General features: G+C 39.0%; 4 protein-coding genes and 1 long non-coding RNA gene across 7 annotated transcripts; 3 read left to right on the top strand and 2 right to left on the bottom strand.

The window, feature by feature from the left end:
- Window positions 1–3,070: 3,070 nt before the first annotated feature.
- On the top strand, window positions 3,071–48,369 carry amot (angiomotin). Of its 3 annotated transcripts, none has more exons than XM_044141549.1 (13): window positions 3,071–3,641; window positions 6,288–6,348; window positions 12,580–13,594; window positions 16,441–17,008; window positions 19,025–19,169; window positions 21,526–21,618; window positions 22,049–22,194; window positions 32,177–32,326; window positions 32,848–33,044; window positions 39,906–40,034; window positions 42,502–42,740; window positions 43,709–43,963; window positions 44,473–48,369. In XM_044141549.1, the coding sequence occupies exons 1-13, from the start codon at window positions 3,561–3,563 to the stop codon at window positions 44,604–44,606; spliced, it is 3,213 nt and encodes a 1,070-aa protein (XP_043997484.1). In that variant the 5' UTR covers window positions 3,071–3,560; the 3' UTR covers window positions 44,607–48,369. The 3 variants fall into 3 exon arrangements, with proteins under 3 accessions (XP_043997484.1, XP_043997486.1, XP_043997485.1); XM_044141550.1 differs by lacking the exon at window positions 3,071–3,641 and adding an exon at window positions 5,179–5,256; XM_044141551.1 differs by lacking the exon at window positions 6,288–6,348 and having other exon boundaries at window positions 3,072–3,641.
- A 1,572-nt stretch (window positions 48,370–49,941) lies between these two features.
- zpld1a (zona pellucida-like domain containing 1a) lies at window positions 49,942–56,342 on the bottom strand. Its single transcript, XM_044141548.1, has 10 exons — window positions 56,192–56,342; window positions 55,678–55,898; window positions 55,252–55,433; window positions 54,742–54,814; window positions 54,358–54,455; window positions 52,858–52,938; window positions 52,583–52,754; window positions 51,399–51,501; window positions 50,736–50,765; window positions 49,942–50,117 (listed from the first exon to the last, which is right to left on the bottom strand). Exons 1-10 carry the CDS (start codon window positions 56,340–56,342, stop codon window positions 49,942–49,944), a joined length of 1,287 nt encoding a protein of 428 aa, XP_043997483.1.
- A 13,137-nt stretch (window positions 56,343–69,479) lies between these two features.
- On the top strand, window positions 69,480–98,823 carry sytl2a (synaptotagmin-like 2a). Its single transcript, XM_044141480.1, has 16 exons — window positions 69,480–69,693; window positions 70,289–70,406; window positions 72,875–72,944; window positions 73,043–73,139; window positions 74,785–75,342; window positions 76,637–76,822; window positions 79,114–79,209; window positions 80,009–80,076; window positions 80,277–80,375; window positions 81,149–81,306; window positions 81,434–81,536; window positions 82,406–82,567; window positions 82,640–82,736; window positions 82,828–82,933; window positions 83,213–83,418; window positions 98,556–98,823. Exons 1-16 carry the CDS (start codon window positions 69,480–69,482, stop codon window positions 98,702–98,704), a joined length of 2,487 nt encoding a protein of 828 aa, XP_043997415.1. The 3' UTR covers window positions 98,705–98,823.
- On the bottom strand, window positions 88,759–93,171 carry LOC122845337. The gene is made up of 2 exons (XR_006373014.1): window positions 92,126–93,171; window positions 88,759–91,987 (listed from the first exon to the last, which is right to left on the bottom strand). It is a non-coding gene; the product is annotated as an uncharacterized LOC122845337 (long non-coding RNA).
- Window positions 98,824–109,733: 10,910 nt separating the features above from the next.
- LOC122845336 (disks large homolog 2-like) lies at window positions 109,734–139,133 on the top strand. The gene is made up of 12 exons (XM_044141547.1): window positions 109,734–109,813; window positions 117,238–117,340; window positions 118,083–118,197; window positions 119,996–120,172; window positions 121,286–121,361; window positions 128,424–128,469; window positions 129,894–129,944; window positions 130,631–130,732; window positions 132,750–132,922; window positions 133,127–133,236; window positions 135,353–135,444; window positions 136,813–139,133. Exons 1-12 carry the CDS (start codon window positions 109,784–109,786, stop codon window positions 136,920–136,922), a joined length of 1,185 nt encoding a protein of 394 aa, XP_043997482.1. The 5' UTR covers window positions 109,734–109,783; the 3' UTR covers window positions 136,923–139,133.
- The last annotated feature ends 5,046 nt before the right edge of the window (window positions 139,134–144,179 follow it).

Here is a 144,179-nt window from a genome sequence, read left to right as displayed (position 1 = left end):
GTTTATTAGGGCTCTGGGGAGTATTTTCAGGGGATGATTGTAACCTTATGTTTAAATGCCAACACAGGGGCTTGAAGAGGTGAGAAAAACTTAACTGGATGCCGAGGAGCCAAACCAAGGAGCCTGAGACAGGCAAGAGCCACACTGGAGTGAACAGGTTTTATGACGAGGGTAACTTGAGACAGACGCAGACCAATAAAGTGAGGGTCGACATGTGTGGTGTGCTGAATGGGTTGCACAGGTGTCAAACCCCAGACTCCTATATTTTTGATTCAGCAGATGTGCCTCTGCTGATTCAAATAATTAGGTTATTAGCAAGATTCTGGAGAAAATGTCTACATGCTGAGGAGGTAAATCAGCCATTTAATTTTGGTGTGTTAGACTTTGACACCCCTGGTTTAGGGTTAGGAGTATATAGCTAAACACTGTGTCCAGGATGATATGGGGCAGGGAATCTGTGATGATTAGTCAATTCCCGATTCCATTCCTTTGTTTGAAGGAGAACTGCTCTGGTTTGATTCCAGACTCACCTACAGCACCGGAGATGGGATTGGCCTTAGGGTATGGCCACATCAGGTTCCTGAGATGGAAAAGGAGAAGGCAAATAGCTGAGGGCAGCTTCAAAAGGTGTCATACCAGTGGCTTAAGAGGTCTGAGAATGTACTCACCAAACAAGGTAGAAGCTCCGGGTACTTAGGTTATGGGAGGTTATGCACAGAAGGGCAACCTTTAGGTCTCTGGATTTGGCCATTAGTCTGGGGGGGATATCTGGCAGAGGCACAGAGAGCAGAGCTTTTTATATCATTTCTTCTAATGTTTCCTGTTCAGATTACAAAATCACAACATTATCTTTGTGATTACTAAACTCAGGGTGAACCTCTGATTTCTTTCAGTCAACACAAGTTTGTTTATAAAGCACCATTCATATGCAAGATAATTGATGTTTTACAAGAAATCGGGGAAATACAAAAAGGAGATATCATAAACATCAATTCTGCATAAAATTAATAAATATTGAAATACAGATGTTGAAGAAAATTTAGATTAGAATTTAGACCAAAATTTGATTTTGAATATATTAAATCCACATCTAAAAAGTCTTGAACCTCATGCTTTAAATAAGCAAACTGTTGATCAGTGAAATTCTTTGATCAAAACTGCTAGAAACAAAAGGTTTATAGGTCCAAGTAAAAGGAAGCAACTTTTTCTGCACATCTTTGTTTTTACAAGAGTTCATTCAATAGGCATAGAGTATAGAAACTAAATCCTGCCTCGCTTTGTTTAGTCTTGGTCCTGGGAGCACAGGGTACATAGGTTTCTGAAGCCCTGAGAGGTTTACTGTGGTTGCAAAGTCCACATGCTAATGGAAATGAGGGAGAACTCCATCCGTCCATCTATTTTCTTACACCATTGTCCCTAGTGGGGTCGGGAGTTTGCGGTGCCTATCTCCAGCTAACGTTCCGGGCGAGAGGCGGGGTACACCCTGGGCAGGTCGGATACACCCTGGACAGGTCGGATACACCCTGGACAGGTCGGATACACCCTGGACAGGTCGGATACACCCTGGACAGGTCGGATACACCCTGGACAGGTCGGATACACCCTGGGCAGGTCGGATACACCCTGGGCAGGTCAGGTACACCCTGGACAGGTCGGATACACCCTGGGCAGGTCGGATACACCCTGGGCAGGTCGGATACACCCTGGACAGGTCGGATACACCCTGGGCAGGTCGGATACACCCTGGACAGGTCGGATACACCCTGGACAGGTCGGATACACCCTGGACAGGTCAGGTACACCCTGGACAGGTCGAGTACACCCTGGACAGGTCACTAGGCTGTCGCAGGGGAACACAGAGACAGACAGGACAATCAACCATGCACACTCAGACCTAGGGAAAATTTAGAGAGACCAATTAACCTGACAGTCATGTTCTAATCCTAATTTAATTTAAAAAGCTTTTCTCTTAGGTTATGGAATACAATTTAATTTTTTTTTTTTTTCCAAAGTCAAGATATTTATAGTTTTTATTATTCTGATCTCCATTTGGAGTTTATACATGTAAACAGCACTTAATTGTATCATCAGCGTTTCATACAGGCATCTTATGGAATATAACATGTCTCTGAACATGTTTTGTTTTTTTAGCTTTTCTCTGTTTGGGTGTAAAAATGTTAATTCACCAAAATGAGCTGAATTGAGAATTTATTGAAATTGTTATGAGAAAAATTTTATCAACTTATTAATTGAATTGTGTTCTAAAACACTGCAAAATACAATGAAAACTATTCCATTTTCAGTAAGATGTATGCTTTAATCTATTCATATTTAATGTGAGTGGTGTAGTTCTCAAGCAATATATTTTGCAGTATGTAGTTCATTGTAATACCTTTATTTTTATACTCTCCCTGCATGCAGTTCTGTGACAGAACTGGAGAGTTCCTATGATTCACCTACTGCTGAAATCATAGGTGTACAAAATAATTTTATCTGGTGTCCTTCTTTCCAGCTTTTAGACTGGGAAGATTACTGAGTTATTTTACTCTATGATTTTCACAAAGGATTTTCATTATTGTCAGTCTGGAAATGTAAAGCATCAAATCTTGATTAGAAAATTACCGTAAACAAATTTGAAGAGTACTTGCATTAAAAAAAGAATAAAAACACAAAACGTTTTCCTGTAATAATTATGAGTCAGAAATATGTAGCTACTGAGTGTAAACACAGTAAAGATACTGTCCTGCCCAGTTTACCTAATTTCAAAATTAAAGTGAAAATGTTACATCTCATCTTGAATAAAACTATTTGCATTGAGAACGTTTTATTTGGTCACACAAATGGGAATGTGATATATTCCAAGCACATCATGGCTCAACTGTAACCACCTGAACTAAATTGTTTATTAAAGGTTATCAGGAATCCAATATCAGCAACCACGTTTTACTTGACATGCGCACGCAGCGACTCTCGTCTGTCCGACGGCATTTGAAAGCAGCAACATATCGTTTTACAAAGGGTCTTTGTCATTTTTTCCTTTCTTCAATTTTAGTTCCTTCTTTCTGTTGTAAGTTCAGAGTTATGCCATATAATGAGCAGATGGACTCTATAGACTATTATGTTCTTAGAAAAACGAAACAACTTCCGAAGCATGCCAGAGTGTGACAAATATTTAATAACCGTTTTTCTTGAAAACTGATTTAATTCAACATTCAAGTTTTACTTTTCTATTGGTGAAGTGTGTAATGTGATCGTTTGGAATATCATGTGTGTCCTAAAGTAATTAAGTTAATTTGAACATAAAACGCATGGGAAACAGGAAGATGAGATGAGGGATTTCCGAGGACAAATAAAGAGAGATTAAAAAAATATTTTAAAGACGTAGGAGGTCTTTGAGGAGGGGGAGGCTGGAAATTTCTCCTGTTGTGCAGGACAGACTGGGACGGCTTCCTGCCGCCTATTGCTCCACTTTTTTTCTACAACTTTACAAGTACAGTTTTCAGCGAGGACGAACTATTTGGTCACGAAGCAGTGAGTCTGTAAACTGGGACACAGGATTAATGCTGAGTCGAGGGGAGGAACTAGAAAAAAGATGTTCGTGTAGCTTCAAGGAAAGAAGACGGAAGCAGCTTTACAAAAAGGTAAATTCAAACTGTCCACAGACATAGTGCACTGCTTAAATAACGTGCTGCTTTCGTTGGTATGTCAACGCTTTTCTGAAAGCGTTAGGCTACTTACTTTGTAGGCATCAAAACAGACAGACAAGCAAACGAACATAAAAAAGAACTAGATAAAAACTTCCAGTTCCAGTCTAAAAACATGGTTGACTTCTCGCGAGTCATTTACTCATCTACCCCCCCCAACCCCCTCCACCTCTTACAAACACGCACGTACACGCACACACGCACACAGACGAAGCTGCTGCGATTGAACTGATGTATGCTTTGTCTAAAACTTTTAAGCCTGGAAAAGCTGAAGTGTTGATTCACTATTTTCTAAAAAGCCAAACTAAGCACCCCCGTCCCCACCCCACCCCACCCCACCCCACCCCATTTCCTTAGGCTCTAAGGTTTCCTGGAGGAAACTGCTTGTTTCTTGGTGTGAGCTCCACGCAGCTCCACGCAGCTCCACTCTGCGTCCTTTGGTAGTCATGTAGGTACATCGGAGGTGAAAGTTGTACCGAAGCTTTTTTAAAAAGTCAGATTACAATCTTTTGCTTGTTCTTTAAGTAAATACCTAACCAAAGTTTAAGCAAAGAAGATATTTGTTTCATTATAAAGGCAAACATAGTTGAGAACTAATCTAACCTTCAGTATCTCAATTCACAGAAACTTTTAAAATAAGGCATAAATGTATCAATATGACAATATTTTTTGTTAGCATATTTGTGGTGTGTTCCATTTTCCCTTGTATTTGTCCAGCTGGTCATTCTCTTCAACTTGCTTTGAAAAAGAGAACTGTCACACCCAATTTCTATTATTCTGTTATTCGCCTGCAAATCAGAGAACCTGTGGAATTAGTAATTGTTTGTGCAGCAATCAGGCTTACTACAATTAGTATAATAGGTTGATAACAAATTCCCTCCCAGCATTCTTTTCATTCTAAAGTCATTACTAAATGTGTAAATGTCTGTTACAAGTTTTGTGACAGATTTATAGAAATACTGTCAAAGTCAGTAGTAAATAGTTCTTTAATATATCATGTTTTGTTTGATCTGCAGGCATCTTGGATTTTGAGATTTTTTTCAGTGTTTAACATATTTTTTTCCAAAATGCAAACTGCTTATTTTTATGTGTACATATGGGCTGTTGACTGTCTTATTAAGTCTCTTGTGTGTTGGCAGATGGTTTTCACCCAGAGTTTTTCATAGAGTGGGAAGATTTTTATTTTTATTTTTTGTAAATCAACTCAACAAAATACTTTGTCTTAAACCATAATGTCTCATTATAATAAGGCCAGGAAAAAGCTATTTAGCAAGTTCTCATGTGCTAAGTTTCAAGCCTTGAAAGAGGACTTTCAGTGCTGCCAGAGGTGGATACAGAAGTATGGAGGTGTAGTCACAACTGAACAGTTGACAGACTCACCTGTCTACCACCCTGCCCCACCTGTTTTTGTGTGGGAATACTGTGTGAGCAGCACATGGAAAAACTATTGCCTCACTTGAGCTCAAAGCAGATAGTTCCCTGATTTTGGAGAGACCAAGTGAAATTTAGAGGATTCTTTCCTTTACACAGACCACTACTCCAACCAGCAAAGGTAGGATATTTTTATGTTTGATGAGTTTTACAGAAAGTAACAGAGATAAATAGGCTCTGATAAGATCTAGCAGCTGGCCCAAGTATATGTCTGTGAGTATATGGATGTATTTGGCTTCGTAGCCTATTTAGGCATTTTGTGGCATAAATACTTAACCTTCAGAAGACTGAAAGGGCACAAGGGAACCAAAGGCTGGTGCTAATTTGGTGGTTTACCTTTTTAGATTTAAGGTTATGATGTGAATTAAGTTTAGTGTTAGGCATAAATTGAACTACTAAAATGAATGTGAAGTTTGAACTACAGTTCAGTACTTTAATGTACTTTGAAATACAAACATGTTTGTATACTGTGTGTCTATGTTTTCTTGCTGGTGGTGATCAGAGGGCCCAGTGGCGCTGATTGTCTGGCAGCCTTGCTTCTGACAGTGTGCCTTAGAGCAGCTGTGACTACAATGTAGCCTAACACCAGCAGTGTACCTGTATGTGTGCATAAACGAGTGAGCCACTGACTGGAGTGTAAAGAACTTTGAAGTCTTCTGGACTAGATAAAGTACTATATTTGAATGGGTCATTTTGTTTATATTGCCTGCTTGTTACCATTCCTGGTATGTAATACATTTTGAAGTCTTACATGTTTATATGGAGCCTGGTTGTAACATTGTGGCTCCCCATTTTTGGAAATAGTGGCTAGGGTTACAGAAATGGTTTGGGATAAGCTAAGGATGACATTAGAAATGTACTGTTAGCAAATTTAATCTAACTGCTTAGGTTTCATCACAAATGGACTAACTAAATAAATAAATCAAAGTCCATACAAAGTCCTAATGTGGTTAGAAATACAAACTTGTGCTTTTATTATATATTCATAAAAATCAGTGCAGTGTGGTTTCCCTCAACCTCATGACCCCAGCAAGTGTCTGAAAGCTGAATGTTATGAAAAAGTCACCTGGTCACCAGACACTCCTCTTAAAGAAAATGATTGAAAATCCTATTCAAACAAGCATTTTTTCTTTTTGTCTCATTTACCTACAGATGTTTCGGAAAAAAGCATCTTCTTCCTTGAGAGTGACAAGGATAACGGGAAACTCAACATGTAATAATCTTTTCCTCTTTGTAAAATGGGTGTAAAGTGTTAGACATTCAGCTTTGTCAGTAGAAGCCATTATTATCATTGTCAATTCTTTCACTTTTCCTTAAGTGGATTCAGAACTCTGGTTGTTTTATCCAATACTTTTTCTGACCACTGAAAATGTTGTGAAATTTAAAATACATCTGGGTTGGTTTCTTCGACATTGTTGAATGTGGAATTAAAAATGCATGCTTCTGTCTTAAGGTGAATATAGATATATAATCAGCTTGGAAATGTTCAAATGGTGTATGTTGTAATTTTGCAAGTGTGAGCTGTTTGCTTTTTCATATTCTGAAAAGCCTTTGTCACTTTATCTTTTTTAAGAACATTTTTGATACTGGTGCCCTTTATTTGACAGTAATTTGACAGGTAACTGGCAGAATGATAGGAAGAGGAAAGACATGCGGCAAAAGAGCCGAGGATGGGAGTCAAACACGTAGAGATGTCTGCTCTGACCACTGTGCCATGTGACACCCCAACATCATCCTTACTCTTGACAGATCCAAAATACTTTTACCTCTAGTTCACACATGAACTTGATAAAAGCCTCAGCATTGTCCCATTCAAAAATATTGGAAAAATTTAGGTTCAGATAAAAAGGAGGACGTTGGGCATAAGATGACAGAATGCTGCAGAACTTGATGAGTTTAAGTTACTGTAAAGCCAATCCAGAATTACAGATTAGACTTTCCAGGCATTGGTTCTGTACTACAATATTATTATTGTTGATGTTATTTTCCCATTTAAATTCAAGAGCGGTCAATTTAAGCTAATCAAACTGATGGAGTAGGGTCTGAGAATATGAGGATAAAGACTATACATTAACAATGCTACTTAACCTTATTCTTTATATCAACCTTATATCAAGTTTTTGTTGTTGGGAAGGTGGGAGGATATGATTATGTTTTCTTGTAATTTTAGCCATTTTGGGTGGCTAATTGTTTTTTATAGGTGCATAATAAAAGCATTACTGGCACTTGTTAAAAAATAAGACCATGATTATTATATATATATTTAAATAATATGACTAATACAATTATGTGTGCTATTCTAACAGTTTTGGATATACAGGTTTTTCATTTCAATAACTAAAACTGGAGACATTTTTTTTACATTTTATGTGAAAAGTTGTAAGCACAATTGCTGGTATGGAATAAATTTAAGCCTCCCTCTCATCTACGTTTTTAAAGTAAAGAAATGCATAGTAAGAGCATTTTCCTCAGCCTTATGAAGAGGATTTACTTAGTTTAAACCTCAGACCAGTGCATGGGTAGGTATAAAGATATTAACAAAATAATTAAGCTAAAGCATCAAGCAATTAAGCTCTGCAACATGACAGTGAATCCACCACAAACAGTTTACATTTTTCTATCAGAAAACTGCCTCAGCTACTGCTTTTTAATTCAATTATTTGAACTGATGTTTGTGCTGTTAAAATACTAGTTTGTGGGAGTGGCTTCTATAAAAGCAATGACACCTTACTATCTCTTTTTGGGGCCTGCCCCATAGCAATGCATAAGGAGAGCAGTGACTGACTTGCGAAGCAAGTCAGTCACTGCCTCCATGCATTGCATGGCAGGCACCTATTGTTCTACACTCAATAGAACGTCTCTTTATATCTTTATTTATTTATTTTTCTTCCGCCACCGTTAATGCGGTTTGCGAGCCCACCCACAAAAGTGGTATCAAAACGTGCGGCTCGGTCCCGGGATGGGTGCTATTATTTTTATAAGGAATCGGACTTACGATGGCGACGTAAAAAGCGAAAAACGAGCAAAATTTCCAACTGCCGAAACGCAGAGCATAACTGACACCAACTGCCGCTTTTTTAGAGTGAGAATTTAAGCAGATTTTTGACCCCAAAGCGATTTTGAAATCGCCGTCACGCCCACAAATATCGCCCGATTGGTATCAAACTCGGTCATGACATTGATACGCATGCCTGCTCCGGTAAAATGTGTTCGATATTTCTCTAGCATTTACGGTTTTCTGTCAAGGTGCTTCAGAGCAAAATCATGGGACAGGGTAACTGACGCTCCCCCTGGTTCACTTCCATGTATTTCTGAAAAGTTTCTGCACAATTTTTTGTCTCATCACTGCAATTACTGTGAATGAGGTAAAAATATGAATTGCGGTACAATCGGAGAAGACAAATAGCCCTCTTATACGCTTCAAACGGTTTTTGAATATGTATTACGGTTCCTGAACGGCAAAGGTTTGTTCGGAGTGCTTTTTCCATATTAATTGGCTGGGTGTCTCACAAAGATAGAATTTTTTTCCCCCCTTTCTGTCTCACACACATATGACAGTAAGCAGCTGATCCATTACCATAGCAACGGAACACATGAGGCCAGAGCAGCTGATTCATGGGAGGACACTCTGGAATGAGCTGGCCTTTAGAACTACTTGTGTTTTGGGCATTTTATAACAGATTTTTACAAACCATTGTTACACACAGGATTAATGTGTCAATTTTAAATAAAGCTTAATGGAAATTTCCCAATAAAAGCCCCAATATCTCTGTCAGGTGAGCTTCCATTTAGAACTACTGGCTGTTTAGGTCAGTAAATAAGGAATTTAACCCAAACACTGTTAGGCATTGGATTAGTGTGAGCATTTAATGTGAAGCTTATGTTTATTTTTCAAAATAAAAGCCTTCATATTTCCCTCAGGTTAATGCATCGCCGTAAGGCGATGCAATAATATTAGAATGCTTTATATTCTTCTCTCAGGTTAGGGATCTGCCTTGCGCAGCAAGGCAGATCATTAAGATAAGACTTTTACCTTAAATAAACTATTAGCTATTTTACTTACTTATTAGTCATTTTAAATATACTGAATTGAGTAAGTCAATTACAGAAAACATTCAAATGATACCCCACATGCTATTGGCAACACTTGGGTAAAGATATGTTTGGCCTGCTTTGATCAGAAAAACTAACTGCTTCAAACTATTAGTATTCCATCTCTCCCTGTGTTTCACTCTCATGACAGTTGAGCTGCTCTTTAGAACTACAAAGACTGAAGGTTAGAACTACAACATGGTGGAACTGTCAGTTACTACAGAGGAGGACTGAGCTGGCCTTTAGAACTACTTGTGTTTTGAGCATTATAGAAACGATTTAACACATTCACTGTTACACATGGGATGAGTTTGACCATTTCTTATGATGCTTACTGAAAATTTCAAAATAAAAGCCTCAATATGCCCCTCTGAATAGTGCACTGCCGTAGGTGGTGCAATGATATCATTCTGCATTATCTGGTTCTCCCAGGTTAGGGAGCTGCCTTGCGTAGCAAGGCAGTTCATTAGCATTAGCCTTTTAGCTTAAAGAAGCTATTACCTATTTTTCTTACTTATCTGCCATGTTTAGTATTCTGAAGGAATTAAGTAAATTACAGAGAACATTCTAATAATATCCCACATGCTACTGAGAGCATTCACGCTAACATTAGCATTTTTGCTCATTTTAGCTTATACACTTACTTTATCATACTGAATGGTGCATGTCCAGTTTACTTAACATTCTTGTGATTCTATTGATTACATTGCAGCTTTCTTTAGCATTGATGCTAATTCTTAGCATCAGAACGCTGGGTCCAAACCGACGGGCACACTTTGGCAGGCCCCAGTTAAATTTCTTCAGGAATTTTCTAGTTTTGTTCTGCTGTGCCATCAAGTCTTTAGGGGATCTGAAAGAGGTCAAGGGTGAAACATATGGTGCTTTTGTTTCTTTGTCCACTTTCTTTTTTCTACACTTGATTTTTTTTTTCTTCAAAATCAGATTAAATAGGTCTTTCATGTTGATAAATTAGAATATTTTTTAAAGTTGGGTTATTCCAGTAAATATGTTCACATGACATGAATTTACTACGGAGAATAAGATATTACAAAAACTTTTTCTACAATAAGGGATTTTCACTTGTAGATCTAATGATGTGATAAAGAAATTAAAGTTCCTTTAATAGAGATCTTTAGCTTACTTGTGTTGTTTTCTCCTCTTCTTCCTGAAGATAAAAAGATTATCTGAGAGGTTTAGTTAAAGCCAGTTTGCTGGTTAATTCCCTTTGAAGCAGATATATGTACTTTAAAAAATGTGGACAGGTGCCAACTGCAGCTGGAAGAAAATAAAATCAGAATTTCCATAAAGATGTGAAATGCATCCCAATTTTCTAATAGATGGCTGCAATGACTACTAAGGAATTGAGTGGAAAGTTGAACCAACAGCAGCAAATAACATTTCTTTCCAAATCATCACTGACTGTGGAAACATCAGTCTAGAACTCAAACAATGTGGATTCTGTCGCTCTACACTTTTCCTCCAGGCTCTTGAGCCAAGATTTCCAATGAAGAGCAAATTTGACCTTGACCTAAAAGATAATCTGTGAAAAGATCAATCTTCTGCGCTACGATTACTGTCTGGAGAAAAGCGTTGCTCTCAATCAAAAACAACCAATCAGAGCAGGAGGAAGGTCTTTGCGCTGCCGCTCAACGTCACATACTCACTGCTAAATGTGCTAACGGCCAAGAAACAACTTACCGTTACAGGAAAACTTTACCTGCCATCATCAGACACCATACTAAGTAGCCCACCATTCACAACATAAGGAAAAGGTTTAGCAGTAGTAAAGATTGAAAGTTTCAACAAATATGTTAAAAAATATATGTTTATAAAAGTTCCAACTGTTTTGGCTGTCCTCACTTTTCTTTGCCCCTCATCCTGACTCTGGACATGTAGCTTCTTAAACAATGACCAACCTGCTATTTCAGTATAGGGTATGGAGTTTTGTCATGTGTGATTTACAACAGCATAGTAAACACAGCAATCATGGCAAAGTGGAACAACTATTATGAGTTCACAAGTTTGGAGAAAGAGGAAATGAAAATTGACAAAAAAAAAAGAATGGAAGGCCAGGAACTGAGCAGGGGGAGTTAATAATTCAGTATGTACTTCCTTGTGGCTTCAAACAATTGCTCCTCAAAATCTCCTCTCTTTGCAGATTGTTCTGGGCTCTTTGGTTATCATCTGTATTTTCCTTCTTTTCAATTTGCCATCAGTTTTCCTCCTAGAGCTGTAGCCTGCGTGGTTGGCTACAGTTCTGTGGACCTTAAATTTCTGAAAAGATATCAGAGGAGCATCAAGATGCTAGAATATATATGATTTGAATAAATATAGTCTTCACTTTTAACATGCCTACCTATCATTTTTTTTCTGATATCTTGGGGCGACTCTACAGCTCTCCTTCATTCCTCGTGGCCTGCGTTCAGTGAAGTACACATGTAACCAAAAAACACTGACAATTACATAGTCACTCCTTAGGCAGACTGTGTTTGGAGACACTTGCAATGTTATTTAGAGGACACGCCTTTGTTTATCATATTCATATGGTCAAATTATTACCGTAATTATTACCTTTTCAACAGATATCTATGTCCTGGCCTGTTTCACAAGATGACAAGTGTCTTCTCTGCGCCTAGGACAAAAAACAAAAAGACCAGACTATTGCTGAGTGTTCCAAAGTCCTTTTCTCAGATGCATTTATTTATTTCGTTTGTTTTATGTATTCATTTATTTACTTCATTTACAGTTTAATACCTTTAAATGTAAGAGTATCAAATGAAAGTAAAGGTTTTCAATAAAAGGAGTAAAGTTTTTTGCATTGCATTTTGAAGTCAGTGTCTCAGAGTTTGGAGGAGGAGTGGACAGGAACATGCTGTTGATGTCCAGTGTAAAGTTTCACTGTCGGTGATGATTTGGGGAGCCTTGTGATCTGCTGGTGCTGGTCCACTGTTCATTCTAAAGTCCACAGTCAGCGCAGACATCTAACAGGAAGTTTTAAGACACTTCATTCAGCTGACAAGCTTTATGAAGATGGTGATTTCATTTTCTAGCACAACTTGGTACCTTCTCCCAGTCAAAGGTATGAAGAGCTGGTTCAATGACCAGGTTAAGCAAGACAAAAATCATATCGCAAATGTTCAATTGATTTTTTTTGTGATATAAATGTATCCCTCTGTTTTCTGTTGGTGTTTCAGTTTTTTTAATGAGTTTACAGATATTTTATTGAGTAAATTACACTTTTGATAGTTTTCACATTTTAAAAGTAGCAGTATTTTTCAGTAGTTTTTTGAAACTCTTCTCCAGTTACCTTTCTTTTACACGTTTCCCTCTTTACTTTTCTCTTGGAATACAGACAGGGGCCGTAGTTTGTCCTTCCATGAGGTTCGTTGCCAACGTGAGATGGAGATGAGGGCCGGAACCGAAGAGCCATCAAATAGCAGTGTATCAGGTGGTGGCAGTACAGTCCTTCAGCGGCTTCTTCAGGAGCAGATGAATCGAAACTATGTGCTGCAACAACAGCAACAGTCTGGAGGAGGGGGGGTTGGAGTGGCAACAGGAGGAGGAGGTGGCTATTCAGTACATGGACAGGTAAGCCCCTCAGATGATCATTCTGTAAGCGCTCACATTGCAAGACAAGAGCCCCAGGGACAGGAGCTTCAAACGGACAGTGGCCTGGAGAAGGTTGGTGTCATCAGAGTTGGTGGGCATGGTGGGGGCAGTGGTGGTGGGGGATGTGTGGGCTCTTGTGGAGAAGCATCCAGTGGTGGGGGCAGTGGAGTTGGTGGCATCACCCAAGGACAGTGCCCTAACCTAGAGGATCTCCCTACATATGAGGAAGCCAAAGTACAGTCACAGTACTTCCGTGGCCATGGCTCTCCTCCTCAGGCTCAGCAGCCACAGAACAGCCAAGCCCCGCAGCCTTCACTGCCTGCCTCGTTAGGTGCTGCTTTCTACGTTACTGGCCTGACCAGCACCAAAGTTCGCACTGAGGGTCGCCCAACACTACAGCGTGTCAGTGGTACCGGGAAGGTCCACCAAGATGATGGACTAAAAGATCTAAAGCAAGGACACGTCAGGTCTCTCAGTGAACGACTTATGCAACTTTCTTTAGCCACCAGTGGTGTGAAAGCCCATGCTCCTGTAAGCAGCACCCCCCTTTCCCCACAACTACCCCCATCATGCCAGCCTGGAGACTACTACAAGGCACAGCATCGAGGCCCACCACCAGACTATCCTTTTAAAGGAATATGTTCTGGCAGTCATCCAGAATCTGGAGGCCAATTTTATCAGGAGCCAAGAGTAAGGGATCACTCCAGGGAGGTTCCAACTGTTCGATATCAGCCCCCTCCTGAATACGGCTCTTTCAGGTAATGAACAGTGATCACACACACACACACACACACACACACACACACACACACACACATATACATGGCACACAAAAGATGCCTTTCCGCTGAAGAAATCCGAGCCACATCAGTCAAAAAACACTAAAACCCAGAAAACAATCCTGGTAGGGAGGTAGGATATTTTGGGTGAGCACTGAAATAAAAGAGGAGCTTTATAGTGAAAGAGTACAAATAATTTTTCACTAGTTGAAAATCCCCAACATTTTGTTGCAGGCATTTCCCAGTTTACAGTGTGTATAGCATATTTTTACATTGACAAAATCTGTCAACCCTGCTGAAAATATTGAATTACAGAAAACTCAAGCTTCACAGAGAGTAATGCTCTGATCAGTTACAACTTGTTTTTGTATTTATAGAGGTTAAAAAGATCACAATTCTCAGGACTTTTCAGGACCATTTACTGATTTTAAGTTTACAGTCTCATTCATGTAACAACTGCCACTGTGTGCATCCTCCCAGTTCACAAATTATTGCTACACAGTTGACAAGAAAGAATAAAATGTGGTTCCAGTGAAAGCCATAGCTGGATTCCACTAGGATTTGATCTGAGAAAAGTCAGTTAAACATGGTTTCTCAATAGTGTCAGAAATGACAAGGACAGATCCTGTTGGGCTGGTTTCACAGCAGTCATTGCCATCTACCTTGAAGCAGAGCCTAACAGTAATGAATTCCAAAGTATTTTATTCATCTGGCAGGACAAGTTGAGACATGAAATGTATCTGTCTTGTGAGAGTTAAAGGCAATGCACAAAGTCCCTTAATGCCATATTTTTTATATACATTTTTGTTGATGGTTTTGGAGTCTAAGTATTTGACAAATTAATTATTTGCCAAGTAATAAATGTTATTAATGATCCAGAATGATGCTAATGATTACAGATGCAGATGAGCTATTGTTTATTTATATTGTTGTCAGGTCAGCCTCCTGGTGTGATTGAGGAGATAAAACAGCTGAGTTGTAAGTCTGATTGTTTGAATTGGTGGAGTGAAACAGTATTTCTACCGCAAAATAATATCTATATTTGGAATTTGAATGAAGTAAACCCAGGGAATATTTCTATTGTTTCTCTAAGTGAAGTTACACTCTTTTTGATAGCAGAAACCTCTCTGTGAGTGCATTTTGTTTTTAGTGTGTCAATAACCTGCTTCTCAGAAACTGCTCTGACATTCCTTTTTTTTAGGTAATTATGATGTAAGAGTAGCCATGGCAGATGGAGTATATCATGTTTTATATATAAACTAAAACATTTTTCTCTTACCACTATTTGTGAACAGTGTTGTGAAATGCATCCTCACTTCCCTTTGGAGATTTCTTCTGCTTTGCTTTTTTGTACACAAATTGTACAGAAGATCTGGACCCTTGCATAAAGAGAAATAATTGCTCGCTGAAGGCATGGACTCCATTGAAGTTTTAAATGCTACTCAATCTCTAACCTTTACTTGTGATGTATGTATTGCGTCAGTTCGACGATATGAAGCTCACCGGAAATGATCTGTTCTGTTAACAATAATCCTCCACCCACTGTGAAGAGAAATGCCAAACTGAACAAGGCAGCTGTTAATGCCGGACGTCTGGACATCACGAACCAAACGGCTTCGTTCACTTCTTCTGTTGCCATTGCTAAAACCATAGGCAGACTACAATTCTAAAACAGTGCAGAAAATCAACGGCATCGTTCACAACTTCTCCTTTTTTTTTCATTACTGATTGACCTGGTTCAAATTCTGCCTGAGAAATTCACTCCAATGGGAGAAAACCCAGACAGAGCACTGAAGGGAATTTGGAATCAAACAGAATTGTGTGGGAAGGCAATAGCCAGCCTAGATAAGGCCACCAAGACACATTGAATTCGCTGTAGTTGTCATGCCTTATTGATCTGTTTAATATTTGCATCTAATGCAAAATGCGTCTCCATAACACGTATATTCTCATATGCTACATAAGTTCTCTGCTCTGAATTCATGTAGCACACACTATGCAATGCTATCCCCATTTTTTTCCTTTCTCCTTTTTTACTGTTTCCTTCCTGTGTAGACTATTTTCTGCTTCCATAGAACAAATCCTGCAGCCTTGCATTTTGCAAATGTGTGTTTTTGCACCTGCAGAGAACTTCACACCTCCCAAAAAGTTATAGTCAAGAGACCTGGTTTCAAGAGACTGTAAGTGTAAGAGACTGTTATCTCTGGTGATGTTTAAATGAGCAGCAAAAATGTTACGGTTTCACTGACAACCAGTTCCTTGTAAGTGAGCCGATAATTAGTCCACTTTTATACATCTTTACTGTATGTAACTTTTATTTCAAAAAATGTTTTTTATATATGAAATGTCATTGTGTTACAAATCAAGCTCCTCTACCTCCTCCTTGAGTTACTATCGCAAACTACAGAAATGCAGGAAGAAGATCTTCAATCAAGCGTCATCAATCAACCTCCTGTATGCGCTGCTCAATGTACTAATAGCAGAGAAACCATTTACCTTTACAGGAAAACCTTTTCTCTGCTGTTGTTGGTGGTCAGGCTAAGTAGTCTGAGCATTCACAACAGGCTCTACTGCCAGGAAGAAGCTGTAGCATAGCAGAGAGCAAGGAGAAGTGTGTGAGCAGACTGTACTTGAGAGTGATTGATAGTGCAAGCACCCTCCTAGCTCTGACTGGTTGTTTCTGACCTTAAAGTTAACTTTTTTTGTCATGACTATGTATTTGTAAACTTGAAATGGTCTTATTGACCACATACAAATATTCTTTTGTATTCTGTTCAAAACCAAAGGCAGGCAGCATTAAGACCTCAAAACTGATCTCTCCTCAGATCCACTAAGGAGGTCTCAGTTCACTACCAGAGGCCCCTGAACCAGCACAGTCCCAGCTCCTCTGTGACCTCTGTTGGATCTTTGTCTCGTGCACAATCCTCTACTCTGAGCAGCATGCTCTCTGCCGCCTCTCACTCCTCTCATCCATCAATTCCTCACCAGCCACCTCCAAGCCAAGGAGAGCCCTACCCAATTATGGGACCCCGTGTTCCACATGGTCCAGGCTCCCATCAAGTGGCAGAGCCTTTCCCCCCAGGACCTGTTCATCACACAATGCAGAGGGGCCATGCTTTTCTTTCTGATTCTTATGGCTCCACTCCAAGGTTGCATCATCATCAGCAACACAATCAATGTCAACAACAGCAGCAACTCCAGGGTCCTTCCCATCCGCAGTTGTCTATGCAGGCAGGACATGTTCCCCAGCAGCAGTCCTTCATACAGCTACAGGGAGAGCCTTTTGCAATGATGGCCCGCGCCCAGCAGATGGTGGATGTGACGACTGAGGAGAACAGAATTCTAAGACAGGAGATGGAGGCTTGTCGTGAGAAGGTCACCAGGTTACACAAGGTAAGATTTTCATCAGAAGGTCTAACACATCTGATTTTAGTCATTGGTTTTTACTTCCTCTGCTGCACTGTGTTATTTTTTTCACCTCTAAACTAAATTTATCAACAGTGCTGCAGATACGTATAGGTTCTTTAAAAAGAACCTATGAGCAACAGTTAATGGTATCAAAATAAACTGCAGTATTTCTGAACTTATCTGAAGGCACTTTCAATTGAAAGAGGCAGAATGTAGCTCCCTCTGTTGCACTGTCCAACATACAGTAATAGTATGAAAGTACAAAAAGATTGGTTTGTTATTCTAGTACTAACCCAGATTTTTAGTAATGCTTAATGTCTTGAAGCTTTTATTTGAAAAAAACTAGATGAAAGTAAAACCCTGAGCTTAAAACATGCATTCAAAACATTTGAACTGATTTACTGATCTAAACTCAACCCCAGACAAAGCGATAAGACACAAAAATACACACAAATGCAACATTACACAGATCGGTCAGTAACTAATGTCTGCTGAGGTGCATGCTGACCTGACAAAGGCTAGAACGATGGATTAGAACCCACATCTTTGCAAAGTATCTAACTATATATGTACAGTGCCTTGTCAAAGTATTCAGCCCCCTTGAACTCTTCAACTTTTTGCCGCTTTTCAGGCTTCAATCATAAAGACGTAAAATTTGTATTATTTTGGGAAGAATCATCAACAAGTGGGACACAATCGTGAGGTGGAATGAAATTTATTGGATGTTTTAAACTTTAACAAATAAAACACTGCAAAGTGGGGTGTACAATATTATTCAGCCTCCTCACATTAATACTTTGTAGATTACAGCTGTAAGTTGCTTGGGGTTTGTCTCTATCAGTTTTGCACATTGAGAGACTGACATTTTTGCCCATTCTTCCTTTCAAAACAGCTGGAGCTCAGTGAGGTTGGATGGAGAGTTTATGAACAGCAGTTTTCAGCTCTTTCAACAGATTCTCGATTGGATTCAGGTCTGAACTTTGACTTGGCCATTCTAACACCTGGATATGTTTATTTATTAACCATTCCATTATAGATTTTTCTTTATGTTTGGGATCTTTGTCTTGTTGGAAGATAAATCTCCGTCCCAGTCTCAGGTCTTTTGCAGCCTCAAACAAGTTTTCTTCCAGAATGGTCCTGTATTCGGGTCCATCTATCTTCCCATCAAATTTATCAAGTCTTCCCTGTCCCTGCTGAAGAAAAGCAGGCCCAAACCATGATGCTGCCCCCACCATGTTTGACAGTGGGGATGGTGTGATCAGGGTGATGAGCTGTTGATTTTACGCCAAACGTATCGTTTTGCATTGTGGCCAAAAAGTTGGACTTTGGTTTCGTCTGAACAGAGCAACTTCTTCCATGTTTGGTATGTCCACCTTTAAAGTTGTTTAACGTTTGTGGCAAACCTTTTATGGATATCTTTGAGAAATGTCTTTCTTCTTGCCACTCTTCCATAAAGGTCAGATTTGTGCAGTGTACCACCGATTGTTGTCCCATGGACAGACTCTCCCACCTCAGCTGTAGATCTCTGCAGTTCATCCAGAGTGATCATGGGCCTCTTGGCTGCATCTCTGATCAGTCTTCTCTTTATTCCAGATGAAGTGTAGAAACTCCCATTTTCTAAGTGTAGAAAATGGGAGTTTCTCTAATGTGGTGAAGACAAGTTATGTACATCCCTTCTCCAACACACTTGAATTAAATGAAGCACTCGTTACCAGGCCTCTGCAGAGCTTAATGACTGCTGGTGAATGTAATGTAGGTATTATTAATTTAGATCTAAAAGTTGCAGGATGGTAGCTCTTGAGGACTGGACTTGGACACCGCTAGTGCAACCTATCTTTTATCAGTACATCATACTATTGAGTTGCAAAAGTAGCTCAGAGGTGGTAAGGGGACTATATTAAAAAATAACTTGTGTCTGGCCATGAACAGCTCTAATAATTGGTACCAAATGGGTATACATCAATGAATCAGTCACTGAATGTATGCTTTGTTTTTGGGTAGTTGGAAACAGAGATACAGCTAGTGTCAGAGGCCTATGAAAACCTTGCCAAGTCTTCCTCTAAGAGAGAAGCATTGGAGAAAACTATGAGGAGCAAGTTGGAGCTACAGGTGCGCCGACTGCATGACTTCAACAGAGACCTGCGAGGTGAGAGCTGAGAAAAGGATTAATTATTTGCTATGTTGTAAAAATGCTTTTGCAAGCTACTCAGTAGTTCATTGTGAATTTTAAAGGATAATATCATAATTCAGTCAAAAATAATGTAGATCTAATTATCAGACAATATTAAGCAGAAATGGAGACAGGTAAATATCCACATAAAGAACATTTATTGAACAAAACATGGATATATTACACGTGAGCTTATTGTTCATTTGTTAGCTTTGGAATTTCTTGAGTAAACTGAAATTTTCTAATAATCTATTATACCCCCCCACTCCATCATCCTTTTTTTCACTCATCATCCATGAGATCTAAAGTGTGGGTTTAGATCTCATGGATGATGAGATCTAAACCCATCATCTTGGTGTCATCTTGCAACACCACAAAATAACTCAATAAATAACCAGGAAATAGTCTAACATTACCTTGAAGTTACTCAGCCGTTGTCCTCAGGATACCCACTGGCCACTTAGTGAGAGATTCACGTTGGTGGTATGTAGTTAGACCCACTTCTTTTCTTTTTTTATAACTGCCTTAATTCTTCATGTTTAAACAAAGTATTGGAAATATTCCTGAGGTTTTGGTCCATAATAACCTTACATCATTATCAATGATGAAAGGTCATTATGTCAGGTGCACATCCATAATTAAAATTTCCTGTTACATCACTTCCCAGAAGTGCTGTGTTGGATTGAGACCTGATAATTGTGGAGGACATTGGAGTACAGGTATCCTGCTGTTGTTCCCTGGTAAAGCAGGTAGACTGTATTTAATCATTACTCACCAGATACTACGAGTTCCAAATTGTATCAAGCAAATATCTCTCACACCATCAATCCATGAACAACTTAAACAGTTGTTGCAAGGTAGCATCAATCCATGCTTCCATGTTTTCTACAACAAATTTTGAGCCTAGCATTTAAATGTTTCAGCTGAAATTGAGATTTGTCAGAGAGGGTAACTGTTTTCTGTTCTTTTGTTATTCAGCTTTCAGGAACTGAATTAGGTGTTCTGCATAGTTATAAGTTCATTGTATATTTTCTGTTCTTTGAATAATTCATTGTAAACCTGAGAAGAGGTTGTGTATAAAAATTCCGAAAGATCACAAGTTTCTAAAATAACTGGTGGTAAGTTATGTACAAGCTGCTAATGGTGGAGAAATAACTTACTCTTCCAGGAAAATCATTCATATGCCGTCATCGCTGGCGATGCCTAAGCATTCCTGGCAGACTCTGTTATCAGAAAAAAGTTGTAGTATAACAGAGAGCAACAATGAGAATAAGCACAACAAACACAAGATGATTGACAGCACTAAGAAACTCCTCCTGGCTCTGATTGGTTGTTAGCACTGGGAGAAAGCAGAGGAGTTAGAGTTTTTCATAGATTATCTGAGTCATACCATAGTGTCACAACAGGGACAGTTTCAACACATATGTGAAAAACTGTTTTTTGTAAAAGTTACATATTGTAGCTTTAAGGTTCAAATGCAAAAAAAGAGAAAAAGAGTGACGAGTAAATGATTTACTTCAACATTTTTATGTTGAAATAAATCTTAAATAGTTTTCTTTTGCAATTTAGGGTTGCATTTCCTCTTCGGCTCCCATCCAGGAACCCTTACCACAGTTGGATGAACTTTATACATTTTAAAAATATTGCAAATTATTGTCAGAGGAACATGAAGCAACTTTGAGATGAACTTGTAGCCTTTACTTTGAACATGGATATCTATCATTACGTTTCTGAACTCCTCAATCAGCTCTTGCATTTGCTTTCTCTGCTCTGTATTGATGCGGTAACCCAGTTTGTTTACTTTAGATACGGTAGTCTGAATGACATATTATGACATTATGCTCCTATCATAATATGATTTTATATTTAGCTTAAAGCGTAGCTATAATGCAAAGTGTGAGTCATCTCTTTATGGGTACCAAGAAATCTAATTATATTATTTTAACATATCAATAAAATAAACAAAAATAAGTTTATTTTGTAACTTTATTTTCTGTGTGTCATTCCAAAGGCATGTGGGTATACATTTAAAATAATATATATATATATATATATATATATATATATATATATATTTAAGACATAAAGCATTGTTGTAATTCGTTGTTAGGGTAATCTAGGCGTCTTCAGACTGAAATATAACCACAGTTTTTATCTCTCATAAAGGTTAACAAAAAATTATCTTATCCAGGCCATTGGATGATTTTTCCCACTATTTAGTAAGACTTGTGACAACTTAGCAAAGTGTTAAACATGACAGATTTTTAAATTATTATTAAATTATCATTTATTTATGGATGTCATGATTCATTTGTCTTATGTTATTTTAAAGAGCGCATGGAGACTGCTAATAAACAGCTCGCCTCTAAAGAGTGTGATAGCTCTGAAGACAATCGGAAAACCATCTCCCAGCTGGTTGCTCAGAGTGAGTGACACACACACACACACACCCACACACACGTGACTCTGCAATCCAATTGTGTATTAGCTTAGAACATTTTTGAAACAATTCTGAAATGAGATTTTGTGTACTAAAATTTGAAGGCCATACCATGACCACTCCAACTTGTAAGTACAGGTAAATGCATTTTTAATTTTAGAAGTGCCTTCCAGTATTCCTTTTACTAGAGAAAGTTCTTTAGGGGTGTTGTAACTGAATCAGCTTTTATTGATCATTAGATTTGTTGGAACTAAATTAAGCTGACTACAGGCAAGAGCCATGAAGCCAATGAATCAGCAGAAAATCTGTTTTTAGGCAGGATTCAGTATACATGCTTCAAAATGCACAAAATGAACATTGTATGCTTAATACATACAATGACCATAAATGTTTTTATTTTCTATTATCTATTAAGATAAAGAAATTCTGCGGGAAAAGGAAAAGCTGGAGATGGAGCTGAATGCACTGCGCTCAACTGCAGATGACCAAAGGAGACACATTGAGATCAGAGACCAAGCCCTGAACAATGCCCAGGCAAAAGTGGTGAAACTGGAGGAGGAGGTGAGAAAAATATAGATGAACTTTGTATCCTGATATATTACTAAATTCTCTCAACAGATAAAGAAGAGGATGCATTCTATTAATTGGACCAGATAACTACAAATGTAGATCTTTGAGATTTACTTCACCCATGTATAGAAAATGCAAGTGTTCTATTACAATGTCAAACTAGAACTGCAAGCAGTTATAATGGGTTCTTCACCCAACCCAGCAGGTCCTCCCCATGCACCGCCCCACCCACTTAGACATCACTTGACATGCGTTTTAATATGTGTTCCATACCCAGAATCGAACCTGCAGCCTCAGAGTCCATCACATTACTCAGCGAGCTATTTCACTGTGCTTACTCATGTTGGCTGAGAAAACAAATTCAAAGTGAATTTATTGATCCCACAATATGCCCTCATGTGCATAGTCAAACAGAAAGAGGGAATTCGCTGGCATTTGATTTAGCAATGAGGGGACAGGACTGCATTATTTTAAGATAAATTATACAAAACTCTTCATTGTGAATGTGTCCTGGTCAGGCATACTGTTGCTGGCCCAGATAAGTGGGTTTGGCACCATCATGTGGCCAATTAGGATGATTACACAATGTGGTCAGATCACACTCCTATATACTTCCCCTGCTTATAATTGCTTTTCACATATAGAAATATTGAAAATGTCCCTAAAATGTACAAGTTAAACTAAAATCTGAAAATTACACCAAATAATAAAACTTGCTTCTCCTTTGTAATATATTTTTTATGCTGTTTTGTTGAAGTATGAATGGTGTGAAAGTTTGATTTGCTGTTATTCAAACAAAGAAACTCAGATTCTTACTAAACTGATGTGTTCCAGTTTGTGAGCAGTTTAGTTAGGCTTGAGGAACATACAGAACATGTTATATTGCAGTCAACCTTTAGAAAAAACAGAGTGAAGCATATGAAGATAGATCTAAACAAAGACTGGATGAAATGTTCAGAACAATTCAGAAAAAGCATCTTGAAAATTTGGATAAACATGTGATTGTTTTAGAATTTTTTTTTAAAGTTTGGAGGTCAGATCGAGTACTTTTCACATTTTTGTTAATAATCGCCCCATACTTCAACCAACCATGACCATATTCAAAATACAAGTTAGGCCAGGGGCGTGGAGGTATATGCAAAGTTTGGCAAAAATCTGATCAGCGGTTTTTGCGTAGCAAATTTCGCAATTTTACAGTGCGACCTAGTGGTGGTCGTTGACGAAAACTATCTAGACATGATCGACGTGTTTGTACTTGGTGGTACAAAGGAAATTGTGAAAAGTTTTGCGGTTCCAAAATTATGGGCAATTAAAATTTGCAGCTATGTACATAGTAATGTACCTAGCTGTACCTAGCTGTCATATGTCAAAATCAGTGATTGCATAGTTACTTTGAAAAAGTAACTTTAATTTTTCTAATTAAATTTTTCAATTTTTAATTTGCCAAAACTTAACTGCATCCATCCATCCATCCATCCATCTTCTTCCGCTTATCTGGGGTCGGGTCGTGGGGGTAGCAGCTTCAGAAGGGAGGCCCAGACTTCCCTCTCCCCAGCCACTTCTAGCTCCTCTGGAGGAATCCCAAGGCGTTCCCAGGCCAGCAGAGAGACATAGTCCCTCCAGTGTGTCCTGGGTCTTCCCCGGGGTCTCCTCCAGGTGGGACGTGCCCGGAACATCTCACCAGGGAGGCGTCCAGGAGGCATCCTGACCAGATGTCCGAGCCACCTCAACTGGCCCCTCTCGACGTGAAGGAGCAGCGGCTCTATTCTGAGTCCCTCCCGGATGACTGAGCTTCTCACCCTATCTCTAAGGAAGAGCCCAGCCACCCTACGGAGAAAACCCATTTCGGCCGCTTGTTTCCGCGATCTCGTTCTTTCGGTCATGACCCAAAGGGTGGGAACGTAGATCGACTGGTAAATTGAGAACTTTGCTTTTTGGCTCTACCCTTTTCCGGCTCAAGACCATGGCCTCGGATTTGGAGGCACTGATCGCCATCCCAGCCGCTTCACACTCGACTGCGAACCGCTCCAGCGAGAACTGCAGATCACGACCTGATGAAGCCAAAAGGACCACATCATCTGCAAAAAGCAGAGATCCAATCCTAAGGCCACCAAAATGGATCCCCTCAACACCCTGGCTGCGCCTAGAAATTCTGTCCATAAAAGTAATGAACAGAATCTGTGACAAAGGGCAGAGAGTCCAACTCTCACCGGAAACGAGCCCGACTTACTGCCGGCAATGCGGACCAGACTCTGACACCGGTCATATAGGGACCTGACAGCCCGTATCAAGGAGCCCGGTACCCCATACTCCCAGAGAACCCCTCACAGGGCTCCCCGAGGGACACGGTCTAATGCCTTCTCCAAATCCACAAAACACATGTAGACTGGTTGGGCGAACTCTCCTGCACCCTCCAGGACCCTGCTGAGGGTGTAGAGCTGGTCCAGTGTTCCACGACCAGGACGAAAACCACACTGCTCTTCCTGAAGCTGAGGTTCGACAATCCGACGGACCCTCCTCTCCAGAACCCCCGAATAGACCTTGCCAGGGACTCTTAAGAGTGTGACCCCCCTGTAATTGGAGCACACCCTCCGGTCCCCCTTTTTGAACAGGGGGACCACCACCCCAGTCTGCCAATCCAGGGGAACTGCCCCCAATGTCCATGCGATATTGCAGAGTCGCGTTAGCCAACACAACCCTACAACATCCAGAGCCTTAAGGAACTCTGGGCAGATCTCATCCACCCCCGGGGCGGGGTGGATGAGATCTGCCTCTGAGGAGCTTTTTGACCACCTCGGCGACCTCGACCCCAGAGATTGGAGAGCCCGGCCCACAACATCCCGAGTTGAGGTCAGCAGCACACCATCCCTACTGTAGACAGTGTTGGTGCTGCACTGCTTCCCCCCCTGAGACGACGGATGGTGGAACAGAATTGCCTCGATGAGCCGCCTCGACAATGGAGGCACGGAACACGGTCCACTCAGACTCCATGTCCCCCACCACCCCTGGGACCTGTTCGAAGTTCTGCCAGAGTTAAAGTTCCGTCTCACAGGGGATTCCACCAGACGTTCCCAGCAGACCCTCACAACACTCACACAACACCCTCGCAACTTTATGTTCAAAAACGAGCCAAAATGTGCAACCCGCGACTAATTAACTTTGGAAGCGACTTTAGAAAAAAAACAAGCCCAAAGCTGCTTGTGATAATCACACTTGGCCACAGAAATTCAAAATAGTTCTTGTTTTTCAGTAACAAAGTGCTCATCTCCTTCAATTGTGCATGTTTCTGTCACTGCTGACACTGTCGCATACAAACATCCCCCTGATGTGTAGAGGAAATAAAATTAAATTACCAAAGAAAATAGTAATGCACATTGATTTGGATAAGTAACTTTAATCAAAGTGTTGGATTTCTCGTCACTGAAAAAAGTGGTCCGAAGTCAGTAACACGTTATTGACATCACTGGTTGAAATTGGGCAAAACAATCAAAAATCCGCCACAATGACTTTTTAAAAATATCTTTAGCTTATATTGGACCAAGTTTCATTGGGCTCAGAGTTGATCTTGGTTTTTGCTAATGCAATGCTCATGGCTCTCTGGTGAGAAATAATCCAGACCAAAAACCTTTGCACAGTGACTCATCTGTTGGAGAATCTTTCTACAAGACTATGTCCATAATCAATCTTGTTCATGGGACATGCCATTTTTGAGTTATAAGCATAAATATTGCGCAACCTGCAGGTGCACATGCCTGTATATGTGTAAATGAGTAGCGGTGTGAGTGTTGAAGCCGGATACCAAATATAAGTTGTAAATAAGTTCCGGGGGGTTAGGCTGCAGTATCAGTTTCAGTGGAAAATAACTTTTTATAAGAACGGAAAAACAATAGGGTTCCCTGCTCCGCTTGGAGCAAGCAAACGGTCATGCCCTGCCTCGGCTGTCCGCTCACTTCTGCAGGCTCACAACCACAGTAAATAAGGGAAAAGGCAACAGCCCTGCCTTATGCTTTAAAGAAGTTGGAAATAATCTGAAATAAAGCCATTTGTTCTGACTTCATTCACAGATCTTGAGTAGAGCTTTGATCCATCTACAAATATTTGACCCAAATCCAAATTGTTTTAATGTTGTAAACAGGTAAATCAACTCTATTTTGTTGAATGTAGGGATGCTCCGATCAGGTTTTTTGCTGCCGATTCCAATACCGATCAACCATGAGGCCGATCACCGATCACTGCCGATTGCCTGGAATGGCTGTTAATTTTTTAACATAGCATATAAAATGATGCTATGTTATCTGGCAAAATGGAAAAATTATCTGGCAATAAATTCACCTAATTTAGACATAATTACAGAGCCCTCTGGGGAACCTGGGGAAAATATTGTCTTTTGGATTACTTCACAAAGCATTTGTGTTTCTCATGATTTGGAGCTTAAGAGATGGTGAGGCAGACGCGGTGGACCCAGGTTATGGTGAATATGTTGATTTAACTCTTTAACTGTCACCCCAAATACTGTCACATGCAGGTCAATGGGTTTATGGGGACACCGGCGTCCTCATGGCAGTAAAAGGGTTAATGATAAAGGTGTACAGAAATACAGGCAGCACAGGTGAACTAGGAGACAAGGAACTCAACAGTGGTAGCACTGGTATAGAACTAGGCAACAAGGACAAAGACATGACACGACGACAGTATTGACAAGGATCCGACAAGGAACAAAAGGCACAGGTGGAATACAAAAACCTAAATAAACCCACAGAAAACCCAAATCTTCACAGCAGTCCATAAGAAGACCAGACCAAAAGAAATGGTGAGGTTATCTACAAGAAGTAAAAGAAAAGAAGGAAACATCACATAATGAACCCAGAGGAACATAAACCTCTTCAATGGATTGTAAGAGACTTTACTGATATGGTGGCTTATCGCTGCTCTGCCCAGAGACCCGTAGAGGTAGCCATCAGATGTGTCATCCCCCTGCGGGACTGCTTACCTCATTTCCCATGGATGGACTTAATGGACCTGATGGAGGGGGCGGAGTGGTACTGCCAATCAGCTTTTAGAATAGAATTCAACTTTATTGTCATTGCACTGTCACAAGTACAAGCAAAGAAATGTAGTTTGCATCTATCCAGAAGTGCTATACAGGATATAAATATTTATTTACAGGTGTACAAGACTAAATATAAATATAAATATGGAAGCTTTATGCACAGATTATACAGAATATACAAGAATGTTAGGAAATGGATTATATATGTATTAGTAGGTTTATAATACAAGATAAATAATGGCAGATAAGATTTACAGATTGTATATGTGTGTGAGGAAAACAGTCTGTGGTGTGTGTGTGTGTGTGTGTGTGTGTCTGTGAGGATAGTCCATGTGTTATTGTTGTATGAGAGGATAGGGGAGTACAGTCCTTATAGTTTATGTTTTATGTCAGGAGACGTTCAAAAGCAAGACAGCTGTGGGAAAGAAGCTGTTCCGGTGCCTGGTGGTTCTGGTCCGTAGGGTTCTGTAATGCCTCCCAGAGGGCAGGAGGGAAAAGAGTGTGTGTGCTGGGTGAGTGAAGTCCTTTGTGATTTTCCCGGCCCTTTTCAAACACGGTTCTTGTAGTTGTCCTTGATGGCAGGGAGCGGTGCCCTGGTGATATACTGGGCAGTTTTCATCACCCTCTGCAGCGCCTTCTGGTCGGAGACAGAGCAATTCCTGTACCAAGCTGTAATACAGTTGGTGAGGATGCTCTCAATGGTGCAGCGGTAGAAGTTCATGAGGATCTATGAGGACAGGTGGTTCTTCCTCAGGGTCCTCATGAAGAAGAGGTGCTGATGCGCCTTCTTGATGAGTTTGGAGCAGCTGGTCGTCCAAGTCAGGTCCTCGGAGATGTGGACTCCCAGGAACTTAAAGATGTCCACACGCTGCACCACTGTGTCCTTAATGTGGATGAGTGGATGTAGGTCAGCGTTCCTCCTGAAGTCCACAATAAGCTCCTTGGTCTTCTCGGTGTTCAGCTGCAGGTTGTTTTTGTCGCACCACTCAGCCAGACGCTCTACCTCCTCCCTGTAAGCGGCCTCATCATTATCTCTGATAAGGATGATCACCGTGGTGTCGTCTGTAAACTTGATGATGGCGTTCGAGCCATGGACAGGTCTGCAGTCATAGATGAAGTGGGAGTAGAGGAAGGGACTCATCACACAGCCTTGTGGCACTCTGGTGTTTATGACGATGGTGGATGCTGTTATAATCGGCGAACCACCTCTGCCAATGCCGGATACTCCTATCTTCCGCTCTCCATCCTCCTCCACAGCTCCTGACTCTCCTCCGTCACAAAGATCAGCCGCACCTTCTGCCCCAGTAAGTTGGTTCTCTGCCCCTCCCAGTGACTCCTCGTTTCCTCCCAGTGCTTCCAGTGAGTCTCAATGTGCTCTGAGTGAGCCCTCCAGTGAGTCTCTCATAGCCCTCCAAGACCCTGAGCTGCCTGAGCATGAACCTGTGCAGTCTATCGCCACTCCAATACTGCTTGTATTGAAGCAGAATAATATTTTCTGCTTCAACACAAAGTTATGCAAGGTTTTTCCATGAATGTTAATATCTCGTTGTGAAAAATCTGGTGTATGTCTTTTTCTTTAGTGTAGAAATACACCACAAACCTATAATATAAACAGAAACCTTCCGTCAGTAGGAAAGAAAGAAAAATACATCCAAACTATCTGAACTATTTTAGTTATTATTGCAGTTTTGTATCTCTACTGTGCTGATAGTCTGAATGGTAAAGGGCCGTTTTCAAGTGTAGTTCCATCTTAACCTTACACAAATGGACATAAACATGCACCGAATAAATCGAGTTTCAATCAGTTTTGTTGCTGCAAAGAGTTAATAATAATAAACACGTTTTCACTGAGGCTCTGTAAGAGCCATATTAATGAAATAAGTAATTATTGATATGATAGGAGCACATGACTTTGACACTTGGGTGGTGGGTGCGTCAATGTGGGCGTGACTGTCACCAAGTATGAATGGGAAGGTTACTGGTGTGCTGGCTTCGTGAGTATGAGGAAGCAGCACGTGTGCATTGTTTGTCCTGGTCAGCCTAGTGTGTGTCACAGTCCTGGTAAAGTTTGATTCATAATAATCAAAATGGAATAAATCAATAATTATGACAGAACAAAGAAGTGGCCCGGAGATGATTGACACACGCATCGGACAGATGAGATTCCCAGAGTTAACCCAGTGTGGCCCTTTACCACCATTTTCCACACATTTAGGTTCTTTAAAAATGTATATATTTGAAATATTAAATTGACATTTGTGACTGTATACAAAATAGACCATCAAATATTGAATGCACAACTTATTGAGAGGGAACACAAGAGTATTGGGAGGTAACGCAAAAGAAAGAAAAAAATTCAGTGTCCCCTGTAGGACTCCGTACATAATAGACATAGTTTAATACATATAAATCTTTTTTGTTTGTTTGTTTGTTTGTTTAATTTACATGCTGCACCTTTAAGCAGATGTTTGGTGTGAGAGTTCAGTCTGGTGGAGGTTGAGCGGCTCTACGTCTGTGAAATATGACTATCAGTAGCTCATAGTGGCGCTGTTATAGATTAACTGGTGGTTAAATTAACTGGTTGAAACCTATGCGCACCGCAGATGTTTCTAAATTGTAGGTGGCTGTGTTGATGCCTGTTGAAAAATGCGACTTGTATGACAAGACCTTCTTCAAAACTTTACTATAAATCCAATTTGAAGCAAATACGTTTAATGTTGCATGTGAAAATTATATTTCTAAATAGGTTTCTACAGAGCAGCGTTGAGTTCGCTTCGAAAAAACCGCATTGGAGCATAACCAGAACAATGAGCAACACAATCCCATTAACATTCAGGTTCACTAGAATAAATGAATTTCATCTCATGAGCAGCTGCAATGTAAACCTAAGTGGAAGGTTTCTGCTTTTGTAACCAGCACTGATCAGTAAAATATTGGAATTGACTCTCTAGCTCCTGCAATGTGAGTTGCTTAACACTTCTAGCCTAGTGTGTGTTTTTGGATCCGATCCTGCAATGCAACCACACTGTTTCTGAACTTTCTTCTTTTTCAGCGACACTACCCACAGTAAGTGTTGCTAAACATTGAGGTTGGAGTCATCATATTTAATAAAATTTAAATCACATACCTGATGGTGTTGCTTGTGGTGTTTACGTGTCCAAATAGAGAGGAATATCAAGTACTGTTGATGAGTTATACTGCAATAAAATCTCATCTAAATGATTTAAAGTTAACCGCCAATGCTGTAGTTGGTGGTGACAAATCAAAATTATAATAATAAATGTTCCTACATTACTGTCAGATACTACCAACAGATTATGAGTCATATCTACAGTATTTGTCTGTGTTCTCTACTGGAAAACAGTTTGCAGGCTGGTGACGACGGGAAATAAACTTAAAAACAAAACAAGCCATTTTTTTATTTAAATTTTTTTGGGGGGCTGGGGGAGGGACGGCATTGTGTTAATTATTAAATTTTTTGTTTTGTTTTGTTTTTTCATGTTCTTTTCTTGTATGTCTATATAGCAGAAAACTCTAATAAAAATATATTAAAAAAACAACAACAAAAAAACCCCCAAAACAAGCCGCATTAAGACTTGGATTAACTAGTGACAGTCCTCACTAGTCCTCAGATGTTTGTAAAAAGTTAGGTGGCTGTGTCGTTTCCTGATAAAAAGGCATCAAACGTAAATAAACAAATTAGAAAATGTCTCTTTCTCTATGATCTCTTCAAAACAATAATAATTCTTTGTATGTGAAGGAATATTCAAGAATATTTAAATATCACCAAAATATACCTCACTTCAAGAGGAAGTGTGCTAAATTGTTTGACTAGTGATGATTATTTTGCATCTTCTCGGTCTTATATTGACTGATATGCTCTGCAGAGATATCAATAAAAGTAAACAGTTCTGATATCATGCAAACTAATTCTTTGCTCATTTAATGGAAGCTACATTATTTCGTTTGCACATTAACTGGGCTGCAGACGCAAAGCTGTGCAATTTCTGACCGTCATACTCTTCCGGGTGAGTTTTGGTAGTTGTGTGCTGCTTTACCTGCTATCTGGCCGCTCCGGATGTCCTTTTTTCCTGCATTGAGCCTCGATATATCCGTCAAGTGTTTGTTTTTTAAATACCTCATTAGATTCGTTGTGTTGATGCATTTTGATGTGCTTCACCAATGTAATTTTCAACAAGCAAATTCAGTCAGAGCGTTATCGTTACGACAGGATTTATTATGACTGGCCTATGAATGAACAAGGTCCTTTATCCTTTTTCATTGGGAGTAAGTTTATAGTTTGCATGAGCGTCTTTGACAGCTTTTCATTTACCAAGGATTCATTGAAAACTGACTTCAGTATAGTTTTCAATAAAATCTCCTGAAAAACTCTATGGGTAGCTTGGTAGCTTGCTATGTGGTTAAACTTTTTAACTCACTATGAGGAATACTGAAATACTGAAACTTATGACAGGCTTCAGACTTCTCTTCTCAAAAGATTTTGAAAGCCAAGTAGCATTCTCCTTCCACTTCAGACCACAACTTGGTGTGGGTCCAAACATAAAAAAACATTAAAAAGACAATGAGCTTGTTGGGAAAAAGTTGAATAGGTGTACATACTTTACAATGCTTTTGAAATGCACCATCATACATTTTCACACAGTTATGATACTGAAATCTATGACATTCAATTCTTTATTAAGTTCATTTCTACACCGTCAAATTTTCTTTTTGACACCCCTAACGTGGATAAGAATTTCTGGAGAAAGACACATTTTTTAGTAAGTTGTATTACTTTGTCTCGCACTCTGCTGGAGAGGATGGCTGATTATAAGCCTTTTATTTTACTGTGGCAGAGAACAAAACATTAAAAGCGTCATCGACAGTAACTTAAAAGGAATATTTGTTTATATGTATCTGCAGCTTAAAAAAAAACAAGTTTATGTGGAGAAAGTGGAAAGGATGCAACAGGCTCTGGCCCAGCTCCAGGCAGCATGTGAGAAGAGAGAACAACTAGAACACCGTCTTCGTACAAGACTGGAAAGAGAGCTGGAGTCTTTACGTCTGCAGCAGGTAACCATTTCACAATTCTGTATTCCTAAAATATTTCTCCACCGTTCTGTATCAACCCTGTGATAGTTCACTGCTAGTTTTTAGCTAAAATTAACTATTGATTAATATGCTTAATTCAGAGCAGTTTTTTCTTTAAACCTAAATGCTCTCTCATGCGCAAGTGGAAGGGAAGGTAATGCAGCTCTCACTCTGATTACAAAACATGTAACCAGTAAGCCACCACAGTGATGACAATAATGTAATTTAGTTTGCTGCATACTGTTCTTTGAGCTACGTTTTTCAGTTGATAATGATTGCAAAGATGAAGCTGTCTTTTGGACCTACTGCTGTCCAAAATACTGCTGTACAGATCTTAACTAACAAAACCAAAACATTGATAACAATGATGGAATATAGAGCTATTAAAAGGAACTCAGACTATCGGAGATGAACGTGTGAACTTTTAGAAAATGTTTTTCTTGTGTCTTCTGCATGGTTTGTTTTTTTCCCATCAATCTTCATGTGTCAATCATGCCATTCAGCGTCAAGGAACCTCACAGAGCAGCGGCTTGGTGACATCAGAGTACAATGCCACAGCCCTAATGGAGCACCTAAGAGAGAAGGAGGAGCGCATTCTGGCTCTGGAGGCTGACATGACTAAATGGGAGCAAAAGTATTTAGAGGAAAGTGTCATGAGGCAGTTTGCCCTGGATGCTGCTGCGTCCGTTGCTATGCAGAGGTGAGATTTCTGCAGTTGAAGACAACATCAGGTTTCAAGCCTAAATTTTGTCTTGTGTATGAAAATCTGTTTATCTTGTCTGTCTTGCTTTACAACATTATGACAACTGGTCATAATGCTCAATTTGCACCATAAGTTGGAAACCAAGCACAGGCTGAATCTTTCCTAAGCTCATGAAAAAACTATGTAGACAGTTCAAATTCTGATTTCCCCTCAATCTGACGGTGATGTCAGAATACTGAGTTTAAGTACCTGACAATCACAGTCATGATGAAATGGCAACTCCCTCCCTGGACTTCTGTGGACATTCACAGAAGGTGAATAGAGAGCAAAAAAGAACTGGTAGCCTTTCTGTCAATCGGCTGGAGTTAAGCCAACATCATTAGGCAGATTCCCATTAGACCATCTCTAACCTGTTTGATCCCTGTCCACCCCAGGACCCCAGGCTGAAAACAGCCAGCCAGAGCCAGGTCAGATCTACTAATGGAAAATTATTCCCATTAGTAGATCTGACCTGGCTCTGGCTGGCTGTTTTCTGATTTTCATACCTACTTCAGGGGTAGTACTAGCCTTACCGAGCCAGGTATGGCACAGAAGCGATTTGATTGACAGCTGGCACCATTCCCTGATTGGCTAGTGATTACCTCACGGCAAACTCCAGAACAATACAATAGTTTAGCTGTGGAGAACGGACATGCCATCTGCTATCAGAGAGCTGCTCAAAGAGCATATTATGAGTTTAATCAGGAGCATCTCCAGAAACACACTTTAAGTTTTGCAGCGCTGTAAGCAGCTGTCCTGTAACAAATGGCTGTAAAAACTACAACATGAAAATACAGTAAGGTGGCTGGGTTTTGAAAATACAGCTCTTTACTGTGATCTGAAATGCGTATGGAAAGTATATGGGACGCGTTAGGACCGCTGGATCACGTGCGGAAATTTACACATGTACTGTAAATCTGTAATGAACAGTTGCATTGTGGGATACTTACCGGCTGGAGGCAAACGTTCACAGACTAGACGGCGGGGCCAACAATGACTTTCACCAGGTAAGTACTTTTTAAAGAAAACATTATTTTGCGTTTTGTGTTTGTTTGTGTAAGAAAATATATTTTATGTGGTTATATTGAGCTACTCTCACTTGTTTGCTAAAGTTAACTTCGGTTATTTCTCAGCTAGCTTTATGTGCAACACAAGTGCTTTTTAGTTCAGTTCACCTAGAACAGTGTTTCTCACCTTTTTGGGCCGGCGCCCCGCTATCCATCATCCAGGTCCCTCACCACCCCATCAAAGAATCTGTAGGCTACTTTGCACTGAATAGTATTGTATTATAAATATTACTATCAATATTGTTGATGTTTTGATTTTCATGGTTGTTTCTGAAGTTATCGTCCAAAATAATTTCCCAAAGAACAAAAAGCCATGGGAATAGAAATTATTTTTACAGGCATCTACAAAAAATGCAATGAATGGACATTCAACTTAAAATCGGCAGGCCTATCAGCAGCCAATCAGAGAGGAAAAACATGTTCTTGTTCTGTGCCATTTTTAACATACGATGTTAAATATTGCACAAAATGACCAGATAAAAGATGTACAACAATACAAGTCTGAACTTTGAAGTATTTGCAAAAAGACAGTGCTCTGCAGCATTAAAACATGGGTAGAACTGCATTCATGTCAATCATAACTCTTCTCTTTGGTGTTTCTGTCATGGTGGTGCAGCTCTGTGCTGCCTTCAGGAGAATGGGACATCAGAGTATCATCCATAAAATTTCACCCGCATGGCATTTACTGTGTAAACCAGAGCTTTCAGTGGAAAAGTAAAAGTTCCAGATGGGACAGAAACATGGATTAAATCTTTATACAAGCCTGTCTATTGATTTATAGATTAATAGTTTTACTGGACAAAAATTACAAAGAACAATCAAATCCTAGTGAGTCAAATTGAAAGTGTTATGGAGTCACTGAACAGCCTCATGACATTAACACCGTCATGAAAAATAATATTGAAGAAATAAATATATGAAATAAAAAAATCTAATTAAAAACATAAATAAGCAATAGGCTCCTTATTGTTATGGTCTGTAAAATATATTTCTTCTTAGATGTGGTCTCAAAAAACTCCATGGCACTTCAATAATGTTATTTTACCTTTTATTTGAAAGCAGCGTCTGTTTATTCTTGCCATATAGTCCTCTGTGTTAATTAATACTCGAAAGGTCTTGCCATACCAGTTTATTCTTCTGTATTTAATTTAGATTTTTATTTAATTTATTTAGAACAGCAGACTGTCGTCAACCTTTTAGTTCAGGTATTCTGATGATTAAAATTCAAAAGTGCTGTGGTACTACCGTTTCATACCGGGTCACTTTCAGCACCGAGGTTAACGGTATCAAATGAACGGTCTCTGTGGTATCACCCATGGATGGATTTTTTCATTTATCTTAGTTCATTTTTCAGAGGGATACACGGTGAGTGTATCGTGATTTTAGTCATCACATGTTTATAAGAGCAATATTCTGTTGTTCTTCTATGGAAGCGGGCAATAAAACACGTTTTAATATAAGTTGCTGCTTTGACATGATCACAGCACTGCCAAACATATGTACAAAAATCCTCAATAAAACATCAAATATTTGAAAATCAGACACCAGACAAGTGAATAACAGCACCGTCATTAGCTGGTGTAACGCTGAACTGATGCGGTGAAGCTACCAGTAGCAGGACCGCGGAGCTGCGCCAAAAAGCTACAAACACTGAAGAGAAGAAGAGCTGCCATCGATACAGTTGCAGCCAAGGATGTTTTGATGTTACACAATACAGTTTTTAGTAAGTTGCTCAAAGTCTAAACTGGTATTGTTGTGCATTTAAGGTGTAAAGTTTACCTTCGAGCAAACGCTAAAGGAATCTCAGCGCCGTCCTTTTGTAAAAATTTCCGCCAGCGCCCCCTGGCGGTACTGCCCCCGTTGGGAAATGCTAACCTAGAATATGCAGATGGCACTATTCTGGTCTTTCTGCGGAAATCGTTTGAGGATAGGATACCTCAACTGTTTTTTTAAATTTTCTCTCCCACAAAAAATGTTCAAGTTAATCGCGTGCGCTAACGCCTTAATGTTGACAGTCCTATGTGTTAATATGTGTTAATATTACATAACGCAGATCAATCGCACCGTCTATTTTGACATCAGAGCCTCTCTCCCGCCGAGGGTTGTCTAGTTCAGTGCAGGCAGGGGTCCTCGGGGTCCCCCTGCCTGCCTGCATGTTTTAGATGTGCCTCTACACCAGAACAGCTGATTCAAATGATTGCATGACATCTTCTGCAGCCACCAAGAACTGCAGGACTTTATGGTATCATTAAATGGTGGGGCATCCAAGAACTAGAAACTAAAATAGATCTAATAAAATAGATCTTATCTATCAGTTGACTCCTGAACAAGTTTGATATCACTTGTATGCGTGCGTAGTGGAGTAAATTTCTCTTAGTTGCTATTGAGTATAGGAGATAACAAAAGTAAGATAATTGCTTGGATTTTAAATCGTTGGCGTACAGCAGGGGTGTCAAACTCCAGTCCTCGAGGGCCGCAGTCCTGCAACCTTTAGATGTGCCTCCGCTGCATCACACCTGAACAGAATAATTAGGTCATTAGCAAGGCTCTGGAGAACTGGTCTACACAAGGAGGAGGTAATTAAGCCGTTTCATTCCAGTGTTTTGTACCTGTGGCACATCTAAAAACTGCAGGACAGCGGCCCTTGAGGACTGGAGTTTGAGACCCGTGGCGTACAGCAAGAGGAGTTTGCACAGCTGTGTGCATATTTATATTTCAAGCCTACAAAGTTAGGCATAATGATTAATTGTGATTAATCAGCCAGTTCCAGATTCTGCTATGGGCAACCACCCAGGGAGGCATGTTGTGGGGGATACAAGACTGACCACTCACCCCTCTCACCTGCCCAGATACTCCAATTGTCTGTGTGTCACTGTAACTTCCGTCCTTCTGTCCATAGACTGATGGATGGAAGACATAGTGAGATATTGCCATCTTACTGTATTTGCCAACCTTAGGTCTACAGATAGAGGCACAGAAGGTACAGAAGGTGTCTCTGTCTGCAAACATAGTATATGGATAGAAACATCAGAATGTACAGTATCTGTCTACTGAAATGTTTTTGTGTACCTGAGTATTAAGTTAAAATTAAAACTAATATCACTGAACATAGTTTTTCTTTCAGGAAACAGCATCAAGGGCCCAAGCGGGTCCAGCAGCTCCTTTTGGCACCTAGAGTATTGTTTCATAGGTGAGAACTATGAGAAGTAGTTCAGTAATGCCTTTACAAAACATATTTGGTAGTTTACAGACATCTAATCTAAAAATGTAATATGTACTTAAAAACAAAATGGTAATTTTAAACTGTCCTCTATCTGTTTCTAGGTGATTCATAGGCCTCAATCCAGATAGAAGAACAAAAGCTGCAAACACAAAAGTGACATCAACCAACAGGACGACTTCTGCAAAACACAGCAGTGAACCCGCATGAACTAGTAGAACTTTTAAAATGGTAAAATTACACATTTACACACAATCAGTTCTATTCCTCCATCTCTCTTACTGTCTGTCTTTTTCTCTGCCCGTCTCTCTGTATCTGTTCTGTCCATTTCTAATAGACAGACAGGAGGACAGCTACAACGAAGGAAGGTCAGAGAGTGTCTGTCCTCTAAATCTTTCCTTTTCATGCTGTCTGTCTTTAACTGACATCAATGCAGTTTAATATCTCATGTATTAAAACATGTTTTTCTTTCTTTATCTTCTAGCAACCCTTTGATGATTTCTGGAGAAGTTCAGGACTGAGACTAATTCAGAACTCATTCATGTTGGTTTTGTTTGGCTTTTCACTAAGTCTTAAACTTGCCCAAATGTTTAAGATGTATTGTTGGGTTTCCAATAAAGTTTTGAAAAATATGTAACTTCAAAATTTGACATTACTGAATTCCTTCCTCCCTTCAAAGCAAGAAAATGACAGACATTTAGAATTTTGTCTGCAAGTTTTACATGAAAAGCTGCTAAAACATTGTTTTTATGACTTTGACATGCAGTTTGCTTGGAAATTTTGACGTTGGGCACTTTTGTTTTAGTAAAGATTATTTAATTCATTACATTCAATGTAATATTACCATGAGGATGGTATCAGTTATGTTTTTAGATCAGAGGATTTTTCACTTTGGTTGCAATACTTTGACTTCTATGTAACAAGCAAATATTGCTGTTGCAAAATACTATATTTTGTTTCAGATTGACAATTAATTGACAATAAAATAAAGTGATTTTAAAATATATATGTATATATTTTTTTTAATTAGAAAAAAATAAAACATTTTTTGAGAGTTTGGTAAATTAAGTTCACATTTAAACTTTTAAATGTTAATTTAAAATTTTAATTAAACTTTTTAAACTGAATTACTTGAAAGGTAATTCAGCCAAACTATGCAGTTTCATGAACTACTGTAAAATGCCAACTTTTTGTAATTCTATTACAGGACTACTGTAATTTTATTATGATAAAAATGTGATGAAATCACAGTAATCCAACCACACATTAACCGGTTAGTGCATGACCAGCCAAGCGCCTAGTAATACCATGGTAAATATTTGATTTAAAAGGTTTGTTTTTCCAACCGAGAACTTTGTTTCTGATAGAAAATAAGTGTTATACATCAACATAGAAAGCGATATAAAATAAAAATCTGGTTTTGTTTTCTGTAAAATTTATTCTTTAAAAAATTTTTTTTAACAGTTCTTATTTATATTTGAAATTAAAATAATATACCAATTTAGTAAGACTTTTTTCTGATACACTTATAAATTTAAAAATTTGATTTTCTTCCTTGAGGAACAATTTTAACTAGGAAGGTTTCAATAGTATTGTGATTTCTGGAAACAAATGTTCTTCCATATACACTTACAATACTTGGAATTGTTTGTTTTTTGTAATGCTAATTTTATCTCTTAGATGTTCCCAAAAAGCCATGCATTACTGCTGACTTGGGCTAGTGTTGCTAGCAGTATTTCACTTAAATTTTTAATGAAAAATTTAAGTGAAATTTAAGTGAACATTAAATTTCTAATGTCTAGAAAGTATAGTTTACAATAGCTGAAATTATACACTTTTTTATTTACAAGATAACAAATATTGAACTGTACCACCAAATACGAACATCAGTAATGTGAATGTCTGAAAGGCTGAATGGGAATTGTTTGGGAATTCAGCAGAATCTAATAGTATAAAATGTAAGCAATTTGTCTGTCTCCTCAAAATGTCTGTTTGAGATTTACCCACCTGACGTTGTTGTCTCTGATATGCAGACTTCTGAAACCATCACTAGATTTTTCACCAGCTTTATGTCCAGACTTTGTTTTTTATGGACACGTTCATAGAACAAGTATTTGAACATTGAATCTATGGTGGTTCATTGTGCATTAGTTTGCAAATGAAAGGAAGCTTCTCACTTACTGTATTATTGTTGTGTACATCTGTAAGTAAGAAATACAATAAACAAACTAATAAAACCAAATGATCAATCTAGTTCAGTCTACATCAAAGGTCTTCATCTCCAGTCCTCGAGGACCGGTGCACTGCAACATTTAGATGTGTTTCTGCTTCAGCACATCTGAAGTGAGGAGTGTGCTGAAGCAGCAGGACTTTTGTTAACTTGACTACATACTGAAAGGTAATTCAGTCATTTGATTCAAATGTGTTAAAAAAAAGCTGCAGCACAATGTCCCTTGAGAACTTGAGATAAAGACCTCCGGTCTAGATCATCACCTTCTGCTTGTTTTTGAAAATTTGTCTCTTGTGCTGTAGGGATACGTCTGCAGCAGGGATAAATCATTCTCCGAGCAACAGCTATGATACTTCTGTTGAAGCTCGAATTCAGAAGGAAGAAGAAGAGATCCTAATGGCCAATCGTCGCTGTCTCGATATGGAGAGCAGGTTGGGGAACAAATATGCTGCACAATGTGTTTAAAATAGGAGATAACTGGACTTCTTTTGTTGTTTGAAGAAATTTCATGCAGCTTGTTCTGTACTGAACATGGTTGAGAGTAAAAAGCTTACATCTTTGAGTCAGAACAATTTCAACTATAGGGCCATTGAAGTCACATACATGTGAGTCATTGGCCCATCAAATATTGAGCTGCATTAAGCTCAATATTTGAGTTGTCTGCCTCAGTCCAAAAATATCCATAACAATGCCTCATAAGTTGTTTTGGTCACATGGTCCAAGATGTTAATTGCTGTGGAAAAGGCCATGGGAGATGTTAAGGTGTTCTGTTCAGTGATTGGATGGGGTCAAAGGTCACCTGGTGATGTCATAATGTAGAGCTGTGTGTCATCTGCATAGTTATGGTAGCTAATATTATTTCCTGTTATAACCTGAGCCAGTGGGAGCATATAAATATTGAATAAGAGGGTCTTAGGTTTGAACCTTGGGGTACCCCACATGTGACCTTTGACCTCTTTGATGAGAATTTTCCAATTGAATCAAAGAAATCCCTGTTCTTTATGTAAGATTCAAACCAGTTAATCTCTGGACCGGAGAGTCCGACCCAACTCTCCAGTCCATTCAGTAATAGTTGGTTATCATTAGGAAGCTATTCGACTGTTTAAACAGCTTTTTCAATAACTTTACTGATGAATGGGAGGTCAGAGGTCAGAGGTCGGCCTGTAATTCTGCAGTAGTGATTTGTCTAGATTGTTCTTTTTATCAGTGGTTTGATTACTGCTGTTTTCAAAGCCTGGGGGAAAACGCCTGATGAGAGCGATGAGTTACTATTTGGATCAGATCAGTAGCAACAACAGGCAGAATTTCGTTGTTGTCCTTATTGATAAAATAAAAAAGGTTTGCAGTGAGTATCTTTATCCCATGTTTATTAAGATTGCGTCCGCCTCTTCCAAAAAGGTGAAAGCGCTGCCAATAGATCCAGAGGTTATCGATGAAGGTCACTGAGCTGGTAGAGCAGCTTTTAATCAGCCATTTGTTTATCATGCCCAGCCTGGAGTGTTTTTCGTCTCCCCATTGAGGTGATGGAATTGGACCACTGAGAAATAACTTCATTTTCAATTTTCCCATAGTGCTCAAAAGAATATTAAAGTCCTTTTTCAGAATCTCAGATTTCTGCTTTGCCAGATCGTTGACTCCAACATGCACAACTAAACACTCAATATCTGGCTGATCAGCGGTTAGAGAGAGAACTTTGCGAGTTAAATCAGACACAGTGTCACCAGGAAAAGAAATCACTCTGGTTTTCTTGGGATTGCAGACGTGACTGATTCCATTTATTGCTTCATCTCCAACAATAAGCACTTTGGCGTACCTTTCGTTTTCCTGGTGGTCGCTTTGTCCTTTAGGGTCTTGGGGGGTGGATGTGTTGGTCTTGCCTCATTGTTGATGTTTGATGGTGAGGTTTCACTCAGAGGCTCAGGCTGGAGTGCAGAAAATCTGTTTTTCAGTGGGATTCCCACAGGGTCAGAATGTTTTGAGGTCTGGGCTGGTCGCTCTGTCCTTGGGAGTCGGTGGAGCTGTTTTGGTTGCAGCTGCTTGTTTGTTTTTCCTCGGTGGAGCAGGTGTTGAAGTTGAAGGTGGGTTTCGGCTCAGAGCCGGCCACGCCGATTTGTCCAGGTGAGGGGTTCTCCCTGACAGTCGTCTCATCGGATCCGCGGTGTGAGACTTTTGCTTCGGCTTGGCGCCCAGAGCGTTCCAGGGTGGGCTGCTTGATGCGAGGCGTACGACCTCTCCGTCGTTTTGAGGAAGAGTTGTCTCGTTTCCACAGTTAGCGTTGATTTCAAAGTTCACCTCCAGCAGTTTGATCTTCATTTCTATAGACTGAAGTCGTTGTATAATACTGCTGAGGTCTCTGGGGTCGGCCGGAGGCATTTTGTCCTGGTTCAACTTGGAGATGAAGAAAAGTAGGTAAAAAATAAAAGTAAGAAAATTCCTCAGTCCTTTAGGTTTGAAGTAACCCAGTTATGATGTCGAAAAAGTAAAATGTAACTATAAAAACTGTCACTTTAAAAATAACTCAGGCAAAGTTATCAGTAAGGACAAGAGAGAGCAGGATGAGCTGCTCCTCCTTCAGCTGCCACGGAGAATAAGCAGATTAGCTCTGCCAGATTAACTGTCCTGCATTGGGTTTTGCATGCACACTGAGTCAGAGTAGTCAGAAGGACAAGATTTGCTCATGGAGTACCATTTCTGGAAATGAATCTGATGAAGCATTATAAAACAATCCAGATAAGACACACTGTGAAATGGCAATTCTCCTGATTTTGAACAATCATATTGTTAGTGTGGTAGAGTTCTCGTTTTTTATTTGTTTATTTATTTTTGCCACTCTGACACTTTTTGCTGTATAGTCTCTGTATCCTGATCTAACTCAAAGTTAATTCCTCATTAATGCAGGATAAAGAATCTTCATGCCCAGATCATTGAGAAAGATGCCATGATAAAGGTTCTTCATCAGCGCTCTAAGAAGGAACCCATGAAGTCTGATGCACCATCTGCCATGCGTCCTTCTAAATCCTTGATGTCCATCTCCAACACTGGTCCAAGTGGTTCAGGACTTCTTTCGCTCAGCCTTGGGCTTAGCAGCTCACCAATCACTGAGGAGCGCAAGGATGCCAGCTGGAAGGGAAGCCTCGGTATAAACATATTGTTCTTTTTCTTCTAATTTACTACAGGTGAAACTTGAGCTCTAAATTGGAAATGAAATTATTAACTGTTATAGCCTCACCAATTTACAAAGCACTGAGAATAAAAAGAATATAACAAGTTATTAAATTAGATTATCTAGGAGAACATAAAATACATTTTTCATTTCTGTCTCAATACTACAAATAAATTGCAAACCACTACATCTCAGTAGTCATAAATATTCTAAAAAGGCATTAATATTATAAAGTAGGGTGACCAGATTTGGGTTTCTGAAAAGGAGGACACTTCTTTAGTATTTCAGAGGTTATTATATTTCTTTCACAGGTTAATGTTATAATGTATTCATAGATAGTAGTGTTTTTATTCTTTCTTGTTAGAAACTAAGGTGGCTCCATCTGTGGGCCATTAGCTCAGCTTAATGATAAAACAAAAGAGAGAGATACTTTCTGTTAGCCAGTTAGATGAGCAATATGCTAAACATCACAAGATGTCAAGAGCTAACAGAGAAGTTGAGTCATATACTTTACATGGAGTTGAAGTATACCTACTATTGAAGGCAGGATATCCTGGGTTGGTACAGTTTTGTCTCCTGGACAGGAAGTAATAATTTCAGGTTGGTATACTGGTCATAGTCCTGGACAGTTAAGTAACTGTTGCTCCGAGTGTACTCACCAAAAGAAAACTCCCAAACTAGGGCTGCAAGAGCAGAATGTCATTTTATTGTTGAAATGTTGAAAAAGCTGATTCCAATGTATTTCCTTTATATTTCCACTCCAAAGTTGTAGACAGCCTGACTAATAACACAATGTTTCTATGAAGAGTCATTTATTTCCTAAAGCAGACTATGGTTCATTAGGTAAGTTGGACTAAAACAAATCAGAGGTAGAGGAGGGTGGGACTAAAATCAGTTGTTAATTCTACAAGAAGTTTTTCAGTTTTTTTTATGGTTGTGTAGGAGTTCTGCTGGGTCCAGAGTGTCGCACAGAGTCTCTGCGGACAGAATCCATCTCGTCATCCCCTTCCCCCGTACTTTCTACCACCCCGATGACTACAGGTCACTCAAAGACAGGCAGCCGGGACAGCTGCACACAGACTGACAAGGGTCAAAGCCAAGAAGCCAGCAAGCCCAGCCCTTCAGTCCTGCAGAGTATGACCCTGCCGGCCCGCCTGTCAAGCCCCAGCCCGGTCTACATCCCAGATCGCTTAGCAGGTCAGCTCACATGCTAGCTTGTAGGATTATAAAATCATCAGCTCTTTCAAATTCATTTTCTGATTTTTTTGTAGAACTGTTTCAAACACGGTTCTTCTCAATGTACGCATTACATAAATAAGTTTAGTTATTTGGTTTCATTGTTGAATTTTGAATGGTTACATACTGGTCTTGTTCTATTCATAATGTACAGTCAATATTTTGACATACTGTGTTGAAAGATTAGGTAGCACCAGCTTAGGTTGCTCACAAGAAAAGAAACCATTTTTATTAGCCCTGTATGTTTTTAAATGTTTTTCTGGGCACAAAGATATTATTAGTTGTGTGCAATACTTCAAACTGTATGAAGGAGCAAGTAAAAGACTGAGGCAAAATAGATGAACAATAAAAGTTGTGGATCAAACCAAAGAAAGATCAGGGTTAACTTCACTGAACAGATTTTCATTGTTCATCTTAAAACCTTTGTTGGACCTTTACATGTGTTCTTGTTTTTTGTCATCTTTGTGTAGAAGTTCCAGTGTTTCACAGCAGCACCTTTGAACGGAGGTTCCTTGTGCAGTCCCATTCACAGCAACAAGCTCTCCCTTCAGCTCCAGCAGTCCAACAAGAGGTAGACACAGACATCGTTGAGATCCTCATATGAAACCATAACTTCAAGAAAAAAAAAGTATATGTGTAAGTGATTGAATGGCAGCTTCATCACAAGAACTCTCTTAATCATCCTGCACAGTCAGAGCTACATCTTAGTCCTGAGACATTTTGATTTGTCTTTTCATCCTATATCCTTTCATTCTATAAGTTTAGCCTGACTGAAGAAAGAACAAGATTACAAGGGGTACAACTCTGCATCAGAAATGGGCCTGAAGCAATTTCAGAGGTTATTATATTTTTTCCACTGGTTTCTGTTGTAATGTATTATTGAACATAGTAGGGAATTAAATATACACTTTGTCTTAAAAAATGTACATAGTTAGACAATCTTGAGCAGTAAAGTCCCCTCCAAACTCAGATACATTTCATTTGGGATTTCTGTATCAAAGTTAAAGTGTTCTATTTGTTAAAGACTTTTGTGTTTAACAAGTAGTTGTTGTGTTTAATTATTAGTATAGTGACTGTATTACTAACTGTAGTATCAAATGTTTTTAGCACATCTAACAGACTTTGTAAAATTTTCCAACAAACACCACTGGTTTTGTTCAGCTTTCTGACAAGATTTAAGAAAGAGCATTGCTTTTTCAAGGTAAAGTAACCATTTCAAATATTAAGAGATTTATTCAGACTAATCGCATTGGACCAATTGTATATAGTGTTGTTTGCATTATTTATTGCACAGATTACCACATCTGCTTTGTGTTTTTTTTTAAGGCATTTGGCCTTGTGTGCGTGCGTGTGTGTGTGTGTGGGTGTGTGTGCGTGTGTGTGCGTGTGTGGGTGTGTGTGTGTGTGTGTGTGTGTGTTTTTGTGTATATTTTAGACATTAGATATCAGGACTGATATCTAGTGTTTAACAAACCTTTCACATACAGAAGTTTACTTTGTGTCTGTTGTTTCTAACTTAAAACCACAAATTTAAAAGCTACAAACTTGACAAATCGTAAATGACTTAGAAGTTTAGCCTTTTAACTTTCTCTAAATATTAGTATTTGTATCTAGATTAAATTAAATCAGCCTGACATTTTACAATGGTCACATACAGACAGACAGACATTTGTATTTATTTTATTGTATTAATTAAAAAATAGAAGTTAATCAAAGAATTTAAGCTTATAGAATGCTTATGGATTTTCCAGTGCTGGGAAATATAATTACATTTAAGGCTTAATTTTATTATTGAATGAAATGCCCTTAATAAGATAAAAAGTTTATCTTTTGAGTCCCAGGTTGGGACTCAAACCCAGAACCTTTTAGTTGCAAGCCAACAGTGCTACCAACCACACCACTGCACAGCCCACAGTTCAATTCATTTCATTTTAATTGAATTGAATTGAATTCAGTTTTATTTATGTAGCACAAATTCACAATAAATGTCATCTCGAGGCACTTTACAAAATCTCTTTTCAATTTAATCACAAATACATTCCAGCTGATCCTGGTTATTAGACATTACAGTATGCTCAAATAGTTATCCAGTGAAGTTTAAAAAGTTTCTATCTAATAAAACCCTGCAGATTGCATCGAGTCATTGACTTGCAGTATTAACTCTTCCTGGACCAGCATGTAGCAACAATCACATGTACTGTGTTGATGATTTTACAGCAATCCCTCATACTGAGCATGAATGTAGCAACAGTAGAGCGGAAGAACTCGCCTTTAACAAGAAGAACCGTCCTGCAGAACCTGGCTTAGTCCAAACGACCCAATGGGGGTTTTTAGAAGACACAGCAGAGACACAAAAAAGAAGCAGATGAGCTAATGTAGGATTGTTTTTAATATTCATGAAAGTAAAACGTTAGTAGCAGGAGAGGAAGTTGATGGAAGCATTATCTCAGCTAATTCCCTCCTCCAGAAGGTATCACAGCTGTTGCGCCTTTGGCTACAAAACCTGCCATCAGGCGATTCCAGTAACTGGTAATAAATCTTTAAATCTCTGAAGAAGAACTTCGGCCAACCCTTATTTCTTTCTATAAAGGATTTAATTTAGTCAAGTTGTAAAATTTAGAGTAAAATTAGCCTGCTTAATGTAATTCCAGACCACCTCAGTTGATTTCACTTCATACTTGACTAGGTCATTTAAAAACCTTCATTTTAATAACTTGAATACTTGAGTTTAAGCTCACAAACTCATGGACATTCTTCGAAAGGGTTTTCTGGTAAAGAGCAGTATTTATTGGTTCATAAAATATAGTGAGTCAGGTAAAACAGCAAAGCCGCCCCAGAACATCACATCTCCTTGTTTCAATGGAGGGATGTTGCTTTTTTTAATGCTTTGTCAGTTCTGATGTAACTAGACATGCAGCTAAGTCATTCTTTATAATGTTTCCTGGTTGTTCCATATTCTCTGAATTAGTCATTAATAGCTCCAGCTGTAGTTTACTGGAGTCTCAAAGCCTTAGAAAGGCATTTGTAAGATTTTCCAAACTGATGAGTGTTTGCTGCCTTCCTGGAATTTGGGGCAAGTTAGAAAATAATATGTTGCTTTTTGAGATCCACCTGCTGCTTGTTGCCAGAAATGTTTTATTTACGGTAGGTGATTTCCTAATTCTACAGGTCTGACAAGAGTCAGGCCTTGATGTGTAATAAACACTTTACTATTTCAGATTGTTTTTTTGATTTGAAAAGCATTTTTGCTTAATAAATAAACACAACTTGAATACATGTTCCTTCAGTGACTCAGTTGTAGCCTGATGTTAAAATGTTTTGCTCAAAAACATTCATTTCAATATGACTTTTACATAACTCTTGTCATATGAACACTCTTTCATAAAGCCAGGTCTGGGTGCTGCATGACAGAGAGCTCTTATGAACAAATGATATTCTCAGGCAGCACATTACATGTACTCATTGTGAATGTTCCCTGATTTGTGTATTTTGAATCTTTGGGAGTGAAAATTATGTTCTTTCACATTAACTTGTATTAAATGTATTGTTTCAAAGGAGGTTAGAAAGTTATGGAAGAGGCAAGGACTGAAAATACTTTTCCAAAATACAAGATAAAAATAATTTAAGAATATATTTGGAACTGTTAGGTTACAAAAAAACATTTTCATTTCTTTGTACCATTCATCGTGGATAGTTTAGGTTTTGTTATGGATGTTTGGCTTTGTGTTAAAATTTACATCACAAAAGTACTTTTAAATTTGCAATCAGTCATTCCTCTGATGTCTACAAATCCAACACAGCAGCACTAAGATAACTACACTGCTACAACTTCATGAAGACGCTACACACCAGGTCACATGTAGCTAGCACATATTAGGCTAAACAACAATGTCACAAAATGTAGTTTTTAAGAAGAAAAAAATGTCACATCTGGGCACAATTGTGTCAAATTCTTACAAATATTAAATTTGGAATCAGTTCTTTCAGTTTTTGTCAGTTTAACATAATGAAGTGGGAGCACAAATAGTTCAGTACAGCTAAATGCATTAACATCTGTTTTGTAGAAGTTCCAGTGAACTGGAAGTTGATCATTGAAATCCACTTTGGAAATAGAGATGATTATTTTTCCCTACCACTATGAAAATGTATTTGAATGTACTTTCTTCTGCAAAGGTTAGTAACAAGAGGTAAGTCAGTGTTAGAACAACACTAACTTACTTGTCATTGTTGAAGTGGAATGGACATTTTGTATGTTTTTAACCAAACCTTGGTATATTATTGAATATGTTATGCATATGTTGTATTCTGTTTTGTACTTGATATTCCATGTCAGTTGCCCTAAATAAACAGCACTTTTCTTGATTTGAGCAGTGTTTAAAAGTGGTTTGTCAAGTTGAAAAGAATAACAATCCCCACTCCCACACACACATCTTTCTGTTTCACAGCAATTTAAAAGATTTAAATCTTTTAAATTTCATGTCATGTTGACATGAACTGATCAACAAGTCTTCTTCTGACTTTGAAGAAGATTGCATACTTCTTCAAAGTCATCCGTGAAGAAGTAGGCAATCTTTTGACTCCTTTCATTATTTCTATGTGACAAATATTTCAATGTGTTTTTAGGTTTGTATTGGTGGAATTCTGTCCATCCATCCATCCATCCATCCATCCATCCATCCATCCATCCATCCATCCATCCATCCATCCATCCATCATCCATCCATCCATCCATCCATCCATCCATCCATCCATCCATCCATCCATCCATCCATCCATCCATCCATCCATCCATCCATCCATCCATCATACACACTTCTCCCTAGAGGGGTGCAGGTGCCTCTCTCCAACCATCTTGGTGGCCTTCCAAAGGACTTCTAAAGCAAACTGATCAAACTGCATCTCCCAGCATTCATAGCACTGGACCCCTCTTTTGTTGACATCATTGAGATGATAAAGAAATATGGCATCACAAATTTTAAATTTTTCCACTGGGGATACAGAAACAAAAAATGACTTGTTAAATCGTTGCCTTCTATTTGATTCTAAGTTTTTCAGAATTGAATCTCTTGTTGATCCAATTCAGTTATTTTTCTGATTTGAAATATAACACTCAGCAAGTTTTAGTTAGTCAGTCCAACATATGCAACATGCACAATAATGGACAGTTTGTACCTTACCAGCACAACCAGTCAATATTTTACAAACAACTTTGAGAACGACATGCACATGCAAAAATAAAAAGAGATTGGCTCATGACTGCCACAAGGCTTAAACATTTTAAGGGAATGTGAACAGATTTTAAAAGAAATGAAGGAAAAATTCGTTTTCAAAAAATTACTCACATAAAAGAGCATTCTCATCCTCTCCACACCTTATCGTTTTGTTACATACATTTAAAATGGAACTATCATCTTTTTTTATTATTTATATTTTTGCCCATTATTTCATTTTTAAAGCTTTTTAAACCTATCTTAGTTAGGCTTTACGCATGCAGACCAACACCATATCATATTTAATCTGAATTCAATTTTCTCTTTTGGATTGACAGCCTATCAAGTCTATTTTTTATCTTTTAAATTTGCCCTTATTTTTTACATGTCTGTGAATCTACAGGCTTTCATTTTCCTGTCACTTTTCTGCTGGTACACCTGAATTTCCCCACTGAGAAACAGTTATTATATATGTATATAGGAGCTTAATGTTTGATAGAATATACAGTCAACCAGTGTACAATATTATCTGCAAATCTGAGGTGGCATATTATGATATATACAAAGTTATACAGTATATCTAAACTAATGCTTGTTTTCAGGAATAACAGTTTTCTAAATTAACATTTGTATTATTCTTGTAAACAACTACATGAAAAAGTATCTTGTCTCTTGTGTCCACTTGCTGAGTGTTGGCTTCTTTGCCAACACTCAGCTGAGTTCCAGAGTTCAACTGAAGGCCGTGTTTCGGACACCAGACACAGTGGTGACAGGAGAACTCCTGCCTTTTGGGAGCACTAGGGAGAAGAGGAAGAAGCAAATGCTTATAACACTCAGAATGATCACTCCTGAGATGAGTATGCTGGTCACTGTGTTCATGTGAAACTCTGGGGGATTCAGAAGAGCTGCAGCAGTGGAAAGAAACAAAGAAGTTGTTAACCTTTTTCATATTTCATGCACACATTCTCTACTTGCTCTTGCTAAAACAGCAGCATGGTGATTTTCTATTATGTAAAACAGACAGCAGTAGATGATATACAAGCCATTCCCCACCCTTTTAAAACCAGCAGACAAGGGAGTCATCATCATTGTATTTTCAGCTGTTGATGGCTTCCATTTTAATTCTGTTATAAAACCACAAAAGAGGCCACTGGCAAGATTTTTATTTGATTTTTGAAAAAGTATAATTGGATTTCTGGAAATCAGTTCAAGACCCCATTATGAATTGAAATGACTCTGCAGTAGGGTCAAAAGAAAAATGTTCAAAATTAGAATCTGCTTTCAAGTGAGCCATGGATTGATAGAATACATGTCTCATACATAAACATTTATGAATGTATGTATTACATACATACATAACACAGTAAATTATGTCTTATTGTCTTTGTTTCATACTGTACATCATTCTTGTAAATATTGAGTTGATTTTATTTTCTAAATGTGTCAGAAAATTGTGTCTTCAAGTTAAAACCTATTAAACATTTTATTTAAGTCAAAGCAATAACACAAATTGGAGTGCTTACCCAGCTGAGAATTATTACTTGGTGTTTGATCTGTGAATTAAAAAAAAAAGGTAATTACATTCAAGCTAAATTAACAACTCAATACAAAATTATTAGACATGTTATATACTTTTAATTGAAAACATAAACTGTCTCAGAAGTTATATCATTGCATGAGCCCTTTGCCTCAGCTGAAAAATGCTGCTTTAACATGCTTATTAACAGAATCATTCATAAAATCTAGGCCATATACACACTTCAAATCAATGAGATTTCTTAATATTTTTTAGTGAACTGGCAGCCACTTCAAATTTTCAGACTCCATTCCATAAACATGACATTATTTATATTTACGTATTTTGCTTTACGACAATCTGGTCCCCAAGATTTTCAGACGTCCCCTTTTGACCACCCTTTCTAAACCTTTTGAGAGTACCATTGGCACAAATGAGCCATGCTGTAAGAGAGGCCCAAGGCATGAGGAAAACGACCCTCATTAGATTACCTGGAACAGACACATTTTCACTGAACTTTGTTCCAGTTAGTTGAAACCACGTTAAAGAAGTGCACTGTTCAGAACAAGCCTTTGTGTTTTCATTTGAGAGCTGCTTCTTAGCAAAGAAGAGCAGGTTGATTGCTGTACACAGGTTGGGAACATTATTGAGGATGAAGAGTAGTCTGTACCACTTCGAGTGATGATGGGCCCCGCAGTCAGAACAGCATTTCCTGATGACTTGATTGATTGTTTCTCTTCGGAAAGTGCTCTCTTTTTCTTGCTGCCACAGATCTATGACAAACAGAACATAAAAAAGTCCCTCACTGTGGTCATTAAGACAAACTGGTATGATAAATGTGGTTTAATTTATTTATTTCATTTCCCTTTGCGTTCATTAAAGTATTTTTGAATTCAAATTTAATATAATTCAGTGACTATGGTTTAATGATGAGAAAATATGTTCTCTTTGTACAGCAAAAGCAACCACTGGTTTTTTTATGCGTTTTGTGCGTTTTGTGCTTGGTCCCATCAGGAGCTTCAAACTGATGGATGCTTGGAAGCTGAAACTGCAACCTTCTCATTCAGGTGCAACAATTTATCGGCCACCTGATTTATCAGTACTGATTTCTTTAATTTTGGAAGATGGGTGATCAGCCAATTTTTACATGTGAAGCCGATCTTATTCACCGATGATATCAACCTCGGCAAAGGTGCTTTTCTTTTCTCCCATGAAAAGAAAAGCAAAAGCTGGTTTGCACATTTACACCCCATTGTTGCCAATTCAGCAATTTTCTTTATATATTGAGCAACATTTCAGACAAAAAACTGGTATCAGCCAAAATCGGAATTGGTATGTTAGGCTTTTTAAAAGATCAGTAATCAGTGATGGGCCAGAAAACTGCAGTCGGTGCAGCACTACTTAACATGAAACTACATAACATCAAAATTACAAGAAATTGAGGCTTCAAACACTTGTAATGAATCCATAAATATCCATAAATATGCTAAGAATTTTGCTTAGGCTCAGTTTTACATGAGACCAATCAAATAGAAGGTACTGTTGAACCCTGCCTCTGTTTGTATCCAGTGGAACTGCTTCATTCAAACTCATGTAAGCTTAAATCCAGTCCTTCGACATTCTCTTAATGAGTCCTTTAGAGTAAAAACTGTTTAGGCTAATGGATATGTAACACATCCCAACAGTGGACACTGAGGACCAGGGTTGGACACTAAGGCTATACATCAGATGAATGTGTTGGATGCTGAGAAGGTTCCCACTCATATCCTTTCCCTTTTAAAAAAATCTGTAATCACACTTTGTTTAAACACTCTTCCAATGTGTTTGTGCAAATGTTGTTTTTGTTTGTCTCACTGGCATTAGCATAGGACAGTCATCTGCTCGACATAGCTTGGTAACACAGTGCAGAAACACAGTGGACATCTTCTGATTCTTGTGCTTGACAAAACGGAATACTTCAAAGGCAAAGCGACCCATTTGGCTTTTCCCATTCTCAAGGACAGTAGTCTGTGGGTCCTTATCACAGCTGGCTCAGGAAACAAAACATTATAAAAGATAATTAGAAAAGAGGACAAGTTAAACTTATCAACTGAACTGTATCAAAAATGTTTTTTAATACTTTGAGTTACCTAAAGAAAAGGTCATAGCGAAGCTCATCATTCGGGTTCCCAGAGGGTGTAGTGTAACAATAGTCCATTAGAACGTTCCATCTGTTTAACAGTAACATAAATTACTTGAGTGAGAAAATTTATGCTGAAGTAATGTTTGTGTTAGTGAGGGATGGAAAGGAGTACTAATGAATTATTATTGATTATAAAACATAACAATGTCACAATTTTTCAAAACGAAAATCATATTTGATCTTCTCATAGAAATTGTCAAGATCTGTTCCTGTTCTGTGTTTATGTTGCGTTTCTGTGTCTTTGTGTTGTCCTGTCTCCCCTTGATTGTTCCCAGGTGTTTCTTGTGTCCTTGATTACCCTCTGTGTATTTAACCCCATCTGTGTTCTTTGTTCCTTGTTGTGTTTGTCTTTTCTGCCTGTTGTCACCAGTGTGAGCATTTGCCCTGTGCTCCTTGTGTTGCCTGGTCTTTTGGATTTTGACTTTTTCATTAAACCATCTAATTCATCTCATCCTGGGTCTGCTGCCTCTGCATCACCACCAAATCATGACAGAAATATTTTTAATACATTTAAGAAGCTGAGATTTTATTCTTGGCATTTATTTTTATCTGACTACGAGTCCTCCATGGAGCTTTTTTTGTTTTTTGATCAAGTCATGGGAGGAAATGCACTGAATTTTCTCTTCTGTTGGTAACAGAGAAAATAAGCCCCTGATTGCTGGAACAATGCTGTTTGTGTCAAATATACCCGTACCAAAAGTCGAGCTGATCACTTGCAAACAGTCAACAAGTAATCATGTCTAGACATTCATTAGTAAATATATCATTGTGAATGCAGAAAAAACCTTTTCAAAATGTATCCAAATTACAAACTAGTTGTTTCAAAATACCATGGAAACAAGCAGCTTTACTATATATATTATTCACTATCTTTCCAGGAGTTGATAGTGGCCCCTCTGTCAGAAAAAAGACTCTATTTCCGTTGCCCTTGATTCACATTGGTTTACATTCAGAGGAAACGAGTTAATAGAGAATGCCACACACCCTAAAAATGTCCCCAATTTACAATAAAATACCTTCACCTGTGGTAGCCAGAATTTTACCATATAAACATGGCAACATTCTGGCAACAGTAGTTCACTGTGTGCCCCAATACTGAACTTCCTAAGCAATATAAGGTCTCCTCCACCTTTATACTTAAATATTGACACAATAGTCCCTTCTTTTGCTCTTTTTTTAACAACAGTATCACCATTGTCAAATTTGTTGATGATGACGCCACTGTGGTGATGTCATCATCAACATCAACAACAACAACAACAACAACTCAGCCTCCAGGGAGGAGGTCCTGCATCTGAGTTGATGGTGTGACAATAACCTGTTTCTAAAATATTGTAATAAAATTGGTCACATATGAATGAGACTAACTGTGCAAGAAAAATCCATTGACACTAGTGGGAAATGAAAAAGTAACAGTTGTTTTCCTGTCAGGTTGACCTGTGAGTACCTCCTGTCCAGGTTGGTGGCTTTGACAGCTGCAAACACTCGTGTCTTCAGAGTCAGTCCTGCTACAGGAATGGACAGCTGCTGAATGTATGATGAGTCCTATAAAGAAAGAACCATCACATTCAGATCTTCCTCCTGTCATTGTTTTTGTTCAAACACACCTAACAAAAAAGTCACCTCTATCACCTATACTTAATTGTTCATTTTAATCTCAAAGTTGAGTTTTTGGGCAACAAGAATCAAAAATAAAATCAAGGGTAACAAACCATGTATCGATGCAGAAAACGTTTTAGGAAACTTGTGTCTTTTCATGCATCAATGTGAACTCTCACTAAAAGTACACAAAAAAAAGTTGACCATATTGTGAAGAACTGTTTGAACTTACATTGTAAAGCAGCAGATTCAGCGTGCTGATGAATGTACCATTGCTTTCTTTCACTGAGATTGCAGCTGACGACCTTTAGTAAAAAAAAACAAAAACCCAAAAAACTTCAACATAAAACTACAATCAACTATAGTGATGCAAACATCATAGTTTTTCCATCTTATTGAGTTTTAGATAGCTACCTTTGACATAATTTACACACACATATAGACTCAAAATTGTTTAATGGCAGATTTCTGGCAAGTTTAGATTTAAAGTACAGTAATTCAATTATTTAATTTCTTAAAACTGCAAGTAGTTTTAACGTTTTGCTGTGGCTATTTTGATGCACCTCTAATTGTATTCCAATACAGTCTTAAGTACATTATGTTAAAAGTAAGTTGAGTTCACTTATGCCACTTTAATAAAAAGTGATGTGAAATGTCAGATGGAATATAACATTTAATTTTCCTAGAACTTCTTGGGTTCTTCTAGGAGCTCTAGAAGAAAGCTAAGAAACATGAGACTTACGAGGCCAGCTGTGTGTTGTTGACCAGGTACTCCAGGGGGTAACTGCAACTGTATTTGTAGAGTAAACCTGGAAGATAGCTGATGATAGTAGGTGGATCTGGGGTATCAATATAACCTGATATGTTTCCAATTTGCACCAGAGAGAGATTTCCATAGGCATTGGGTCCCTGAGCTGTGGACACCTGTGTTGAGGGAGACATCACCAGAAAAAGAACATTTTTACAAAAGAAATCTGTGAGCTTAGCAATAATGCAGTTTATCAAAAATGCAAATTAGTTTTAATTAAATTGATAATAGAAATTTTTTTCCCTTTACATGAAGGGGTGTGTAAATGTAATCAACCCTATACTTGGGTTTTATTTTCTTTTCAGTTTTCAGAATAACATTCTGTATAAAATCTAGACTGTTAAACTGTGTTCTACTTACCAACAGGACATTTCCACATGACTCCAATGTTGCCAAGCTAATACTAAAGATCACAACTGTAGGAAATGTGTTGTTATTAATAAATCCTCGACAATGTGCATCTCCATGACGACCATTTAGAGCCAAATCTGAATCAGTGTAGCCAGAGAAAAGTACCGGACAAAAGTTGACCTTAAGAGTGATAGTTTGAACCCCACAGTACACACTGATATCCCGCTCAGCTGAAAGACACACATACACACAAACACGTTTTGAAAGACATCAAAAATACCTAGCATTTTGTTTTGCACATGAAATTTTTGCATATATCAAACCCACAGCCAGCTTCTCCACTGCACCATTCACATTAGATTGTGAAATGTAAAAAGAGATGTATTGTTTCCTACATTCTAAAACATGTAATATAAAAATAATTTCTTTAAAAAATATACGCTACAGTGATTTCCTTTAAGTAATTTGGTCATTTCTATAAAAGCAAATATGAACATCTCTTTTTTTCCTTCCAGTTTCTCACCAGGGAAGCGACTATGGAAGTTGGAATCACAGTTGTATCCATTGAACTGAGCTCCCACTGAAAAGATCTGGCAAAAAATTAAAAAAATCCAAAACATATGTTCCATTTCAGTACCTGCAACACAATAAAAATCAAAGGTAAGCACAAGCATGTTTTCCTGTCAGCTCAGTCTGGCAGAGCAGGAAACAAAGAGTGCAATCAATGGCAGATTTCCATGTTAGTCAGAGTGGTAAATTAACTTTCCCAAGGAGCTCAGGTCAAAGCAGTTAAATGTCTCTCCTTCAATTCTAACTTAGATTTGTTCTTGTATATTAGTCTTCACATTTTACTGATGGCTATGGTCATTTCAAAAATTACTGAGGTACAGCTTTCCTTGGAAAATGTCACTGCACCATAAAATCTCCATATCATTGCTGTTCACAAATAAGGTAGATGTTAGTAAAGTCATGATAGACACTACTCTATAGCTGATTGTTCCTTCCTGACTGTGGCGACAGTCAAAGTACTTACTGTGGTTCCTGGAAGCCAGCATGTCAGTCCTTCTCCATAAGCCTGGAACAGACGAGGGAATGGTTTGCACAGCATCCCTACCTGACAACTAGAAACAGAACCCTGCACCACAGGTGAAAAGCAAACCCTACACATAAGGGCCTCATTATTTGAAAATGTCAACAAAAAACGGCTGTCCACATGGAACATGGGAAAATCCATCAAATCTGAATGCGTTATACAAATCCTTTCACATCCTCAGAAATATGAGCAGGTTTTGAAGTTTCCCACTCATATCCTTTTGGCCAAATCTGACTCACAAATGTTTAGTCGCTGCAAGAGGTCTGGTGGCAGAGGTGGTTGTGTTCGGGTGCGGGGGAAAGAGGGGGCTAATTACCTTCTCATCACTCCAGTGGTCTTGGTCTGACGATTGAGAAGTTTCTTTCTGCTGGGACCAGTTGTGGAATGCAAAACCAAGCACACAGACTCTGCAAGCAACTTGTCAAGCTTTGTGTTTGGTGGCTTTCAGTCAGCACAGCAGCAGGCAAACTGCTTGGTGGGGCTGTTAACTGCTGCAGAATTGCAGAACACAACCCCTAGACTTTGATTCCTACTCCTCGAATTCCCTTCACATAACAAGGGCTATTTAAAAGAGTTTCAGGGGATTAGCAGGTCTGTACTGTCCCATCTTCCATATGGAAACCAGATCTGATGTGGCAGAAAGAGGACTCACAGGGTTCTAGTGAACATGGAACATGAGATGTGGCATAGACTCCTCATTAAGTCTCAATGTAAAATACTGTTGTGTAAATTCTATTCATAAAATTTGCTTAATCTTAACATTTTTCTGCATTCTGTTATTATGAAAAAAACATTTATGCCTTATGTTTGCCCTTATGTTTAAGAAGATGAAAACTATCTCTCCTAATTGTAATTATCTAACTTGTGTTTCAAGTGGTGTCAAACAAAGCTTGTATTATATAAAAACAGCTTAAAGGGCCAATATTATGTAAGATTGACTTTTTTTGATACCTGGATTGTTGCTTTGATTATTTTATGTTTTAAATCCTGAAATCTCCCATGGTCGACATTTGGGGGCCTAAATTCTTGCTCTCACTGAGCGCCACATTTTCCACACAGCTCCTCCTTGGCGCTGCAGTGTCCCAGCTTCCATGTTACAGAACACCCTTCCTCTACATTTTCCCCCACTCATCTCCTCCAGACTACTGCCAGAAGCAACCAGCAAACAGCTGGTAGAACTGCTCATTATTATTTCTTAGTTCAATGCACTGAAAAATACTCAAATGTTGTTGAGATGACATATTGAAGGAGGAGTGTCAGAAAGAACTGCAGCTTTTTAAAGAGACAGAGGGCCAGTTTCAAGATGGCAAAGAATTTATTACAATATATTTAACAAAGTTCAGAGGAGACAATTTTCCTTCTGGAGTTTTAGTATTTGAGGTACAGAAATTATTTGAGGAATTGTTTCAGCCCTGTTTTCTGGATAAAGTATCATGCACAGTGAGGCCTTAAAAATATTAGACTGGTAAAAACCAGCCGCTTGTCCTACTTCATTTTCTCTGAACAGAAGATCTGGGCTTTCGGCTATCGAGAACTGATTGCTTCTAGTAGGTGTGGATTGTGTTGAACAGTTTTACATTTTACATAATCACTAATGTTTGCAGCTATGTAGCTGCCAGCTTGAGGCTGCCTGTGTTGTAAACAACCGTCGTCCACGGCAAAGAGACGAGAGCCAAGCTGAACGAGATGACTGTTAACGTAAATTCAATATTTGGATGCATGGCCAACATGAACTGAACAGCTTTGTTTGCTTTCCACGCTGCCATTGCTAACACTACAGGCAGTCTACAATTCTAAAGCAGAGCATAAAATCGACTTCATCATTTACAACTTTTCCTTCTGTTCACTGATTGGCCCTTTGCTTGCATTCATAGTGGTAATCCAAGGAAAGTGGAGAAACCCAAAACTGCTGTAAGCGCTAATATTTTTGAGCAAAATTGAGCAATGATCTTTTTTTTTTGTTAATTGCATCACCATGCTAATTCAAAACTATTAGCACACATCATGTTTCTGAGCCTCAGGTTTGGATACATGTATGCTGTTATTGGAGTGCAAGCTCCATATTACAGTTGATGGAAAAAGTTTACAGAGGTGGAGAATAATAAGTGGTTCATTTATTGCTAAGGTTGGTTATGTCATGTTGTTTTGAACTCTCCGAACCCACATGCAAGGAAACTCTCAGGAGAACCGTTTAAGGATTTATTAGCAAAAGATTAGTTGATGTGTGGTACAGGAGTGTCTGGTCCGGGAGGTTGATCGGGTTGCTGGAGTAACTCGCTCAGGAAACACAGCGGAACGGAACAGGGAGGGATTCTCCAGATTCTCGGTCTGGACTGGAGACCTTGCACTACGTGTGGAGCCTCAGGATGTCAGGAGCCTAGGAACCACAAGAAAGGACAGGACAGGAAAATATGTGAAACTGACTAGAACGCTACTTTAGCTCTCAGAAACAGATGTACCAAAAGGTGACAACACTCTGGCAGCGAGGTGCAGGGAATCCGCTCCTCTTATGCTCCTGCTGATGATCCACGAAACGAACCTGTGGGAAGAGCGTGTGACAACGGCGATGAGCTCAAGAACACCACCTAGGAGGAAATCAGAAGAACTGCCAAAGCTGCAGGTCATGACAGGTTAAAGGCAGGCTGTGTATGTTACACAACTAACATCAGTGGAAGTCATTATTATATTTCAAAACTTACACAAAGGTTTATACAAAAATGACGGCTGAAAGACAATCAGGTTATATTGGGAGTTTGTAATAAGTGACAACATGAGTGAATTCAGTTTTGATAGACTTAGATGTAGTTCTTGTTATGGTTAAACACCAATGACTCCAGGGAATGAGGGTATGTGTAGCAAAGATAAAAGTGAAAGTCTGTACCATTGTGCAGAGAAAGAAATTGGCAGCAGTCCTTCCAGTTATTTTCTGAGATTGTACATGCAGCTCCTCCCACCTACAGCTGCCAAATATAGTTCACTTTTCACATACTAAGGAGCTTCTGAGGAAGGTAAGTTCTTTGTTTTCTTATATTAGATTTATATGGTGAAATTATTAATGGTTTTATAATGTACCTTTTAATTTTTTAGAACAGAAAATTTAAGAAAGATTCATTTGCAAAAGAAGCAATAGTTGAACTTTTTTAGACATTCAGATATAAAAAAGTACTAGTTGTTCCACTCCATCACTATCCAAAGAAAACTACGCAACATCACACATTACAAATCTGATATTTCAAAAGCATTGTTCTAATTAAACCTGTAATAACTTAGGCTGTTGGAAAGTAATCATTTGTTTAGACAGTGCATCTCTTGTTAATTAAGTAGTTATTAAAGCTGTCAGTTGTGGTGGAGTTTTATTCCGAACAGCTAATTGTTAATTTTGCTGTTATTCACTAACTTCACACTTGCTTGTTGTACAAACAAAAGTATTGATGCTAAAATCCACAAGAACAGTTTAAGTAATAGAGCACAAAGTTCTCTAACAAAGACCAAAGAAGTGCTGGTGATTAACTGGGATTATCAGTAGCTGAGGTTGCATTCATAAAAGTCACAAAATAGTACTTCTAGACATTTAAATAGTTTGTGATTATTTATCTTTCAAGTTTGGGCAACTTACAAAATAGTAGCCACACTAATAGTGGAGAGTGGCATCTCCAATGTGGTTTAAGGTCTTGCTGTTAGAGTAATGAACAAACCTAATTTCTTTAGAGCTGAAGATGAATATTCTGATCTCTGCTGGACGTCTTACAATTAAAACAAGGACAGGACTACTATTTTTAAAACTGACTGCCATTTTTCACAACCAGGCCTTCACACTTTAGGAACTGGACATGCTACATTATTTTTCTTTTCTTTTTTTTTTTTTTTTTTTTGCTACAAACAAAGTAATGTAGTGCTTCTCTTTTTTAATATGCTATGCAGGGTTGTTTACAACTTGCCTCTAACCACTGCACATGTAAGCTTAGATATGATGCTATGCAAGACCATAGCAGCACTGCAGCTAAATAGCATTAGTTCCACCTTTTTTTTTTTGTAGATATGTTTATTGATTTTTTTTGTTTAATAACAACAACAACAACAACAAAACACAAAACAAAACAAAAGCTCAGCAGTGCAGTCCAGAGATAAAAAGAAATATAAGATGGGGGCATACATACTTCCATCATTGTATAGTACACATCTAAACATTCATAAATGCTCGAGACAGGATGGTAGATACGTGTCCTTCAGCATAGTCCAATGGGTCCAAAAACGTCAGTCTTTGAGTGGACGAGGCATGTTAGAAAGTCTAGAGGGATATATTCCAAAACGAGCTTCTTCCACCCAAAAATTGTAGGAGATTTATTATAAATCCATTGTAATAAAATATTCTTTCGGGCACAGAAAATTAGAACATTGTACAACTTACTCTTATTTTGGTTTTAGATATGTTTATTTGGTAGACCAAGGAGAAGAGACACTGGATCAAGATCAATGTTAGTTTTGAAAATTTTTCTAATCTCAGCCAGAATAGATTTCCAGTATATCTGGATCTTGGGGCATGACCAAAGACAGTGTATGAGGCTGCCTTCATCTATTTTGCATTTTGGACACAATGAAGAGGACCCCGGTTTAAATTTAGACACCCTGTTTGGGGCCAAGTGAGCTCTATGTATTAATTTAAGTTGCAATGCCCAGGAGCGATTACAAATAGTAATTTTTTTGGCAGAATTCCAAATACTGCTCCACATTTCATCAGTGATCTCGATATTCAGCTCTCCTCCCCAGGCCTGGGCCAGAGTTGGTATGTGACATTTATAGCATTTTAATGTTTTGTAGCACATGCTGAGTGACACTTCACGAGTTCCGAAGAACAATTTTTCGATGCCCACAATCTCAGTGTCCCTGATTAGAGTTGTTTCTTTTTTAATAAAGTCTCTTAGCTGGAAGAAACGGAAGAGGTTATTTTTCCCTACTCCAAAGGCTTCCATAACTTGATCAAAAGACATGAGGATCCCCTCCTTAAAAAGACAGCCCAAAGAGGAAACACCCTTAGCCACCCATTCCCCAAAACCTGCATCTAACATACCCGGAAGAAAGTCAGGGTTCTGGACAAAGGGTGTAAATGGGGATGTTCCACCTTTTGAAAAAGTACTTTTAGTCATTTTTAAGATAAGGGTAATTTGTAGAACTTATAAAAGTTTACTCACTTACAATACAAACAGAGATACATCCACTGGTGCATCACATCCAAACAGTGTGTGTACACATACTATAAATAAGGAAGCAAATGTGCAATCATTCCTGATGAGTGGATTACAGTGGATGTTTTTAAAGAAGATTTTGGCAACGAAAAGGTTTAATTTTTAATGTTGTTGTACAACATTAACAGGGCGAGAATCCGCAGGTACTGACAAAAAAAAGTATTTTAAAAAGTACCAGAGAAAGGCTGTGATAAATTTACTTTGGAAGTTTGAAGTCGGAACTTGGACATTAAAAAGATGTTCCGAGCTGACTGTTCCCACCGGACTGTTCCCCCTGACTGTTCCCACCGGACTGTTCCCCCTGACTGTTCCCACCGGACTGTTCCCCCTGACTGTTCCCACCTGACTGTTCCCCCTGACTGTTCCCACCGGACTGTTCCCACCGGACTGTTCCCACTTGACTGTTCCCACCGGACTGTTCCCACCTGACTGTTCCCCCTGACTGTTCCCACCGGACTGTTCCCACCGGACTGTTCCCACTTGACTGTTCCCACCGGACTGTTCCCCCTGACTGTTCCCACCGGACTGTTCCCCCTGACTGTTCCCACCAGACAGTTTCCCCTGACTGTTCCCACCGGACTGTTCCCCCTGACTGTTCCCACCTGAGTGTTCCCACCTGACTGTTCCCACCTGAGTGTTCCCACCTGACTGTTCCCACCTGAGTGTTCCCACCTGACTGTTCCCACCTGACTGATCCGAGCTGACTGTTCCCTCCTGACTGTTCCCACCGGACTGTTCCCACTTGACTGTTCCCACCGGACTGTTCCCACCGGACTGTTCCCCCTGACTGTTCCCACCGGACAGTTTCCCCTGACTGTTCCCACCTGAGTGTTCCCACCTGACTGTTCCCACCTGAGTGTTCCCACCTGACTGATCCGAGCTGACTGTTCCCTCCTGACTGTTCCCACCTGACTGTTCCCACCTGACTGTTCCCTCTTGACTGTTCCCTCCGGACTGTTTCCTCCTGACTGTTCCCACCTGACTGTTCCCTCCTGACTGTTCCCTCCGGACTGTTTCCTCCTGACTGTTCCCTCCGGACTGTTTCCTCCTGACTGTTCCCACCTGAGTGTTCCCACCTGACTGTTCCCTCCTGACTGATCCGAGCTGACTGTTCCGAGGACTCTCTACCAGAATTTTTAAAATAACTGATACCTTGCTTTAGTCAAAGCTAAGAAAAAGTTTAAAAAGGAAGTCTGGGTTTGAATTTCTGCCCAGAATCTTTCTGCATGGATTATCTAACTTCTCCTCACAGTCTAGAAACCTGATTATTACATTCAGTATTAATATTCAATATTATTTTAACCCAAGGTTCTTCAAAGAATTGTTGTAGATGGGCTGATCCCTGATTGGCTTATGTTTCAATGTCATAACATGATTTATGTGGAAGGTCCAACCACCTGTGTCAAACTGAAGTGGGTAACTTCACGCAGTAACGGTGCCTTAAGTGACAGCAGAGACCATGATCGACTTGGGTTTTCTGACAGAGGAGGAGCAGAAGACCATTATGTCTGTGCTGAAAAGAGATGCCGAGCTGAAAAAGGCTGAGGAGAAACGGGTCCAGTGAGTATCTAAATCTGATTATTTATTATAATAATATAATATATTTTATAATATAATATAATACAGTCTCTGCTTTTCAGTCTGGTTCTAGGAATATGTAAGAAAAATGTAATATTTAACCAGATTGTTCTAGATATGGAATGATTATGAAGGTCTTGAACGTAAGCTGGAGCTAGGCCATATAAAGCTTTAATAATCAATAAAAGAATTTTAACATCAACCCAATAAGAAACTGGTAGCCAATGCAGAGAAGCCAATACTGGTGTTATGTGCTCTCATTTCTGGGTTCCAGCAGTGGCATTTTGAATCATTTGGAGACACTGTAGAGAAGATTGGTCCATATTTTTTATATAATGAGTTGCAATAGTCTAAACGTATAGTGATAAAGGCATGGATAAGTTCCTCAAAGTCTTTAAGACAGAAGCTAGACTTAACCTTTGCAAGAAAGCGTGGATAGAAAAAGCTTGATTTCACAACAGAGCTCACCTGCTTATCCAGGTTTAGACAAGGGTCAAAAATGACATCAAGATTCCTAATAGAAGAGGGAACAAACAATTTTATCAGGTTTACTAATAAGGCTATTTAGTCCAACTGAATAACTTGAGTTTAATTTTGATTTAAGTGAAGAGAATTTTGGTTCATCCATTGGCTAACTTCTGTTAAGCAATCTGTGAAAGACTTCAGGGAATCATCCTTGTGTAGTTTCTTGAGGGGTATGGATTTTTGCACATCATCAGCAAAGAAGTGAAAAGGGATATTATCCATCCATCCATCCTTCTTCTTCCGCTTATCCGGGGTGGGGTCGCGAGGATAGCAGCTTCAGAAGGGAGGCCCAGAAACCCTATGGAGAAAACTCATTTCGGCCGCTTGTATCCGTGATCTCATTCTTTCGGTCATGACCCAAAGCTCATGACCATAGATGAGGGAGGGAACGTAGATCGACCGGTAAATCGAGAGCTTCGCTTTTTGGCTCAGCTCTCTCTTCACCATGACGGACCGGTACAGCACCCGCTTGATGGCAGACGCTGCGCCAATCCGCCTGTCGATCTCCCGCTCCCTTCTTCCCCATTCGTGAACAAGATGCCGACATACTTGAACTCCTCCACTTGGGGCAGGAAACCCCCCTTGACCCGGAAAAGACACTCTACCCTTTTCCGGCTCAAGACCATGGCCTCGGATTTGGAGGCATTGATCCTCATCCCAGCCGCTTCACACTTGGCTGTGAACCGCTCCAGTGAGAGCTGCAGATCACGACCTGATGAAGCCAAAAGGACCACATCATCCACAAAAAGCAGAGATGCAATCCTAAGGCCACCAAAACGGATCCCCTCAACACCTTGGCTGCGCCTAGAAATTCTGTCCATAAAAGTAATGAATAGAATCGGTGACAAAGGGCAGCCCTGGCGGAGTACAGTTGGTGCTGTACTGCTTTCCCCCCCTGAGACGCCGGATGGTGGACCAGAATCGCCTCAAAGCCATACGGAAGTCTTTCTCCATGGCCTCTCCAAACTCTTCCCACGCCCGAGTTTTTGCCTCAGCAACCACCCGAGACATATGCCGCTTTGCCCGCCGGTACCCATCAGCTGCTTCCAGAGTCCCACAGGCCAAAAAGGCCCGATAGGATGACAACCTTGCGGCCACAGCTCCGATAGGCCGCCTCGACAATGGAGGCACGGGACACGGTCCACTCAGACTCCATGTCCCCCCACGTCCCCTGGGACCTGTTCAAAGTTCTGCCGGAGATGGGAGTTAAAGCTCCGTCTCACAGGGGATTCCGCCAGATGTTCCCAGCAGATCCTCACAACACATTTGGGCCTGCCAGGTCTGACCGGCATCCTCCCCCACCAGCAGAGCCAACTCACCACCAGGTAGTGGTCAGTGGACAGCTCTGCACCTCTCTTCACCCGAGTGTCCAAGACATACGGCCGCAGATCCGATGAAATGATGACAAAGTCGATCATCGAACTGCGGCCTAGGGTGTCCTGGTGCCAAGTGCACATATGGACACCCTTATGCTTGAACATGGTGTTCATTATGGACAATCCATGACGAGCACAGAAGTCCAACAACAGAACACCACTCGAGTTCAGATCAGGGGGGCTGTTCCTCCCAACCACGCCCCTCCAGGCCTCACTGTCGTTGCCTACGTGAGCGTTGAAGTCCCCCAGCTGAACAAGGGAGTCCCCAGGAGGAGCATTCTCCAGTACCCCCTCTAAGGACTCCAAAAAGGGTGGGTAACCTGAACTGTCGTTCGGTCCGTAAGCACAAACGACAGTCAGGACCCGTCCCCCCACCCGTAGGCGGAGGGAGGCTACCCTCTCGTTCACCGGCGTAAACCCCAACATACAGGCGCCGAGATGAGGAGCAACAAGTATGCCCACTCCTGCCCAACGCCTCTCACCTTGGGCAACTCCAGAGTGGAAGTATTTCCAGCCCCTCTCAAGGAGACTGGTTCTAGAACCAGAGCCATGCGTCGAGGTGAGACCGACTATTTCTTGCCGGAACCTCTCGACCTCACACACTAGCTCCGGCTCCTTCCCCACCAGAGAGAGATATTAAATTTTTTAAAAATATGTCCAAGAGGAAGCAAATACAAAATAAATAAAATAAAGCCTAAAATTAAACCTTGAGGTACTCCATAATTTAGGGGTACTACCACGGAAGAACAGTGATCAAGATGAACAGAAAAACTTCCATCCATCCATCCATTTTCTGTACACCCTTGTCCTTAGTGGGTCAGGAGGTTAGGTCTCCAGCTAACGTTCCGGGCGAAAGGCGGGGTACACCCTGGACAGGTAGCCTGTCTGTCGCAGGGGAACACAGAGACAGACAGGAAAATCAACCATTCACACACACACATACACGCACACACACACACACACACACACACACACCTAGGGAGAATTTAGAGAGACCAGTTATGTTTTTGGACTGTGGGAGAGAACCCACGCATACACAGGGAGAACATGCAAACTCCATGCAGAAAGACCCCAGGCCCGGAATTGAACTCTGGACCTTCTTGCTGCAAGGCAACAGCTCTACCAACTGCACCACTGTGCAGAAAAACTTCTGTCTTTCAAATACGATGAGAATCAGTCTTAAGACCAACCACAGTGCTTCAATCGAAATAAAAGGATGTTGTGGTCAACGGTGTCGAATACTGCACTTACGTCTAATAACAATAAGGCTACAGTGTCCCCTGAATCAACCATTAGAAGGAGAATATTTAATACTCTAAGCCAAGGGTCATCAATCGTTTTGAGACTAGGAGCTACTTCATGGGTACAGAGTAGTAATATGAAGGGCTACTTGTTTGATACAGACAAAAAATTTTCTTGGCTCAGCCTTTATAACAATAATACATTTACATATATGATTACATGTGGTCTGGTCTTATTCATGTAAGGGAATACTCAGAATAGTTATCAGTAATAATTTACCATAGCAGATATGGTTCATTGATATTATGTGATTGGAACTTAGTTCACAGAGTTTTAGGTTTGATTCCCTTTTGGAGCTTTTTTGTGTGATTCTAAATTGCACACAAATAACAGATATTTTATTGTTGCAGTAGCAACTGCAGCTGTACGGCGGTACGCACTGTGACTGAGTACCTTGAGATTTTCCTAAAAAAAAAAAATTAGTTATTGTACTTTTTATTATCCAAACTTCTTTACTATTGACAAAATTGTGGAGAAAAAAAAGATCTTTTATGTCAAACCATCTTGTACGTAGCGCACATCAGTATGAGTCTGTATGGATAAGCACGCCAAAGCCTAAATCCTATTGGTCAGTTTGCTTTAGTTTAGTTCACGGCTTGACGTTTTTCTGTGAGCTAAAAATGATGAGTGCAGTTAGAACCTCCAGTGGTTCTAAGATCCCGCCTGAGCTTCTTACAGTGTTCGCGGTTCTGGCGGATCGCCAGTTTATTAGCTTTTTTTGTGGTTTTGCAAACTGAAAAGCTGACGGGTCACCTGCTGGCTGACGGGTCACCTGCTGGCTGACACCAGCAGATGCCGGACAAAAAAAAGTTAGATCAGAGAGTAGCACAAAACTATCACTGCACCTGACCTACAAGAGCACAACCGCCTCTACAACGCAAAACCAGCACAAAACTAAACCACAATGGCAGCTGACTTTTTTTTTCTTTTTTTACAAACGATGCTAAATACGAAAGACATGAAAGAAAAGCCTTCCTGTGTGTTCCACAGAAAGAGGAGAGTGTTGATTGCAAGGTGGTGTCAGACGTCCAGAGGACGAAAAGGTGAAGCAACAATATTTGCTTAATTTCTACTGTTTTTGCTAGATTAAAGTCGACTAGATTAATTGTTTTACCCACAGTCTGAGACACTCAGTAGCAGCAGATGTCAGCCGACAGGTGTGTGTTTTACCGTGTGCGCGGTTCTGGCACACGGTAAAAAGCTCAAATGATCGCTGTTAGATCAACGGGAGGTTCAAACTCTGCTCATTCATTTTTAGCTTACAGAAAATGCACCAAGCCGCCAAATAAACAAAAGTAGACTGACCAATAACATTTAGGCTTTGGCGTGCCCTTTGACCCCCATAGACTTGCTACGTACAAGATGTTTTGACTCAAAAGAATATTTTTTTCTCCACAATTTTGCTAATAGTAAAGAGGGTTAGATAATAAAAAATTCCAGAAGTTATTCTTTTCTTTTTTAAAGAAAAATCTCAAGGTACGCAGAGTTGGTCCAGCTGCAGGCGCTGCTGCCCTCTGATAATATCTGTGTCTGCGCATAATTCTGAACTTAACCCTAGAAAAGTTTTATACATAAAACAATTTATTTTAAACGTTTTTATAATTCTCTTAATATATATATATATATATATATATATATATATATATATATATATATATATATATATATATATATATATATATAGATAGATAGATATTCTAGAAATAAACTAATATTATTTCAACGTAAAAACATTTAATTGAATTATTTCTTTGGCAGTGCTCCATAATGGCAATGGCTAATTTTAGAAGTTGCTCCGCGGACAACTGATAAGGTCCCCTCGGACGACCGGGTGCCCACCACACCGCATTGGTGACCCCTGCTCTAAGCAAAGTGGTTTCTGTACTACGTCCACATTTAAAACCGGATTGGAATTTCTCTGATATATCAGAAAAGACTGGAGCTGAGTAAAAACTATCTTCTCTAAAACTGTTTCTAAACGGTAGTTTAGAAATAGGTCTAAAATTAGCAAGAATACTGTGGTTTAAGTTTGTTTTTTTAATAAACTGTGGCTTCTTTCAAACAACCACAGGACATTTGAAAGTAGCCAGGACATCCAATCGAAAGAGAGGATGTCCATTAGGCCATCAAGGTGTGGATGGCCTAATGACAGGAAAAATATCTTTTAATAAGCCAGGGAGACAGTCCAATTGATAATGTGTCGGCTACAGATGTTTAACTACAGTGGACAAATGGGACAAAGAAACTGGCTCAACCTGTTCAAACTCAAACTCAGCACCTAGAGGTGTTTCCTTGGGATCCAACACAGGCAGAATACTAAAGCCCCTAAGGTCTGAAATTTTGTCAGTGAAAATTTTTAAGGATTTGTTCAAAAGATCAACAGAAGCTGTAAAAGTAGGTGCATTTGGAGGATTCAAGACTTTAAAAAGAACTTGATGCCTATGTTTGTTTGAGAAAATCAGAGTAATCAAGTATTTAGATTATTCAGATTTTACAGTAATCTGTAAATTAGGTAAACAATTTTCAGAATAAACAATTTGACCGACCCGTCATGATAGTGTTTACTCTGGACTTTGGCCCTCCATCTGGCTCCCCTCTGCCCACACGGGTTGGATTGTTTTAGGTTTTCTTTGGATTCTCTTTAAACTTAACAATTTTTTTAAATTATTTTTTTAGGATACATGTAAGGTATTGATGTGGGTGATGGGAAAATGTTGGACACCATCTTATTTCACCTTGTCTGTACTTAGGAACCTACAGAGGACTGTTGCAGATAAAATTCAGCTAAGATACCTTACTGGAGAATGGTTCTATGAGACCAAGCAGCTTCGTCATCAAGAGTGTGTCCATGCCTCTGAGGTCCTCAGCGCCTCCATGAGGCACACATTTGACAGAACACTAACTGTAGGTAAGTTTTTAAATGCTTTTATTTTGGCAACACTGCAGCATTTATTTGAATTCAGTTTATCTATGTTGCACCAATTCACAAAAAAAAGTTGACTCGAGCCACTTTCATGAAAGAAAATCCAATTAATATACAGACTGCATATACTTAATTCAATTCATTCATGCAGGCGGATTCTAACTCGATTGGATCTTACTTGCAATGATGAGTTTCTCAAAGGTCCTAGTTTGTTTGACACAGTACAATGTGAAGCTGCCCTTTCAAATCAATTGTCATTTTACTTTAGGTCATAAGTACACCAACACCCTTTCCATCACATTTCACCTCCTTAATGTCCACACCCAATCATTTCTGCAAGACTGACTGGATATATTTAACTGTATCTTTAGAAAATGTTTAGATGATATATGGTGCTAAATACATACACTGAATGAATTGCAACGAACTCGAATTGAACATCGAGGTGAACTTACACCATAGATTGAACAAATGGCAAAGGTGTACATTGTAATGCATTTGCTTTAATTAATACCTAAATATTACACTGTTTGTGTTATAATGATTGACAAACGTTTTTAACTCAAGCTGTGCATTTTAGAAGAGATCTCTCACACACTGTCTGAAAAGTCCAGTTTTGTAACCAGTGAAATAAAGGAAGCCTTTGACCTGCCTGCACTCTGCAGTGAAGAACCCAAGCTGCAGCTCAACACTGATGGGTGAGCAACAACTTGCATCAAATGTATGGTTTTAAGACACACCAACAGTTATTCCTCTAGATATAAATTCCTCCCATCAGAAAGGAGGAATTCCTATATGACTAGGTCTTGAGCATACTTGTTTGAAATCTTGCCATTGTTTTCTTTTCACCATCCATATAGTGGATGCTATCTCTGAAGTATGTTTTTTTTTTCTACCATTGCAGGTTGAGTGATGTGTTGGAGATGTTAATCAGGCATGTGCTTACTTAAAACTTGAAACTTATTGTCCTAAACCAAAATAAAGTCACATAAATACCCAATAACGCCCGTTACGATGATGATATTTAGGTTTTCTCTTCACGTCCCTTAAAACAGGGATGTGCAGGGAATCGCACAGATAGGGTTGGTTTTTCAAAATAAAGTACAATTTTATGTTTTGCGACAATTAAATTCATTTCAAACTTTGATTATGATTAGCATAAGTCTGAAAATATAGAATACATATGCATATCTCATATGATTTACAATATTTTAACATAAAAAGGAACAAAAAAATTGATGGGCCCAAATGAAAAGGGCACATTATCACACAGACTCGAACTAGAAGTTTTTTCAAAATTGGACCGTTACAGATAATAACAAATCGGTGCATCTGTAAAAATGATTAGTCTATGTCCTGCCCTGAATCCTATTGAGATGCTGTTGCATTTCATGCTGAATTACAAAAATTATGCAAGGATTTAAATTGATTTGATGGTCTGCTGCTGGAAATGTGCTATATATAAATTACCTAATCTTACCTTACCCCTGAAACGCTTAAATGTGAAAAAACATGCAAAAGGAAGGAAATAAGGAAGTGGGCAAGCAGTTTTTCACACCACTCTCTGTGTGTGTACATGAGGAGCAGAGGTGAGGGGTTAGAGGTAGGTGGGAGCTGTTCCATAAGGAGATCCTCTCTAATGCAAAACCCTCCATGGAAGAGACTGACCTCTGTTAATGGCTCCTCTTTATTATCATTATGTCAAGGATTCATGCAGTGTAACTTCTTACTAACACTGAAAATTAGTTAATTGTAGTTCTTATACCAGCCTCCTATAGTCATGGATGGAGGACCAGCATGCTATGATGAGCATGCTTTCTTGATTGTGATTTGACTTAAGGGGTAAGTTAACATAGCACAGGGATAAATGGCCCCAACAGTTCCTCATAATCTTCTTAGAACTATCACATGATGGTATTTTTCACTGCAGAAAAAGAAAGGTCTTAAGCTCCTTTCAGGTATGCACAGCTTTTCTGTTAAGCTCATACCAACTAAATAAGTATTGGCCAATACTATAGCAATACAGTAAAACTTATAGTACAGAGAAAGGAAAAGACATACTCTTAAACCACCGAAACAAATTAACTTGCACAGCAGCAAACTGTATATTGAACCACAAAACATATAATCACAGAAACAAATTTGCATTGTTCTTGAGTTCTTGCAGCTTGTCCTTGACAAATCTGGATAGAACATTTTATTTGTGTGATGACAGTTGTGATCTACAAATGGTGCCAGAAGGAAGATTTACAAGAAGTTTGCTTGAATTCTTGTGAAGTATGAAAAGTCCTAGATAGAATTGACTTTGTTCTTGTGAACTCCATAAAACGAAGAGGAAGCTCAGTCAAGGGTCAAATTCTCCAATCTCTGGTACTGAGTTCACTGAGGTGGTGAAAGAGCTCCTTGGTGGCAAGGCTCCAGGGGTGAGTATCCCTTGCAGAGTCTTTGGGGGGCAGGAGGGCATGGAATTCCAATCCAATGGAATCTCCCACTCCAATTTTTCCCTCATTTTGTGGACAAGTTACTTAAACGTCTTCACTTGGGGCAGAACCTTGCTCCTAACCTGTAGAAAATATTCTACCCATGTGATTCTGACAGATCAGCATATCTTGTCAGAACGACATACCCGAATCACAAACTGTCAGCTGTATCTGTCAGTTTATTTGTTATTAGTAACAAATAAACTTTTTTAACAAAGTTCATGACCATCTAACCTTTACGTCATGTTGCTGATTAAATAAAAGCATGTGGTAATCGCACCATATACTTGTCGGATAGATACAACCGTCAGTTTGTGCTACGCATATGTCAATCTGACAAGGTATGCTGATCTAACAGAACACGGTCATCTACATTCCTACCCTCATCTATGGTCAGGAACTCTGTGTAGTGATAGAAAGAACAAGATTGCGCATACAAGTGATATATGGGATGAAAGCTTGGTTATCCGAGAGCGTCTGCTCCTCGACATCAAAAGGAACCAATTGAGGTGACTTGGGCATTTTGTTAGGATGACATCTAACAAAATTCCTGGTGAGATGTTCCAGGATCGTCGCATTGGGGAGGAGACCCTGAGGAAGACAAAAAGACAAAAGATGGATGGATGGATGGTTCTATCACAAAAGATTAACACTTTTCTTGTGGTCCTGTCTGTTCTTCTGAACAGGTATGAAATTGATCATTTCTATAAATCCTTCAGTGACGCTCCAACAGTTGTATTACCAACACGAATGAAAGTAGGTACACAGTGTAGGAGTAGAAAAAAAATCATTATTACATAATGTTGCTTAGTGTTGTTGAAGTTAAGTTTGTCTTTTTTTTCTCTCTTTTGAAGGTAAGAAGAAATCCATTTAATAGTGAACAGATTTTTTGGGAAAACCAAATCCAGTTATTGGATGAAGCAACAGATCCGACCTTGTCCCAAAACCAGAGTGAGTTATTTTATAAAACTTACAATGTTTTTCTAATGCTTATCTTGGTTTCTCTATGTTGCTAAAGGGTGTTAATCAATTATAAATGGAGGTTTACAATGTTTGAGCCTGAGTGTAATATTTCAATCCTGGATGGGTTAAATAAAGTCCACACTAAATTCACCTTTGTGCACATAACTCTTTTTGAAATATTTGACATTACTAGTTTTATAAACACTCCACCATATAAAAAACACTGGTTCAATTGTGTTATTAACAGTCTCAAATTAATATTGCATTCATGGTCACAAAACACATCTAGGTCCCCATTCTGTCATAAATAGTTTTGATCTAAGCCCTGAACTCTGAAGAGGCCACTGACCGACTCTAGTACTTTGTCTGGACTTTGTCACATAAGTATGATCTAAAGTGAAAAGAGTGGTGCCCTCAATCCAGTAACAGATTCTAGACACAGTAGTAGAGAACTATGAATTGGGTCAGGCCAAAATAATTTGCTTGATGATTGAGTTGGGATCCTGTGGCACATTTAATAAGCCTACAATACATACAGAGAAAGCAAAAAGAGAATATGTGCTCAAGATGTTCATCACTTATGTTGATTTCAACAACTTTGTCACTGCATAGAAAAAGTTAAATGCATTCAGCTTGATGACACAATGTGGATTATCTGTTCAGCTTGTTGAATATTGATTAAACATAATGAAAATGAAATGCAATCAAATGCCATTATCATTTTACAAAAATGATGGGTAAAAATAGATTGAGATAATTTTTTTTGACACCATTAGTTAAAATGACGACAAAAAAGTCTATTGTGTTCTCTGCACCAAACTACATCCATTTTTGCTTCTTCCTGTCTTCTAACTTCTCTATTCTTCTGATTTTTTTTCTTTATTTATTTTGGAGGATCAGAAAACGATTTTTCAGTGTGTTACACCAACACCTGGTATGAAGTTTGGGTTAGCCTTTAAGTTGCAGTGCAGCCCAGGAGGAAAATCCAGCTAAACAGTAATGGTTTAATGTTGAGTGTGAGTACAAGTACTTGATGCTGGTGTTGGGTGAACAAGGACATTACTACACAGATGCATCAAAAACAAATGATCAAACTCTCATAGGAGAGAATGTGTAAGTGCAAAAAACTCAGAAGTTATTAAATGCATATTTTTGATATTTGGGAGGAAGCTAGAGTACAGAGAACATGACCAAAAATAACAGACTGGCAAATTAGGAGTTTCTTGCCACAGGCAACAGTATGTAAACAACTAATGATGTGTAATGATATGCAAGTAATTACGTATATCACTGTAAAAAAAAAAAAAAAATTAAAACTTATTGGGAATGAATCCAGTAATTTTACTGGATTTAAACAATACAGTTACCTTTTACAAAAATTGGAATACTTACTCTGAGTTTCATTTTAGCATAGGGGAAGAAGACAAAGTAAAGTCTAAGGAAATCAAACACGTGTCAAGTTACTTGCATTAGACAAACATGCAACCATGAAGGGGAAAGTCAGTGGTGGACTACTCTAGAGTGTGTTTGTCTAGGGTTTAGAAGGATAGAAGGATTTTTTAAACGTCTAATAACAGAAGTACATCAACCATACTTTTACTTATATGTGCTTATTTGTTTTTACTTTTTGCAGAGACCACATTACCACCTGAAAGCTGCATTTTCAATGTCATTAACTCTAAGATAAATAGAGCTGACAGAGGAATTAATCTGAGTGTATCCAGTCCAGTTCCAAAGAGTCCAAATAATCAAGTCAGCATGAAAACACAGGACTGTTTTTTTAATGGAGATGGGTCAACTGGAAGATGTACTGGGTTTCATGATCAACTGGTGCAATCTGGGAACATGTTGTCTGCCACTAACACAGAGTCCGTATTGCATCACCCAGGCCCACAAAGTCAAATTAACCCAGCCACCAAAAAATGGTCAGAGAGCAGCAGGTTGGATTTAAGCTCTATTCCTGAGAGTGTTTTGGAAAGGAAGGATGGGAAATATCTTGAAGAAAAAAACCTACCAGACATTAAACACCCTGGAGCAGAATGTCCAAATGACCTTAAGTGTAATACTGATGGTAGCTCATGCAGCTTTTTGTTCCAACAAAGCCAAGTAGATTTACAGGAGGAAGAACTCAAAGGCACATCGAAGCCCAATCTTCTGGAGCATGAAGCTGATCAACACCCAGTCTTTAGTGGTGAGAATTTTTGTTTCAAACTAGTCATCTTCACATATTCATAACATGTGTGCCCTTAAACACTCATATTTAGATAATCCTGTGTGATCTGTTTTTACGTTCTCTCTGCAACTGCTGTGCTTTATAGATATTTTTATTAAGAATTTTAATTTGGTCTTCAAGTCAGTTATTCTGCATTTTTGTGCAATGTTAAAAATGTTTCTGTTGATTTATTATATTGTAGAAATACTTTGAAGTGTATGGGATGCCATTTGTAAAGTTATACAGTCAAAAATTAATAGTTACTATTTGAGGTATTTAGCCAGTTATAAAAGGTAAAAAATAGGGGATCATTTTTCAGACATATTTTCACCATGTTTCTCATTCATTTATAAATGTAATGGTTTTAAACTAGATACTTAAATGCCACTAAACATTTAGTTTACAAACTAAATGTTTAGCTCCAAAAGAAAATATTTAATAAGCAAACTAAATTAGCTTCAAATTAAGTGCTTAACTTGCTAATCAAAAATTTAGTTTAAGACTGACATCTGTAAATTAATGAATAACAAGGGGAAGTCTGACTTTCTGTTATCTTCCCCCTAAACCACTGTTTCTCAGTTCCGGTCCTCGTGCCCCCCCTGTCCTGCATGTTTTAGGTGTTTTCCTTCTGCCACACACCTGGATTGAATATGTGGGTGATTAACAGGCTTCTGCAGCTCTTGATGGTCATGCAATCATTTGAATCAGCTGCTCGGAATAGAGGCACATCTAAAACATGCAGAGCAGGGGGGCTGAGGACTGGAATTGAGAAGCGCTGCCCTAAACTAAATACTTTAAATTTTTGCTGTTAATTTTTTGTTGTGTAACTTTACAAAGGCCACCAAAATTATCTACATTTTCAACAAAATTCCCATCATGGACTTGCAGAGGGAGGTTCATGATGTGAACACACCACTGCAATATGGATCTAATGAAATGAGAGTTAATGAAACTAGAGTAACAAAAAATAAAAAAATTAAACATAACTGGAAAACACCACAAGAAGCTGAACTAAAGGAAAACAGGAATGAAATCTAACCAAAATAATAAAGTAACATAAACTCGGATGACCAAAAAGGGCTGAACTAAAAAGGAACAGAAACACAGAAATAAACAAAACCCAACCCAAGAACCCAGAATCATGATAACAATCCAATGATCCAAGTCTATTTGTCAATTGCACATTCAGACCTAACAGGATGCAATATTAACTATTATTTAGAAATCAAATCTTAAACGTAATCCTTTCTTTTTCTCCTTTTTTTCTTTGCAGTTGTATCAGAGCAATCCTCTCCACAGCCACGAGTTACAGTCCTGCCCACGTTTGTTTTGACTGCATATGACCCAGATAAACCTGTTCAAAAGCACATAAAGTCTGGAGAGGATTTTCACTGCAGCTCTGAAGCCAGAGACTGGACACCCAGGCACAACGTTTACTCTTTTGAGACGTCCTCACAAAGTAAGCCACTGCTGTATGTTCAAAAGTAGCATCACAAGATCTTTCATCAAAACATAATTACCAGCAACGTTTTTCATGAAGAAGAAAACAACCAAGTACAAACTTCTCAGTAGGAGGAGCAGGGGATTTTTACTCTGAGAGGCTACAAAGAAATGTGCTACAAATTTGCTTCATATAAAAGTTTTAATATAGACAAAGAAAATATGGATTTGGTCTCATTTTTCACTGAGGCCAAATCATTCAAATGTATAACACACAACACTTCATTTAAAGAAACTACATCCTCCTTAAATCCTAAGATGTGGCAGTACATAAAAATTACGTTTTCTTTTTTTGCCAAAAAGAAAAATTACTTGGGTCATTATTTCAGGAAGGTGATGATACTGATTTTCAGTCTACCATACAGTCAAGTTCTACAACCACAGACGGCATTTCAATCAATATGACTGAGTTGAAATGTGACAGAGAAAAATGCAAGGGTGTTTTGTCCCCAAGGCGGTCATGGGGTAAATGTAGGGGAATAGGTGGAAATCTCAGGGGACTTGGAGGGGTTCGGACCTCCCTGATCTTGGAAAAGTGTAAGTCGGTTCCCCCCAAATAAATCATAAAACAAACTTTTCTATTTTAACAACATCAATATGAAAAGGCAAAAGAAACTAAGAACAAAATAAATCCACCATTCATCTAAGATAAAAATAAGGATAATGTAGGAGGAGCAACAATATCGCTGCGGAACGGCACAGGCTAAATCAAAGCCATCTGAAGTGAAGAGCTAGCTGTGGCTCTGCAGGACAAGCAAAAAAAAAAAAACAAAAAACCTGCAAAAACATGGAAGCTCCATGCAGATAGGGCCAGGATTAAAGCCCAGGACCTTCTACCTGCAAGGCAACAGTGCTACTAAATACTCCACTGGGCAGCCCTCTTGGAAATCTAAACTAGCAAAACTGACTACACTGCTTTGATAAACTTAAGCTTTATTTTTGTCAAAGGTAGCAAATATCTCAATTATATTTAGCTCTCCAACTCTTATGTCAGGTGTTGGATTCAAACCTGAATCCAACAGCCGAATCTCCTCCTAAGTGCAGTCAGGTTCTCCAGAGTTCTGCTAATGACCTCATTATTTGACTGTTGAAGTAGAGATACATCTAAAAGTTGCAGGACGCCGGCCCTCAACGCCTGGAGTGCCCGCCCCTGTCCTACATTAATGAGAAGAGTTTGAAACTGGAGGGAGGGGCTGAATGTTGAGAACAGCCGACGGCTCGGTGTTTGGGAGCAAAAGAGCAGAGCAGTTGGCAGTAAAAAAAAAAGAAAGAAAGCTGTCTCTATATCTACTACCTTCAACATAGAGCCTTTACAATCACAAAATAAAATCTGAACATTTTTCTAGAAAAACCTTTGTAAAGGTGTAGCAGAGATGAGATCAGTGACAATGAACCAAACTCGCATCTAAACATTTAAATTTTAGTTAGATTTTTATAGATCTCAAAAGTTTGTTTACTGAGAACAAGTTTGGTGTGCGTTACCACTTACTAGTCATTTTTGGTTCTACAGCACATTAAATACTTTTTAAATTACATTTTTTGTGACATTTCACTGTAACTTTGCCGACGCCCCCAGCCCCCAAAATTGCTCTTAAGAAATATGTCCCTTTTTATAGTCACTCCAATAGTGAAATGGGATTTCCTCCCTTGGGTGGGGGTGTAACAATAAATGTCCAAGGGAATAAGATACAAAAAACTAGGAGGGTATAACTAACTCTGATGAAGACATTACAATTATTTTTAAACCAAATAGATTGATAAACATGTCATGGTCAGCTGAATCAACCAAGAATGTGAAAATCTTCCTTTTTGATTAGAATTCAAACAAACTTTATAGAAAATGAAATTCAAATCATTTTTAAAAAACTCATAACTTTTTGACACTAAAAGAGAAATACGTACAGTTTAAAGTGCCATTGACACAAAATACTTACACGCTTATCCTTAGTGGGGTCCCAAAGGGTGCTGGTGCTTGGCTCCAGTGGTCAATGGGTGAGAGGCGGGGTACGTCCTGAACTGGTCGCTGGTCAAAAGGCTTTGTAGTTCTGATCCAACAGCCACTAATTTCTTGTATTTACTAATACATGTTTCTAAAAGCAAAATCAAATGGTCAAATTTTGTGGTCTGATATTTCAGAATGCTATGACCAACTGTACTTATGGGCAGTTGAGTGGAAGGAAAGTGTTCAGTGAGTTTGAGTGAGCAGATTCTGCTGAAATGTTTGATAATGTTATTTTTCTTGTTTTTTAGGCTGTGCTGAAAACCCTATCACATCAGCACAGGCACGATTATCCTCAAGAATCATATCTTCATCTAAGAGTTTGGAAAATTTCACCTCAGAAACAAGTAACATGAAAAAAATATGTATTATTGATTATTGTTGTACCGTTGTTCTTTGTTGTTGGACATGTTGAGTGCGAGAAATTAACAAAGTCCAAACCTTGTTAAAAGGAGAGAACAAAACAGCTTTATTACATCTGGCCAGATGGAGAACCCAGAGAGATCTGAGATCTGACTAGACAAAGGAATCACTTCTCTATATTTACTGTTTAATGCCCTTCGCACACAGACAGGGTGTCATCGCTGATATTCTAAAAAAGCTTATCAGATTAATACACATAGTGAGAAAAATGCAACCTTTAGTTAAAAACCAGTTTCAGGCAGAATATTCTGTGCCTAATAATAATCACTCAGCCGTTGGGTCTGGTCTGTCACTCTGGAGGTTTGATAGTTATTTACTTATCACACTGGAGCAAACTTGTGAAGGCTAGAAGAGAAACAATGACTCTGTAAGTCTGAGTAAAATATAATAAACTGATTAAACATGTAAGATTAACACTAAATAAACTTCTAATAAAAGTAAACATACTGTGAATAATTATTTTATTCCACAGACAATTCAACAAAAAATAAAAATGTTATTGTCTTAGTTTTTTGTGCTTAGTTTCTACTAAAGAGTAGAAAGAACCCAAAATAATTTCAAGTTTGAAATTTAACTACTTGCGGATTATGATAAAAGGTGTTTCCATGACCTGGTCTAAAGTGTCATTTTAACATGTAGAATACTTTATGTACTGATGAGATGTTATTGTTCGCTGAGATTAAAAGTAACCCATGTCTTCTGTTCACTTCCCTCCCTCGTTAGTTCAGGTTTTTTCCGACTCCACTACCATGAAAAGCAGTTTTTCTGTGCTCAGTCTTCAGCACCAAAAGGTAAATAACTTAGAAATGACTCCAGTTTGATGATCTCTGCACAGAGGTATCAAACTGTTCTTTGTTTTACATCTATATTAGAGAGACGTTTGGTCTAAATGTCGCATATCTTCATACTAAGTGTCCTGACATTTTGTCTCTACCCTTGTATTGTATTTATTCTTTTCCATTTGTTTCTTTCTACTTGTTGACATCATCAGACAGATTATGACAACCCACCAAGAAGCACCATGGCTAACAGGATGATTGGCAGCAGTTCCAATTCCAGTCTGTCCTCAGCAATGGCCTCCATGTCATCTGTATGTCTATACATGACTTACTGAGTTGTCAACACATTATGGATGTTGAGGATGGAATGGGATTTTCAAAATGTTGAATGTAATTGTTAATTATTGACAGGAACAAACGCATGAAAAGAAACATTAATCAAGTGAATTCATCAGAATTTTGTATTTCTAAGAAGCCAGTTAAACTGTTTGAAACTGTCTCTATAATGTATTATGAGAAATTAAAATTATTCAAAGCTGCAAGCTTTCATAGTTGTCAGAACACCAAAACTATTAGCACTGTCACCTGAGTCAGAGTAGTTATAGACTCACTGCACAGCCAGTAGGAGGAACTGAATATCATGGTAGGAAATAGGATTCAGTTTCATTCAGTTAATAACTGGTTTCTAGTAGACTTTCATCAAATGAAAGTCATGTAAGTGTTTTTTTGGGGGGGGTTTTTTTGTGTCTACCATGCATATTTTGTAAGCTTTACCTAGCCTTGTCCTGTCCACTTTTAACAATGTCTGAAAATGTCTTGTGTACATTTGACATAGAGTCATCTTCCTGAAATAATGGCCTCTCTTTTGTTTTTTGTTTTTTTGCCAAAAGTGATTTTTTTTTGCCTAAAACTTCTTTCAGAAAGAAAGATTAATGTATTTTTTATTTTTCTTTTAAAGTCACTTTTGGCAAAAAATGATGTAGACCATGATTGTAGGGAGGTGACAATATTTGCCTTTTGCAATTGAATGCAGAACAATAAATAAATGTAAATTCTTTTTTATGACATTTCATGAATGATCAAGATGAGCAGCACCATAAGCACCATTTACCCTTTACACATGGAAGTTCAAGGAAGCATTCAGTTTGCTGTGAACTACATCCAAAAGATTGAAGAATTTCAGGTCTTTGTGGTAAAGTGCAGTGGATTGGCTGTTACTGAAACCAAAAAGACTTATGACTTGTAAGTTTTCTCAGTGAAGTTCCATTTTAATGTGACAGAATAAAATATGTGACAAAAGTCAAAGAGCCTGTTCCATCCATATCTTTTAGATAATACTAACCCTTTATTTCTGTCCAAATATTTGCAGGTACGTGAAGTGCTACCTTGTTCCTGATAATACACGATTGGGCAAGAGAAAAACCACTGTTAAAAAGAAGACATTTCATCCAACATACAATGAAGTTCTCAAGGTGAGACACTTCCACGTTTTATTTTTACCTTTCAAATGCTCAAAACACCATTTGATATGTACCGTACTCTCATCAAAGGCAGATGACAGCACATGGTTTTCACTCTTTTATTAAATTCTTGCCCCAGGCTTGTACAGTGCATCTAGAACGTATTCACGGGGATTAACTATTTATATACTGTTATATAACAGTCTTATACCAAACTGTATAATTTAATGTATTTTTTCAAAATTTTACACAAAAATATTCCATTACGACAATGTGTAAAGAAGTTTGAGTTTTGCGCAAAACATTTTTACTATTTCTAGCCTTTGCCCTGAAAAGCAAAATAAAGCTGTTTCCACTTATCATCCTTGAGATGTTTGCAGAACTAAGCTGAAGTCCACCTGGGGTAAATTCAGTTGACTTGATGGACTTGATTTGGAAAAGGACACATGTCTATAAAAGGTCCCACAGTTAATGGTGATTGTCAAATCAGAAATACCAAGCATGAAATAAAAATCTACCTTACCTTACAGAAGGATATAGAAAAAGTTCAGTGAGTACAGAGGCCTTCATTATTCATGAATGGAAAAGGTTTGGAGCCTGTACGTGTGGTATGGTAGCATGATGATTATTTCTTCATCTAGTAAGGAAGCTGGATTACTTGGTTGACAAAAACTAATACTTGTGTTTTAGTCTTTGGTAGATGCAGCTTTTAAAATTGAATGGTCTCTTGTGTTTTTACAAATTACCAAATGTGCTGGACTGATGTGATAGGCAAAACAAATACCTGACAGCCTTAAACCCTAATTACCAGCTGTTATGTAACAATAGATGAATTGCTCAACTTTGTCCTCCACACTTGACTTTGTTGCTGTTTTTCATAGTTTAAAATCAGTCTCGAAGAGTTGAAAGAACAGAACTTGAACGTCTCAGTGTGGCACAATGACCTTTTTGGGCGGAACAGCTTCCTGGGTGATGTAGACTTGGATTTTTCTGAATGGGATTTTGACAACACGGAGATAAATGAGTATGCATTAAAAGCCAAGGTAACTGCTACTGTCTTCATAGGTGAGTTGCAGCAGTGATTACACCTAACTGACCTGAACTGCATCCTTCAGGTCCCAGCAGAAAGATTTGGACAGCTTCCATCAAACCTAAAAGAAAATGCTGGGAAGATGAGAGTGGCCCTGAAATTTGTGCCACAGACAATCAAGGGTGAACAGTTATAAACTAGCAGATATTTTCTTGCATGAATGTTTTTTCACTTAAAACTAAGTGAAAAAATTGGCTTTTGTTCCATGTATAGGTAAGGGAAATAAAAGAGCAGAGGCTGGGGAGCTGCTAATTTGGGTGAAAGACTGCAAGGATCTTCCTCCAGTCAGAAGACTCATTATCAACCCCTTCTTAAAGTGGTACGACATAAATTTCTAAGCTGTTTTTCAACCTATAACGGACGTATGGTTTTTAATATCTGAATAAAACATTACATGACAATGATGGCAGACAGTAGTCATTCCTGTTGACATACAATAAATCTAACAAAAATTATGGTGAAAATTAGAAAGTCTTTTGTAGATCTTGCTATACTTGATGTAATCTAAAGTTTTTTAAAAGTTATTTTTGATTCCATGTCAGTGATTTTCTGTTATTCACATTTAAAAATGACTCATACTGCTACTGTGCTACTACAGCACTGTACTTCCGGACACAAGTCGGAAAAACCAACAGAAGACACGGGTGGTGAAAAGAACAGCCAATCCTTTGTTCAACCATACCATGATGTATGACGGTTTCCGATTGGAGGACCTTGGAGAGGCCTGTGCAGAGATAACAGTATGGGATCATAATCAGCTGCAAAACCACTTCATAGGTGGTGTAAGGCTTGGATCCGGGACAGGTTGTATTTTAATCCACTGTTTCTATACTTGCCATTTTAACCGATCCTGATCCTTATTGGGACATGACATATAGGCCATTTCTATCTATGTATGCGTGCGTGTGTATGGGTGTGTGTGTGTGTATATATATATATATATATATATATATTGGATTCAGGTCTGGACTTTGACTTGGCCATCTCAGAATGTAGCTCCCTCTGTTGCACTGTCCAACATACAGTAATAGTATGAAAGTACAAAAAGATTGGTTTGTTATTCTAGTACTAACCCAGATTTTTAGTAATGCTTAATGTCTTGAAGCTTTTATTTGAAAAAATCTAGATGAAAGTAAAACCCTGAGCTTAAAACATGCATTCAAAACATTTGAACTGATTTACTGATCTAAACTCAACCCCAGACAAAGCGATAAGACACAAAAATACACACAAATGCAACATTACACAGATCGGTCAGTAACTAATGTCTGCTGAGGTGCATGCTGACCTGACAAAGGCTAGAACGATGGATTAGAACCCACATCTTTGCAAAGTATCTAACTATATATGTACAGTGCCTTGTCAAAGTATTCAGCCCCCTTGAACTCTTCAACTTTTTGCCGCTTTTCAGGCTTCAATCATAAAGACGTAAAATTTGTATTATTTTGGGAAGAATCATCAACAAGTGGGACACAATCGTGAGGTGGAATGAAATTTATTGGATGTTTTAAACTTTAACAAATAAAACACTGCAAAGTGGGGTGTACAATATTATTCAGCCTCCTCACATTAATACTTTGTAGATTACAGCTGTAAGTTGCTTGGGGTTTGTCTCTATCAGTTTTGCACATTGAGAGACTGACATTTTTGCCCATTCTTCCTTTCAAAACAGCTGGAGCTCAGTGAGGTTGGATGGAGAGTTTATGAACAGCAGTTTTCAGCTCTTTCAACAGATTCTCGATTGGATTCAGGTCTGAACTTTGACTTGGCCATTCTAACACCTGGATATGTTTATTTATTAACCATTCCATTATAGATTTTTCTTTATGTTTGGGATCTTTGTCTTGTTGGAAGATAAATCTCCGTCCCAGTCTCAGGTCTTTTGCAGCCTCAAACAAGTTTTCTTCCAGAATGGTCCTGTATTCGGGTCCATCTATCTTCCCATCAAATTTATCAAGTCTTCCCTGTCCCTGCTGAAGAAAAGCAGGCCCAAACCATGATGCTGCCCCCACCATGTTTGACAGTGGGGATGGTGTGATCAGGGTGATGAGCTGTTGATTTTACGCCAAACGTATCGTTTTGCATTGTGGCCAAAAAGTTGGACTTTGGTTTCGTCTGAACAGAGCAACTTCTTCCATGTTTGGTATGTCCACCTTTAAAGTTGTTTAACGTTTGTGGCAAACCTTTTATGGATATCTTTGAGAAATGTCTTTCTTCTTGCCACTCTTCCATAAAGGTCAGATTTGTGCAGTGTACCACCGATTGTTGTCCCATGGACAGACTCTCCCACCTCAGCTGTAGATCTCTGCAGTTCATCCAGAGTGATCATGGGCCTCTTGGCTGCATCTCTGATCAGTCTTCTCTTTATTCCAGATGAACATTTAGAGGGACGGCTGGGTCTTGGTGGCTTTGCAGTGATCTGATATTCCTTTCATTTCAATATGATCACTTGCACAGTGCTCCTTGAGATGTTTAAAGCATGGGAAATTTTTTAGATCCAAATCCAGCTTTAAAGGTCTCCACAACAGCATCTCGGGCCTGCCTGGTGTGTTCCTTGGTCTTCATGATGCTCTCTGCACTTTAAACACAACTTGAGAATTTTTTTTCTGCTCTTTAAACACAACTTGAGATGATCACAGAGCAGGTGCATTTATACAGGGACATGGTTACACACAGGTAGTTCTGTTTATCATCATCAGTCATTTAGGACAACATTGGATCATTCAGAGATCCTCACTGAACTTTGCTGCACTGAAAGTAAAGGGGCCGTATAATATTAAACGCCCCACTTTGCAGTTTTTTATTTGTTAAAAAAATTTTTAATTCATCCATCCATCAATCCATCCATCTTCTTCTGCTTATCCGGGGTCGGGTTGCGGGGGTAGCAGCTTCAGAAGGGAGGCCCAGACTTCCCTTTCCCAATCCACTTCTTCCAGCTCCTCCGGAGGAATCCCAAGGCGTTCCTAGGCCAGCCGAGAGACATAGTCCCTCCAGCGTATCCGCCACCCCAGTCTGCCAATCCAGGGGAACTGCCCCCGATGTCCATGCAATATTGCAGAGTTGGGTCAGCCAACACAACCCTACAACATCCAGAGTCTTAAGGAACTCCGGGCGGATCTCATCCACCCCCGGGGCCCTGCCACCGAGGAGCTTTTTGACCACCTCGGTGACCTCGACCCCAGAGATTGGAGAGCCCAACCCAGAGTCCCCAGGCTCAGTTTCCACAATGGGAGGCATGTTGGTGGGATTGAGGAGGTCTTCGAAGTATTCTGCCCAACGGCCCACAACATCCCGAGTTGAGGTCAGCAGCACACCATCCCCACTGTAGACAGTGTTGGTGCTGCACTGCTTCCCCTCCTGAGACGCCGGATGGTGGACCAGAATCGCCTCGAAGCCGTACGGAAGTCTTTCTCCATGGTCTCTCCAAATTCCTCCCACGCCCGAGTTTTTGCCTCAGCAACCACCCGAGCCACATGCTGCTTTGCCCACCGGTACCCATCAGCTGCTTCCAGAGTCCCACAGGCCAAAAAGGCCCGATAGGACTCCTTCTTCAGCCTGACGGCTTCCCTCACCAAAGGTGTCCACCAATGGGTTCGAGGGTTGCCGCCACAACAGGTACCGACAACCTTGCGGCCACAGCTCCGATAAGCCGCCTCGACAATGGAGGCACGGAACACGGTCCACTCAGACTCCATGTCCCCCACCTTCCCCAGGAACATGTTTGAAGTTCTGCCGGAGATGGGAGTTAAAGCTCCGTCTCACAGGGGATTCCGCCAGACGTTCCCAGCAGACCCTCACAACACGTTTGGGCCTGCCAGGTCTGACTGGCATCCTCCCCCACCAGTGGAGCCAACTCACCACCACTCACCGTCAGTGGACAGCTCCACACCTCTGTTAACCCGAGTGTCCAAGACATATGGCCGCAGATCCGATGAAACGACGACAAAGTCGATCATCGAACTGCGGCCTACGGTGTCCTGGTGTAAAGTGCACATATGGACACCCTTAAGCCTGAACATGGTGTTTGTTATGGACAATCCATGATGAGCACAGAAGTCCAACAACAAAACACCACTTGAGTTCAGATCAGGGGGGCTGTTCCTCCCAACCACGCCCCTCCAGGCCTCACTGTCATTGCCCACGTGAGCGTTGAAGTCCCCCAGCAGAACAAGGGAGTCCCCAGGAGCAGCACTCTCCAGTACCCCAACATACAGGCGCCGAGATGGGGGAGCAACAAGTATGCCCAATCCTGCCCGACGCCTCTCACCTTGGGCAACTCCAGAGTGGAAGTATGTCCAGCCCCTCTCAAGGAGACTGGTTCCAGAACCAGAGCCATGCGTCGAGGTGAGACCGACTAGAGAAGTGACATTCCATGTCCCAAGAGCTAGCTTCTGCAACCGAGGATCGGAACGCCAGGGTCCCCTACTTCGGCCGCCACCCAGCACACAATGCACCCAACCCCTTTGGACCCTCTCACAGGTGGTGGGCCCATGGGAGAGGGGACCCATGTTTCCTCTTCGGGCTGAGGGTTACCCTAACCCCTCCATGGGTAAAAGCCCGGCCATCAGTCACTCGCCATAGTGCCCCCCCTCCAGGCCTGGCTCCAGAGTGGGGCCCCAGTGACCCACTTCCGGGCAAGGGAACACCAATCCAAAGGTCTTTTCCATCACTGGGGTCTTCGGGCTGCACTTTGTCTGGTCCCTCACCTAGGACTTGTCTGCCTTGGGTGACCCAACCAGGGGCATGAAGCCCCAGACAGCATAGCTTCTAGGATCATTGGGGCACTCAAACCCCTCCACTACGATAGGGTGGCAGCCCAAGGAGAGGATTAAAATTTAAAATATCCAATAAATTTTGTTCCACCTCACAACTGTGAGGCAAAAAAGCGGCAAAAAGTTGAAGAGTTCAAGGGGGCTGAATACTTTCACAACACACTATATATATATATATATATATATATATATATATATATATATATATATATATATATATATATATATATATAAATATATATATATATATATATATATATATATATATATATATATATATATGATTTATTATGCATTTTGTTTTAAACGTTAATTTAGAAATATCCTTAATAATTTATTTACAATGGAATTTGTGCATTGTCATTGCTCTCACACAATTGAGCAATTTGATGTAATTAATGCATATGACATTTTGATTTCATACACATAGTTGTACACATGGAGGCTAGCGACACAACACAAGAAAGTTGAAAAATGTTCAACTATTGTTGCTGTCTGCTGTCATGGGTAAAGTTCAGCTTTTGCTGTCTTTCTTTGCTCCCTGTGTGTCCACCCCATAACATGCCACTGTCCACAGGAGAAAGGCCTTTAGGTCAAAATAGGTCTTTCCAGGCTTACACAATAAACCTCCATAAACACCTAATGTAAAAAAGAAAGGCAGCACAATTTCTTTTTATTTATTTTTTTCCCAGTATGTAGGGTCTGTTCTGACCCTTCCTGTAAAGAGCATCAGTGTTATGGCTCCACTCCAGTTTACTGTTCAAGGGAAGACTGTTGATCTAAATATATTATCGATGAATCAGAAGCATGTGAGATGAAAACCATGAAAACCATGTGTAATCAACAGAATAAGAAACAAGCACCCTCGAAAATATGCAAAATCAGTGTTATTGGCAAAAATTCAGTAGAAGTACAATGTAATTATTCTAGAAAATTCATTAGAATTCAGTAGTATTGAGTTGTAATGAGATCTACAAAGTTTAATCAAGGCAATGTTTTCTAGCAAACCCTATCAATGTGGAACCGGTTTGAATTGCACAATAAAGTGAAATTAATGAGTTAAAGGAGTAAATTTAAAAATAAATATTAGAAATTGAAGCCGGCATTTGAAATCTGTTTCTTATATTATTATTCATTTAAAAAATAATTAGTGAAACGTGAACAAACAATAAAATGTAAATAGAATACAATGTGAGGTTAATACTGTGAATACCGGTAAACTATAAATTGAATAATGCAAGATGAATAAAATGTTAGTCAATATGCAAGCTTCAATAAGCCAAAACTTAATGAAAATAGGATAAATGATTAAATGTTAGATATAATACTGACAAATAAAATCCTAAATAAAGTATTGTTAAGATCCCTTTTAGTACTCGAGAGGTGAACCCTTTAAGTTCAAAATGTGAAAGTAGTTAGTGGTCATAAAGAGATGCAAACTTACCAACTGAAAAGAAATATGTTTAGTGAACAAAATGAAAACACATTTTAAACTTGGCAATCAATGTTTTAGATAAAAATTCAGTCTTAACACAATGTAATGATACTGGCCAAATCGTAAGAAGTCAACAGGATTAATTTGTTTTAATGAGATCAGCAAACTTAATTCAAAATTGTGTCGTCTAGTATCTGTTGATGTCAACCAGTTTCTACGTGTGTCCAGATGCCTCATTTTCATCCAGGCACACCGAGAAAGGATTGGACTTTTACATTTAAAATCTGGAAAGTTGCAGCTCCACAGTTGCGCTGCACTTGACCTGTGAAAAGATGCTGTGATTCAGAGGTTGTTGTTCACCTACCATGATGACATGGGCTCTAAGTCTCACCATAGCACAGACACCTGTCACACCAGTCTATATTCTCTCAAGTAGTTTATTTCCCCTGCATAGATAAAATATGCCATCTCTAGCCTATTAAGTGCTCTGGGAATTTGATGTTACACCAACTGTCAGGGATCCGGCCCACACTGCGGTTACCTGTTGTAAAATCAAAACAGACATAGTTATCTTTAACTGGAATAGCGGCACCATCCGGGCTCCGCTGTTGATTACTGGAAATAAAGCTGTTAAAGTGTCACATCCAGAGGGCTGTTTACACTTAGTCATTATTAAACATGCAGTTAAAACCACAAATGTCAGATGGAATCAAAGAAGCAGGTTCAGTATAGATTCTGGGTCGTCCAGCTGTGCAGGTCACACAGTTAGACATTTGATATTATCGTGCTGTTGCAGTTAATCAGTCTAACCACAAGTTGGTTCCTGTGTAATGTATCGACCTAATTTAATTTTGTTTGTGCACAAACCTTAGCCAATTTTGTTTTAAATTTTGATTCATTCATTCTGCTGTGCCTTGGGAGGTAATGATTGATTAGACATTTTATGATGATTTCACTATCTTCTGTCGTTGCTGGCCAGGCTTCAGATCATCCTGTGAAAGCATCAACACAAATCAGCAAATATCTTTTGTCTTGCAACGTGTTTATTATGTCAGTAAAATCCAACACAATCTCTTTCCCTGGACATGTAACTGGAGGAAACTGTCCCTGATGTGGATTCAAAGTTTTCTTAGGATTCAACTGTCCGCACACCGAACAATTTTTCACAAAATGTTTCACCATGTGGATCATTTGAGGTGCCACCACTCTTTAAGATTGTGCATCATCTGTTTCGTCCCAACATGTACAACCCTGTGAGCTTCTTGGAGCAGCTCTTATTTTTTTATTTTGGAGCAGTATTTTCCCAGGAGGCAGAATTAACCTGCCATCTGGGCCCCTCCAGCACCCATTTGTTTCACGTTTTTCTCTTCAGGTGGTGCCCCCTTTTGGCATCTCACCACCTCTTCCAGGCTCTTAACCCTTGTGTGTTGTTTCTGAAACAACAACCATCTGTAAAGAACTGTCTCACCTCTGGTCCCAGCAGAGGAGCTGCTGAAGTTCTGGTGTTACCTTGTCTGTCTTTGCCACCAGGTCTGCACACACGTGTGGTTCTCCTTCTAAAAAACAGTCTGCCATATTTATGTCTTGGTGTGTGAATGAAATGTTTGGAGCTTTCAGGACTTTGGAAAGTGTTTGTTGCCTCAACGCTGTCATGGTGAAACTCAGTGAATGTCCCATGACTATGTGTTCAGTTTTTTGTATCAGGCAGCAGGTATCCCAGCTGCCTGTTGTGTACAAGGGTGATGCCCTTTTCCTCCCCCTTTTTCTGAAACAAAACAGTCAGTTTTGTTCCAGAAATATCCTCAAAGAACTGTAAAGTGTATTCAGGGATGGACAGCTCTGCAGCCGAAGCCATGTGTTGTTTGAGAGAGACAAAAGCTTGTTCCATGGGGACATGCCAGTCGTTCCTGCTGAAATTATTCTACCCAAAAACTTAGCCTGTTTTCGAGCAATCTGCTTTTACTGACCTTAAAATCTGTTTGACGCAGGCGCTGCAAAACCAGAGAGGTGGCTTTAACGCAGGTCTCTGTTACTGGTGCAGCAAGCAAAAGGTCTAGTGGGCAGTCCTGCAAAATATCTTGCAAAACCTGGTTAAACTAAAATCGATTCCATTATGAGGGAACATTCAACGTTAAAAATATTTTTATGCATTGCATATTAAATGTTAATTTATTTTAGTAAATCAGTTCAAAAAGTGAAACGCATAACTAAAGTCTTTAAGTCTAGTAATGACAATAATTTTATGCTTACAGTTAATGGAAATATGACAGATTAAATCGGAATATCTTACCAAACAATATAAAGAAAACCATTTAATTAAGAAATGTAGATATGCTGACAAATATGTTTGAAGATTGTTACTTTTACAAACCAAGGAGCCTCATCAGAATGTCTAAGGTCACTGATTTATGGAAAATTGCAGTACATTTTCCTTTAAGATTTATTATGTGATCAGACCCTGAATGACAGATATTACATGTGTAAAGAGTACGGGAGGAAAACAAACCTAGTGCTGCTGTGGCAATCAAATCTGTGGCTGCCAGGGAACGTTTCATCATCACGCCCAATTTTTTCACTTGGTGCTCAGGGTGCAAACAGAGAGAAATGTGAGACATTTAATACCATTCTGATTGTTTTTCTGTGAGAGAGACAGCAGCAGCTACACCAACAGGAGCTACATAAATGTCCGAGACTTTTACCTGCCAGGTTGTTTCCTCCAAAGTGGAAAGGAAAGGTTCCTGGTACCATTCAGAGACATCTCTGTCGCAGAACAGGGTCACGTGTGGTGGACCCGGAGGAGGAACACAGAAGCGCAGACACAGGAGCCAGGGCTTCCAGGCCAAGAACGTTGACATTAGGCTGCTGTAGGGTAAATTTGTTAAAAGTCCCCAATAGATGTCAGCAAACTCAGACACCACTGGCTGGATCAGATACTGTCCTTCTGTTTGGAAATTTCCACAAAGAAGGGAGGTGCCATCAGGAAATGCAACAATTAGTCCATCAGCCGAGCACATGATTGTTGCTGCCATCTTTATCAGCAAAGCTCGCTCAAGTAAATTCATGGGAGTCGTAGGAAAACTTACAAAAGAATGTTTCATATTCTGATTACCCAAGGTGAAGGTCAGAGGCATCGTGAATAGCAGACTCTGTTCAGTCCATGAGAACCCTGTTAAAGACACAGTTCTTGATGTCAGAGAAAAGGAGGAGCAGAGTTCAGAGTGGAATGTGTGGCTCCGGTGTCAACCAGGAAGTCTGTGTGTTTTCCTTCCACTGTTGCAGACAACATGGGGTCTGCTGTACCCACATTGTCTCCGGGGTCCTCAGCAGTGTTTCAGTAGATGTTCTGTGTGGCCTCAGTATTCCCCTGAAAGCAATGTCCAGGAATCACATAAGGATTGTTGGGGATCATACCTGGCAGTCTTTGGTATGTTCACACAGTGTTTGGCCCAGTGTCCAAAATGTCTGCACTGGTAGCACGTCAAGTTCCTTTGGTCCCTGGCCCTGTGCTCCGCGACCTTGCCCCATGGCCCCCATCCACGTCCAGCCAAACGCCATCCCCGTCCACGAGGAAACGCTCTGTATCTGTTTGAGGATATAAAAAAGAAAAAGCAGGAGGAGGAACCAGTTCCCCCCCCCAGTATGATTAGAGTTTTGCCAGTAATTTGGAATTTTACCCTGTGTAGATTTATTTTGAGAAGATGCTGCTGCAACCATCACATGTTCTTGTTTACTTTTTATTTAATTAATGTAATTTTGTTTTGCTTCCTGCAATTGGAGTTTCAGCATCAGAGTGTCTAAGCCCTTAAGACTGTTTTTTTTTTATTATTATTTTATTCGTCCTGTGCCTTTAAGAGGTGATGAAGCAGGTATCTTTTCCATCTCACATGTTCACACCCTGCAAGATCTTGATTGTGTTTTATAGACTGCATAACATATCCAGGGACGCCTTTTAAAACTGCTTCTTTAAGCATTTCAATTAAGTTTGTGCATGGACCTTTAAGATTAACTGTAGATTTTCTGAACCAGGTTTCTAGATATAATGTCATTTAGTTGGGACCAAACATGGGATTTGGGGAGGATGGGGTTTGATCTAATACAGTCCAAGTCGGGGTTCTATTCCCAGTGTGGACTCCTGAAGTTTTGTGGGGTAGCAGTTCCCCCTTGACTGCCAAAGTTCCTTCTGTGATATTAATTATTACGGGATATATCCCCTTAGAGCACGTGTCAAACTGAAGGCCCGTGGGCCAAATCCGGCCCGCTGTGGGTTTGTGCGGCCCTCCAGATTCTAAACTAAACACTAAGTGTGCTTAAATATTATGCTATCAATCAAATCAATGCAGTTTTATCCGTTTACTGCCAAATTATATCAATAAGTCGCTCCAGTTTCTTTTAGAATTATCAGGGAAATTCACCAAAATCAACAAATCCCTGCACTTTTCTGAGCAAATAATTGGGAGTTTTTGCAGATTTTAATCAAAACCTGTAAAACTTTCTTACTTGATCTAAACAGCTGCCTCAAACCTAATTGATGTCACCTTATATGACCTGTACAGCGAGTAATAAAAAGTCAAATTTACCATCATAAATAAGTGCAAATATTTCCAAATTACTACCACAAACACTTTCTATTGCAAAAAATCACAGAATTTCAATGATATTTAAGAAATGTTTGATATTTTAACAGTTTGTGAATGGCTTTTATCAATACATTTTGGTACAACTGGCCCTTTAAGAGCATTCATGTTCTTGATTTTGCCCAAAACGAAAATGAGTTCGACATCCCTGCCTTAGAAGGTTGAGTTTCGTCTCTAGTATATGGTGGAGGAAGTGAAGTCTGTTTTTAGTCAAGTCTGTATTTTTATGCTAGTGTGTTCAGAGCTGGTGGCAATGACCCTTTTTAAAAAAAAAATTTAAATTTATTTTATGTTATTGTCCCTGTCAGGAACCCAATAGTTTTCATTTTGCCTGAGTTCTGTCTCTGCAGTCTGCCTGTTTTGTCTTCAGTCTCTTTTAGTGAAAACTCCTGCCTCTTTCTGTTTTCATTTTAATTGAAAAATTTTATTATCATTCAGTGTTGCTCCTTTTAATTATTCTCATTTGTGATCTTGGTATTGGAGCATTTGCCTGCATGTCAGCTAGAACAATTTTATCTATTATTCGTTCCTTTTTATCTTAATTTAAGAGGATTCCAGTTCTATGTCATCCTGTTGCTGCTTTTGTTATTTAACATTTGATCAGCTGACCTATGTCCCTTATATATATTGTTTGTAGGAGACGTGTTAGCAAAAAAGCAATTAATTAGAAATCTTACATGTAGACGTTGTCAAATTCATCAAAGTGGAACACTTCTGTCTTATTCCTGACAGATGACACAACCCAAAGTTCGCTCCTCTCCAGAACATTGTTTTTTTCTTGGGTTTTTACACTTTTTAAACAAAAATTACCGTTCTAAAATTAAACCAAATCTAAAATCCTCTAATTCAATATTTCTTTATGAATTTAATAATCATCAATCAATCAATCAAACCTAGTTTAAACTTTAGTCTAGAAAATGTTATTTATATTCACAATCATCAGTTTGAAGTAACCAGTTATTTAAATCAAAGTTTCCCTTTAATCTTTTATTTTATAGCAGTAGACATCTTTTTCTAATTATTATTTATTAAATAATTAATAACTTCATCAGTTACTCAGTTCTTGAGTACAGTTTGTTTGTTCTCATAATCACACTAATTTTCATCAACCAAAAGCGGCACAAACAGCAACATAAATATTTATCTGATTTTCAGTTAGTCACAAATTTTCAGTCTGCTTTTCTTGTTTTTCTGTGCTCAAATTATTATTAAATTTATTGAAGCTTCTAGAACTTTCCAATGTTTGTTAACATTTTAATATGTTAATATTTATCTTTTAGTTGTCAGGATCCTGTTTTTGGTAACATGCACATTTATTTATTTTGAACTATCTCAGACATATGTTAGAGTCCAGCGGTAACTGAACTTCCTGCTGCTAGAACACTTCACCCATTTTAATAAAATGTAAATTCATTTATAGAACTAGGTTCTAAATTAACTTTTCAATTTAAATGCAACAAATACTTTATGGTATATGAACACTTCAGTATCAAGTATTTTCAGCCCTTAAAGCTGTTCAACTTAATTTCAAACTACCAGGATTTTTTGCTTAGACTCTGATAATTTTAAGTTGGTGAAATTTAGTAGCATAAGTTTTGTTAGATCTTTTGCTGAACTTTTAGTGGTTGCAGATTTTCTTCTAGTTATGCTATTATTCCGTCTATTTGTTCACCAAGCATAAACAAAGGTCCTATACCCCCATTTTAAATCAAATTTCTCCCTGTCGACCTCGTCTGCCATGCCTGGAGCCAGAATCACCTCTTCTCTCCTCCCTGGCCTTTTTTTTTTTTTTTCTAATTACTCACACACACGGCGGAGAGCCTCTGTGTCTCTGTTTTTATTTTTTGTTCTTTCCCTTTTATTTTGAAATTCATCTTGCTCCGCCAGATAAGTTATTAGTCCGTCTATTTGTTCCCAGAGAGTCACTAAAGGGCCTGCGCCCCACTTTGAATCGTAACTCTCTGCCCTGGACTCACTCTTTATTTTGTAAGCTCAGAAATCACCTTTTTTTCTTTTCTTTTTTTTTTTAAAGTGTGCACGGCGGCACTTGCTCGTACGGCGACGAGACGACACACCACAGATAAAGTTAAACCCTTTTTACTGTCCGCACGGCGGCGGGACGGCACGCAATTGATAAAATTAAAACCTTTTTCCCCAAATTAAAGTTCACAAACGCCAACCATGGTTTCAAAACATATTACAACATTAAACAAGCAGAGAAGCAACACATGAGAGCAAAACGTCTGCAGCTCTCACACACACAGCTGACACACACGCGCTCCACTCGGCGGCGGAGCTAACAAACAAACAGAGAAGAGCACATAAAAGGATCCCCGCTTTTCAGCTCCTATTTTAGCCCTGGACGTTCTAGGTTCTTTCCACACAAAAGAACTCTTTTATCGTCTTCCCACACAGAAGACGTCTTTTCTTCCCACACAGAAGAAATCTCTTATTCTATTTTCACTTATATTTCGTCCCAGGAACAGATCGCGATCACTTCAAACCTTAATTTTCTCTGTTCCTATGATGGCCAGTTATCACCACTTTTTGTGTTTCTTTAACGGGCACAGACTGGCTACGCGTTCTTTTTAGAGATTCGCTAAATCTCAGGGCTAAAACCGACAAAACCCAGCGTTTACCTTCCGCCGCGTCCGACGAAAAGGTGAGATCGCCACCTCTCGCGGACAGCCAGTCGCCAAACTTTTTATTTATATTTTATTATTTTTATATTTTTATTTGATTTTGTTTTTAATTAACTTCCTATGAATATGAGAGACTTTGACTAACAAACGGAAGCACAACAAACGCCAGTACGAATGCACACACACACACCGACAAATCAGCTTACTCCGTAGAAATTACTGCATCTGATATTTAACTTTAGGCAGCCCCACAACAGACAGTGCAAATGCGTTCAAGGAAAAAGTTTCCTTACTAGATTTTTTGGGCCCAACGCTGTTACACTGTCCGGCCAGGCCGCAGCAGCCCAAACGGCTGGCCAAATCTGCACAACTCTGCACGTGTGTCAACATGCAACCATCCTCTGCTACCAAGTTGTTGATCTAAATATATTATCGATGAATCAGAACCATGTGATCACACGTGCAGAAAATCAGTCAAACACAAATAATCAGACTTTACTTATTTTATTCTTTTTAGCGCTAAAAAGAAAGAGTCGCTTACCCTCACAGGCTAATTTGTTGTGACGTGAATACACCGGGATTAAACAGCATCTGATCAAAAACGGACGATCCATTCTTTATATCTAAGACACGCCTTACTGGTCGTCTGATGAACTACGTCACCTAAGGAATGTCTGCCTAGAAGTCACCTGATATTATGGCGTCAGTGTAAGTTTCAATATTACAGAAAGCCTTTTGTTTCAAAGTGAAACATGCAAGGTCAAGTTTCATTCCTCCAAAAGCTCTCTGTGCATAAATGAAACATACTATGTGTGAAATACAGCTGTATGTGCATGAGTACACGTGCGACCCTGGATAAGCGTCTCAACAAGACCAAGCCACTTATACATTATCTCAATGTCATTTCCTTGGATGATCACTATGTTAATGTGTTCGGTCTGTAGCTGCATAAATCCACCACTAGTTCCTTAGTTTTCCACATACAGATTAGGAGATGGTTCCACTGCCACCAGTCCACAAAGTCCTGTTTCCATTGTCTGTACTTTGAGTCGTCGTTGTCAGAGTCATCAGAGAAGTTCTGATGGAGAGTTGATGCTCAAGTCTGTAGAGGGTGCCAGCACAGTTTCCTAGTACTGCAGATCTGTATGTCAGACACACAGACCTGTGTCCTCACATCCAAGTGGCCACTTGTGGTACAGTAGTTCAATCCCCTTTGTAACAAATCTTGGTTCACTCCTGACAGCTCAAGCTGGTTCCTAAGACACCAGTGTGGATGGTGTGAAAAGTTAATCAAGAAATCAAAAGTATTATACTCACAGTGCTTTCAGGCTTCTCCAGGTCAGTCAGAGTCTGGTATAGGATGTGAAAGATAGGATAATCTACCTTGATGCCAAGCTAGTAGGTGAACTACAATGGATCCAGTGAAAACACAGACAGAAAATGAGGATGACAGAGCATTGACCTGACTTCATCCAAAGTTAGGTCAAGTCTGCCGACCTGTTGCTACTGAGGTCCTTGAGATATTTAGTCTTCATCCAGACAGGTCTTCCGCAATTGTGGCATCTTCCCCAGCTTCAGTTTATCGTTGAACATATGTACTATAATGCCAGATAGTTGTTTGCACAGCTGATGGCATCCAGATCTTCAACCTTAGGACCTTGATTTTTTTTTCTTTTTTTTTACAACTACTTCCTAACTTGAAGCCCTGATAGGGATAGGGAGTGATATTGGAGGGGGCTATGTGAGTCTTCTGAAGCAAAGAGAGTGACATGTCACTGTCCATGTCACAGATGATTGTCTGTATACAAGGGGTTTATACACAGGCAGGAGACATACCAGGTTGTGATCTGAGCCCCCCCAGAGGAGGTCTCCTTGGTGTCGTTATATAATAAGTCCAGCATTTTATTGTGTCTGGTGTGGCAGGTCAAATACTGAGTGAATGTGGGAAGAATGGAGGACAGGAAGACATGACGGCGTCAGGCAGAGGAAGGGCCAGGAGATGCTGTGTTTAGAGTCTGCTGGTGACAGTTTGAATGACATCACAAGCTGTATCATTAGAGAAGCATGGAAATGTGAATTTTATCACTAACATATGTGTAAACACTGGGTATACAGCATGGCTTGATGCTGCAGAGTTGTCTTTAGTAGTTAAGTTCCGAGAGTTCCCTCATCAATCATTCACAAGCACAGCCTGGCTTACCCATCTCCTTTGTTCTAAGCCTTGGTCACTCACATGGTCATAAAAAAAGACAAAACAAACAAAAAAAATTGTCCATAAAAAATCAACTCTTACAAGTCCAAACGGAGTGAAAAATGGAAAGCAGGTGTCTAAAAATATTTTTTAAAGACAGAAGGCTCGTCACTGAGCACAAACTAAGCAGGTTGCCAAATCAAATTGTGATGTGAGAGAAAGAAAAGTGTCTGTCTCATCTAATCACTTCTGTTTTTGTCTGTTCAGGAAAGAGTTATGGAGTGGAAGTTGCTTGGATGGATTCAACAACAACTGAAGCAAATTTATGGCGCAGTATGCTACAGTCAAATGGAGAATGGGTGGAAGATATTTTGCCTCTGAGGACGTTGATGATGGCAAAGAGCATGCCGGCCTGATGCAGTGTAATGTGGGGGAGCAGTAGCATAACACAATTATGTATAAGTTATGTGCATGTTCATTTTTTCTATGAAGGGGCTTCACATCCCCTTTACACTTGTGATTTACATAGTCACAAGTGTATCTTTACTTAAGTCTCTAATGGTAGATATATCTCCAAAAATATCCTAAAGCTGTTGTTTACAATATGTGTTAAATAAAGTGTTTGGTATTCAATTCAGACTTTAAGATACACATGCAATTACAAAATAGGGAACAAAATAAAGAAACAGTTTCAGAAATGTGGAATAGATGCTACATAATATCTAAATGGTGAATGATAGTTCATAAGATAAAAGCATCCAAAAAACACACAACAAAATTATGTCCATTATGATACAAACACGATCTAAATATACTGATTAAATGTGCCATATTTACTTTTGATTATCTGTCCATCCATCCATCCATCTTCTTCCGCTTATCCGGGGTCGAGTCGCGGGGGTAGCAGCTTCAGAAGGGAGGCCCAGACTTCCCCCTCCCCAGCCACTTCTTTCAGCTCCTCCGGAGGAATCCCAAGGCGTTCCCAGGCCAGCTGAGAGACATAGTCCCTCCAGCGTGTCCTGGGTCTTCCCCGGGGTCTCCTCCTGATGGGACGTGCCCGGAACACCTCACCAGAGAGGCGTCCAGGAGGCATCCTGACCAGATGCCGGAGCCACCTTAACTGGCCCCTCTCGACGTGGAGGGGCAGCGGCTCTACTCTGAGTCCCTCCCGGATGACTGAGCTTCTCAGCATATCTCTAAGGGAGAGCCCAGACACCCTACGGAGAAAACCCATTTCAGCCGCTTGTATCCGTGATCTCGTTCTTTCGGTCATGACCCAAAGCTCATGACCATAGATGAGGGTGGGAACGTAGATCGACCGGTAAATTGAGAGCTTCGCTTTTTGGCTCAGCTCTCTCTTCACCACGACGGACCGGTACAGCGCCCGCTTGACGGCAGACGCTGTGCCAATCCGCCTGTCGATCTCCCGCTCCCTTCTTTCCCCATTCCTGAACAAGATCCTGAGATACTTGAACTCCTCCACTTGGGGCAGGACACCCCCCCTGACCCGGAGAAGGCACTCTACTCTTTTCCGGCTCAAGACCATGGCCTCTGATTTGGAGGCACTGATCCCCATCCCAGCCGCTTCACACTTGGCTGTGAACGGCTCCAGCGAGAGCTGCAGATCACGACCTGATGAAGCCAAAAGCACCACATCATCCGCAAAAAGCAGAGATCCAATCCTAAGGCCACCAAAACGGATCCCCTCAACACCCTGGCTGCGCCTAGAAATTCTGTCCATAAAAGTAATGAACAGAATCGGTGACAAAGGGCAGCCCTGGCGAAGTCCAACTCTCACCGGAAACGAGCCCGACTTACTGCCGGCAATGTGGACCAGACTCTGACACCGGTCATACAGGGACCTGACAGCCCGTATCAAGGAGCCCGGTACCCCATACTCCCGGGGAAACCCCCACAGGGCTCCCCGAGGGACACGGTCGAACGCCTTCTCCAAGTCCACAAGACACATGTAGACTGGTTGGGCGAACTCCCATGCACCCTCCAGGACCCTGCTGAAGAGGATGTAGAGCTGGTCCAGTGTTCCACGACCAGGACGAAAACCACACTGCTCTTCCTGAATCCGTGGTTCGACAATCCGACGGACCCTCCTCTCCAGAACCCCCAAATAGACCTTGCCAGGGAGGCTTAAGAGTGTGACCCCCCTGTAACTGGAGCACACCCTCCGGTCCCCCTTTTTGAACAGGGGGACCACCACCCCGGTCTGCCAATCCAGGGTAACTGCCCCCGATGTCCATGCGATATTGCAGAGTCGCGTTAGCCAACACAACCCTACAACATCCAGAGCCTTGAGGAACTCCGGGCAGATCTCATCCACCCCCGGGGCCCTGCCTCCGAGGAGATTTTGACCACCTCGGCGACCTCGACCCCAGAGATTGGAGAGCCCAACCCAGAGTTCCCAGGCTCAGCTTCCAAAATGGAAGGCATGTTGTGGGATTGAGGAGGTCTTCGAAGTATTCTGCCCACTGACCCACAACATCCCGAGTTGAGGTCAGCAGCACACCATCCCCACTGTAGACAGTGTTGGTGCTGCACTGCTTCCCCCTCTTGAGACGCCAGATGGTGGACCAGAATCGCCTCAAAGCCGTCCGGAAGTCTTTCTCCATGGCCTCTCCAAATTCCTCCCACACCCGAGTTTTTGCCTCAGCAACCACTCGGGCCGCATGCCGCTTCGCTCGCCGGTATCCATCAGCTTCTTCCGGAGTCCCACAGGCCAAAAAGGCCAGATAGGACTCCTTCTTCAGCCTGACGGCTTCCCTCACCGAAGGTGTCCACCAACAGGTTCAAGAGTAGCCGCCGTGACAGGCACCGACAACGTTGCGGCCACAGCTCAGATGAGCCGCCTCGACAATGGAGGCACGGAACACGGTCCACTCAGACTCCATGTCCCCCACGTCCCCCGGGACGTGTTCGAAGTTCTGCCGGAGATGGGAGTTAAAGCTCCGTCTCACAAGGGATTCCGCCAGACGTTCCCAGCAGACCCTCACAACACATTTGGGCCTGCCAGGTCTGGCCGGCATCCTCCCCCACCAGCGGAGCCAACTCACCACCAGGTAGTGGTCAGTGGACAGCTCTGCACCTCTCTTCACCCGAGTGTCCAAGACATACGGTCGCAGATCCGATGAAACGATGACAAAGTCAATCATCGAACTGCAGCCTAGGGTGTCCTGGTGCCAAGTGCTCATATGGACACCCTTATGCTTGAACATGGTGTTCATTATGGACAATCCATGATGAGCACAGAAGTCCAACAACAGAACACCACTCGAGTTCAGATCGGGGGGCCGTTCCTCCCAACCATGCCCCTCCAGGCCTCACTGTCATTGCCCACGTGAGCGTTGAAGTCCCCCAGCAGAACAAGGGAGTCCCCAGGAGGAGCATTCTCCAGTACCCCCTCTAGGGACTCCAAAAAGGGTGGGTAATCTGAGCTGTCGTTCGGCCCGTAAGCACAAACGACAGTCAGGACCCGTCCCCCGACCCGTAGGTGGAGGGAGGCTACCCTCTCGTTCACCGGGGTTTACCCCAACGTACATGCGCCGAGATGGGGAGCAACAAGTATGCCCACTCCTGCCTGACGCCTCTCACCTTGGGCAACTCCAGAGTGGAAGTATGTCCAGCCCCTCTCAAGGAGACTGGTTCCAGAACCAGAGCCATGCGTCGAGGCGAGACCGACTATTTCTAGCCAGAACCTCTCAGCCTCACACACTAGCTCCGGCTCCTTTCCCACCAGAGAGGTGATATTCCACGTCCCAAGAGCTAGCTTCCGCAACCAAGGATCGGACCGCCAGGGTCCCCTCCCTCGGCCGCCACCCATAACACAATGCACCCGACTCCGTTGGCCCCTCTCACAGGTGGTGGGCCCATGGGAGGGGGGACCCATGTTTCCTCTTTGGGCTGTGCCTGGCCAGGCTCCATGGGTAAAAGCGCAGCCACCAGACGCTCGCCGTCGTGCCCCCCCTCCAGGCCCGGCTCCAGAGTCGGGCCCCGGTGACCCGCGTCTGGGCGAGGGAACACGTAGTACAAAGTTTGTCTCCATCATCGGGGTCTTTGGACTAAACTTTGTCTAACCTCTCACCTGGGACCTCTCTGCCTTGGGTGACCCTACAAGGGGCATGAAGCCCCGGACAGCATAGCTCCCAGGATCATTGGAGCACTCAAAACCCTCCACCACGATAAGGTGGCAGCCCTATTATCTGTAATGCAATTAAATTATTTCTTATGTATTCATTCAAAACTTGATGCGCTCCAGTGACAGACTTCTAAATAAATTCATGATGATAATTTTCAGTCATTGTTTACCTTCTGATTTACCGTCTCTGGTAGAATTATGATGCATGTCTCACATCAATGACTAAAAACCAAATGAAATGTGACACTACTGTTCAAATAGCAAATGCTTTGAAAACTACTGGGTGTTTCAGTGGTACAGACTGGATTTGTGATTTTGGGTTAAAAGATAATTGGGCCATTCAAAAAAAAAAAAGCAGTATATAGGTCATATGTGGGGAAAAAAAGCAGATTTGGGGAGCACATCTCTATGCTATTTTTTTCTAACGGTTGTATTGGTTCTACTGATCTTTATTTGAGAGTGATCAGACAGGAAAGTAGGTTAATGAGAGAGGGAAAACATGTGGTCATCAGGCTGGGACTCAAGCCTGTGACGGCCGCGTCCAGGACTAAGGTGACCTGTGCTTTACCCCTGCGCCACCGCAGTACACCCCTACTCTCTTTACTATCTTAAAACAGTAAACTGTTGCCCATAAAGTTTGAATACAACATTGTCCACCACTATTCATGAAATGACGTTGACAGTCTCTAGTGTTAACTGTATATTTTCTCAGCTTGTTGATTAGTCTTTTAAAAGCCTATCAGAGTAAAAACTAAACCATAATTAATAGAGGAATATAAAAATGATTTCAGTTTTATAGGCAAAACTGTATTTAATTGAGTAGCAGAATGCACGTGTCCCATCACATTAGCTGATTACGCAGTAGTACTCAGCTTTGTGATGCAACCTAACTCTCTAAGCAGAAGTTATTTTAAGAAGATTTTAATTCTGTAATCTGACCAACAATGAGGTCAGATTAGGAGATTATAAAGTGCACAGAAATAATAGGCAAGCCAGAAACTATTAACTGGTGCTCATGTACAGTAATATTTTGCAGTGTTGACTTGAGCAGTTAAAGCTTTCTTGCTTTAAAATATGTTAGCAAATATAAATATGCAGTCTCTTTCTTGTGATAACAGCAGTAAAGTCACTTTCTGCTTGACATTGGCTCACACTGCTTGTGTTTATTCTGATCATGATTCTATTACTGATTCAACTTTGACTGTTCTGTTTCGCTATTTTGTTCTCTATTTTGTAATTGCATGTGTATCCTAAAGTCTGAATTTAATAGCAAACACTTTATTCAACACATATTGTAAACAAAAGCTTTAGAATAGTTTTGGAGATATGTTATATCTACCATTAAAGATTTAAGTAAAGATAACATTGTGACTATGTAGGGGATGTAAAGTTTATAGAAAAAAATTAAATAATCTTCTAGCTAAAAGTAACAAGTGAAGTTTTTTTGTCAATCTTTTTTCTTGTTGGTTTTGCTACCATATAGGACAAAGTTTGTCTCACATAGTTTGTTTATATGAGCAGAAGCTGTGGCATTGGACATTACAGCATTATTCCCTCTAATGCTTTAAGTTGATACTTAGCTGCATCACCTGAAAATAATAGTCTTTTACTTAGGCAAGGAATTCTGGGCTAGTAAATATGTCCAGTACAGGTGTTTGTTTATCCACATATGAAGGCAGTTATCAAGGTTAAAATCTGCAACTTGCACCAGGATTGCTCCAGCAAACAGGTATTGGAGACAATTTTATTTAGAGGAAATTTGTGTTAAAAATGTCCAGTCTGTCAAACAGAAAACCTTTCCTGACCTTCTGACCTTTGCTGGGAGGCTAGGAATTTAAAATGTTTGTATCTTTTAAGCAAACCTATCCTCCTAATATTGATAATGTCTTTGAAAGTTCAAATGTGTCTAATCTGTGATCTTTAACTTCAGCTTTGATATTTTGGGTATGTTAGGAGCAGTGATGTCAGTAACGCGTTAATTTGTAACGCGTTACTGACATCCGACCACTTTTTTCAGTAACGAGTAATCTAACGCGTTGCTATTTCAAATCGAGTAGTCAGACTACAGTTACTTATCAAAATCACTGTGCGTTACTGTCTTCTTTTGTTATTTACCGTAATCGTATTTCCTCTACGCGTCTTGTCGAGTGACCGACGTCTCTATGCGACAGAAATGTAAACAATGGAGGGAGATGCGCATTTTGTTGGTGGAAAAACTGGAACTATTTTGAGTTTCTGTCGACAAGTCCGATTATTATAAACGGCTTTGGGCTTTATTTTTTTAAAGTCGCTTGCAAATTTAATGAGTGGCGGGTTGCGCCTTTTTGGGCTCGTTTTTGAACGTGAAGTTACTCATTTGGGCTTGGAAATAAGCAGAGACTCAATAAATCCCAGAATTTGTCCGTCATTAAGGTAGTTTTACTCAGTCTCGAGCTTCGCGTTGTGCTCCAGAACATTTGCGCTGCAAACATCGAGAATAATTTGAACAGCGCAATAAACGTGAAAACAGCCATGAATGAACGTGTCCGTGGTTGCCAATAATTATAATGGCAACTTAACGCCACTATAATTATTAATATTAAGATAAGTGTCACAAATCTGTGCAGCCATCTTAGCTGTGGAGCTGCAGGAGGAGATCTGGGCGCTGCGACATCAAACGCAGGGCCGTAACACAGAACCTGGAGGTGGGGGGGGGGGCTTTAAAATCCTACTTACAGTTTTCCAGACAACAGTGGACCACACAAATTACTCACGTTTTTTTATTTTTTGTACTGTTTTTTGTACGATCTCCTCTTCAGTTCAACCTTATCAGTGGAGACACATTGTTGATGTTACCATTATAAATTAGCTGACAATTAAGTATTGGCAAAGCTCAATGTGATTTTCACAGTAGGCAGAGCGTTGTTGTTAACAACTGCTGAAAGTAACTAAAAAGTTACTTTTAATGTAACTTAGTTACTTTCCAAATCAAGTAGTCAGTAATATAACTAAGTTACTTTTTCAAGGAGTAATCAGTAGTCCGATTAAAGTTACTTTTTCAAAGTAACTATGCAAACACTGGTTAGGAGTCTGTGACAATGACTTCACTGTCTCAGTCAGACGCATTCTGACAATTTTCAGAGAACTACCATATAGTCAGCATTTACATAAGTCATTCATGGTATGAATGACTTAATCATACCACGATTAAGTCATTAACTCATTTTTGTTTGAGTTACCTAAAACAATGAAATGATGCCAGCATCTTTTTACTTGGAAAATTTTAATTACATTATTAGGCAATCTAAATCTTACCGCTAGATGCTTCTTTTGTATTGTGCTTTCAGTAGGAGTGAAGTTTGGCCATTAAAAATTATACTTGCTTCTGGATATTATTAATAAAACTAGCAATTTATTTAAAAGATACTAAGTTGGGACACTGTTCTCAAAGAGAAAAACAAATATCTAAAGAGTTAAGTTTCAGTTATCATACGTGCCTGATTAGGCCTTGATTTTAAAATAATAGAAGAAGGCTCACGTCCAGTACTGTTGTTATCTGAACAGCAAGATGTTGTGTATGGAATAGACAACTTCTCTCAAATATACAAGAGAACAAAATGAAGTTCACCATTAAAAACTTTTATTCAACCAACTCACTAAGGATGGATAAAATGATGAAACTAAAACTCCCTGAAATAAAAACAGCAACGTGTTTTTTTGCATCAAGAGCTCTGTGCACCTTAGCTTGAAGTAGTGAACACACCGTGCATTATTGAAAAGATCCTTATGGGTCAACATGCCCATAATACATTATAAAACACTTAAATCAATCATCCCAAACTCTTCTTATTGCCCAGGTAGCACACTTTCTGTGAACGGAGTTACAGTGGACAGACAAGATGAGTTAAGGGAATGCGGCGTATGGCCAATGTCAGAAGTCATTAGTTGCTGATTGGCTAGCGGCTTACAGTGTTATTCCAGGGCACTAAGAAATGGTAAACAGGCTCACAGCAGACTGAAATAATCAAAAGTTGCATCTCTAGTGCTTGATTGTGGCCTTGTTTCCTTTCAGAGGCCAGTGGTGAAAACACCCAGGGTGCTTTCTTAAGCCTGCAGGACAGAATGCTATTTTATTTGGTTCAAGTAGAATGTAATTTATTTCTTATTTGTTAAAAATGAAGGTTGGTTCCTATCTTTAACATTTAAAAAGTTCACTTGTTCATTCTCATAGAGGAAAAACAATTATCTAAAGAGTTTAGATTCAGTTATTTATCATAGGATTTGAAGCAAGAACTTTCTTTACTGCAAGAGAACAGTGCAACCAAAGGTGCCACTTTGCAGGCCCGTAATTACCAACGTAGCTAAAGCAGTTACTGATAACATATGCACCAAAAATCTGGAACAAACTTCCAGAAAACTGTAAAGCAGCTGAAACACTGACTTCCTTTAAATCTCAACTAAAAACCCACTTGTTTAGAGTTGTATTTGAAACATGATCAATTGGAAATTTATTGACGGAATCTGACTTGATGTTGTGTTTTTATTGTTGATTCTATGTTGCATTGTATTTTTGTGTCTGATTTGATGTAAAGCACTTTGAAATGCCTTGCTGCTGAAATGAGCTATACAAATAAAATTTGATTTGATTTGATTTGATATTACAGATTTCTGTCAAGCAGATCCTTCCTTGACACTGAACTAGATCACTGGTCAAGGGGTTTGTGGAACTTTGAAATAAGAGGAACTTTTGTCATACACATTTATGTGAAATTTATCCAATACAACAATTAGAAGAGCACTGTGTACTACTCTTTTCATGATTGTAAGGTCTATCATGCTACATCTCAAAACCTTACTGATGTGTGGTGTTGCGTATGTAAGAAATGCATATGAAAATCTCATTTCTCATTTCTCATATGCATTTCTTACATATGCTTTTGCCCATAAAGTATCAGCCCTACAAGAGGCCCTCATCATTCCATCCATGGCTACACCACCACACTGGCTACTCTGAGATCCCCAGAGAAGTCAGTGTGGAGCCTCAAGCACCCACTGGAGCAGCCAGCAATTTTAGAAAGACCTAATACATTTGAAAGCTGTCATGTTTTGCACTGTGAGAGGAAGTGGGAAGATCCAATGATTAAGCCCGTATTGATAAGCAATAAATGAATTAATTGTACAATAAATTAAAATGAACTCAATAATAAACTGAGTGTGATAGTTTCCATGTGGATGCTTGTTTGTTTTCGTCATATCTTTCTACTGTGACAAGGTGAGTCTTAATTTGCATAAGTGGACGAGGGGTGGGGCAGATCCTCTTTAAAAGCAGCAATGCACTGAGCAGTTGATCATTTTTCAGATGACTGTCTACATCAGGGGTCCGCAAACTCAGTCCTAAAGGGCCGGCCTCCTGCATGTTTTAGTTCTCTCCTTGGTTTAACGCACCTGAATCAGATGATGGCTCGTTAGAAGGCCTAAGAAGAACATTGACATGCTGAAAAGGTTGTTGGTGCCACCAGGGAGAGAACTAAAACGTGCTGGATGCCGGCCCTCGAGGACCGAGTTTGGTGACCCCTGGTCTACATGTTTTTCAATGTATGTATGTAGGAAACCCAGGTACCTGCATTTAGTCAGGTAGGCATCTGACTGGCTGTCATGAATTTCTGTAATTAACGTGAATTTTATTTTGTAGGTCTCCACCAAATTGCTCAAAAACTTGGCTGATTATGGGTTAGTGTCGCCCTTGATGGAAGTTTTAGACCTTCTTATGTGGATGGACATGATGGCAACCTGAGGCTGCTGTTATGGCATCTGGTTAATGTCAGAGCGGAAATACTTTTATGGAGTGGTTTTTTACTGAGGAAATCTGGTGCTATTGAAGGTCAGTTTGTCCTGAACACTCTTTCCCCTGCTTACGTGCGAAGCACAAAACTGGACCAAATATGGCTTGGGAAGCAAGATGTTTGGATAGATAAGTATAACAAGCACAAATTTACTGCTACTTATTAGGAGTCTTTTATATGGTGGCCCTGAGATGCAAACCACTACAACAAATTCAAAAACACAACAACATTAATGAAGCACAATTACAAATTACAAAAATGCTACATTAACAAAACGGAAGATGTATGTCCCACTGTGAGACCTCAAACCCGCTGATCGGACAATCGACATGAAGCCTGAGTCCTGCTTACGTCGCCACCATCTTGAAAGTGGCAGTGGAGAGAATGTGAAACTTGGACAAGTTTTAACCTTTTTACAGTACAAAGTGGACCCACCGTCTTTACTTTTCAAAGGTAACAATTAAAGATAATAATAACGTAAATTTACGAGCAGAATTTCTTGACTTTGTGGCCAGTACTGTGCATTTCCGTGGTGAAACAAACTTCCAAACAACAGAGAAATATTTCCTTTGTAACTAAATTGCCCCAATGAACTACTCTGATTATTTTCTTAGCTTAGCTAACTTTTTTTTATACTGTGTAGTTTTTCTAAAGAGGGAGAGGCAATGAGAAACCTGTAGAGGGAGCTTTTGCCGTTTGTTTATTGTTGCCATGGTTACCTAGAATATGGCAAGACAAGTCGCTGCTTGTGGTCAAACATGGTTACGTTAAGGTACGTCAGTTGTCTATAAGATGTCTCTTATAATTTATGTAGATTAAAATATTTTCTTTGATATAACAGTGAACCTGAAGTGGACTGAAAGTACATTAATCCACAGAGCAGCGCAAATTGAAAGCACAATTACAAATTAGAAAAGCACTACATTAACAAAAGCACTATAACATTAACAAAAGCACTACAACATTAGATATTAACATTTACATCCAAATTCATAAGATTATATCCAAGTGTATGCCATTGGCAGGTTGATGAATATTATGTTTAATACATGCACAAAAACCTCAATAAGGAGATAAACAATTGTTTGCAGTATTTTAGTCTACAGCTACTAAATAATTGTGAGTTTAAATTAATTAATGGCACTAACAATATAGGTGTATACAGTTAGGTTATGCTAAGCAAAACAGGCCTAGCATGAGTAAACGGGGCCTGTGCCCTAAGGCACTGTAATAACAAATCTTCTGCATAATGTCTCCATATAAATAAAAAGCTTTGGCCAACTGTTCATTGAAATCTAAGACAGTAGTGCATTTAGATGAAATTCCAATTTTAGTGTGCCACCCTTCTACAGTTTGTACCTCATTATTGCATTGTATTTCTGCAAATAAATTGGTATGTGTATCTGCACAGGTGAATGACAGCAGTCTGGAGAATGTATCTCATGAAGAGGCTGTAGCCATTTTGAAGAATACATCAGATATACTCCACTTGAAGCTGGGAAAGCTCACCAAGGTCTGCCTGTCAAATGCGTATGAGATTCCTGATATTTCAAATTGTGAGTGATTGCATCTTTATTTTAAACTGATCACATAAGACATGCATAAATCATATATGTCGGTAAAGAAACGTTGAGGAGGGTGGTGGGGTATTGCTTTTATTTGTTTCATCTTCAATATACTATGTGACTTCTTTTCTGCAGTTGAAATTGGTTGTTAAAATTAATTTTTGTTTGTTAAATAACAATATTGATTATATTATTCATTTTGTTTTTATTGCATAAATAATTTCAGCTTTCTGGTTATGCTAATTTGTCCCACTCACACAACTTCTGCCAGCACATTTTGTGGAACATGCAGCAAATACAATCTGCAGCACCTTTTCAAGCATTAGACCACAGTGTTTTTCTACAATGGATGTTATGTTGGAATTATTAGAGAGCCCTGCTGCTTAAAATTGGCATTGTTAAAACAGCCATATGTGCACCCACCAGTACAGTATTTGATATTGTAAGCCAGTATTTTAAGTATTTCTCTTATAGAACTGTAGCTGACTCTCTTAGTTAGAGGTCAAAGTATTAATGGTGCACTGTAAGATTTGTAAAAAGGCAATGTCTTATTTACTTAAAGCTACCTATTTATATACATACCCTTTCCACAAGAAATTAGAATATCATGGAAAAGTTGTTTAATTCCCATGATTCCATTCAAAAAGTTAAACTTTTAAACTCGAAGGTTATAGATTCAGGGCCCACAGCTTAAACCAGGGGTGCCCAAAGTTGGTCCTCGAGGGTCAGCATCCTGCATGTTTTAGTTCTCTCCCTTGTGGCACTAACAACCTTTTCAGCATGTCAAGGTTTTTCTGAGGCCTTCTAGTGAGCCATCATTTGATCCAGGTGCGTTAAACCAGGGAGAGAACTAAAACATGCAGGATGCCGGCCTTCAGGGACCAATTTTGGGCACCACTGGTTTAAATGATTTCAAGTATTTGTTTGTTTAGTGTTACATAATTGGGCTTCCACCTCATTAAACAGGAATTCAAAAAATCTGAATTCTCTGAAGAAATCAGACCAAACTTTACAGAGCATGAATGTTGTAAATTGAGTGTGACACGTCTGCTAAACTTAAAGCACCACCAAGTGTCATTAAATTGTTTCTGTTATGTCAAATGTCTCAGTGTGGTCCAATATGGGGAAGTCTGCAGTCCTATAACAAAGGCCAGAAGACTCTCATTGATGGGTAAGGAGGCTGGCTGTTCACAGAGTGCTGTGTCCAAGCATTTCAATGGAAAGTCTAGTGGAAGGGCAAAATGTGGCAGGAGAAGATGCACCAGCCAAAGAGATGACAATGGACTGCAATGGATTATCAAACCAAGAAAGATTCAAGAATCATGCAGAAATTCAGAAAAAGTGGAATTAGATTGGAGTCACAGCATCAAAGACCACCACAATCAGACACATCCAGAAGATGAGCTACAACTGTCGGGTTCCTTGGATCAAGCCACTTCTGAACCTGAGCCAGTATAAGAAGCAGCTCAACTGGGCCAAGCAGAAAAAAGGCTGGATCACTAACCAGTGATTCAAGGTCCTCTTTTCCAATTAAAGTACAGTGTGCCTTTCATTCGGTAATGAAGATCTAAGGGTTTTATGGAGGGGAAGACAGGTGAGGAACTGAACCCAAACTGCTTGAGATCCAGTGTGAAATTTCCACAGTCAGTCATGATTTGGGACAAAACTCTGATTTCTTAAATCCAAGGTCACTGGTACTGTCCAACTGAATGTTTTAAAGCACTTCATGATTCCTTCTGCTGAGAATCTGTATGGAGATGCAGGTTTCATCTTCCAACAGGACCGGCCCCTGCACATGCTGCCAGAAGCAACAAATCCTGGTTTGATGCACAAGCTATCACAGTGCTTGACTGGCCAGCCAACTCGCTGGACCTAAACCCCATTGAGAACCTATGGTGTATTCCCAAGAGGAAAATGAGGGGCTTCATTGGTCAGGCGTTGACTAAAGTGTGCCATAGCAGAAGAAAATATATTGGTCAATGAGATAAAAAGCAGACAGCAAATCACGTTTCACTCGAGTAGCTCAAGAACCAGCTTGGAGAAAGAAACTTACTGAGGACTTGTTGGGTATGCAGCATCACTTGAACCTTCAGGCATATTTTAGAGTTTCCTCTTTTGTTTGGAAAAGGCTGTCCACACATCCCAGTGACATTGGCTATTCGACCATCATCTTGTTATAGGTATTCTGAAGATGATCTCTGTGTATTTCTGGCCTTGTCAAATATGCAATTTCAATCAAAATTGTTGTTAAATAAATCAGCAAGAATTGGGTGAAATCTAGTGGCTCAAGTGAAAATAAGCAGTCTGGCTTAAAGTTAGAAAATAACTATTCTGAACAAAAATAAAAATGCTCCATGTCAAAGCTAAGAATTTTATGAACATTTGGGTTACGCAATATATAGAAAAGCTGAAAATATACTTTCAGTATATACTGATCTATCGGCATCGATAACATTGTAGCAGACTGACAGTCCTTTGAACATGATAGGGTCAGGTTGAGGAATTTGATTCTGAACAAGTTGGCTTCTCATTGGCGGTTACAGGCAGCCTGAGGTGTGATGTGTCTGTTGTGCAGACCAATAGTCTCATCAGCTGTGTGTGTCGCTGGTCTTAGCCGATCCCGTAGATGGATTGAGCCGGATGTGGCGATCTTGTGCTGGAGTGGTCACACATGGCTGACGAGGATGAGGTTGATTTGCAGTGGTGCCAGTCTGTTGGAAACAAACTCTTAAACAGCCTGTGGTCTGATACTGGACATTACTGCACTGATACTGCTCTGGTGGACATCCTTGGATCCAATATGCCAATGGCACTCTCCTTCATAACCTGTGACATCTGTGGCATTATCAATCAATCAATCAATCAAATTTTATTTGTATAGCACATTTCAGCAGCAAGACATTTCAAAGTGCTTTACATCAGTGGTTCCCAACCGTTTTAGTGCTGCGGACCGGTCAACCCTTCGTAGATTTCCTGAGGACTGGGGGGGTTGCGCGCGCGTTCTAAGGTTATAAGGAAACACAACATTAAACCAGGTTTCGTCATTAAATTTGCAATTGATTACGTTTCAAATAAAACTCTAAACAAGTGGGTTTTTAGTTGAGATTTAAAGGAAGTCAGTGTTTCAGCTGTTTTACAGTTTTCTGGAAGTTTGTTCCAGATTTGTGGTGCATAGATGCTAAATGCTGCTTCTCCTCATTTGGATCTGGTTCTGGGGATGCAGAGCAGAACCAGAACCAGAACCTGAGAGTTCTGGAAGGTTGATACAACAGCAGCAGATCTTTAATGTATTGTGGTGCTAAACCATTCAGTGATTTATAAACTAACAACAGTATTTTAAAGTCTATTCTTTGAGCTACAGGGAGCCAGTGGAGAGACTTTAAAACTGGTGTTATGTGCTCTATCTTCCTGGTTTTAGTCAGAACTCCAGCAGCAGCATTCTGGATCAGCTGCAGCTGTTTGATTAATTTGTTGAACAGACCTGTGAAGACGCCGTTACAATAATCAATGTGACTGAAGATAAACGCATGGATGAGTTTCTGTAGATCTGGCTGAGACATTAGTCCTTTAATCCTGGAAATGTTCTTCAGGTGATAGAAGGCCGACTTTGTAACTGTCTTTATGTGTCTCTGGAGGTTCAGGTCAGAGTTCATCACTACTCCTAAGTTTCGGGCTGATCGCTGGTTTTTAGTTGTAATAACTGAAGCTGTGCATTGACTCTAGATCTATAACTCCAGATCTATAACTCTAGATCTATAACTCTAGATCGTTCCTCTTTATGTCCAAAAATAATAACTTCAGTTTTTTTTCTGTTCACCTGGAGAAAGTTTTGGCACATCCACACACATTTATCTGTTCAGTGATTGGATGGGGTCAAAGGTCACCTGGTGACATCATAATGTAGAGCTGTGTGTCATTTGCTGATATAATTTCCTGTTATAACCTGAGCCAGAGGGAGCATATAAATATTGAAGAAGAGGGTCCTAGGATTGAACCTGGGGGTACCAGAACCGGCACTGTGGTTCTCCCACAGTCCATATTTATATGGATGTCATTGAACACTTTGACTAGGCAAGTCTCTGTGCTGTGGTAACCATGGAAACCAGACTGGAAGGAGTCAAAGCAGTTGGTTATCGTTAGGAAGCTATTTAACTGTTTAAACAGTTTTTTCAATAACTTTACTGATGAATGGGAGGTCAGAGGTCAGAGGTCGGCTTGTAATTCTGCAGTAGTGATTTGTCCAGGTTGTTCTTTTTATCAGTGGTTTGATTACTGCCGTTTTCAAAGCCTGGGGGAAAACGCCTGATGAGAGCGATGAGTTACTATTTGGATCAGATCAGTAGCAACAACAGACAGAACTTTCTAAAAGAAATGTGAGGGTAGGACATCCAGACAGCAGGAACTGGAGCTGAGTTGACTTATAATTTCCTCTAGGGTTTTATAATTAAGTAGTTGAAATTGGGTCATTTTTCCTGTGTTTGTTTTGTTTGGGTTCAGTGTTGGTTCTGACTTTATAGTGGATGTGCAGATTAATCCTCTGAATTTTTTAATTTTCTCTGAAAAGAAACTGGAAAACTGGTTGCAGGCAGCAATAGACTGAAATTCAGGTGGTAACGTGATAGGAGCATTTGTGAGTCTGTCAACTGTTGCTAATAAAGCTGGAGCATTGTTAATGTTTTTGTTTATGACATCTGCAAAGAAAGCCTGTCTTGCATGTTTGAGTGTTTAATGATAGTAACGTAGTTTTTCTTTATAGATGTCATAATGAACGTGAAGTTGAGTTTTACGCCTTTTTCGTTATTATTATTGCCCCCAGTCCAAGGATTGTCCAGCTGTTGCTCATTTTGTCTGATCACCTTCCTGGACATGCCCCACCCATGAACTGAGTAATGCTCACTGACAGCAAGTTGGATTAAAAATTATACACAACCCAAGAGAAATATTACTTTTGTACAATAAAATGTCAGCAAACGCTCATTTACAGTTGTTAACTCCACCTAGCAACAATATTTGACTTGGGCATTTTTCTTCAACACTGTATATGTAAGCCATAGTTATTTTTGGCAGTTGCATACCTGTAGCAGCTTCCAAAATTAACAAAGCCTACATAATGTTTTTGAGTAGCTTCATATGTTGTGTTTGAATGGGTGAGGTAGTCAGCAATCAGGATATTTTCAACAGAATGCTAATCGTAAGTTTACTAGTTTAACATGGGTTCTAAGAGAACTGCAACATCCAACAGATTTACAGAGAAGGAAATTAATTATGCTGTCATCTTATTTTTTATGGAGTCTGTGTAGGTTGTTCGATGGATTGCAAATCTGGGTTCCTTTACATGAAAGGAAAATAAAACCTTCCCTTGTTCTTGTCCACTTCACAGTTCCTAGAAATCAGAATTTAAGGTCTTTCTTGAGCCACAGTGGCATGTGGCTGCATAAGACTACTCCAACACTGGGATACCTTGCATAGAGTGCTACAGGTCCTCCTTAAAATAATGTGGCTTCCATTAACAAGATACAAAATTTATGTGACTTCTGCAATTTTAGCAGCAGATGGCAGACTCTGACAGGTAATTGTTAGATGAAAGAGCGAGAGCAAGAGAGAGAGAGAGAGAGAGTGAGAAAAAAAGAGAAAGAATTTGGGACAAATGGAGCTAAATAGAGCACCATCCCCATTTGGAGCTGAAATAGTTTTGAAGTTTGTCTGCCTGAGAAGAGCTTAAGCAAATTGTCCTTTGGATCCACTATCACAGTAGACAATGCTGAAACCCACTGACTCCCTGGAGCTCATATATTACCTAAACTGTTTATACAGGGAACCCAGGACAGTTGTACTCCACAAGGGATCCACCGGCCTTGGCTTCAACATAGTGGGGGGAGAAGATGGTGAAGGCATCTTTGTCTCCTTCATCTTATTAGGCGGGCCAGCGGACCTTAGTGGAGAGTTGAGGCGGGGTGATGAAATCCTATCTGTAAGTACTGAAAATACACTGCGTCTAGTTGTCAAAGAGGAACAGTAACATCGGGACTGCCTGTCTTAGACTTTAGGTGATGTTTTGCTTTTGTCTATTCGCTGCCTTTACTCAGTATGAAGTGATTTTTACAACTCTAACCAGAGCTAACGGACATAAGAATGTGCTCTTCTGTTGCTTGCTAAATGCTACGTACAAAGCTTTAAAGAATGGCTATTATGTTGTTTTCAAGTACATTTACTCTAACCCAAAACTGTATTATTTGAGTAAAACAGTTTTAACCCAAAACAATTTAGGTTAAAATTGTATTTTTCAGACAGCCCATGAATTAACAAATCAATATTTTTAATTCTTGCTGCACCATAATGCTTTGTAATATTATTGAAGGAGCTCAGTTTGTTCTATTAGAACATTTTCAGTTATTAATCACAATTTTCAATGAGAAATGCTCTACACAACTTAAGTATGATAGAATTGACACAACCCTTCAAAGTCTATAATTCAGACATTTATTCTTGCTATAATAACATTATTATTATTATTATTATTATTATTATTATTATTATTATTATTATTATTATTATTATTATTATTATTATTATTATTATTATTATTATTATTATTACTACTACTACATCTTCAACTCTTTAGTTTAAGGTCTTTTCTTAAGTTTACTTGCTGTTTTTGTTGTTGTTGTTGTTTTTTGCCTGCCAGACATCTTGGCTAAAAGACATTCCAGATGTTTGCTCCAACTCTTGATGTAGATAACTGTAGACATTTGACAGACTTTTGCTTTTAAATAGAAAACTGATTCATGTTTAATGAAAAGCTTTCTAAACCATTCAGTCATTGTTTAGATGTATTTTTAACTGAAGTATATAAATATAAAAATATAAGTAGATTAGTGGACAGAAGAAGTTAAATCCAATCAAACAACGTGTCTGTCATTTTGATGTTCTTTATAATAACTTTGCAAATTCCTAGGTCAGTGTGACACTGCATACGATTACCTTCGTCTCCAATTACCATCATCTGATGGTAATTGGAAGATGAAATTAGACAATGTTCTTGCAATGACCTGATTTTCTGATCTAACAATAGCTTTTGTCACTTGACCTCACCTACATGTCTTTGCACACTATTTTCCTACTTTTGAACAATGTTGTGTCTTTTTTGATGCTACCGTTTTAAACTGATCTTGACCATAAATTTCTGTTTATGTAAACATCAGTGTAATGTATTAGAAAAACAGAAATATATTTGATCACACTTTCATTTAATGTTCTTAAATAAAATGATTCTCATAATATGCTCACTTCTTTCACTCATCATTCTATCCACCACACTGAAGCTGGAATGCATTTTATAGCTGTGTATGCTACATAAAGTGTACTTATAAATATGTTTTGGTAACATCTTGTGAATTGACGCTTTATTAAAACAGGTTAATGGCATTGACCTTCGTGGAGCCACACATGAACAGGCAGCAGCTGCACTGAAGGGAGCCGGGCAGGTGGTCACCATTGTTGCTCAGTACAAACCAGAAGGTTGGTCAGGAAAATTGAATTACTCTGGAAGTCCATAAAGCTATGGAGTAAATGCCAAAACAACAGCATTTATGGGTGCTGCGGTGCGACACAACCCTTTGTCCTAGATACGGCCGTCATGGACTCAAGCTCCAGCAAAGATGACCTTTGCTGCATTTCTTCCTCCGCTTTCATAACCCACTTTTCTTTCTACCAACTGTTAAATAAAGGCCACTAGAGCAAACAGCACTTTTCTTTTTTCTTTTTTAAAAACAAGCAGCATTTATGCCATGTATGGTTTTTATGAAGGACTCACTAGTGGTTAAAGAAAAGTGACTAATAGACTTAGTACTTATATGGGAATATGCTTCATTGTTGTAGGACATTCAAACTTAAGGATGACTCTCCAAGATGCCAGCAGGTTAAATGCACACTATATCTAAGCTGATGCACAGCACACTTTTGCTATGCATGTCCATTACTCATACTGTACATTTTTACTTTTTTTTTCTCTTCTGGCTTGATCTATGTTTGATAAATAAACGCGTTTTACATTTGAGAATTAGAATAACTTTACAATCATAACACCAGATTTAAGAATTCTGCTTCCGAGCATCATGACTAAACTTCTCCCAGACCAGGACTGAAAAACAATCTAATGCAGACCCAATATAATGATAGTGAAAAATTAAGTAAAGTATGCCACAAATTTAAAACATTTTTCATGTTCTTCTGTTTCATGTCTGAAAATATTGCCTTGCAGAATATGAACGTTTTGAAGCCAAAATCAATGACCTTCGAGAACACATGATGAACCACAGTTTGAGCTCTGAGTCAGGGTATCTGCGAACCAATCAGAAGAGATCACTCTATGTCAGGTTAGTACCATTTTATATAACCCTAAGAAACAGTCTTTTAAACAAATTCAGGGTGACCTTGCAGCAGAAAATGTTGTTCAAATTCAAGTAGGGGTTTTCGCTGTGTACCATGTGTCATGATTTGAAGGTGATTGTGGTGAAGATGGACGTGGCTTGACAAAAGATTATGCTGAAAATGATGGTTTTAATGAAGAATACAGAAATCCTGGCAGCACAGGTGAGCAGTGAGACAAGGAAACTGAGACCCTGGTAGTTACTCAACAAATGACAAAGGCAGTATATTAGAAAAGGATCCAACAGGGAGGAGGGGACACAAGGTACAGCTGGGGGCAATCAAAGGGAAGACACAATACAGAAACTAATTAACAGAAAATGGTGGCGACGAAGGAGGTGGACCCATCTAGGCAGGTCCTGAGGGCAGCTGGGAGGCCACACTGACCCACAAAAAGGCTGCAGTGGGCAGCCAGGAGCCACGAGGAAGACCAGGAGGATTGACAGACTGCACTGGTAAGTTTGCTGCTGGTTTGGGCTCAGGCAGGCTAGCTGGTAGCTCGGGCTTGAGGAGCGCAACTGCAATTGGCCCGCTTACTGGGGCTGGAGGTGAGGTTGGTCCACAACTTCAGGATTGACTGAAGTTGTGGAGGAGGAGCAGAAGATTGGGGTATCCTTGTTTGGTTGCTCATCTATTAAATCAGATAAGTCCATGGTTTTAATGAAGAATACAGAAATCCTGGCAGCACAGAGGAGCGATGAGACAAGGAAACGCAGACTCTAGACAAATGACAACAAAGGCAGAATGTTAGATAAGGATCCATCAGGGAGCAGGGGATGCAGGGGAGGTTAAATACAGAGGGAAGGTAATCAGGAGAAACAAGGGACAACTGGGGGGAAACAAAGGGGTGGACAACACAGGAACTAATTAATACAGAGGAAACCAAATCCTGACACTATGGTTAATCCCAATGTTAGGTTAACTGATTATTTTAAATAGGTTCTTTCCTGTCTCTGTGTTGCACTGTGATGGACTGACAACCTGCCTTTAATGTACCATGCCTCAACAGATAAATAGAGAAAATGGTTTGATGGAAGATGGGGCTGAATCCTGACACCATTGAAAAACATTACTGGGTTTGAGGGTTAGGGTTAGGTTCATAGGTTCTTTCTGCATTGAGTTTGCACTTTTTTCCATCCAGGCTTGGATGGGTTCTCTTTGGGTACTTCTCACTAAAATGCACATGTAGGAATGTGTGTGCATGGTTGTTGTTTATTTCATGTATCTCTGTGTTGTCTGACAATGGTAAGGTAAGATAATTTTATTATAAACATATATAGCACATTTTCAGTAACAAGGCAGTTCAAAGTGCCTGGCAACCATTCCCCAGCTCTTACCCAATGACTGAAGGAGGTGGCCACCAACCCCTTCTAGTCCTATAAGGATAAGCATGGATAGATTGGTAGATGCACAGCTGGACAAATTGATGGAAGATAAATTCAGAACACTGATGAACTTATAAAGTTTGCTATTTCAGGGACTAATTGCTGCATCCAGGTTACTAACAAAAGCACTCTTATCTCTTTACAAATGTATAATGTTTGTCATTTGTGTATCGATGTATGCATTAATTTTTTTAAAGTAGGTTTGAAATAATGTACATATCACAGAATGTTGATATGAGATTTCACCTCTTTCTTTCATCTGAGAAAGCATCTTATGTCTCAATTGTAAGCTTAAAAGCACAAATTGTATAATTGAATAACTATATCCTAAACCTCAACCTGGCTGTCTTCCTATGTGCAGGGCACTGTTTGATTATGAGAAGTCAAAGGACAGTGGACTACCAAGCCAGGGGCTGAGTTTCAAGTATGGTGACATCCTTCATGTTACCAATGCATCAGATGATGAGTGGTGGCAAGCCTGCCATGTCACCAGCCATGAAGACAGCAAGGAGATAGGAGTCATTCCCAGCAAGAAAAGGTAATACCTGCATACAGTTCTGCTTAAGGCCGAGGAAGCTAACTAACACTTTTCATTTATTTTTCAGATTTTCAGAGTTACAGTTGAAACCATATGTTGTGGCTACTCTTGCATAATAATAAGGTCCAAAAATCAAAAATGCCAGAGTAGTTTTTCAGGAGTTTTTCAAAATTTAAATATAAACGGAGGAGGAGGGTTCGCATAATCTTGGATCTATAACATTATAATTTAGCAAAAAGTTAATTAATCTAATTCTTAATAGGCTCCAAAACCATAAGTTTATATTGAATAAAACACAGAGACACATCTTTTATCTCACTGTCTTCAGTCTGCAATGTTGGCTAATAAGAAAATATTATATACACCTGAGTCAATATGGTTTTCATTAATAAGAACACCAAATTTAACATCATGGATAGTCATATCCATTAAATGGATCATGAAAGTTCAACAAAAGGACTACATTAGTATGTTCACAAACCAAATAGTAGTTTCACAAATCCTAAATTAGGTTTAAATATTCTGTTTTTAGAGTATAATAATCTAGTCCATGTTTGAAGAGTAGGCTATGAGCGTTGAAGCTTTTAAACTACGACTATTAAAGACTCTCAAGATACTGAAAAATTAGGTAAAATCACTTTTTAGCTATCTGTCAAATATTACAGAAATTAACAAAATTTCCATTAAGGAAGAAAATACAATTCACAGGTGACAAGACAAGGCATTTTAGTCGCCAGACTATCCAAGACTAGCACATCCAATGCTAATGCTAGCTTTTCCAGGCTAATGGCCAGCAGAAGAAGAAGAAAATCTTGGCTTTCTATTCGGAGAGGTAAGTCACCAGACTCTCCAAGTTAATGCAAGTGAATAGCCTCCTTCTCTTTGGCTGCTCAGTTATCAGAGACAACCTATGATTAATTATATCAGTAGCTGGCTTCAGAATGGAATTAGCCTCCTGTGTCAAGCCACCACTGAGAGGCATGCATTATCCATCCATCCATTGATCCATCCATTTTCTGTTCACCTTTGTCCCTAATGGGGTCGGGAAGGTTGGCATGCATTAATAACTTAAATTATTTTGCTTTGGTAAACGACTTACTTGGTTGTTTGCAGAGTGGAACGGAAGGAGCGGACACGTCTAAAAACTGTGAAGTTTAATGCCAGTGCAGGATTGTGTGATTCAAAAGTGGTAAGTTCTTTGATTAAGATCTTATTCTTTTCCATACAAGTCACAGCCTTCATTAACATTCAAAGTTGTCTTTTTGGCAGAACTCATCTTTAAGTTTTTTACATGGCTTCTATGAATTACTCTTGGTCAATTATTGTTTAGTTTTCATAACAATGTGATGATGGTTTTACCTTTGGGAGAGAGACACAACTCTTACATTCAAGTTTGTATTTTTATGCAGTTTCATCACAGTAACTTTCTACATTGTTATAAAATAAGACAGATAAACATGGTAAATGTGTTAACATGTAGTATAAACCACTTTTGTGACAGAAACTGACAAAAGTGGTGAGTTTCGCAAAAGAAACTCACCACTTTCTCAAAGTCTCAATAGGACTGAGAAGTGTCTCTCTGTATAATCAGAATACCATTTCAAGTTCCAACCTAAAAAATCATGATCCTTCATATGTTTTATGTGCACTACTTCCCCATTGCTATCGCTTGATGCAATATTTTGGGTTTTATCATATCTCGCTTGTTATTGTTTTTTTCCATAACATGTCATTTTTCAAGTTGTTCAGAATTTATGGAATAACACAATTTCTGCAAAAATTACATTTGTGAGTGAATTAATTTATTTAACAAATATAAAGTATAACATACAGTATAAAAGGTAATATTGTTAAACAGAATTTGAAAACAGTTGTATGTAGATGCATTAAGTTTAGTCTTATTTTTTTATGTTGAATTTAGTAATTTCTCTGTATTTGTAGCATTTATTGTATTGTTTTGTATTTGTTTTACAATTGCAACTTACTAGTTTCTAGTAGTTCAATCACATCATATTATCACACTGAAGTGTCATGTTGGAGCCTATAAAGAATTAGATGAATTTATTTTTGCTAATGTATTAATGTTACAGATGAAGGGTAGATCTATTGTTATTTATTAATATTTTGTGCTTAGACCCTCCTCCTTGTCAGTCAGCGTCCTGCTCTGATTAACAAGCAGGCAGCAGCTGACAGTGTTCTGATTGTTTGATCAGGGAGTGAGGAGTGAAATAGTTTCTCTACCGTCAAATAAAGTTTATTTTTACATCTCTTGAAAGTCAACTCGGAGACTATTTCTGTTCTTAAAGAAAGTTTAATATTTTTCACCTAGAAAACTCTCCGCGAGTGCTTTTTGGTTTTGGATGTGTTGGAGACCTCCTCCTGGAAACGACTCTGGCGAGGTGGAATTTTGGAGGCTTGTTAGGACGCCAGAGTAGCTGCAACATGTCATCCACTTCAATGTGATAAAAAATCTGTATTTTGTGGTAATTCCTATTTCATATGATCAATTACACTAATGAACCATCTGATAAGCTGAAAAATAAATGCCAATAAGCCAACACACAAAAGCCTCACAGAATGCACACCTCCAAACCAGCTGAACAACAGCCACTAAAAGAGCTTTTAGTTCAAATCAAAACCACACTTTATGATAATCAGTCAGTCATTAAGGTATTATAGATTCAAGGTCAACACTAATTATCAATTTAACACAAACTATGTGAAAGCATTGCCCTGCGACAGACTGGCGACCTGTCCAGGGTGAACCCCGCCTCTCGCCCGGGACGCAGCTGGAGATAGACACCAGCAACCCTCCTGACTCCATTTAGGGAAGAAGGGTGTAAGAAAATGGATGGATGGATGGATGGATATGTGAAAGCATACTGATTTCCTTCAAGACACTTGTGTAGAGAGCTGAATAAAAAGTTGGATGGTGGTTAAATAAACTGACTTTTTGATGACACATGAAACTGACGATTAGAAAATTAAGCAACATATCTTTTGTTTTTATATCAACTGAAAAATATAATTTTTCCCTGTATTGTTGACCTCTCAATGAGTCAAAGTCATCCAGTAGTCTTAACATCTGTTTCCTCAGGCAGACTATTCCTTCTATTTTTAAAATTTAAGCCCTTAAGCCAGGGTTTTCAGCACTGACATTTTCTTTCTGCCTGTATTAACTCCTATTGGTAACTTTGAAATTAAAATCAGTTAGTACTTCTTTACTAACAGCCTCAAACATGTGTATCAATGAAACCGCGGAATAACTATCACTAAGTTAACTAAAACGTCCAAAACAAATGGTTCCTGATGAGTTGGTTAGATTTGGACATCAATCTGCAGCTCTACCAATCAGTGGGGTAGAAATATCTGAATAACTAATGAATCTCCTTGGTAAAATTTTGTAATAGGTGTGTTTATAATATGATTACAAATTCTACTGTGTAGGTTCAGTTTGTTCACTTTCACATTTACTAACTTGCAGACAGTAAATGTGTGCAGACTTGAGTTTTCCTTCTGCATTGCAAACCAGGGCAAAGGGAGCTCTTCTCCTAAAATAACTCTGCAGAGGAAATTGTGTCTCCCTGTACTGACACACTTTACAGTGTTAAGAAGACCTTTCTTTCTTACTATGATGTATTTATAATTAACTGGCATACAGACATATGCCCTATCACTCAGCATGGTTTTAGTCGGATATATTTTTTGTGTGTCAACTGTGGTGTGTGTATGTGGGAGGATGTTCAGTCACTTTTTTTGCATGCTAAGGATGCATTGTTGTAGAGCTGTAATGATTCCTCAAGTGATTGAAGTACCTCAGTTATTAAAATTACTCGAAGAAAATTTATCTGCCAAGAGAGAAAGAGTCAGAGAGAGAGATAAAGAGAGAGAGAGAGAGGAAGAGAGAGAGACAAAGAGAGAGAGAGACGAAGAGAGTGAGAGAGAGATTACTAAAATACAGCCCTAAGGCAGGTATTGCTTCAGATTTGCATCATACCCCCCTTTAAGCTTACTAACCAGTTACAAAAAAATAATTATTTGCTCATCATCTAAACAACGCATAACTCACTTGATCCATTGTGGTCAAACTGGCCTCATACCAGTTTGACCAGTTTGAACAGCGTCTTGTTTTCAAACAGACGCTGACTCCTAAACATTATGTGCCAGAACAACCTTCCTGACTCTGCAGTTATCTCATTAGATGCTCAGCAGGTATTCAACCAAATTGAGTGGGAGTATTGATTCACATTTCTCAAAAACCTCAATATTTCCTCATGACGTTTGTTTGTCATGACCAATTCCTCCTGCAGCAAAACAGCCCCAAAACATGACGTTGCAACCCCCATGCTTCACAGTTGGGATGGTGTTCCCATGCTTACAGGCAGCCCCCCGTTATGAGCTCTTCTCTTCTCCAACACCATAAGACTGTGAGCAGTCAGCCTCCTCTTCAGCGATGGCTCATATTGCTTTTTGCTGTTTTCTATTTTTAATTTAGCAACTTATCTCCTTGAGTTTTGATATGCTCTAAATTTGGCTGGAGTTTTTGAACTAATAAAAGCAATGTTTTTGTGGCCCTCCTGTCATTCTATATTATGCAGTTGTGGAACAGCAAGAAGGACCATTAATAACAATGTAATCAAGTAATTAGAAAACATAAAGTTGTATTATCTTTTCCAGCTGTCTATGGACTTTAAAGCTTTCTGTAAGTCTTTAAGTATGTGAAAGCAATAACACCAGCATAGCCTTTGCATGGTCTTACTTTTCTTTATACATAAAGGCCAGTATAAAGACCGGTTTATGCAGTTTATACAGGTCTTTATGACCACTATGAACTGGTCATAAAGATATTCTACTAAAGACAAATTTTTTATGTCCCTTTAAAGGTTTCGGAGCAAATAAGAATGTTAGGACCTTGAAAATGTATATAGTGCTGTAAAACAGTTGCATGTTTCTTATGTATTTTCCTGTTCATGAAGATCAAGTAAAAACCATTATAGGGAAATTGAATAATAGCAAAACGAAAGGTACAAAATAGTTTTAAGAGCTCTTGAATCTTTAAACAAAAGTGCCTTAAAAAGTTATGAAAAGAAATAAAAAAAATATATTTAATGTCATATTCTTTCTATATATCCCTTTTTTAAATTTTGAAAATCTGATATTTCATGTATCTTTTTTATTTTTATTTGATGATGTTCTTCTACATTACTTGTCAACCTTTAAATTCATGCAAAATATTGAAATTGGTTCTCATTGATGTCGACACATGATAAAAATTGCGTGGCTTTATTCGCAGAGAACAGTTCCCCTGCCACGCCCTCGTCAAACTATTTCAATAGAGCATTGTGCGAAGTGTTGTCTGGACTCCAGACCTGGACAATTTGCCACAGTTGATGTTATCAGGAATTTTATTCTCTACCAGAACATCCTGCAAGACATTGTCCAGCCATCATTATAAAGCCTTAAGCCCAGTCACTTTGGTTATGCAGTAGGACAATCATCCAAAGCACAGTTGCTATCGACATTTGAATAACTCAAATATATATCAAAACAAAGTTTTGGAGTGGCCTAGCCAAACTCTGGGATTGAAACCAATTCAAATACTTTAAACCTTAATAATGGCATACAGTGTTGGCATAGTTACTTTGAAAAAGTAACTTTAATCGGACTACTGATTACTCATTGAAAAAGTAACTTAGTTATATTACTGACTACTTTTTTTGGAAAGTAACTAAGTTACACTAAAAGTAACTTTTTAGTTACTTTCAGCAGTTGTTAACAACAACGCTGCGCCTCCTGTGAAAATCACATTGATCTTTGCCAATACTTAATTGTCAGCTATTTTATAATGGTAACATCAACAATGTGTCTTCATAAGGTTGAACTGAAGAGGAGATTGTAGAAAAAACAGTACAAAAAAATAAAAAACCTGAGTAATTTGTGTGGTCCACTGTTGTCTGGAAAACTCTAAGAAGGATTGTACACACACACACACACACTTTCAGGTTCTGTGTTACGGCCCTGCGTTTGGTGTCACAGCACAGCACTCCTCATGCAGCTCCACAGCTCAGATGGTTGCACAGATTTGTGACACGTATCTTAATATTAATAACTAGAATTAAGTTGCCATTATAATTATTGCCAACTCCGGACATTCGTGGCTGTTTTCACGTTTATTGTGCTGTTCATATTGGTCTCGATGTTTGCAGTTTTCTGGAGCGCAACGCGAAGCTCGACGTCATTCAGAGGTAATATATTAACTTGACATTAAAAACACAGCGGGACGGATCATCCGGGAAATGATGGACAGGGAGAGACTGAGTAAAACTACCTTAATGTCGGACAAATTCTGGGATTTATTATGAGTCTCTGCTTATTCCCAAACCCAAATGAGCAACTTCACGTTCAAAAACGAGCCAAAAAAGGCGCAACCCGCCACTCATTAAATCTGCAAGCGACTTTAAAAAAATGAAGCCCAAAGCCGTTTATAATAATCGGACTTGGCGACAGAAACTCAAAATAATTCCAGTTTTTCCACCAACAAAATGCGCATCTCCCTCCATTGTTTACATTTCTGTCGGATAGAGACGTCGGTCACTCGACAAGACGCGTCGAGGAAATACGATTAAATAACAAAAGAAGATAGTAACGCACAGTGATTTTGATAAGTAACTGTAGTCTGACTACTCGATTTGAAATAGCAACGCGTTATATTACTCGTTACTGAAAAAAGTGGTCCGACGTCAGTAACGCGTTACAAATTAACGCGTTACTGACATCACTGATGGCATATGATATTAAACATGCCATTCATGCCTCCAAGGTAAATTAAGAGTTCTGCAAAAGAGAGTGGGCCAAAGTTAAAGACTTGTTTCCAGATATTGCAAACTCTGGATGTAAGCTGTTACTGTTAAGGGATCTTATTTCCAGAAGACCATGTCAGTTTTAATGGCTGTTTTCAATTAATGAATGAAGTCATTATTTGAAAATTGATCTCTGTAATATACTCAGCTTAACTTTATCCAACATTGAAATTAGTATCATGATCTGATTCATACGTGTAAGTGCTGTAAAAAGGCAAAAACTGAAGACATCTGTAAGGAGGAAAGTATTTCACTTTGCATGACATTTTCACTGCTTATTAATTGCTGTCATGGTTTATTATTATTGTTGTTATTGTCTAATAATTACCAACTCTCTCCCCTTTATGTTTGCTACAACAAATTAGTTTAAGATTCATATAGATCAGGAGTCACCAACACAGTGCCCGCGGGCCCCTGGTCGCTCGATGGGACCTTGTCAGTCGCCCGTGGAGCAAGTTCTAAAAATAGCCATCGTCATTACGGAGCACTGCCAACGAAATAATTAAATTTTATGTTTTTATATTGAATTAATAATATTTGTTTATATTTAGATTTTTTTTTAAGTAAATTACAATTTTTTTTAAATAAATTGCTTTATGCATAAAACTCTTTCCTACGGTTAAAGTTCAGAACTGCGCAGATGCCTGCAGGATTTTATCGGAGGGCAGCAGCGCCTGCAACTGTACGGCTGCTCCAGCTCTGCCTACCTTAAGATTTTCCTTGAAGTAAAAAAAGAAAAGAATCATTTCTAAAATTTTTATTATTGAACCCTCTTTACAATTAACTAAATTGTGGAGAAAAAAAAAAGATCCTCTGTGTCAAAACATCTTGTGTAGCGTACATCTGAATCTGTGGAGGTGAAAGGTCACGCCAAAGCTTGACCAGTTTGCTTTTGTTTATTCGTCGGCTTGGTGCTTTTTCTGTTAGCTAAAAATGAATGAGCAGAGTTTGAACCTCCCGTAGTTCTAAGAGTTCTGCTGAACAAGATGCCAGTGATTCACAGCATAAGTAATCGTAGACACACAAGCTCCTCCGCACAAGTTCATTGGAAGTAATATGGAGGACCATATTACAGTGACAAAGTTTCTTTTTACATTTGCTCTTGTTTTTATTTTTGTTAGTCTGTTTTCCATGACTCCTTCATGAGGCTTATCAGTCAACAGGAATAAGATTACCATAACACTTTGTTATGTTATTTTGATGTATGACCCACTTTTCCACTCAGTCATTGTAAGACTGTTACTTTTGTTTTTGTTAGTTCTGGTTGCTCCTGCTAGCTAGATATTTCTGTAAAGCTAAACTTGTGGGTGAACTGCCTCAAACCTTTTGAATGTGAAGCTGTTCTCTTTCCTTTTTATCTTCTGCAACGGATCTCTTTGGATGATCAATAGGACATCGTGGGAATAGGTGATGATGGGTATGGGACAAGGACATTCAGTAAGTTGGTTTAGAGAGGGTTTCGCACCTCTATTCAGCATGGCCAATTCAAAGTCACTCACGGTACATCAGGGGTGCCCAAAGTCGGTCCTGGAGGTTCTGGCATCCTGCATGTTTTAATTCTCTCTTTGGTGGTAGTAACAACCTTCCCAGCAAGTCGATGTTCTCCTTAGGCCTTCTAATGAGCCATCATTGGGTCCAGGTGTCTTAAACCAGGGAGAGAACTAATCCATGCAGGATGCTGGCCCTCCAGGACCAACTTTGGGGACCACTGCTGTACATAAACATTTTTGTCTCAGCATGTCTCTCCTTTTTGCATTCCTGCATGCTGTAGCAGTTAATTTTTTTTACTGTTTTCTTATGTTGAACTGTCTGGACTGGAGTGTGTGACATCTTGTTCTGTTTTCTTTTTACTCTAATTTTTACCAAAAAGAGTTGATCTATTGGTCCCAACTTTGTTTATTGGTCTGTTAAGTAGCATTTCTAAAAGGTAAAAAGAGATGAAATATATTATTTTCCATAGAAAACACTGCCAAGCAGGCAGAATTTCTTTTTCTTTCACATAAAATTACATGAATTGTTTTTAAGAAGTAGCATCCATCTTCTTCTGCTTAAATGGAATTGGTTCACCAGAAAGGTGTCCAGGAGGCATCCTGACCAGATGCCCAAGCCACCTCAACTGACTAAGACGTAACATAAGATGTTTTATTCAGTTTAATAAAAGGACATGGGGAGAAGATGGTGAAGGACCAGGGGTCTTTAAATCCAGGCCTAGAGGGCCGTTGTCCCCAAATGTTTTGATGTGTCCCTGGTTCGATACACCTGAATAAAATGGGTGAATTACTTCCTCATTATGCAGTCTGTATTTGTGTATGAAAGTATATATAAGATCCTAAATAAGATGATGTTGGAGCATAAAAATATTGCCTGTGTGTTAATTTTTTTCTTGAAATTTGTGTATGTATCCTTCGTACCAAGTCCCCTAGAAAGGTTTTTGCAGACCTGTGAAGACACTGTTGTACTAATCAATGCTACTAATGATAAATGCATGGACAAGTTTATCTAGAAACTCGTCACTCTTCATTTGACAGAAGGCTGACTTTGTAATTCTCTTTACTTTGCATCTTAAGGATCAGGTCTGAGTCCATCAAAACACCCAGAAACTATGTCTTATTTTTAGGGTATCGGTTCAAATCAGATACCCTAAAGTTTGTAAAGTTTTTCACCTGGTTTGAATTTCTGGTTTAAGTTTAAGTTTATGAAATTGTTTAAAGTCTCAGTGTGGATTTTAACAATAACAGCAATCAGGAGCAAATATTTCAGCTTAAATCTGTTTTTTCAAATGGCATGTCTCTTACTTTGTTCTTGAAAATGTTTCAATTGTGGGAAATAGTTCTAATATTTTTCTCTTTTTATCTCACCAGGAAGTCAAGATGATGTAAGACTCTCTTATGAATATGTGCTACGCCAAGAAAGTAAGTGGATTGTCTGAAAAATGGTAAAATAACAAATACTCTGTAGAAAATTCCCCTAACAGAATCTTAATGTAGTTTTAATGTTGAATTATGGTCATTGTAACAGCGCTAAAGCAAGAGAAGTTTGGTTTGATTTTACATCAGACAGTGAGGAAAAACAGGTGCATGTGTCTTTTTATTCGATTTCTGTAAACTTTCTTGTTTGAGTTATACATAAAAGAAGATCAGCCCACCCTAGCATGGTGGAGGTCAGAGGTATGAAGCAGATTGAATTTGTAATAGTCCCCTCCATTAGGCTTTCATAAGACCATTCTTAATCCTGTGTGAGAAGCTTTACAAATCATGCCAAATGTAAATAACTATTAAAGAATCTCCCCATTCACTTGGGGTGAAAACAACTTCACTGTTGTTTTCACTTTGTGTCTGCTATTTTGTGTCTGGTATAAGACAAATTTTATCTTGTATTTTACTTCAAGCTATTTATGTAGAAATTGCTTTAAATGTACAGTAAATACCCTTACATCAGGGTTGAGCTGGCAAATGGAAAACGACTTCTTTTTGCCTTAGTCAAGGTTGACCCATTACAATTATATCAACTTTGAAAAATAAACAAATAAAATGGCAAATGTGCTGAGATTTTAAGAAAGGTTCATGACAGTGCCGGAATTCTGTATATTCCTGTTCAGTTGATTATGCTAGACCTGTCATCATTCTTGGACCCATGAAGGACAAAATCAATGAAGATCTGATTGCGGAGTTTCCAGACAAGTTTGGTTCTTGTGTCCCACGTAAGTTTCCAATACATAAATGTATTTTTTGCATATCAGTGAACCCACAGACAATAACTGGGCATTAGGCATTTGGGTTTTTCCATTATGTAGTTACCATTTGCCTTAACTTGATTCCAGCCTGAGAGGCTTTTGGGTCAATGGATGGCAATAGTCATGCAGTACAATTTTGCACATTTGTGTTGCACATTTGACCCCAAATTCCTCAGTGAAGAGATTGGTATCATTAGTTGTTTTTTTAATCTGAAAGAGGCAATTCTTCTTAGGTTTTATGGCAATCATAACTATTTTGGAGATGAACTATATTGGATTTCAAGTCCAATGAATTCCAGGTTAGTGAGGCTTTACAACAATGTAAAAAGTCTCAACCTAAAAGCAGTGAGATATCTTGGTTATAGTTTCTATTCAAAAGGTAATAAAGAAAGCTTCATCATTTTTCTATTTAACAATAAAGGGGAGATGGTGACCTTCCCAACCATACATTTTCTTTGGCAGGACCCTTACAAAAAAATCACATGTGATTTTTACATGTGATTTTCACATGTAAAAAGCACATGAATACGTGTGATTTTGGAACGTTTCGTGGTAAAATCACATGCGATCGCATGTGATCACATGAAAATCACTTATGATCACATGTGATTTTCATGGGATTTTTTTGTAAGGGGAGCCACTGTGATAAGCCAATTAACCGTAACATTTTATAAAAGTTAATTTGTAATATTCCTCTATCCAATTACCTTCCCATTAAACCTGATTTAGTTGACATTTTCAGGATATGGTGAAAATGGCTAGGTGGATGGAGTTTCTTTTGAAAACAAGGATCTTGTCATCTTGGGATTATATAGGACAGGACAAACAACCATGCACACACACGCACACACGCACACACACACACACTCGCCCACCCACACACACACACACACTCACACCTAGGGAGAATTTAGAGAGACCAGTTAATGTTTTTAGACTGTGGGAGGAAGCCAGAGAACCGGGAGAGAACTCACTCACCCACAGGGAGAACATGCAAACTCTGTGCAGAAAGACCCCGGGTCGGGAATCGAACCCAGGACCTTCTTCCTGCAAGGCACACCTCCTTAATTAAAATGAATAGGCGAGGTTTTCAGAATGTTCTGTTTATCAAGTTTCATGTGCTTAATGTCAATGACAGCATTTTAAAAAAGATATCAACAAAGCTTTTTTTGCCAAATAACACTTGGAATAATAATTTTAGGTGTAGGTATATATACATAGAGTAGGTTTTAAAATACCTTCTCTATGGAGTAAATTTATGTAATGATTGTGATTTGAAAAAATATCCTCTTACAAAAAGAAAGAACATACAAATGGTTATGAACTCATGAAGTCATTTGATTTTGGGCTTCTAAATATCCAGTTTAAGTATATGTTTTTACATGTACTCATTCAAATAATTAAACCAAGAAAATAAAATAAAAAACATTACTAAGTAATTTGATTCACCTCAGATACCCACCATTAATTGTCTTAATAAAAGAAGAGCAAAAACTATTAATAAAAATTTTTCACAAATTTTTTATTTTATTGAGAAAACGTCACAAGAATTTATATGTGATTGGATTTTCTGAAGGAGGATCTTCAGAGTCTCTGTTTTCTCTGTGTCACATTAAACATGTGCTGAACCTTTAGTGCCATGCGTTTCCTGCCTCACCATGCTAATGATCACCTGGCATCAGCCCTTCTTGTATCTTTGATTCATTTTACAATTAGTTACCATTGCCAGTTTATCAACAGCCAAATCAGTTGGTGGTTTCAGAGAGAATATAACTTGTCAGCCTCTCAGTAGCTGTTGCTCTGTCTCTTTCACAGTGTCTCGCAGCTTTGGTTTTTTCTCCAACTGCTTGGCTTTTCAAATAGGAATCACATAGTTATGCTTTTTTTATTTTTTGTTTTGTTTTCTGAATTAAAACTTAGATTGTAGTAAGTATCCTTGTCATTATGATATGCTAAGAATGTTTTCTCTTCTTTATACCACAAGACACCACAAGGCCAAAAAGGAGCTATGAGGTTGATGGGCAAGATTATCTCTTCGTGATGTCCAGAGAGCAGATGGAGAAAGACATCCAAGAGCACAAGTTCATAGAAGCTGGACAATACAATGACAATCTTTATGGGACCAGTGTCCAGTCTGTAAAATATGTAGCTGAGAGGGTAATATTATTTCATTCAACTTCATGTTGGCTGTACCACACAGAAGCATAAATATTCATATATAAACAAAGAAGTTGTAATGTAATGGTTCCCGCTGATCGGTTTTCTTCTTTTATACAACAAACTAGGGAAAAACATAATAGATAACTTATTTTTTTATAAGAGTTTTATTAGAATATCTTCTAAATCACTATGTCTTTATAGGGCAAACACTGTATTCTGGATGTCTCTGGAAATGCTATTAAACGACTTCAAGCAGCACAGTTGCATCCGATAGCCATCTTTATAAAACCTAAGTCTGCTGATTCATTAATGTGAGTATTTCTGTGGTCTTCAGTAACATATTAGTTTTACGTATTAATTTTTAAGCAAAGCTATTAAGATTATGGATTGCTTCCAACAACAGAGATGGTTCTGAGCATCCCACGAGATGAAGACAGTTTTCTGGTTTTTTTTCTGTTTAAAACATTCTCCTTTAAGATAAAAGAAAAAAAATATAGTCCTGCTCTGTGTCAATAAATCATCTATCTATCTATCTATCTATCTATCTATCTATCTATCTATCTATCTATCTATCTATCTATCTATCTATCTATCTATCTATCTATCTATCTATCTGTCTGTCTATCTATCTGTCTGTCTGTCTGTCTGTCTGTCTGTCTGTCTGTCTGTCTGTCTGTCTGTCTGTCTGTCTGTCTGTCTGTCTGTCTGTCTGTCTGTCTGTCTGTCTGTCTGTCTGTCTGTCTGTCTGTCTGTCTGTCTGTCTGTCCGTCTGTCTGTCTGTCTGTCTGTCTGTCTGTCTGTCTGTCTGTCTGTCTGTCTGTCTGTCTGTCTGTCTGTCTGTCTGTCTGTCTGTCTGTCTGTCTGTCTGTCTGTCTGTCTGTCTGTCTGTCTGTCTGTCTGTCTGTCTGTCTGTCTGTCTGTATGTATGTACAGTAGGAGTCATCTAGATATGTAAAGTCCTAATGTTCTGTTTTAAAGTATGGTGCTCTGAATTAAACCAGAGAGTTAGAGATTAAATTGCTGATGGTGTTGGTGATGATCCATGGGCTAGAACAGGGGTGGGCACTCCTGGTCCTGGAGGGCCACTGTCCTGCAACTCTTAGAGTCTCCCTGGTCCAACACACTTGAATCCAACAGCTGAATCACCTCCTCAGTGCAGTCGGGTTCTCCAGTCCTGCTAATGACCTCATTATTTGACTCAGGTGTGTTGAAGTGAGACACATCTAAAAGTTGCAGGAGACCGGCCCTCCAGGCCTGGAGTTGCCCACCCCTGGGCTAGGATCTGGGACTATGCTGGTTGGGTGATGAACTGTTTTGTTCTAGTCATGTTAGCTCCACAGTGCCTAAGGGGCATCAGCATTGTTCTGTAACAGTGCAGAGCTGGTTTTCCAATTTCAACACCCTCACCTCAAACACTACAAAAGTGCTTCATTTATTACATGTACCATTATCAATATATGAGGCAGAAGAGTTACTAAATATCTGACACAGAGAACAAAAAAGAGGAGGAGATTCAGACAGACTGGAAACAGCAGGAGAAGTCATAGTAGCGCTGATGCAAAGATAACACCAAGCTAACTAAGCAAGCAAGCCCTTACCAAATAAAAAAAGAAATTGTGTGAAACATAAAGAGTTCCCAAAAAGTAAAGTTCAGTACATATCATATGTGTTTTAATGTGCATATGTGTTAATATAACTCGCTAAGGTTTCAGGACTGAGAAATTAGATCAAATCAAGAGAGTCTCAAATACCAACATATCCACAGAGTGGATAGTGACAACAAAAAGTGACAAGTTTTATCCTTTAGAGAGAAACCTGTGTGAGGATTTGGATTTTCTCTATTAATTAGTTCCTGTGTTGTCAGGTCTTCACCCTAATTTCCCCCAGCTGTCCCTTGTTTTCCCTGATTACCTTCCCGTGTATTTAAACCTATCTGTGTCTCTTGCTCTCTGTCTGATCCTTGTCATATGTCTGTCCTCGTTGTCTAGTTCTATTCCAGTTGTTACCAGTGTTTAAATTTTTAGCTCACCTGTGCTGCCTGGGCTTTTTGTACCCTTTTGAGATCACTATTAAAACCTTAATTTTTTACCACAACCTCATCGTCACCACCTCATCAACCCAAATCTTGACATACAGACCACTACAGTAAATGCTTCCTGCCTTCAGCATTGGCAACAACTCATTAAAGAAGCTCAAATAATTAGTTACAGCAAATTGAATTTCCCTGTGGATAAATAAAAACTTTTTATTAGTATTTAATTTTAATTCTTGAATTCATGTTGACCTTGTGATGGCCGACCTGATGACAGTAGCATGCCTCATGCTCCATTACAGATGTACTAACCATCTTTAATGTCTCCTGAGCAGCATGTCTGTTTTGGAAATGAATGAAAAAAATGTTTAAATGTTATCCTATGTCATACCCAGGGACATGAATAAGAAATTGACTGAGGAACAAGCAAAGAAGATATTTGAAAAGGCTGTGAAGCTGGAGAGGGAGTTTGGAGAATTCTTTACAGGTAAGGTTTTACTATCAGTACAAATACAAGGTCACAACCAGGCCTATTTCTTAAACATTGCAGAAACAAACAATAGCCAACTTTAAACTTACAGTAGAAACTTGTTTAAATCAATTTCAAACTTTCAGACCTGTAGAAAGAAAAGAAGTAGACACAGGATGGTGTTTTCTGAACCTCATCTAAACTTTGTGCAATATAGACATGTAGATCAAACTGATTTCTATTCTCAATATTTTATTCAGTTAGAAGAGGACAGACATCAGGTTTCCACCTTCCATCACTTAAAATAATATTATTTTAGATTTTAAATTTGTTTTGATATATTTAATGTCTCCTATAATTCAGCATCATAATTTTTCAGTAAACAATTAACGACTTGTTAGGTGATTTCAAGGTTAGGTGACGTTAGGTAATTCAACAGCCAAGTTGAACAATTACTAATAGAAATTGTTCAACTTGGCTGTTATTAAAAAGGCTAAAGACTGACCTGCTGATTCAGTTTTCATGAAAAGAAAAGGTAGTCAAACTATTCTACCAGATTGCTTTGTCTGCTTTTGTATTACCTGGACAAACATCCACCTCTCAAAGGACACCAGGGCCCCATTTCAGAAACTTCTTCTTATACTTGTACTCACGCTTAACTCAACTTGAAACAAAACTTAGTTGTCAAGTTTATCTCCTGTTCTTAAAATGAAAATCTAGAGCTTCACAGAACAGGGTAAGTTTATTCAGAGTAACTTCTTTCTACTCAGTTTGTTAACCCTGCTTTCTGAAACACAGCTTCTTTAGAAACTAACTTGCTGCATGTAATACACAACAGTATTTATAAATTAGGTTATTAAAACATGAATGAAAACTAAAAAAAATTATGTTTTCTGGAGTTCAGCTGTCTGGCTTCACTGTTATCCTCTATGGAAATTTAAAAAGAAAGAACTACTTTACTACAAACATTCTGATATAAGACTGTCTGCATGAGAAACATTGTATAAAACAGCTTCAAAAACATTTAGGTTTTGTGTAAAGCTCTGAAGAAACATGAAATCCAAAAGTTGTACATGTGTGAATGGGCTATTCATCTACTTGCCACCTGCCAACCACTAATAAGCAACACAATCACAGATTAATACTAGTTTTACCGCTGTGTTTATATTTGTTTAATACTCTTTAAAAACAGCTATCACTGATTTTCACAATGACTCTCACCTAGCTCTTGTGTGTTGCACCTTTTTCTCACAGTATATATGAAAAAGATGAAGTGATGCATACTGATATGATAAAATTGAGATTTGAATACTTCTCAAGAGAAGGCCAAGATGTAACCATTTGTAGCAGTTTTCATAGTAATTTCTTGTTTATGTTTGCTTTCAGCTCTGGTTCAAGGAGACACCTTAGATGATATTTATCACAAGTCTAAACAAGTCATTGATGAACATTCAGGACCCTACATCTGGATTCCATCAAATGAAAAATTTAAATGACTCATGACCTTGAAAGGTAGTCCTGGCTTCTGGGAGCAAGATGCAAGCAGTCATTTCTAAACCTGTAAAACTGTCATTTTTACTGTTACTCTTATTTTATTCCATTTTTTCCCTCCACGACTTTTTTTGTTAATGTCACCTAAAAGAATGTGGATTTTTTTTTTTCCTTTTGTTTGTATGTTTGTTTGATTTTTGTAAATATAGAATAGAATATTCTAATATATATTCTAAAAATTACATTTTTTTCCAACATACACTTGCTTGTGAATAAAATCTTAGGACTGATTCTGCTATGGCGCCGCACAGAGGTGCATCGGCTTCTCGCGCTCCCCAGATTAAGCTATATTTTAACATCTGTGAGGCTGCAACATCAGTGACAACTGCACGGCTGAAGTACAGGCTCAGTCGAACTGATGGCAATTGGATACAGTTCGGGTGTTAATATATCACCGAGGCTACATTCTGCACTTGGGAGACAGCGGCTCCTCGAACAACGGACTGGTACAGCAGGGTGAAAGGAGCAACGGTCAAAAGGAAACGTTGTACCAGAAAACAGAAGATTGGGAAGCGGGCGGGCGGACACGTTGGCCCAGCTGAAGGCGAAGAAAAAAATATAAATTGCCCCTGGGGCCCTCTGGTGGCCGCGGTAGGTACCGCACGCTTCGCCGGTGTCATGAGCTGCCTGCAATGCGTATCAAAACGTCCAAAGCTCCGGTCAGAAGTTCAGTAAGCAAAATAATGTCTCAAAAAGGACCTCCCCTTCGGGGAGGGAGAAAAGAAAGAGCAAGAATAGAAAAAGCCTAGATAAAGGGTTGTTTTAATGTGTCTTGGTAATATAATGTAAAATATTTGTAAAGCTGCTCATAGAAAATTACCTTGATAGCGACCTGGACCGGTCCAGTTCAACAGCCAAACATTTGTGCTAGGGTCTTTGTGTTTGTGTGAAACTGAGTTTTAACTTTAAATGAGTTGATTCTCCTGCTTTGCTCTGTATATTTCTGAGGTATTTCTGGCTTCAAAATGCTGTATTTGATAACTTTGATAACAATCATTAAAACTTCTCAATGTTTGACATTGTCTAGCAAAATGTTTTTACGTCAGGCTACATAGCTGCTACATGATGAGCTGCTCTATGCTGTAGTTGGGGACATGTTGTTTGCTGCTGAGCAAAATCATTTTGTGGCTAAAACAAACATTATTTTTTACATCAACATCTAAGTTATGTAAAACTTCTGTTAAAATCATTTGAAAGCTCAGAATCAGTCCAGTATCAATCCACATTCTCAGGGGAGAAAGACTCACCTGGTATAAATTTTATTTTTACTAATTGGAGTAACGCTTAAGAGGAATGTATTTAATTAATGAATGTCATGAATATGTGTGTATGTATTCCATCTTAAGTAGGCACTGATTGCAGTTTTCTGGCCGATCCCTGCTTACCAATCTCTAAAATGCCTGACCTGCCAATTTTGATTTTGGCTAATATGAATAATTTTTGTCTGAAATGTTCGTTGGCAACAGTGGGGTGAATATTGTTAACTGCAAACTTGCAGACCTGACCTGGTGGTTTGGTCTGTCGGTCAAACCTCTGACTGTAGAGCACCAGAGGACAGAGACTGATTTTTCAACCTTTGCTAACGAAGATAAGATTATGATAAGATTATTATGTGTGAATGACCTAATGATCGGTCCACATTGTTAGCAGAACTAGAGGGCCCCAAAACCACATTTCGCTTAGGGCCCCATGGAGGCTTGGGCCGGCCCTGATAGGAAGACGCCTGTTCCGACTCTGTTTCTGGCTTTGTCCCCTCGCTGGATAACAAAGTGGATTTGTTACATCCGAGGCTGAGAGTTTCTGCAGAGATGAAGAACTGTGTTGTTCTTTGCCTAACTGAAACCTGACTAAACAGCAACATGCCAGACTCAGCCTTCCAGATCGCCCCCTGCACCTTCAGCCACTGGACAGTTTTCTTTTTGTGTGTGTTCATGGACTCTGGCCCTCCTTCCGACGCCTCTCCGCCCACCCTGGTTGGCTTGTTTTTTGTTTTTCTCAAAAATGTTTGGAGTTTCTAGGAGTGAGCTGTCGTTTATGTTTTCTTACTGTTCTCATGTATTTCTATATTAGGGAGGTAAGTTTGTGTCATTTGGTTTATTTACTTTCAATAAGGTACGTTTTGGTTAATCTACAGATAGTTTCCTTTTGTTTGTTGTTTTTGGTATTATAGCTCACTCTGAAGCCATATGTTCCACTTCTTGTAACATCTCAATCAAAAATATGTCTTTTTAAAATAAATGACATTATAAAATGATTAACTTTGTGAGTGTCGGCTGATTGAGATCTGAAGAGGACAGATCTTTCATGTTGTGATCTGGCCATCCCTATGGGTCATAACATGCACACAGACACCTAACTATATATATATATATATATATATATATATATATATATATATATATATATATATATATATATATATATATATATATATATATATATATCACTTAAATTACTTTATTGTTTATTTATTTATTTATTTATTTTTTGTGTGTGTGTGTAGTAAATTTCTTGTATAATTTGGGACCTGAGTCCAAATTTCGTTCCACAAACTTGCAAGTTAGAAAAACTGTTTCTATTTAATTTTCGTAATTGTTATTTTTCAGAAAAACCCTCCTCACTCCTAAACACAGAAATGCTTCAGCTGCAGAGAAAACTTCTGACTTTAACTTTATCAGGCTTCCCCAGGACTCGTTGCCTGGTTCACTACAGGCACCCTGAGTCAGTCCCTGTGGGTCAGAACCAGATATCCTGATATCCAGCTTCAGTTATTACAACTACAAACCAGTGATCAGGCCAGAAACCTGGGAGTAGTGATGGACTCTGACCTGAACATTCAGAGCCACGTAAAGACAGTCACAAAGACGGCCTTCTAGCACCTGAAGGACATTTCCAGGATTAAAGGACTAATGTCTCAGCCAGATCTAGAGAAACTCATCCATGCCTTTATCTTCAGTCACATTGATTATTGTAACGGCGTCTTCACAGGTCTGTCCAACAAATCAATCAAACAGCTGCAGCTGATCCAGAATGCTGCTGCTGGAGTTCTGACTAAAACCAGGAAGATAGAGCACATAACACCAGTTTTAAAGTCTCTCCACTGGCTCCCTGTAGCTCAAAGAATAGACTTTAAAATACTGTTGTTAGTTTATAAATCACTGAATGGTTTAGCACCACAATACATTAAAGATCTGCTGCTGTTGTATCAACCTTCCAGACCTCTCAGGTCTTCTGGTTCTGGTTCTGTTCTGCATCCCCAGAACCAGAACCAAACGAGAAGAAGCAGCATTCAGCATCTATGCACCAAAAATCTGGAACAAACTTCCAGAAAACTGTAAAACAGCTGAAACACTGACTTCCTTTAAATCTCAACTAAAAACCCACTTGTTTAGAGTTGTATTCGAAACGTAATCAATTGCAAATTTATTGACGGAATCTGACTATGTTGTGTTTTTATTGTTGATTCTATGTTGCATTGTATTTTTGTGTTTGATTTGATGTAAAGCACTTTGAAATGCCTTGCTGCTGAAATGTGCTATACAAAGAAAGTTTGATTGATTGATTGATAAAGAAACGGTACAGCGACTGTCACCGCAACGCACCTCAAAGCCCCGGTACCGCCTGCTCACTGTTCACTCTCTGCTTCACCTTAATGTCACTACCAGTCGGGTTAAAGCTGCTGCTGACGGGATCTGGACTGGAGGTGAGCGGATGTGAATAGACGTTACCTCAGAACCTCAACTGTTAAAGGAAGATTCGGCCAATAGTATTTGTAAAATATCTGTGAAAATATTGTACCAATAATTTGGACTGCAGCATAAAGCCAAACATGCCACAGTTAAATAGTTCAAAATGTCCCAAAAGCATCGACGGACTGGCATACAGGTTACCGGGGGATTCCAGGCAGATTCCAGCAAAGATGCGCAGCTCAGCGGCTCGCTCTTCATTCAGGGCTGGCCCGAGAAAAAATGGGGCCTTAAACAGAATCGTGATTTAGCCTTCCCAAGCCTCTCCTACTTCAGCATCACTAACAGTGTTTAAATATAGATTTAGTGAAGTCTGTGATAGGAATCCCAGTTTAATTGGCCAAGTTTAAAATCAATCACTGATTATTGGTTATTATTTGCTCTGATGTATTTGTGAACAAAGATTACACCATATTGTAGCCATAGTAACAACAATCAAACTATTGTTTCATTGTTATAAACTACTATTACTTTTACAAAGTAAACTTCTGAATTAAATCCTAAATGTACTATTTCTTTTCTCTGCTGAATGAAATGAAATTTATTCGAACATGATACAAATATAAAAAATAAAATAGTGCACAGTAACAAGAAGTGCATAAGAAAGAAGAGAAAATACAGATTTTATGTTTCAGTTAACATATCATGCTCAAAATGGGGTAGGAAGAAGTGAGAACTTATAAACTCCTACCCCTAAACACTTGAGACTTTAGAGTCCTACTGTCATTAAAAAAAATCAAAATCAAAGTGGCAGTCAGAAGTAACAGTTACTAATATTTACCTATACATTTTCCCATTTTATGCTGGTTTATCTTTCTAAACCCTGACACCAAGTTGTTATCTTCAATACACACCTTATTGCTTTCTGTCCCCATGTGTGTATCTATTGAAAATGACCTCTTTGTACTTTCTTTTGAATTGTGTTAAACTATTGCTTTGTTTTAAATCTTCATGTAACCTATTCCATAACTTTACACAATTAATTGAAATACAGAAGCTTTTTCTTGTTGTTCTAAAATTGCGGATCTTGAAGTTTGAGTGACCCCTTAAGTTATACCCCCCTTCTCTTTCAGAAAATGTGCTCTGTATGTGCTCAGGTAACAACTTTTTAGATACCTTGAACATAAATTGAGCCATTTTAAATTCTACAAGCTCGTCAAATTTGAGAATTCTGGATATTATGAAGAGCGGGTTTGTATGCTCATAATAACCGACATTATGGATGATTCTAATGGCTCGTTTCTGTAGGACGGTTACCGGATGTAAAGAGCTCTTGTAATTAACTCCCCACACTTCACAGCAATATGATAGATATGGTAAAATCAGAGAGTTATATAGAATATAAAGTGATTTAGCATTCAATATGGATATACTTCTACTGAGTTTACTCTGTAAATGTTGAATATGAGGTTTCCAACTGATTTTGTCATCTATTATTAAACCGAGGAACTTATTAGCAAAAACCCTTTCTAGAGTTACGTCCTCTATTTGAACTTGGATTTCAGTATTTTTATAACAGTTCCCAAAGACCATGAATTTTGTCTTGTCCAAATTTAGGGATAATTTATGGTCAAACCATATCTTTAACTTACTAATCTCTGAAGTGACTGTTGAGAGAAGATGCTCTAAATTGTCTCCTGAGGCTAGAATATTTGTGTCATCAGCGAATAAGATAAATTTTAATACATTGGACACTTTACTGATATCATTTATATAAAGATTAAATAAAACTGGTCCCAATACTGATCCTTGTGGTACTCCACAGACAGTCTCCTGCCAATCAGATTCCACATCTCCCAATTTCACAAATTGTTTCCGGCTCTTTAAATAACTCCTCATCCAGTCAGAAACTACTCCCCTAATTCCATAGCATTATAATTTTTTAAGTAGGATTTCATGATTTATTGTATCAAAAGCTTTCTTTAAATCTATAAATATCCCTACTGCCAGTTTCTTACTATCTGTTGCGTTGGTTATTTCTTCTATTAAGTCGCCAGCGATGTTGACCGGTTTGCTCTGAATCCATATTGACTGCTGATAAGTAGCAATGTTTTTCTATGAATTGTTCCAGTCTTTTCTTAAAGAGTTTTTCCAGGATTTTAGAAAATTGTGGGAGAAGAGAAACAGGCCTGTAGTTAGTGAAGAGGTGTTTGTTGCCAGTTTTATACATTGGTTTGACCTTCGCTATTTTCATTTTGTTGGGAAATGATCCTGTTTGAAATGATAAATTGCAAATATAAGTTAGTGGTTTAGAGATTCCTTTAATTACTATTTTAATAGTTTTCATGTCCAGATCATCACAGTCAGTGGAAGTCTTATTTTTACAGTTATTCACAATGTTTATGATTTCTTCTTCTAGTACAGGGTTGAGATATAAGGAGCTGGGATTATTCTCAATTAGATATTGCTGAGTTGCAGTTTTTGTAGTCGGTATTTTTTCTGCTAATTGAGGTCCTATATTAACAAAAAATCTATTGAATTTATTGACGACACTTTTCAAATCAGTAATATTCTGTTCATTATCTATAAAATAGTCTGGATATTTGTTATTGTTAGTTTTTCTAATAACTCTATTTAAAATATTCCATGTTTCCTTAATGTTGTTTTTATTCCTATCCAGTAATTTATGATAATAGTCCTTTTTACATGTTTTTATATTAGTTAACTTATTTTTATATTTCTTATATTTGTTTTCTGATTCAGACGTTCTATGTTTTAGAAATTCTCTATAAAGTTTGTTTTTCTTTTTACATGCCTTTTGTATTCCTTTTGTGATCCACTGTTCATTTTTTTGATTGCTTTTCCTGTTATATTGTTTGATTGGGCAGTGCTTGTTATATAATATTTTAAATATTTTTAAAAATTCTTCATATGCTGAATTCACATCATTCATTTTATATATTAATCTCCAATCATAGGAATACATTAAATAAAATTTAATAACATTGTTATTAATTTAATCATATTTAATCATTATTAAATAATTAAATGCCATCAATAGATGACTGCTACAGTTTTAGATCAAAGAAAGGGGTTACAATTCAACCATTTCTAGGGGCCCCTGAATATCTGAAGGGCCTTACCAGCAGAACTGAGTTTTCTTTGCCTTGACATCTCTGTCTTACAATTCTAGATCTCAGAGGAGCTAACATCCAAAAATTACATAGAGTTAACCCCTCTGTGCTTTTTTGATCTTTAAAGCAGAAGTAGTAGAGCTTATTTAGTAAAATAGCAGCAAATTAGCTTATTTCATAACTTCATAACCAGCTACCTGCTCTCCTATGCTCTGTTTAACAACAGTCTCAGATCAACTCAGTCATCAGCACTGTCGGTATTTCTACAGCCACATTATACTTATCAGGGAAACAGAATATATTTGCTTTGCATTGTCCCCACCTGATGACAATAATATGATCCAATTAAATATTAGATTCTTCATTAATATGGGTTGTTGCT

Source organism: Gambusia affinis, linkage group LG15, assembly GCF_019740435.1.
Source record: "Gambusia affinis linkage group LG15, SWU_Gaff_1.0, whole genome shotgun sequence".
Lineage (NCBI taxonomy): Eukaryota > Metazoa > Chordata > Actinopteri > Cyprinodontiformes > Poeciliidae > Gambusia > Gambusia affinis.
Note: the sequence above shows the minus strand (reverse complement) of the source record. Positions and strands in the feature narration are given on the sequence as shown.

What these genes read in the sequence shown, in the direction of transcription:
- zpld1a (XM_044141548.1), bottom strand. Translation starts at nt 56,342, where the DNA reads ATGCTTGTGCTTACCTTTGATTTTTATTGTGTTGCAGGTACTGAAATG. An exon ending in CTTCCATAGTCGCTTCCCTG is followed by an intron (nt 55,899 to 56,191) that starts GTGAGAAACTGG and finishes TGTGTCTTTCAG; the next exon opens with CTGAGCGGGATATCAGTGTG. An exon ending in ACTGTCCTATGCTAATGCCA is followed by an intron (nt 51,502 to 52,582) that starts GTGAGACAAACA and finishes TGTTTGTCATAG; the next exon opens with ATCTGTGGCAGCAAGAAAAA.
- LOC122845336 (XM_044141547.1), top strand. Translation starts at nt 109,784, where the DNA reads ATGCGTATGAGATTCCTGATATTTCAAATT. An exon ending in GATTCCTGATATTTCAAATT is followed by an intron (nt 109,814 to 117,237) that starts GTGAGTGATTGC and finishes TTATTAAAACAG; the next exon opens with GTTAATGGCATTGACCTTCG. An exon ending in ATATGTGCTACGCCAAGAAA is followed by an intron (nt 129,945 to 130,630) that starts GTAAGTGGATTG and finishes ATTCCTGTTCAG; the next exon opens with TTGATTATGCTAGACCTGTC.
- sytl2a (XM_044141480.1), top strand. Translation starts at nt 69,480, where the DNA reads ATGTGGGTGATGGGAAAATGTTGGACACCATCTTATTTCACCTTGTCT. An exon ending in AAATTTCACCTCAGAAACAA is followed by an intron (nt 79,210 to 80,008) that starts GTAACATGAAAA and finishes CTCCCTCGTTAG; the next exon opens with TTCAGGTTTTTTCCGACTCC. An exon ending in AGTATGCATTAAAAGCCAAG is followed by an intron (nt 82,568 to 82,639) that starts GTAACTGCTACT and finishes TGCATCCTTCAG; the next exon opens with GTCCCAGCAGAAAGATTTGG.
- amot (XM_044141549.1), top strand. Translation starts at nt 3,561, where the DNA reads ATGCTGAGTCGAGGGGAGGAACTAGAAAAAAGATGTTCGTGTAGCTTC. An exon ending in CCTGAATACGGCTCTTTCAG is followed by an intron (nt 13,595 to 16,440) that starts GTAATGAACAGT and finishes ATCTCTCCTCAG; the next exon opens with ATCCACTAAGGAGGTCTCAG. An exon ending in CAGCTGGAAGGGAAGCCTCG is followed by an intron (nt 42,741 to 43,708) that starts GTATAAACATAT and finishes ATGGTTGTGTAG; the next exon opens with GAGTTCTGCTGGGTCCAGAG.